Source organism: Salarias fasciatus, chromosome 15, assembly GCF_902148845.1.
Source record: "Salarias fasciatus chromosome 15, fSalaFa1.1, whole genome shotgun sequence".
Taxonomy (NCBI): Eukaryota; Metazoa; Chordata; class Actinopteri; order Blenniiformes; family Blenniidae; genus Salarias; species Salarias fasciatus.
Window position 1 is genome coordinate 24,213,537 of NC_043759.1, and position 141,068 is coordinate 24,354,604.

A 141,068-nucleotide genomic window follows, 5' to 3' on the forward strand; every position below is an offset into this window, starting at 1 on the left:
AAACTGGACCCGAGGTCAAGCCGGTACCAATAGTATGAGGCCTAGAACAGACCCCTGGGGGACGCCGCAAGAGAGAGGCGGAGCAGCCACCGAGGTGAACGGAAAAGCTTCTGTCTGACAGACGAGATTTGAACCACTTAAGATAATTGAGATTCAAAAATAAGTATCAAAACAACGATTACCTTGTCTTCAGGACGAATGTGTAAAAAACAAACACCCAACCTGATCGGGGAGAACACACCGTAACAGCAGTGGAGCCATTCCTGGGCCTTTACGCTGGTCTGAGTGGTATCGATTGTCTGCTTGTGGTGTCATAACATCCGCCGGTGTGGCTGCTTTACTTCACCGCCGTGCACCATTAGGTAGCTGCCGACCGCCAAGCGCATGCTAATGACGCGTCAGCCAGGAAGGTGCGTTCGCCGTTCTCTGTCTCTTAAAGTTTCATAAATCAGTGTCGTGGGGGTGGAGGCGGTGGAGAGCCGGCCTCACCCGCCCTGCTGAGACACCGGCGCCGAGCACACACTGCACCGGAACGTGTTCGAAACATCTTTAGATGAGCTATTCAGGCACACACACACACACACACACACACACACACACACATACAGCTGCAGGGAGCGGCTGCAGCCAGTGCAGAGTAACATCCAGCGACTCTTTGCGGCACGTGTCGGCGCAGCGGTCTCGGGTCAAGCAAAGAGCGACCTGCTGGAAATGTCAGGCCGGTCTGGGAGGAGGACGCAGCGGAGAGCTGACCAGGACAAACGTCCGTGGTCTGAGACTCCAGAAGCAGGGCGGGAGTTCTGCTCCGTCTGAGTCATACCTCAGTCTGGCATCGAGTGGTCTGTACAGATTCAAACATTTTACAAAACTTTACGCTCGGGCAGAGTGTGAAGAGAGTTTGTACCTCTGTCCAAGATGATTTATTTGTTTTATGCAAAAAAATACCTCTTATATACCCTTTAAAAGCTTGTTTTAAAAACAGATGGAATGGATGAACCCATTGGAAAAAGGTTGGTTATACCGACTATTTCCTGGACTTTCCATCAGGTATTTGTTTGGAAACATCAGACCTATATCAATCTCAGTTCCAGCTCTTGGCTGACATGTACAAAAAGATGGACAGCAGCTCCTGTGAGGCCGACTGCACACTGCGGTTCTAACGTATAGAACATCATAAGCGTGCGATCGGAGCTCTCTCCGTCGTTCCATTCCTGTGTTTGGAGAGAAATCCCAGAAAAAGGAGGAGGAGAAGGTGGGCGATATCGCGGTTTGGAGAGAGATGGGCGTCCCTGAGCCTTTCTCACAGTGTGACGCAGGACGGCTGATTTAGAGCCGAGACTAAAGATGTCGCCGTGATTCTCCCACGGCTGGTATTTATTGTGTGGGACGTCCGGAAACAGAGCTCTAAAAGCAGAGCTCGCTATTCTGAGCACCATGTGACGGGAGTAATGTCACGTCGTCCAAACCACTGGAAACACTGTCTCTGCTCCCAATGTGGAACTTCTGAAAACGGTTCTATCCTGACGTCTCTATCTATCTCTTCACCCCTTCTGGGATGTTTCCTGTGTGCCTTGTTGGAGTTAAACGCCATCGCACGTGGCAGAAGTGAAGGCTGTAGGCGGCAGATGTAAAGCTGCATTGTCACACACGAACCTTGAAGGCTACAAAGCTCCGCCTCGACGCACAAAGCAGCCCGGGCTTCGCTCGGCCACTCCGGAACGCACACGTTCGAGTGTCTAATCCTCGTGATTTCTGACCAACCAGGCGAGGAGTCGAGCCAGAAGAGGAACAAGGGAGAGACTCCTTCCCACAATCACAAACACTTAATGGATTCCCGAGATTTGTTTTGCTGCATTGCAGCAGAGGTTCCCTCATGGCCGAGCTGGAAGGAAGAAGAAGGAAAAAAAAAAAAAAAAACATAGCGGTTCAACTCGCGGTTCAACTCCTCGAATTAAACATCCCACTCCAACACAGCTAAGCTGGATTGATCTGTTTGTCCTCATTTCACAAAGACAGAAAAAAGCAAAACAAAAAAGAAACATGCGTTTTAGAGATAATCTCTGACTTTTGTCTTTCTACTCTTCCTTCTTCTCCTCACTGGATTACAAATCCCTGTTTTCTCTCACATCAATACATTTTTATATCTTCCATCAGTCCAATCCATGATACTTTACAATTCCTCCAATCCCTCTAATACATCATTAGAAGCTCTGATACTTCTTGGCATTTCAATTCTCTGACCGGTTCAAAGCAATCTATTAGTCGGTGTGCCAACACAGACATCAGCCGAAAACATCGATATCTCTCTATGAGAGGTGCTGCCCGCCTGACGATGATTTAGACAGATTTGCCGATCCCGTTTTTTTCCCCCCCTGAGGTAAATCAGCCGGTTCCTGCAGAGAGGTGTGAGACGGCTGAATGAGGAGGTGCCATCCCGGGTCAGGGTATTGACGGACCCTCCTGCAGGAAGCTGAAACCTTTTCACACCAGAGCCCGGGCCTCGTGACAGGACTCTGAGAGGTGATGCCACGACGAGCGGAGGGAGGTAAAATTAGACCGAGAGGAGCTGGGCTTTAACGCAAAAACAGCATTTTTCAATGAATGACTTTTAACACCAGATCTGCTGAGACTGCATGAGGCTGATGATCCTCTGAGATTAAAAGGGAAAGCAGATATCTGGAAACTGGCCTTTGTTGGAAAAAGAAAAGAAAAGAAAAGAAAGTATCTAAAAATGTAATAAAAGCTTTTCACTTAGCATCCTAAGCCCCGTTTATGCAGCGTTTTCACTGACGGCTCCCATAGATGATTTTTTTTTAAATTCCTGCTGCTGTGAAGGTGAATGACTTGGTAGTTTAATAAATGAGAGTCCAACTCCGCATGTGTGTGACATTTTTACACAAACAAACAACAGCACCCACTAGTGGCCCTACATGAAAACTACATTCCTCGAAATTTACATCATTTTCAAAACGCTGTTGTTTTTTTAACCATGCATTTTTTTTTCAGGAACATGAGCAGCATTGTGAGAAATTTTTGTTCATTTTGATCCCTGTCAAGAAAATTCCACCGTTAACTTTTCTACATTTCTACAGCGTTCGCTGTTGTCACATTTCAAATTCTTTTTTGAGATTGAGTCAGAAATCTCCAATAAAATCTGTTGTTTACACAGGTTGGGTGGATTTTCTTGCTTTGTTCTCAATAACCTGAGACGGCACAGAGAAAATGTATTCTGAAGCTGTCAGAGACCAAAAAGGGCGTTCGCCTATCAGCCTCTATATCCTTGAGTTTATACTCACTTGGGCGAACTGTTCAAACTCCAGCTGCTCATTCATGTGATCAAAGAAGTTTTTAAGGTCACCCTCGGGGGAAAAGACTTGAGCTGAAGTGTGATTCAAATCCCAAATGAAGTGGAAAGTTTAGTGCTGGTGTGCAGGGTATCTTTTAACTCTGGAGTGCATTTATGCTTCAAATATGACCGAAGCTTATCATTAAAGAGGGATTCAGTTCATGATAAACTAAAGAAAGACCTGTGATTCCCTCAACCTGCACTGAGTTTGGTATTTCTGACAAATAGCTTCAGAGATAATGAACCGAACCAAACCAGCCTGGGCTGCTAAGTGGAAAAAGCCAACATGCCTTCACTTTGGCGGTGAGCCGGCCTGATGCTGCAAAGTGCTTCGTCATTAAGTTCCGCTGGATCAGACCGCGCTGGCAGCAGCTTTGGGATTTGAGAGAAATCACTCGGTTATGTAACTGAGAAGAGTTGTGGAGTCTCCAACTCAAATAAAAGGCTACGTCGGTGATCGGTGCAGACTGTAAAGCGTCCAGAGCGTGGATTAGATCTGTCACACATCCACAGGAAGGGTTTCTCCATGAGAGGCTGGTGGAGAAGTTTAGGAAATAGTTTAAGGGAGTCAGAAAAACCTTTATCACCATCTCCAAATCGAGCGGACTGGGATCAGCTTGCGGGGACGCTAGCTGCATGACGTTAGCCATGTCTGCATGTCGCAGCGTTTTCCCGAAGCAGGACGAGACGTACGGCCGAGGTCGCCGGGCGGAGGACTTTACAGTCTGCTACTCACTAACGGCTCGATTTACTCCGCTCACTGCTCTACCCTATCAATACTGGACGCCAGTAAATCCAAAGCGTCAGTTTGCTTTACAGCCGCAGTCGGACGGATTCCACACGGGACACGTGGATGAAGGTACATCAGGTTTAAGGCCGTCGCATGAGATGCAGCTGCTGCTGTTAACTGCTGCCGCACAGGATCAGCATCTCGGGCGATGCGGGTTCAGAGCGAACGCCTCCTCCGCCCACTCCGTCAGGGAGCCTGGGGCCGTGCGTTTCCTAACAGCCCGATGCATCCCGCCTCCTGACAGCCGCCGCTGTAACCGCACCATCAACACAACTCACTTCAGCTGTGGGAGCTTTCATTGTCGCGGCCGATCGGCGCAAACCGATGGCGTGGTGAGGAGAGAGGAGGCTCAGCGGCCGAAAATGAGTCTGCAGAATCGATAACTTATAAACAGTGTGAGCGACGGCGGCCTCCCCCGCCGCCAGATGAAATAAATACGGCTAATTAAGTACCAGGAGAAACGCTGACTCCACAAACGCTCCGCGGCGCAAATTAAAACCAGAGCAGCGGCGCATCGTGAGACTCTAAACAAATCAAACGCCGCGGGTCGAGATCGATACCGCAGTGCAGCTCCGAGGACGGTGCTGAACGGCGCCACTTCGTTTCCTCTGATATTACTGGAAACTTGAATGTGGCTCGCGGCGTCATCTGTTTCCATTAGCGGCGAGCAGCAGGTCCTGTCGGCGCATCAGGAGAGACGATCGCCCCCATTACCTGTTCAGACGTCCGTCCCACACTTTATTAACCACGTCCTCCACGGCGTCGTCGTCCGACATACATTCCCACCCACTGGCAATTAATCGACGCCGATTAGCCTCAAACGTATGATAAAGATTCAACTGAAGGGACGCGAAATTCAGCTCTGCCACCGAGCAAATAAGTCTTTCACATTCATTTCTCTGTATCTGCCGAGCGTTTCCTCGATAAGAGGATAGACAGAGCATTAGTAAGGACACGAAAACAGCCATGCCTCATAAAGGAACTAACAACATGTAAAAGCGTGTTTTGATCCTGCGACGACCTCGTGTCCAGGACAAGTCCATTATATTTAAAATTCAGTCCAAAGACTGCAATTTCCTCCATCCGAGAGGCCACGGGATACAAAGACCCCGTCTGGTCGCCGGCAGAAAGTCCCCACATCATTCAGCAGAAACGAGGTGTGTGTCTGGCATATTTATGAGGACGGAGCCGCGCAATTTCCAAGAGCATCCAGTTGGAAAAATAATGCTTCGCAGAATCTGAGGAGGGAAATCATGAAACGGCTTAAAAGCTGAAGAGAAAATTACATCTTTGTTTTTTGTGTGTCTTTGCTCTCCTAAACTTTGAAGCATCCAGCCGCCGGTGAATGACGAACCTGAACTTAATAAACAGATTAACGCAGACTGAGATCTGCTCACGTTTGGGGTTTTAAAACGGAGTGATTTCCATGACGGCCAGACGATGTGTCCGGGCCGATTCTCTTCCTGCCTCTCCTTTAATATGACTTCATATTAGCAGCTCATTAAAGAGGCTGCTGTTTTTAAATAGATTAACGGCACTCATCTAAGATGAGGGACAAATTCCCCCTGCTAGTGGTCCGCAGATTAATGCCCTCTCCCATCACGCCTGCGGGGCGAGCTCGCAGGCAGACAGCGATTAGTCATCGGGCGCGCTGAATTTATGACAGCCGCTCATTTTAATGTCAGCCGAGCGACTGCGCTTTGGTGCAAACTCACTTTGAATATGGCCGCATTTAATAACATGCCCCGTGTGAACATGGTATAAAATCCTGCACTGACGTGGCACACCCTGCACGCCAATCAAACCAACAAATCCCTTCTCCGATTGTCACGAGTTCTGATGTTTAACAGCATGAATCTCTCCTGAATTTGCATATCTGGATAGCAATGTATGATATTTAGCTTCAGACCTGATCGCTGGTGACAGCTGGGATACAAAGGGGCCGCTGTTCACAGTGTGGGCGGATTAAAATGGTACTGCAGCGTGCACGTAATAAAGTACCATAATGGAATTATGAGAGATTTTGGCACTTGTTAATTCAGGCCATTACTAAATGGCCCCACCTACGTTCTCTTCGCTGATAGGCTCTGGCCTGGATTCAGGCGCCACGCACTCATCAGGACTTCGCCTCACTAAAATAACCATCCGCCTCATCGCTCTGCAGCACATTCCACCGATTCCCACAGCAGCTCTTCACGCTATGGACCCTAATGACTGTAAAAATAACAACACGCTTTATTTACCAGCGACGTTCAAGACAACCAATTTGACATGAAGGAGCGAAAAAAACTCTAACATCATTAAAAAACAGGGATTTGCAGCAAAGGCAGGTGTGGAGAAACGATGCATCCGGGATTTATCTGCATAAAAATTCAAGTTTGTACTGTATTTATGTAAAATATCCTCATGGAACTATCCGGACTGGAACTGATCGCAGACGTTAATGAGAGCGAATTCAAGATATGATGCTTTTTTTTTTCCCCCATTCTTTCTCCAGATTCTTTGATCGAGGCGGCAGATCAGAAGCGGGATGGAGGCTACTGAAGCTGTGGGGTCAGAGGTGGGTTTCTGAAGAACTCAGGTTACATAACAGCGCCTTGGAAAGGAAGCTGGAGGTCGCAGTGACAAGAGAGAACAAGGCCCAAGTGTTCCCCTTGCGCCGCACAGATTTTTCTTACGAATATCATTGAAATTTCCTTGAAGCGTCCTTGTATAACAGAACGCGGTTATGATCCATCTGTATACGAACACTCAGACCAGTTTTTTTTTTTTTTTGGGGTCTGTCCAGGATGATTTACTGTGCTGAGGACTCTGTCCTGTTCTAACCTACAAAACCAAAACACTTTGAGAAATAACTCATATTTTACTTCTTCTACTCTAGACTGCCCCGGCGGTGCAGTGAAACCACTGAGCGGCAGCTGCAGCCTTCAGCTGCTGCAAAACATGTGGAGATATGTTCTTTAAGGAGTCTGACCTCGACTCGGTACAAACAGCCACATGTATGAAGATGGGAAGTGAGGGTATTAATATTGCATGTAGCCTCATCCTCCAGTCATGTTATGGCACATTTACTCTAATTACATTTATGATCACATGATCACTAAGTCAATAACATGAGTGTGTTGTACAGCAGTAATTAAAAGGTGTCGTTATTGTAAGTAAGCCAGCATTTTGTACAGTGTTGTTTTCTAATCTCTGACTCAAGGTTTGTTCCATTGTGTAAAAATGGGTGTAAGCTTGATGTAACACACACACACACACACACACACACACACACACACGTTTTTTCCTTCATTTGATTCCTCTACCTGTCTCCCTGCATGTGTTCTTCAGTTCTGTCATCTTTCAGTGTTCTGGATTTGGACGTTGTCTCATTAAAGACAGATGTTCTACCTGTAGCTGTCAGTATCTGGATTCTCACCTCGTGAGCCTGACGAATCAAACGACTGGTAAAACACTACAGCAAACTAAAGTTTGTGTTTTCCAAACTGGACGTCTTTGATCGCTGTTGATCTGTTTGTATTGGGGATACACAATCATACCGGACATTTCTCTCTATTGTGCTTCAGAAAGTTTCATTGAAATTGGCTTTATGTTGAGGTTGGAGCCATTTTCAAGAGTGATTATTTGTTTTTGGGGGGAATATAGACATTTTCATCACATATTTTCTCTGCTACAACAACGACAACATTCAATGAAAGGTTAGTGGCTTTTGCCATTTTGGCCCTCTCAAGATGAATTTGAGGATGTTTGTCGTCCCTGAAACTAAAGCTTGTTTGACACTCATGGACTAGAATGTGAAAAAAAACTGAGATGCTTATTTTCATACATAAAAATCTGCCTCTCATTGTGGATTTTTTGGATGCATGATTGTATTTTTACCTTCGACTTAAAGGAATTCTCCTCTTTTGTTTAGTTTGGTTGCACATTGTCAACATGACTGTCACTGGTCCAGCCTCAGGTAGCTAAAGGTAAATACAATAATCTAAGCTGAGTTTTGAGTTTAAATGATTTAATGTTGTCAGCGTTAAGTTGCAATACGCGGATTATTGTGCCAATATTTTCTTTCAAAAACATCGGATACTGGCACATTTCCAACATGCAGTTTATTTTGTGGCTCTACAGTGCAGCAGGTATTCATCTGACATGTTTACAGGATCCATCTCCCACACTGTGGCCCACTCAGCTCCGCTGAAGACTTCTTTACTTGGCCTTTTTTATTTGACTTATCTGACAGAGCTGTGAACTGCTGCCCATAATTCACAGTCAGTGTCTGAGTATCCAGCAGAGACGCCCTAAAGGGATGCAGTTATACCTCGTGTACGAGTTCTCAGTGTCGGACCAGCTGCCTGGTTCTGATCGGAGCATGACAATTATTAAAAATCAGACATTTTTAAGACTTTGTAAAGCTGTGACGGACGGCTCAGACAAGGCTGTCCAGAGGAAAGACACTTCTTGGTCACCCTACCTGAAGTCTCCTGTCGAATAAAGGACAAACGGAGCAGAGCCCTGCTTACTATTCATCGTGTGAACCTTCGATGAAACTCGGGCCCGGTTGCGCCTCCTCTCCGCCAGCGCCCTGCTACGTGCCGGACGCCGGCGATCCCGTCTATTCAACCGATGCTAATGGCTCGCCGCGCTCAGACGGGTCGCCCTGTCCACTCCACGCCAATTTAATTAGAGCTTTTCATCGACGGGCAAAACAATAACGCGGCGCTGTGTCACAACACCAGACTGTGAAATCCTCTTACTGTGGCGTCTCTCGGCCCGCCACCCTTCACTCTGCTCCGCGTCCGGGGTGTTGGGCCAGCAACGTGAACATCCGTGTGTGTGTGTGTGTCCACTGAAGCCCTGGATGTTTGCTCTGCAGCGTCGTCGGCTGCTTCTCCTTTGATAGCAAAGCACAGATGCGTCGGCTGCTGCACTGAAAACACACCACCGACAATGTAAACAAGACACCTTCAGGCTCCTGTGTGTATTTGATGAAACAGTAGAAGGAAAAAAAAGAAAAAGAAAAGACGAAGATGAAGATGTTTCCCTCACGAAGGAAGAAACAAGCCATTATTTTCACATTTGACAGACACGTTTTGCGAAGTTAATCTCTGCATCGCTCTGGTTTACCTTCCACCGCCGGCCCCGGAGTGGGAATTCAAAGCCGAGTAATAACGGCTCTCTGCTATAGCTGCTGAAATATTGAAAGCATATCAGCCCATGCCCCTTAATTATCCCTGGCTTTCCAGCAATAAGCGCTTTAAGTAGGGGCCTCGGCGCCTCTTCCAACACAGAGGAGCGACTCGAAGGGCGTAAAGCGAGGAGGGAGCCTTCATATCCTGCTTCCTCAGTCTCTCCAGAGGCATAACACCGTTTACTGGGACTGTCACGCCGGGATAAGACCCGGCTCCCGCTACCGCTAATGAAAACAAACAATGCGTGCGTGACCGATCCCTTTAATTCCAGTGGAGGAGGAAATGAAGATGTGTAAAATTACTTGCCAGGATCCAGTTCGGAGGCGTCTCACACCTCGGATCCCTGGTTTGTGAACAATAAAGCTTTATGAGAAATATGAACATTTCCTAAGACAGAACTTCAGAGACCCGGACTTCGAGCTACCAGGGAATGGAAAACTATGGTTCATGTTACTTTATGAGATGAAACAATTAGGAAAAGAGGGGCTGAAAAGTCTCACCTATATCCATCCCTGTTTGTTTATGTCACTTTTAAAACAGGAACTCTTATTACATCTAAAGCACAAACTGGAAAACAGAGCATTTTTTACCATCAGTGTGACACCGCAGAGTTTCCTATCTTTATATAACACCTCACTGATAAACATGTAGCCATGGGTATTGACGACTGACCTGAGATCAAGGTCCTGTTTGCATGACGTTTCAAGCAAAAACACATCGATTTTTTTCACTTTGTCTTATAAATGTTTCATATTCATGGAACAACGCAACATAATACGATGTTTTTATGTGCCACTTTTACACGAAAACAGCAGAAATGATGAAAACAGTGTAGTTTTTATGCTACTGTGGTGTTACTGTATTTCGTGTGTATGTATGGTTCTGCATTTGACGAATATACATAATTATAGGTGCCTGAAGCCATTATCGCAACAGGAAATCTACACATTCACAGTCCTCCAGCTTTGACCACAGCTGCTTGGAATCATTTATCAAGCTGATAGTTCCAGATGTGAAGAAGGTCCAGGAGACCAGCAGCCTGCCTGCAGTCAGTAAGAAGAAAGAAACTCGCCGCCATCCTCTCATCTGAACGCTAAACGTGAGCAGTGCCGTGAAAAGTTGTCTGTTTGTAGCTTTAAAAAACCACCGCCTGCGCAAACAACTCCGGGAGATCGTCTGAGGTTTATCCGCCTGAAGATTACGCTCAGAACAAATCAGCAAACAAACAAATAGGCAAACGCCGGCCCGGCTAAAGCATTATCAGCCCCAAAAAATCTAATTCGGCTCCTCCAGCCTTCACGGACTGTGGCAGATTAAAAAGGCAGATTGAATGTGTAGCGTCTGAATCCAATTATTTTTGGAAAGCCGTAACGTGGCGTTGTGTTTCCGTTTGATTCGCGCCTGTCTGCCAGCTGAGGCACCTTGCTGGAGGAAAACCAACGCTCCCAAAGCCCCTCATGCCCAAGTTGTGATGTTCGTTTGTTTTTTTTTTTTGTGTTCAGAGATGTGATCAGGACATAAAACAATGAAAAAATAAAACATCAAACGCTTAAATCATGAAGACACGCAGCAGTTTTTAAGAGTCCAGAGGATCTTTAATCTTCATTTAATTGCGGGCAGCGGGGAACAAGTTAAACGGATCGACGTTTTGAGCGTGGAACACGTCGTGCGTGTGCAAAGTGACCACTCTAAACTCACCTCCCACGGAGCGCCGTGCGCAGCGCACGTGAACTCTTTTAATGGGAGATAAAACAGAACGTACAGATAACAGAGCAGCTGATCCTGCCCGAAGACGCCCACGCACAACCGCAACACTTGCATCCTGTACTGCATGAAAACACCCACAAAGCGGCATATAGGGACCTCTGGTCCTCCACAAGGCGCAATAAATAAAGAACATTTCATGGGAAGAAAGCAGAACGCAACCACAGCGGGAACAATGAGATCAAACACGTTCATGGAGCAAATAAATACATCAATAAATATTCAGGGAATTAACCGTACTGCCATGTGTTGTGAGGATCGGCTCCTCCGGCCGACACACCCTCGCACTGTGTGTTCAGCTGTAGGGGTGGGGGCGGTGGAGGGGTTTGATCCTGGCTCTTCTGGACAGGCCCACCCGCCGCGGCCCCGCGCACGTCTTCAGGGGCTCCAGTCTCCGGGCGGCTCCAGCAGCCCTGCACCACCGGAACACAGGAATCATGGAGTGCAAGGGATAATAATTACTGGTGCATTTTCAAAGCTTTCAGTCCGGCACAGTTTAAGAATTTCTCAGAGTCAGAGAAACTCATCACCGTCCACCAGGACACCAGACACTGAGAGGCCTCGTCGTCTGTTGTTCAGTGAAACTCACTGTGGCTCAGCTGCTCCAGCAGAGGCTCGAACCCGAAGGCCTGAGACCAGGCCGTCCTCCTCGCTGCGTCTCCAGGCGCTCTGGCAAGCAACACTGAGAGTGAGCGCCTCATTCTGTCTCGCTTGTTTTTAACTGTGTTTCCACCTGCGTGGAGAGAAAAGAGCGATTCAGCCTCAACCAGGCGCGCCAGTCAGTTAAGACAGTGAATAACCCTGCTGACCCTCTGCCAGTCTGCCACACTGTTTCCCTGCAAAAGCAGCACTGAGTATTCAGAATAAAGAGCCTGAATGAGGCGTTTTTTATTAGTTTTCATGAATGTTTAATGGCTTGGCTGAAAACATTTTGCCTGAAGCTTCATAAATAATTAGACTGATCTCTGATACGCTTTCTTTCTTTATTAACGTGGACTTTTGTAGCTGTTGCTTGATGTTTGCAGTGGAAGATATGGACCTGTGCGTGTCTCCTCGGGGTCCTCCGGTGTCCTCCCGGCACAGATGCGAGCCAGAGGGACTTCCTGCTCGCCGCTGCTGCCGACAGTCCCGATCGGCGCCGCGGATTCCAGACTGTGTTCCTCGTCCGCGGCGTCTGGAAAACATTTTTATTAAAAATGTCCTGACAGTGACGCAAAGAAGAGAGTAAATACTGGTAGAGTTCTGAACGTGACCCAGCTACCTGACAGGGCGTCTCTGTGGCGTCCCTCCTCCGGGACGCTGGGACATCTGCGTTCGGACGTGCCGCCCTCCAGAGGCTCGGCTGTGTCACTGCAGTGCTCGGCCAGCTCGCTTCTACTGATGTCAAAGAACAGCTGCAGCTCCTTCAGACCGTGTCGAAGAGCGTCTTCATTCGAAGCGGGAGCGGACGTTCACGTCAGAGGACGGAGTGGCGCTCCCGCTGGAGGCGGCGGGAGAGTCTGGGCCGGGCGGCTCGACGGCGGCGGCGTCTGGGAGTTCATCACAGAAGAGGCGCCAGATAGGAATCCTTCGTCCTCCCTCGCCTCCGCCTCATCGGGCTGAAGCTGGGGGGTTCTAACATCCGAGGAGGCGAGCCACTGACGGGGACACGAGCCCAGTCGTCCAGGCCAACAAAGTCGTCGTCGTCGTCGTCGCTTGGTGAGAGCTGGATCTTTTGGAAGATTGGCGAATCCTCCGCGGCCGTGGAGAGCGAAGGCGGACCGTCAGCGGGGAAAACCTGATGTTACGATTCAGAGCCGGGGAGCCGGGGTGGGCGATCTCTGAGAGGCTGAGATCAGGCTGACACGGGACCAGCGCGTCGCTCCCGGGACAGGAAGTGAAGGCCCAAGCTTCCTGTTTGGTGTCATGCTCTTGGTTTATCACTTGGCTCCTCTCTGAGCTCTCACCTTGAGCCGCCTGATCGAGCGTTCGTCGCAGTTTTCCAGTGTCCCGCCGCTCTCCATTCCTTCTTTTTCAGCCACGTCCATCACTAGCTGGAGATCTGACAAACATCCCGCCTCGTCTTCCTCGTTCTCCTCAACAGTTTCTAATTTGTTCTCCGGTTCCCGGGTTTCTGACTCTGTCCGGTCAGCAGAAAGCTCTCCGCCGCCTCTGAACTTTGCGGCCCGCCGCGCTGCGCTGCCGTTACAGAACTCTCACCGTGTTCCTTCGTCTCAGCCGTCTCGTCACAGGTTTCATCCTGCGGGTGTTTGGGACCAGCCTGGGCAGCAGCTGGATGCGCTCTGCTCTTTGAGCCGGCGTCCCACAGCATCGGGGCTTTCTTGTTTCCCGTCGTCCCCGGCGGGGGGAGTCGGGGCGGACTCCGGGGGCCGCCGCTGATCTCCCTCTGACAGCTGCTTCCATTGATGGCTGTGTTATGTGGCTTGTCGGCGACGGGGGAGCCGGCCTGACAGAAGTCCTTGGTCGTCATCCCGCCGTGTTCTGCTCGCTGATCAAACCGGCCACGTCCGCCCGGAGACGGAGTCCCGACGTCGGGACGGACTGGAAGAGGCGCTTCCATCTCGTGCGCGTTTTACCCGATGGAGATAATCCTCCACCTGCAGCGCGCTCCGAGCCGCAGCCTTCCTCTCCAGCCTCCCTGTCAGTTTCGCTCCAGATTGCGGGGTCAATTACGCCAAAAGGGCCTGCATCATTATCTCTTTCGACGGGCTCTTGACTGATTCCAGCAGGCACTGCGGTCTCTGTTGTGTGATCAGCCTTCCTCGCTCGGAGCTTTGGGCTATTATCTCGCCGGCAGCGCTTGCTCCTTTCGCCCCGCAGAAGTCATCAACTTCAAAACGCACATTCTCCGTTGCAGTACTTCCGTCTGATATCACATCACAGGCAGGAATTGATCCCTCAGCACATTCGGCAGCAGAGCGGAGAACGGCTTCCCTCCAGTCGCTCTCATTAACTTGGCCTTTTGTTTCCAAATTGCAAACGGAAACACTTTCCTGCTCACAGATCCGGAATTCGGTTTTTGCGTGTTTCCGGCGTCTTCCTCGGGCCTGGCCAGGGTTTTGTGTAGTCTGCGTGATCACCGGGAAGTCCGAGCCGTTCGCCTCCCTCCTCACTCGGCGTCGGGTCGGGGCTTCAGGCTCATCCCTCTCCTGATCAGTCCCTGCATCTTCTGAACTGACATCAGACTGATTTCCCTTCTGAGTGCAATCAGAGCGGCGTGTGACCTCCTCGCTCGGCGCGCTGCAGCTCACGGCCGCGATCTGCACCTGCCCCTCATCTGGCTCCTTTCCAGAGGAAAGACTGCAGCCGCCGGGGGTCTCCTCGTCCTGCGCCTCCCCCGGCTGATTGCCTGTGAGATGACGGGGCGTGTCGGCGCCGGTCGGAGCTGAACCGGACCGGTGTGTTTCGGTAACCGGAAGCCTTTCACTGGTGATAAAACCCTCGTCGGGCGATCCTGCGCGAGCGATTCTGCAGTGTGAAGTAGTCACTCCGGTAACAGGAGTGACATTTAATTTGCCGTCTTGTGCTTGCTCATGAGGGTTTTCATCTTGAAAGCCCCCACATTTAGCGGCGCACATTAGCTCCTCGCTCTTCTGCAGGGTACTCAGCGCTGATGGGGGACTAATGGTTTTGGGAAATGTCAGAAGCGCCGGGAAGTCGACCTGGCTTTTCCCACGGCGGCCGTCCGTCACCGAGCAATCCGTCCTGGGCCGTTTCGGGGGGGACGGCGAGGGGAGCTCGGTCCCAGTCCGCCCCCCGACGTCGTCCTGTGAGACTTTATCCATCTTCTGTTGTTTGTAAAATCTGAAGTAGAAAGAGACCAAAAATATTACTCATCCAAAAAAAAAAAAAAAAAAAATCAATCACGACGGGAGACTTTTGGTAGATAACATTTCTCCAGAAAAACAAAAACAGTTTGACATTAGAGAGCATTTCTCATGTTGAAACAGTGACTCAGACCACTGATTGGTGGATGATATGCAGCCGGAGCTCCATCACAAATAACAGACTCACAAACACACGTTCGGATTTAGACACGAATGCATGTCTTCATGAACACACACACAAATACACAATGCATAATGTTGAAATAATTATTTTTTCTCATATACAAATATGGGATTTTCACGCGTATTTGTAATTTGAACAAAAACTGATCAAAACCTGAATAATAATTAAGAATAAAAAGAAAGAATTTCCTCACAATTGACCCAAAACTAGGAATCAGTGTTAAATATTATCTCATTCTGTGCAAATGTAACATCTTAAGACTGCGGTGTTTCCATTTATTTGTTTCTGAAGAACACAATGGAGCTTTCCCACAGCCATCACGACAGCGTGAAAAGTGGTTCTGAGTACAAACCACCACGCCGCACAGTGACAGTGATCCAGCGCACAACAAACCAAGGCCGCAGGCACAATGCACTTATTATCCATCGCACAAATGACCTGTCTTTTGTCTTCTGCCACAGAGAAAACTGCTTCTTCTAATGTTTACTCAAAGTTAATGTCGTCTGAGAACAGCAGCATGTCTGGAAGGTCTTCTCTGAAAAGGTATTTCTGCGTATGTGTCCATGTTACTGATGCATCGTGGGTAACGTCATGATCAGAAAGCAAAAAAGGTCCATTGAACGTTTGCAGTTTCTCCGATCTGAGATGACGTCTGGAAGGAATGACGCAGGAGCTGAGGACGCTTTTCTAATGGACTGCTGTGATCACTCCATGCATCAATATCCACGACAGCAAAGAAACATCCGCTCTTCCACCACATGAAAGAGACGCTTTTGGATCCACTGCGTGCCCTGCTGTCTCCACATTATCACATCACATTTCACACACTGCCTGCTGTTCAACACAGTGTGCGACAACTAACGAGAGCATGCAAAGCCGAGGTGTTAAACACGCTTTAATTCAGGGGTCGCATTCAGCCCCGTTTCATCCTGAGCGGGCTGTACGGTAAAACACTGCAATGATAACCTATAAATTAAACCTGAAAGTTGTTCTTTGTTGTGGCACAGAGTATATGTGATGAAAATATCTATAATTTCAGAAACAATACAATTATGAAGAAAAATGTCGACAATCTCAAGAAAAAACCAATTCTGATAAAACTTTCTGGTACAAAATAAAGTGAAATGTCCAAAAATTCCTCCTAAATTTAAATGGAAAGGTTACTCTGTCATTATTCAACCAGTGTGACCCACTCAGGATGAAACTGGATCTTATGTGTTTGACAGCTCTGTACTAGAAATAGACGAGTACTGGTGATGGTACAGCAACACAACATAACATTAAAAGCATACTAATCAAAACAGGGAGTATTTTCTAGTATGAGGTTACAAAGCTTGACCAAGATGCTGTGCAAAACATGCATCACTCATTTTGAGGAGCATAATAAATAAAGAAAAACACTAGTTATCTGAATTTATATCCAAATAACTACACAAATATGTCTGCGTCACTGGTGATTACATTGAGGTAACTGAATATGCCTGTATCTGTGTTTAGGAAATAATACTTTGTCTTTAAAGCCGGTTCAGAGGGAGGATCATGTTCGCCCGGTATACATGTGAGGATAGAATAATAACAGACATTATGTCTGACGATCATCGACTGCTGATGAGTAAGCTGGGATATAGGATAAGTAGCAGGAATAAATTAGCTTTGCTTCATCCTTATCACACATTACACACATGGGTAAAGTGGATGTCTCTTTATTTCATTTTAATACTGATTTGACAACAATCTTAACATAAAGCCAATTATAATGAAACCTGGTGGTGTTATTGGATTGGAGCCTCTTTAGAATCAACTTTTGCCCACGGGCCTTATGTTTGACCACCCTGGACTGCTGATATTTTTTCTATTCTGTAAACCTCAAAGAAATGAAGTATTAAATATGCAGCTTCCTCTTAATGGATTTAACTAAGTCAAATGAAAAGGATTGTATTCTAAGTGTAATTACTTGATAGCATTATTATCATTACAGCATTCAGCTGTTCACTGTTTTCTGCCACGCCTTTAAAGTTTGAGTTAGTTCCATATATACTTGTTAATCACACTAAGATAGTTGGACAGTGATCTTACCTGATAAATACAGATTTCTTCATGTCATGAAGCTGCTTCAGTTCAGACCAGCTAGCTAGCTGCTGTGCTAGCTGCTATATGAGGCTAATAAGAAAAAAAAAAAAGAAATATAAATCATACTTCAGGTTTGCCTTCAATGCGTGATTTGCTTCTTAATTACATGATGTGTATTTCAACTGAGACACTTACCTTTAAGACAAGAAAAATATCTTTATTTGGACGGACTTGAAACCAGGTTGAGTCGGCTAGCTTGTTTAGCTTGTTAGCTGCGTGGCTCGCTTGTTAGCACCTTATCAATAAACATTAATAAACATCGATAAAAATCATTAGAATCTTGGAGTAGAAAAAATAAAATTGATTAAAATATATAAATTGGTGTGTATTGTAATAAAACTATAGAAAAATGTGTATTTAATTTCTCTCGTCTCCCTACCCTTCTCTCTCTCTTCATTATCTCTCTATGTCTCTCTACCCCCTCTCTCTCCGTTATCTCTCTATGTCTCTCTCCCCTCTCTCTCTCCTCATTCTCTCTCTATGTCTCTCTCCTCTCTCTCTCTCCGTTCTCTCTCTATGCGCCCCTCTCTCTCCCTCCTCCTCCTCCCATTCCCTCCATCACAGTGCCCGTGCCCTCAGCAGCAGCAGCAGCAGCAGCAGCAGCAGCAGCATCGGCTCCCGGACCTGCTCCGTACTTCCTCCAGTCGAGGCTGACTTTCCTCCGCGCTCCGTCCGTCCAGGGAGCGCCTGCAGCGGGCAGCAGAGCTCCAGGCAGCCGCGGTGTGAGCACCCACACATCCAGCCGGACTTCTCTCCTGCACTCCACACGCACGGTACGGTGCTGCTGCACACCGCGCGGCTCCTGATTTCTGGGAAATGCACGCGAGATGCATCCATCCATCCTCTTTGGGTTTGCATGAAAAAAAACAAAACCAGATGCATGTTCGAAATATTTTTTTTAATGTATTTTTGTATTTTTTTTTTTTTTTTTATTTTGCTTGATCCTCGTTGATTGTGTGGATTTTGGTGTAATTGGTGGCTTGGCATGACTTGATGTCACTGGTGTGTGTGTGTGCGCGCGTGCGTGTGCGTGTGTGTATGTGTGTGGGCAGGGAGGGGTGGGGGATCTTATGCCTGCATTCATCTGCAAAAAAAAAAAAAAAAAAAGTAGCTCTCCAATTTAGCATGATCATGGTTGAGGAGATGAGGAGACACACACCACACCCCCATCATCTTCCTCATCCACACACACGCACACGCACACACACACACACACACACGCACACACAACAATAGCGGCTGCAGGATTACACAGAAATGTGTGAGATTTGCCCGGATGAACCCCTCAGACCTCTTTGTTTTCTGTCTCACGGCTCCCTGCTCCCTCTCAAGGTCATCCCCCCCCCCCCCCCCCCCCCTCGTTGGATGATGGTGAAGGGGTTATGTAATATTCGCTGCCTGGCTCAGGGGCAGCTCCATTGTTAGATTCCTCGTCTGACAGCCTGTGCTTCTACCTGCCGTCACCTGCCTGCTGGTGTGTGACAGAGTGATGATGTCCGTTTGGTTTTTTTTTGGCTCTGGGAGTTATTCCCCCCGGTGGACTCTGGAGACAAAGGGCCGTGACTCAGTCCTGGACTCAACACGCTCGCTCCGCATCGCACTGCAGAGTGACCCGGCGTGTCTCGTCCCACACTCTCGGCCCCGACTCCATCTCTCCAGCCCGATTCTGCAGCCTTCCGTCTTTCTGGCTGCAAATGGACATGAGTGCACGGCATTACGGCGCGTGCGGGGTGTGTTCACCCTTTGCTTTGTGCATCCCGTGTGCAGACGCGAGCGGAACGACTGAGAAAGACATATAGGAGAGGTTCTGTTCCGGCGTCTTAGACTTCAGGATCACTCTGTTCTGATGAGAGACTGGCAGGAGAGGCGAGGGAGTGACAGGGCTCGTGGGCAACTCTGGAACATGACAGCAGGGAGCGTTGAATGAAAGCATGGAGGACGAAGACTGTCAGCTTTCTGAAGAGCGTGTGCTGCTTTCCATCTCCGTCACTCACGTTAAGGACACAAAATGAGGAGGGATGCAAAAATAATTAAAAAAAAAAACCCTCCCTCTTTTTCCCCATGCGTCACTGAAAAGGTAGTGCAGTTGTAGGTTTTGCATGAAGGGAGTTGAGTGGGTGGCGTTTAAAAAAAAACAAAGAAGAAATATGTGTGATCTGCTTGGGAAACGTGAGCCGATCACACCAGATGAGCTCCTCAGCAAAGTGTCGGAGCAGTTCGAATTATTTTAGGGGGGAATCAACATAATAACACGGCTTACATGTATTAAAAACTGGAACTGCTGGGGCTGCACGACACACTGCACATTAATCGCCAACTTCCTGTGACGTGCTGCACTTCTCACAGAGCAGTGACGGACTGAGTTACGTTGACATGAAGTGTGCGCTGATATCTGGAGCTTCACTGTGGCAGAAGGCTGCGGTCATTCACCCGCCGAAATCCCAGAATATCCACTCTCTACTTGTTGCTCCAATCGGAGCAGAACTTTATTTAAATGTTGCATGGTTACGTTATCCTGAGTGTATTTGGCTGCAGGGGTTTCAGGGTTCAGGTCCGGGGGGAGCGAAGCCCGAGTGTTTCTAGAAAGTTGCGTTTTCGCCTGTTTACATGACAACACAGTCGGAGCGAAAAGTTCCACCTCGGCAACCATTCTCAGAAAGTTGCGTTGACAGTGGAGACGCAGTTTTCCGATGGCACGTGTCACTGAAGCCAGTGGGCGGGTCTGAAGCTCTCTGGCTCCTCCCACTGGAGGCTGCACCTCCCCACACGTGCGCCGCAGCATCGTGCGTGCACGCATTATCGTGCTTGAGCTGCATCGGGAAAAAAAAAAAAAAATGCCTCACACTTAATTCTTTATGGTTCCTCTCATCCTGGGATGCACACAACTTCGTGAAACGCACTCCGTCAGGAGCGTATGTGACAGCATCGCAGCAGCATCAATAATGAAGGACAGGAACACCAGCGCACGCCATGATTCCCATGCTTAGCATGCATGCTAAGCATGAATGCATTCAGCGCAGACGCACGCCCACGCCGTTCCGCGCCGCGACGAGGGGCTGTCACAAGTCTTGTGCTCACATCTGCCTCCCGACTGAGCTGCCGGCTCGACAGCCTCAGCCCGGCTGCGGCGGAGGGTGGTGGAGGGAGGTGTTAGCGACTTGTGTCTCGTCAGTTTCTCTGCGGCACTCCGGCGTCGCACTCGTGACCAGGGATTGGGTGGAAGGTTGCTGGAGCATTAAGTGCTGCAGAGGCGGCATTGTTGCATGTTCTTTGTAACTTGTATCTTATAATCTAAACAAAGGCTGGTATTTTCTTCTGTATATATTGGAAAATGAGGTGGTTGTAGCCTGTGTCTGTGTCTGCCTGGTGATGGACTGGCTACGGTAGCCAGCAGGGACCAGCTCCGGTCCCTCAAGACCCTCGAGAGAACCGGCCACTAAAGTTTTACAAGAATACAAACCAGCACAGACTTGATATGGAAGTCGATCCGCTTCCCGGACCGAAAGGGGATTCTGTGTCATTTACACTTTTGCCTTCATGAATATGGGATTGTGGGTCTGAGTTCCAGATCATGCCAAGTACTGGGAGCAACACTCGATGTGACGTTGTAAACACAAAAATCTTCCGGAACAGAAACAAAGAACAGGGTTTCATACTGCTGGAGGCGTTTTGTCCACTGGCCCCCCGCAGCTTTTATCTGCAGACTTTATTATAAGATATTTTCGATGTTATTCTCCATTCTTGCTCGCAGAAGATGTTGTAAATCTCTCCCAGGCTGTGACTTTGTGACAGATTAAGTCTCATATTGTGTTCCTCTGATTCATTTGCTGTACGTTCTGATACGTTTATGAACTTCCCTCGTTCTGTTTGGCGCTTGTGGGGGCTCAGCGCTCCACTGAGTAAACAGGAAGAGCGCTGTTTTCAGCAGATCGTCCTTAGGCAAACAGGAAGTAATGCACACAAGCTCCTCGTCCTCGGCCCTACAATGCACACAATCTATTTTTACGGCCACGAAATTCATCAGACTTTATCCAGGATCTTGGTGAATTATCCTCTGTGTTTGCGAAAGTGATTACAGAAGATGAATGGGTGTTTGAGGCTGGCCAAAACAATAAGACCGCCTCAACAAGAAGTAAAACTAAAGCTGGACCCACAATAAAACAAATCAGTTGACAAACCAGCAGCCAGAGCCCGTGAATATATTTGATATGTGGCGATAAGCCCGTGCCTGATCGGCCAAGTCGGCTGCTTTTCTTCACCTAAGCAAAATAAATTAAACTTGAGACCTTGGCCAAGCAATAAGCTGTAAATTAGTCCGGCCAGCTGCCCGACACGGGTCTGCAGAGGAGCTGGAAGCAGGCGAAGGAAGGGCACCCCTGCTCGGAGTCTTCAAATGAACAAACAGGTGGGATCAGCAGGTGGCGAGACACCAGAGCTCTGCTGGGATCTCCATTAGCTGTGGCTTTTATTTACTGTCAGATAACCTGAACCGTGCTCACGGTGCAGTGCCGCTCTCACTCAGCCGCTCACCCGATGCGCCACGCTGCAGTTCGGTGAAGAGCTTCACTTTCACTCACGCTCTGCGTGGCTGAGCGCAGACCTGCGGCGCTCACGGTACGGCGAACGCTTCAAAGATAAATTAAAAATGAAACCATTTTCTGATTCGAAATGACGCCTTACTGCCAGGCAGTCCTCATCCATTCAACTCGCCGTTTCCAGCCAAGCCCTGTGTGCAGGTGCCTGATAAGGAAGTGGCCACGTCTTGTGTGGCGGCTGTGTCGCTCTCCAGACTCAGGTTTTCATCTTCAACTTGCATTGCAGTCTTGGAACGTTAATGACGACCTTTTCGATCAAAAACTCCAGGGTTCCACTTTTCTCTCAACCAAAATTTTTGAAGCTGATCATCAAAACAACCACGGAATTTTAGTGAAACATTTTGAGTTTGATAGATATGCTGTTTATCTACATCAGCGGAGTCTTTTCCTGTTGGGTTTCCCTTGACTTCGCATTACAGAGCATATTAGTACTAATACTGAACTAACAGGCTGCTGTTTTGCGTGTGAGGACTTTCACCATGAGGAATGAAAAATATATTTACCCATACATTCATTGAAAAAATATATTGCAGAATGTACAGATAAATCATGAAGATAAATCATATTGTTCATCTTCTCAGCAGGTGCAGAAGAACTATTCACTACAGTCGTAGTACTGCTTTAAAAAAAAGTTGCATTTTCAGCGTCTCCAAAGCACCATTGATAAACAGAAACCCAAAACTCAACAAAAGGTTTTCTGTTTTCATGGTGAGACTCAAGACTTCCAAGGTTCTCCATAAAAGATGTTTTTTTTTTTTTTTTCTCAAACCCGTGATTATACCTTCTGTCCGTCCACCGTACCTCCATAGTCCCGTTGCTCCGCCTGGTTCATCGTCCCAGTTGGCTGTGACCGATCCCTCCCCTCGCCAGGAGGTGATTTACTAAACGGCAGCAGACGCAGTCATTCTGGATCCAAACTATTATGATGACAAGCTGAATTTGTAATCGAGTTGCTCCGGCTAATCGCTCAGGACAATTAAACCTTCCTCTCTTTAACTAATGGAGACAAGAAAAGGATGATGTGTACGTCCTGCTGACGTGTGTGTTCCTGACTGAAGGCCTGCCTCTGATTAAGGATGTGTAGCACTGTTAGAAAAGACTGCGTGAAACCAAAACTTCTCATTAAAGAAGACATTAAACTCACTTAAAATATGAAATCGGAGAAGAAGCCCGACTCCTTCAGATGACTGGCTGGGAAATCAGCAGCAGTGGTCTTGAACAGTGGCTCCCTTTTTTTAAAGTTCAGTCTGTTAATAAGCTCCCAAAGTTCAGGCAAATGAACTGAAAAGCATCTGTCGCTTCTGAAGGCGGAGTATTTACCCTCTGTGATCAAGCGCTTGAGTTGATGAAGATAAATGATGATTTTTGCTCAGTCCGAACTGAGCGTCATTATTCTAGTGTTCAACAGTGTCTTGGTTCTGTCCGGTGGATGAAAGCATCAATTTCAAACACCAAAAAGACTGTTTTTAAATCGCTGGATGAGTCAGACAGCCATTTCAAGTTTGAAGGCAAATGAAACAAACAAAAAAAAAAAGACAGAAACTGTGATTTTATGGTAGATTTTGCCCGTCAGTAGCAGCAGATAACTGTTGTGTTGTTCCACTGCGGCGGAATGAGTCGAGTCGCCGCCGAAAATCTCTCAGCGCCAATTTACTGGATTTCCACATTGAAGCTGCAGTTAAAGGATCGCAGGGTCAACCGTGAATGAGGAAATTATACAACCTCCTCTCTTTTTCAGAAGCCGCTGAATGGACTCCGGCCGCCCGGCGGGTCACTTTAACGGAGGACTGGGTTTTTCTTTCCCATTCTGCTGAAAAACATCCTGTTTGAGGGATGTGGGAGAGATTTCTGTTTTGTGTGCTCGCGTTATGTAACCCTTGATGAAACCACAATGTCCTGAATGAGGAGGTTCTGATGCTGCGGATTCATTGACCAGAGCGTCTGTAGTTAAGATGACAACCATGCGGTGTTTTCTACCTGTTTGTCTCATTTCAAGATATAACCCTGTTTTCCAGTCAGAAGTCATCTGAATGAAATGCAACAACAATGCAGACATTTGGAGCCAGCAGCTTTAAAAAAAAGTGGTATTGATGCATCTCTAATTGATATGATTATCTGTAACCGATGCTGATAATGAACCGGTTGTTCTGGAGTCAAAGCAGCACTGTGAGTGTTTGAAAAGCACTTGTTAGGCTCTGCTCTAAATTTAGCAGGCCTCAGCTCATCTGATTTCAGGATGAACGTTTTTAGTCTTGCAGAGGAATCTGAAGAGGGAAGAATCAAACTTCTTCCTTTCAGTTATTTCATGCCTCCAAATATCACTCCACTCCATCAGTGAATGTGTTTTTCTGCGTTTTACATGCGTGAAAATCACTTCATAATGAAGCCGCAAGCCTTTGAAAGAAAAAGAATGAAATAATAAATTACATGCGAGCGACGCCCGGAGCTGTCCTCGAACTCCTCAGAAATCAAGAAGCTCAGAAGACTGAGTCACTCGGTGTCGTTTACGGAGCGCGTGGCGCTGTGTTTACCGCCGCTGTTCTAATGCAGCGCCGTGCCGCTTGAACTCCTCCATGATGCAGCAGCAGGTCACGTGCTGCCTCCGTTCCCTCCGTGTGTCCCAAGAACTGCTTTCAAAAGTCAATGCTGTGTGAGAAAGCGCCGTTTACTTCTTTACCCTGATCTGTCTGTGGCTTTCTAATTCATATGTGACACTGGCACACACACATACAAATATATATGAAGACAGTTCCATGCCGCTGTCAGGCTTTGTAGAACCACGATGAGTCATTACGTAACTCAAATTTCACTTTTGAACATTATTAATCAGAAGCTCCGTCTGTGAACTGGGATCTCGCCGAGCCCGACTCGGAAAACTTTTTGAAATTCGCTCTTCAGAGCGAACTATATTTATCTTCCTGCGACTAACGGGCCCCAGACTGTGCTCCTCTTCAGGAGGTTTTTAGGAACTGAAGAAAGCCCCCTCTCCGTCCTGCTGTGGCGAGCCGCTCTCTCTTCTCGCTCTCCGTCCTCGTCGCGGACGGTCGGATTGGATCGGGAAGCGGAGCGGCTTCATGTCCACGCTTCTCCGAGGTTTAAAATCTGCTGACAATTTGAACCTCATCCAGATCAACGTTGTATCTAAACACATTACCCAAAGTACTATTCTTGTAAAATTACTGCTTTTTCTTTGTGTTATCAGGTTTTCCTCCCTTCCACCTGATTTATTTTTGTGCCACTGCAGTATGAAGCGATTCGTATTTATCTTGCACATAAACCGGTCTAGCCTGGCTTGAAATAACCCGGCACTGAGGAGCTATTGACTTTATTCTCCTGGCAGAGTGATATTTCAAGCTGGGAAACTTTTACAGTCGTGAGCAGGGAGTGTTTTTGGACGTCTGCCGGGCTGCAGAACGCTGACGTCCAGAATCCCACAGAACGCCGTGGTGATTTCAGGGAGATTCAGTCTGAGGATCCTCTTTGAGGGTTCTTCCACCTCCTCGCCCAGAGAGGTCCAACGCCACGTCCCGGCAGAGACGACGAGCAGAAACCTTCCAAAACTCCAACCGTCCTCGGCGAATTAAGCTAATTATGGGTTGGTTAATGAACTAATGGAGGCAGGAGCGAGCGCCAGACAGAGACCCAGCTGGGCGCACGCAGCTGCAGCGCAGGCGTGGAAGAAGAAGAAGAAGAAGACGATCAACCAAAACATGTTTAAGATTCTGAAACAGCCACAGTGGGGAAAACACTCCAAGATGTCTTAAATACCTCTAGATACTGGCTGGTTGGAAGGAAAAAAGCGTTTTGTTCATATTAATGAATCTAGTCTGATGAGGAGAGTTTATTCTAAATAAACCAGGTGAATCTGGGACAAGCAGCACAGAAAGTTTCCTGTCTGGTGAGTTTGACCCTTTTCTCCAGGAGGCAGAAACAAAACAGCGCCGCTTCCCACCATTGCACTCAATTTGTCTTAACGGCTTATTTTTAGCGGGAGCTTGGGTTTGCGCTCTCCTTCCTGCCCTGATGGATGCTTCTTCGGTTCTTTGTCGCGTCCTCGGGACTTTTCCTGCATGCGGACGCGGCGTCTGGCGTTCTAAAACTCTCTGGTATTGATTTTTTTGTCTGTTCCGTGTTCTCCTCTCCCCCCCGTTCGGCAGGCAAAATGGGGAAACAGAACAGCAAGCTGACCCCCGAAGTGATGGAGGACCTGGTGAAGAACACGGAGTTTAACGAGCACGAGCTGAAGCAGTGGTACAAGGGCTTCCTGAAGGACTGTCCCACCGGCCGGCTCAACCTGGAGGAGTTCCAGCAGCTCTACGTCAAGGTCAGTCTCATCACCGTCTGCTGCCGTCCAGCTAGAAGCGACGCTGTGACCTGCTGAACCGTGACTTAGTCATTTGGAATCGAAAAGTAAATTCAGAGATCTGGAGCAGATCCACCAGGACCCATCTGCCGGCGGGAGGTCCTGAATGTGGCTTCTGGTGATACGACGGCCACGAGGATTAATACCGACCCGCTCAGGTTTCAGAAACAGACGAATGGCTTTGAGCTCATCTCATTATGTTTAAAAACAACTCCACCGTTTTTTGTGTTTTCAACATTTTGAAAACCAAGACAGGTTAGATGGACACATCAGATACACCAGAGAGCTGTTTTTCTAATAAAACCACACCAGCAGTTTGAAAAAAGTAGCCTTTTCCCGCCTTTTTTGACTCGGTCTCCCAGTAGAAACTTTCAAAATAAAAGCCTTTCTTTGCAATTTAAAGAGACTGTTTAGTCGTCCTGCAGGCGAGTTCCACACACCTCAACTAGATTCTACTAAATCTCATGAATTTGAGGTTTCTGAGGTGTTGAAACAACAGAACTCCTTGAGTCATTTTAATTTAGACAATATAAAATCAAACCAGTTGTTTCGTGGAGTTCAGTGAAGCAGCTGAATGTTCCTGAGCGTCCTGCCGTCGTTACCTCAGGCCTGTGCTCTGAGCCTCCACTTCAGAAGAAACCTCTCCGAGTCGCGTAAGAAAAGACATCAAAGTTTTATCAGCGGTGCCAGGAAACGCTTCAGAACCGGCGGCGGGCGGGCTGCCGTTACGTAACGCGCGCCCGGGCACTGAGGCCACGGGTGCACTTCCTCTAAATGGCATCGCGGCTCGTGCGTCAGCCGAGACCTGCTGGGGGAAAAAAAAAAAAATAACATCAGCGAGGTATTCTTCTCCTGAAGGAACAGAAAGGAAAAAAAAAACACCTATGTCAGTGGCAGAAATGACATTTTTCCATTTGGACCGGCGGTTCCATTAGAACCCCCTGCAAAGCGCCTCTTTCCTGCGAGATGGCAGTGCGGGAAGAAGCCGTTCTCCGGGGAAACGAGGCGGCGGTGGCAGCTATGACGGACTGACACGGGAACAAAAGACAGGTACGGTGTGTGGAGCGGCGGCGAGGAAATCTACGGCCGCGCCGAGAAGTCGGGCGGCGTCCGCGGGGGTCTCGCCGGCCCGGGGGGGGGTTAAATCCCACTATTGATGCGTCCCGTTGTGTTTCCAGGCAACAGTGTATCAGCGGCGGGCTTTATTTAAATCCAGAGGCCTGATAAGTGGGAAAACGCTCCGCCGCGACCTCGCGTTAACGGGACAGACTGTTCCTGTGAAGAGTGACTCTGTGCTGTCTGATCATGTGTGTGTGTGTGTGTGTGTGTGTGTGTGTGTGACGGGAGGGAGGGGGTTCGCATGTTCAGTGGGAGGGTGAAAGAGGAACGGCGTGTTTCGGCGAGAAAACCTGAAGGGGCCGCTGACGAGGGAAGCGAGCGCTCGCACGAGTGTGTGTTATCCATTAGTCATCGGCGGGAAGAGTACGAGATGAGCGTGAGAGGAGGGGGAGGAGGGGGAGGGGGGGGGGGGGGGGGGTCACTCGGTTTGCATCACTTCCAGGTTGGATGTCTCTCCGTGCGTCCACACACACACACACACACCTGTGACGGCGGTGCGACACGCAGCGGCGCCGCCCCGCTCTGCTCCAGCAGGACGCTCTGTTCTCACACTCCGCTTCCCCTTCCCTCGCTCTGCCGCTGCTGCAGGACGGCAGAACAAGGAGAGTAGGCGCCGAATTTGGCTCTCTGGACTTGTCGTGTGTCCAGGAGCGTTTCAGGGTTTGAGCGTTTCTCTGGGTTCGCAGTGAGAAGCAGCAGGTCCTCGCGCATCGCTACGGCGACGCAGCTTTTAGGACACACATAGTAAACAATCTCTTCACCTGCGCACTGACGCATCTGTGAACCTTCCACGAGATGTCGTTTGGCGTCTGTAGGAGGCATTAGAGGAGTTTATTCCGCTTTCCGCTTCCTTCATGAGGATGATGGACGATTTGTTAAAGACAGATTCACACTCTGGACCCCAGTCACACAGTCAAAAACTGAGGCAATATCCAAATAACAGTTCCAGATCTCCATGAATATAGTAAGTGAGGCGGGAACGGCTCATTCAGGTTGGAAACGAGCTTTAACTTCCATGATGAGGCTGAATGCTTACGTTCACTGGTGGAGCGGAGCTCCAGATGAATGAAACAATCCATCGATGCGCCTCAGTTAATTATCCATGCCTGAAAAAAAACCTGACTTTCACGTCTTTATTCATTGTCTGTCGGGGATATTAATATCAAAGCGTTGTGCCATCAGTAGCTACTTTTGGCCTGAAAACAGACATGTTGACTTTGTGTTCATGCTAAAAACACACGTGAACTAATGGACTTTCCCTGCAGCGCTCCTCTTTTCCCAGAAGTCCCAGGCTTCAGATGATGACTGGCGTTTTTTTTATTTTCACCGCTCGCAGTTTTGTAAGACCTCGGCGTTTCACCCCTCCGGACCAAAAGACGCTTTTAACGTCTGGCTTTTTGATTTAGTCGAGAAAAAAAAGGACGCGAAAAACACGGTCGGAGGAAGTCCTGGCTGAGAGATTGGATGCATTGTTGTGACACTGACACAATCACACACACACACACACACACACACTCACACACACACACTCACACACACAATGACCTGAATATAGATGTTCGGATGGATTCCGCTCTGTTGCGTCTCGCTTCCAGAGCCCCGAGGCTTTTTCTGTCGACGGGTGTGGCATGGCAGCGCCCGTGCATGTGTGTGTGTGTGTGTGTGTGTGAGGCTCCCCTCGGCCTCCCCGGACAGACGTGCGGACGCGGGGAGGGCGAGCTGATGGGGGGGTAAACGGGGCGGCCCTGACATCATCTGGCTGGCAGCCTGCGTTGGGAGGGAGCATATGTCTCATCTCACCAGAGACAAAAGACAGAGACGTGGCGGCAGACTGAAGCAGAACATCAGCTTTGAAGCTGCTTTTTTTTTTATTCCCCCTAACAGGAGAACTTATTATATAAACGTATTGATGCATCCCGACAGAAGCACAGCCACAGATCTCTGGATTAAACATGATTGTGTGCAGTATTTCTGTCAAACAGCACAGTTTTGATGTGACTGACGTCCGCACTGCAGCGAGGACGTCAATATTTCAATATGTTATCCCGCTAATGGATTACATATGCTGAATTCTAGAGAAACGGCAGTAAAGCTAATGAAAACAGTGTCACATGTTCAGATGCGGTGACAGTTATGATCTTTAAATGTCTTTTCCTTTCTCTTCTGTTCTCTTCAGTTTTAATAAAATGTCATTTTCCCAAGCTTGAATAAAGAAGAGCCATATTTTCTGCTATTGTATCCATTCTGAGGCATTTCTTCCAAAAAAAGAGATTTGAATACTTACAGAAATGATTCTCCAAAATAATTTTTAAAAATTAACCTTGAACACGTTATTTAGTTTCAACATTCCTCTGCTAATGATGATATTTTCAGTTTTCATATCATAAATTAATGGAACTTCATTGAGAAAAGTCTTTATTTACATTCATTTAACTGAAGACGGCTGCGTTGTCTAAACCTTTTACAGTTACACATTTATGGAGGCACTTTTCAACCATCGTCAGTGTTTAATGTGATCTGAGGTTTCAGCAGCCCAATAAATGATCGTTATGATATCCACAGTCGCAGCGATGGTTCACAGCAACACGCTGTCTTCGCCTGTCGTTTACCCAGAGAGTATGGATTAGGCTTTTTCACATTTATTAAAAAAGTTAAAAGAAGTTTATTTAAAGGAAATAGATCATTTTTACATAATCCATTCATTTTCTGTTTGTCAAAAAGAAAAAAATAATCAACTATTAAAGCTAGGGTTGGCGATCTTGGAAAACTAGCGTTAGCATGTAGCATCTCCCCAAGGCTCCGTCTAGCTAGCTCCGCCCAGCTCCTACCCCATTGGAGGAGCTCCCGTTGGGAGCGGAGATGCAGAGACGTTCGCGGCGCGTGCGGTGCGCGCGGCACTTCCGCGTCCAGTGCGTTCCTGGCGTAACCTGTCCTCAGCGCTTCGTTTCTTCGTTTTTCTTTATTTGCACAACGCCAAGGTATGGCGCACTGAACGGTGAGTGAACCCCCAGATATTCATCTCCGCCGTTCTGCAACGACGCTCCGTCCTTCTATGCGCGCACTGAACCAGGGTCAGTGCACGTGTACATGTACGCGCAGGGGGCAGGTCAAACGGCGAAGGGATTTGATTGGTTTAAAAAAAGGTGTCCCCTCAAGACTATTGGTTGCTGTTTGTCCCGTTTTACTCCTGCTGTAGATAGCGGATATTTTCCAAACTACTTTAAAAACACGCTATGAATTGCTTTCCATTGGGTCATAAAGATCATTTTAACCAGTATTTAAAAAAATGTATCTCATTCAAATCGCCAACCCTAGCTTTAATTGATGATGAAAGGAATACTCCGAAGATTTTGGACCCACGCCCTGTTCCTATCATTTACAAAGTGAGATAAGCTCATAAATACCTTTATTGTGTCTGTGCGTCCAGCGGCTGGCTCCCAGCTGTTAGCATCGTAGTTAGCTTAGCTCAACTGCTGGAGGTGAAGAGGAGACAGAGCCGGACTGACGAAAGTGGACAAAATACTCCTTCCAGTGGTCCAGGGGACGGCGTATTAGCACGTGAAGTAAATCTGAATGGTTATAAAACATTTTAAAAGACGTGTTTTCTTTTCAATCCGTTAAAATAAGGTTTTGATACACACAGACCTGCGCATGCGCAGTGCTCCGTGGAAGGATATACTGGAGCACAGCGGCTGAGTCTATGCTTCTACTGCTGTGCTCCGGTATATCCTTCCGCGGAGCACTGCGCATGCGCAGGTCTGTGTTTATCAAAACCTTATTTTAACGGATTGAAAAGAAAACACGTCTTTTAAAATGTTTTATAACCATTCAGATTTACTTCACGTGCTAATACGCCGTCCCCTGGACCACTGGAAGAAGTATTTTGTCCACTTTCGTCAGTCCGGCTCTGTCTCCTCTTCACCTCCAGCAGTTGAGCTAAGCTAACTACGATGCTAACAGCTGGGAGCCAGCGGCTGGACGCACAGACACAATAAAGGTATTTATGAGCTTATCTCACTTTGTAAATGATAGGGACAGGGCGTGGGTCCAAAATCTTCGGAGTATTCCTTTAAAGTCTGTCGCTGCAACAATGTGAAAGTCATTTAGTACTCATTCACTCATCAATCACTCATTTCACACTTGAAACATTTTGGTTAGAAAGTTTTCATTCTATTTTTGAGACTCTATTCCTGGGGTGTCAAACATAAGGCCCGTGATCCAAAACCGGCCCGCAAGAGACTCCAGTCCAGGTCCACCAAAGCCACCAAGCAAACTGGAAAGTCTGTTTTCCACCCAGAGCATCGCTTCTCTTTTGTTCTCATCGCTCTTTTTCTCACTTATCTTGCCTCCCTCCCTCTTCTCTGTCCAAGTGGACACTAAAAATAGCTTTTTGTCATCTCAGAGGCTCACACACACACACACACACACACACACACACACACACACACACACACACACACACACACGCTTGACTCAAACGGTGTGCAGTTATGGGTTATGGTAACAATCCCTGTTTTGTTTTGTTCTTTAAACACGAGGCAGATAAATGATGATATGAACTCCGGATGGGGCGAGTCGCTCGTTGCGCCGGTGAGTAGTTTACGGTGTTTAGAACGCACGGCGGGGGAGGGGAGTGCGACACCCGGCCGTCAGACTGCAATTTTCACAAAGACAAACAGTGGTTTTTCAATCGGCGGAACAGGAAATTGGTGTTAATTGCAGAGAGTGTGAGTGTTTTTCTTTTTTGTTTTTACGCAGAAGAGGAGCAGCTGGAGAATAGCGGCGTGTGGAGGGAAGACAAAACTGATGCGCAGATGGTGGGATTTATCACGCTGATTGGCATTTTGATCTATGGGCCGGTCTCTGGCCTCGTGGCTTCGGAGTCTCGACGTGTAATTGAATTACTCAGCAACTTGGGGCGAGCCGCACCTCTGTAAGTGCCTTCAGATGCACAAAGTAAGACAATAGGGTCAACTCTGACGGGGGGGGGATCATAAATTAGCAGCATCTTTCTCAGCAGCGGAGTGGTGGTCGGGGTTATTACCTTCACGGCGTGGACTTAAAGTCCGCTTCGCCGTGGGCGAGATGACCTTCAGCCGGTTAACAAGGGTTCATAGAGAGAGAGAGAGAGACGCCGAATCCACATCGGTCCCAACGCCGAGCCTCGGAGACGAGCAGACAAAAATAGCAGCGCAGATAAACGATGCTATAAGCAGGGAGCCAGCTTTTAAGTGATCTCTGTGGAACACGGTTGAAACGAGACATCCGTATCCGCCCATAAGTACCAAGAAACCTGTCGGATTCCGGTCTGGAGTCTGGCTAGGCCACTCCAGGACCTTGAGATGCCTCCCCTCACCGCTGTGCAGGCGGTCCGTCCCTTTAGTAGTCGTGATATCGGTGCGTCCCCTCGTCAAAATCACACAAAAATCCTGCGAAAAAATGTCGGTGTGGATTTGAATCGGACCTCAAGGTCGACTCGGGCCGCCTCGCATCTGTCAGAGCTCTGTGTAAATAAAATGAGGCTTGTTAATCGATGGCGCAGCCCTCCTCTCCCCAGCCTGCTGTGCTTCGGAGTAGGATATTATTAGGTTAGGAGCCTGGCTTTTCCCTTTCTTTCTCTCTTGTTCCTCTTATCTTGCCTCTAATTTTTGCTCTCCTAATCTCCCCGTCTTTGTTCGGTGGTCTGTAATTGTTCCCTGCTGCGCCGCTCAGTCAATATCTTGCCTTAGCACTCTGTTCTGGTGTGATCAAAAATACCGGGCAGGCTGCTGAAAAACACAGGAATAGAAAAAAAAATGCTTATTTGTCTTGTGGTTGGAGACAGATGAGATGATTGATGCCACGTTTGTGTCTATTTTGAGCTCTGAGCGGGAAGCGTTTCTAGGCCGACAACGGAAGAAATCAGGTATAAAAGCGGATTCAAGAAGATTTTAATAACTTTGGACAAAGTTTTCAAACTCATCTCGTGAAGTGGGGCAACTACGCAGTGACTCCAGATTAGTATTTAACTCAAAGCTGCCAGAGGCTCGTCCATCTTTCCAGATAAACCTAGAAAATAATTCACTCAAGATGAATAGAATTGAAGCAACAGTTTTTCTGTGCAGTGATATGTGCTGAGGCGTTCCTCAGGGATCAGCACTGGATCCACTTTTTTTTTAAGAGCTTATTTTATACACAACAAGGCTGCATCCAATGGCTTCTTCCGTATTGGCTGTGTTACAGTTGTGGCCGCTGGCGAGCTGCCAGGACTCTCCTCCTCTGCAGCTTCGTTATGCACACCGAGTTACCCGGCTGTCCAGTCAGCCCGACTGACTCACGACTACTGAGTAAAACCGTCCTCAGAGTGAGAAAGAAGACAAACGGGGGCAAGTGGAAGCAACGCCTCCATACTGAGGACAGCCGAAGGCTTCTCCTCCGCCACAAAATGATCCTAACCACATCAGGGCTCGTGTCACGCCTCCCTTTGTGTCATAATTGCATCTATACGATTCCAGCAGTTAGATAAACACATTAGTAAAGTTGTGTAAATCCATTTGTGGCTGCGCAGCGAGTGTGTCTTAATCAGCAGCATCTGAGAGTCATTCCCCTCGGGTGCAGTGCGCCAGATAATGCCGACACCAGATTCCCGAAACCGAGTTACACAGATTGTTTTTCCAAATACAATCGATGCAAAAAACATTTAATTACGGAGTCTAATCTGAGCACGGACTGACGCAGCCGGCTGATGGAAGAAGTGCAGGAAAACCCAGGAATACCAGCGGAAACCTATGAGGTTCAGTTTGACGTAGAAGCGCTCCTTCATCCCTCTCCAGGGAAGAACATGCAAACTCCACACAGAATTTTTCTTAAAAAATTGCCATTTTAAGGCAGTTAAAGAGTCAGATGCCGACTGATGAGGCTGCTGAAGGTGGTTTTCTAAGACAGATGACAGTGTGCTACGCTGGATAGACTTTAATGAAGCTCAGAAAAGCGGCGCTGAAGGGCCGCCGTGGATCTGCGCCGTCGTCACGAATGGGAAGGAAAGCGAGTGTTTGTTCCAAACAGACTGGCTCCCCCTCAGGAAACCCGGTTAGAAACCAGGTTAGGCGGGGGGAGAGAACGCACCTGAGAGGACAAGGAAGCGCTGACGGTGTTGTTGGTTCATCGAGCTGCAGTGTGTGTGTGTGTGTGTGTGAGTGTGTTACTCTGTTTCAGCTTCCTGGAGTCAGGAGGAAGCAACAAAGTGGCAGAATGGACAACACACACACACACACATGCTTGAGCCCAGACTTGATTGAAAAGGGGTAAAATTTGTGTGAGCAGCAGTGGATTATGGGGAAGACTGGCAGGTCTGGACAGATCGGGAAAGATGGCCTGATGAAATCCTCCATAGTTGCGTCAGGAGGAGCAGAGGGTCGTCCTCCGGTCGGACCTCCGCCGCCTCCGCCCCCCCGGTCGGTTACGTCGCCGTTCCTCATTTCAGGTGAAAAGCCAAGAAAAAAAATGGCGCCGGTGGCATCTGCCGTGGTTTTCACAGTTCTGCTCTCTTCTAGAAAAACATGAGCACAACAATGGTGTTCTCACTGGAAATGTTGTGTAAACGGGGCTTCAGAGGAGCTATTTTTAGCCGCTCCCACCAAAAAAGCATGACCAAGAGCTGAATACGTATTAAATCTGTAAAAGGAGGATACTGCAGTTATCACGCATTTATGTCAAGTTCAGCAACAGAAGAAAGAGGTCTGAATGTATTTCAACCAATAAGGAAAAAACATCTAAAAATGAAGAACTGATTAATGGTGAGTCGAAAGATGCAGTGGCATGTAAAGTCCTGAACGATTTGATCAGTCGATTGATGAATGCAGGCAAGTAAAGTCTTTGAAATAAAAAGATGAGCAAAAGAAAGAAGCAGGGCTGCACTGTATTGGAAAAAACTGACTTCTGATCCTGTGATTTGAAGAAAATCTTCATTTTCAACAGATGACCTGAGCAGCACTTCAACTTAAACCACACTCCTGCTGATTAAGAACGACTGATTGGTGGATCGCTGGACGGACTGTTCTGAGTCAATTTGTGACTCCATGCACACGTACATTGTGATGGTGGTGCTGGAACGATTGTGTAGCTCTAGAAAGAAGAGTTTTTCACGACACGGACATTTATCAGACAGTAAATTATGAACAAAAAAGAGAAATCACGATTAAATCTTTCACTTAATGTACTGTAGCATCTGTGTGAGTCTGTGATGCTGAATATCTGCTGTGTTTTTCCCTGTGGCTCCTCTCCTCAGCTGTGAAACACGCTTCACGCTCGCTGGTGCCATCTGCTGGCAGAACCTGCTGAGGGCAGATGGGTGTTTTGTAACCGCAGATAAGCGGCGGGGTCCCGGCCAAGCGCCTCTTAGATCACAGGCTGAGCGGCGGTCCAGGAATCAGAGCGGGTTCAGGTCGCTGTCTGCTTCGTCTCCGCAAAATACCCCCGGTATCCTGCTGCTCCTGACGGTGGAGGCCTCTCACCTCGACCGCCACTCGGGTTAAAACCACCTCTGTGGCGTCTCACACACACACACACACTTTATGTCATCTTTAAAAAGAAAAAAAATCACAATAAAATCATATTGACTTCTTACCCTCCTCTTTAAAAACAAAATGTAATCCTCAAGATTGCAGTCCCGTTCGATTTGGCAACACCCGCGGTTACCGTGGAAACGGCCAAGTGTGGATTAAAGCCTGGCGGAGCAGTTTGGTCACACAGGCAGCCGAGGCCGGCGGAGGATGGTGGAGCTGGAGGAGCTGTTGACCACAGAACCACCGACATGAGCCATGAAGCTGGAACATGGGCCGGGAGTCGTGGCGCTCTGGGTGCCGTCGTTGTTCTTATTATTCCCCATCTTCTCGTGCATGTGCAGCGGACTGTTTCTCATGCACGGTCGCAACGTTGTGTTAGTGACTTAGGTTAGTGTGTGTTATTGTTTTCCGCTGCTCTACCTTCATAAACACACGCAGCTCGTTTTCTCTCTCCCCACTGATTAGCAGGGAGTTTTAGGACTCGCAGTCATCTTCACATTAGAGAATGCAATGCTCTCAGCGAGTGGGAATCTCAAACAATGCTGGAAAATAATTTGTGTGTGTGTGCGTGCATGCACGTGCGCGTGTGTGTTTGCTGTATCCGTGGAGACCCTGGAGGCTTGGAAGCCAGAGCGGCTACAGATTTGTGCTGGCTGAGTTTCTGCAGCATCCTGGCATGTCACTGTGGGTTTATGTAAGAGCGCAGGCTGACGCTGTCGTCACACACACACACACACACACACGCACGCACGCACGCACACACAGAGTAAATGCCCCACGATAGATTATGCATGTATTCCCTCTCTCCCCGTCCCTCTGCAGCCTTTGCATCCGACTCGATGAACTCCACATCAGCGCCGCTCCGCCGAGGTGGACGTAAACAGCCGTACGCGGCGACAGCCAGTCGCGGCGAGCCAAAGTCCCGCTCGCCCGTCTCCCCAAATAGGCTTCACTGCATCCGACAACCTGAGCAAAGGGATGCATGAAACATAAGGCGTTATTTACGCGGCGCTCCGGTGGAAGGACCGCCGCAGTCAGAGCCGCGGCTCGGCTGTTCCTCTAACGGGTAAACGCAGACCGCGAAAAGCTCCGAGGGCAAATTACAGTCCTCGACTGACCTCCGCAACCTGCGCTTTTACACTGGGAGGATAAATAGCCAACGGCAAATCTGCTGCTCGTTGTTGATAACAATAGAGGCAGAGCAGAGTCCTGAGGGGCGGCTAAAGCAGAGCGAGATGACCTTGTGGAATGTGAGAAAGCAGTGTTAGAAATGAAAAACATCGATGGTGTCAAGCCACAGAACTTTCCTGCGAGTGTAAGTCACGTTTAAAGCATCTTATTCCGATGCTCTCGTCTTATAAGCGGTGAGCAGAAAAAGATCCCTTGTTGCTGGGCTCGGTTCCTGCACGTCATGATGGCCGAATCATCCCGGCTGATCAGTGTGGTCAGTGAGAGGGAGTACAGGAAGTGTGTCGGCTGTGCTGTGTGTGTGTGTGTGTGTGTGTGTGTGTGTGTGTGTGTGTGTGTGTGTGTGTGTGTGTGTGTGTGTGTCTCTGTGGAAGCAGAGTAGAGAGAGATGGACCTGCAATCAGAGCCAATCAGAGAGCAGCTCAGGTACAAACAGCAGATCGGAGCATGGCAGCGCTCCAGATCAGGCATTACTGGACAACGAGAGCATGAGCGATCACGCGTAAGGTCATCTTCTGTGTGTGTGTGTGTGTGTGTGTGTGTGTGTGTGTGTGCAGCTTTTAAAGCTTCTTGTCTTCTGGTTTCATCATGTGACTCAGTATAGAATATATAAACGTCTATGCTCGCCATTTCACAACATACATGTTTTGGTGTTTTTTCGTGGCACAGATCCATCAGCAAAGACAGATATTTACTTCATTATTAGTTATAGATCCTATTGGTCGGCTGATTGGCTGACTGGTAGCTTTGTTTGATTGCTGGTTACTTGGTTTGCTGGGTGCTTGGTTTGATTCTTGGTTGGTTATTACAGATTCGTCCATCGATCTTCTTTCCCTGCTTTGTCCCACCTCTGATCACAGGGGCTTCAGTCGAACTCAGCTGACAAGGTGCAAAGAGCAATGTACACCTTGAAGAAAAAACAATCACAGGAACAATCGAACCAGGGATTATCTCACTTTGAGGCCACTCCACCACCAAAATTACTGTTTTTCGCAAGTCCTCCCTTTCTGCAGGTCTGAAGCAGCCTGTTCTATCCACTGTCTCAAACTGAAAAGCACATGTTTTTGTGATTGGTCAGCTTACAGGAAGTCCCTCTTTCTGCATCAAGTGCTGATCATGTTCAACTGTCAAAGCAGGCAATCCGCTAAATGCAGATCAAATGTTTCATTGTTCTTAGTAATCTGAAAACTTCTGTTTTTCTCTCATTATAGACAGGAAGAACAGAAATGGTAGTGCTTTTTTTTTTAAAAGTGATGATTACACCGGAAATATTGTTATTTTAATGTTGTTTTGACTTTAAGGTGATAGTAATAATAGTATTGTTGTCAGTGGTATTTTTTCACAGTAACACCCAGTCTTCTTTCATCTGAACCTCCATAACGCAATACCAAATCAATCATCAGTTCAGAACAGCAAATTAGCTTAAAGTGTGAGTCCAGGAGAAGTATGAATCCCTTTTCATGTTAACAGTCTCATTGAGTGGAGCCTCGATCTCCCAGCAGAGAGCAGAAAATGTCCAAATGAGCTCCTTCTCAGATCACATTCACCATGTATTTCATGTTTTCCCCCAAACTGCAACAGAATCCTCACACGGCGGACGTATGCCCTGCTCGTGTTTGAGTCCCGACCCCGCCGAGCTCATCACCGGAAGCCCTTGAGCTGCAGGATGTCTGTCCAGCTCGACTGTAATCTGAAGAGCTGGCAGGCGAGCGCGCCGGACAGAGCGAACGCCGTCGCGGAGTGATTCCCCGGGCGTGTTGGAAGTCTCACGTCGCCTCGTCGTCGGGTTGAGGCTGAAGCGCCGGTCGGAGCGGTAGCCTGGTGTCAGTGTGACTGAAGGGTCTCCGTCCGTCCTCTTTTTTCTCTCCCTGTCTGGCTTTCCTTCACCCACTCTCTGGATCAGCAGCAGCACCAGCTTGTGGGACGATTACGACGGCTTTAATGTTCCATTTTCCAGCAGCAGGTTTTGGTTGTTGTGTGTGTATGTGCGTTACAATTGTAGGGACCCAAAATCTGTGGACACACTCACATTGTCGGGGCTTTTTGTCCTTGTGAGGACAGGATTCAGGGTTATCATGTCACCATGTGGACAGAAGGGGAGGCTCAGGTTCAAAAAGCTGTGTCTCCAGTGGCGAGGAGGCTGGATGTGAGTGTAGGGCCTCTCCTCGCCGGCTGTGCCTCCGACCCCGCCCCCTCCTCCGGTGCGGTCTGGCGTCCAGCCCGTCCTTTGATGGCCGGATCCAAACGGCCGTACCAAGCAGCCGTCCCTCTCAGCGAGTGGGAGCCAGATCAGCAGAAGGCCAAGACTTAATGGAAATGTTAACAGCTTGTCGTATCCGTTGCTGCAGCGCGGAGGAACCGGCGGCTTCCCGTGCTGACTGGGTCACTTCACGGCTGAGACCAGAGATTCATTCCAGCAGCCACACTTCCATCAGTCAGATGGAGCTGACACAGTTTTATGTCAGTGTTGTTCATTATGCAGTTTGTTCGTCCTCGTCTCTTATTCACTGAAATGAACACATGAATATATCAAGTGTTAAACAGGAGAGATCTCAGCTCCGGTCTCGCCGTCTCTTCTGTGTCTCCACACTTTCTGATGACGTCTTCCTTGTTCCTCGATGTCTTTACGTAACGTCGTGTTTCATAACTTTCAGCAGACTGCGGAGAAGCCGCGGTGACGCTCTGCGTGTGGCCGTCTGAAGGAGCGCAGCCACAGAGAAGGGTCCATACCCACCACATCTCCCCACTGCGCCGTCCTGAGGGGATGCTCCAGCCTGACCCCGCTGTTTCTAACCTGAACTGACTCCAGCTGCTCTTTTTTCATCCCTCACCTTCTGCGCTCTCGTCTCGCCTCAAATTAAAGAAGTCCACGTGCTGCGAGCGTGGCAGCGTGGGGGGGGGGGGGCGAAGCTGCGAGGAAATGGTCATGGCGATCTGTCCTGGTGAGGGAAGGGTTTCCTGCAGAGGAGCCGGACCATCACAGCAGCAGTGTGCCGGTGGAGAGAGAGAGACACAGCGCCCTCTGCTGAGGGGCGGCGGCGCCTCGCCTCGCCTGTTCAGTCAGGTGGAGCGTGCATGTGAGGATCCCAGGGAGGGGGATGCTCTGGAAACTGTTGTTAGAGTCGGTGCAGGAAGAGGGAGAGCGGCCTGATCTGCACTGGATGAGCGACCGATTACACCCCGACGTTCCGTAAATCAATGTTTTATCTGACTGAATTTCAATCAGCAGTGTGATACGGATCACACATAAATATAACGCCGTGCACCGCCGTCCTGGTTCCCATTATGGAGCATTTCTGCATCTTGGCTGTGTTGCCTCATTCTTTAATTTCACCTCATTCTCTAAAAACGGATTGTAGATACACAGAACAGCTCATGGACCAATCAGAGTATCAAACATGATCGAAGGCTTCAGGCACGCTGGATTCCCCAGGGGGATCACAGCGTTCAGCGTATATAACTTAACATTTATAAAAAATTAATTTTCACCTAATTTAATATCATTTTTTTAGAGGAAGATTTTCACCTTGTGGACTCATGAACCATCTACTCAATGCTAAACATCAATGCTGTCTGGTTTTTAGTGCACGTTTACCCTCGTCGTTAGCTGAAACGGGGATGAGCATTAACGGCTAAATGGGGGTTAATGTTATCCTGTTGTGATCCGATGGAGATAAATCGACCACTTGCTGCACGGCTGTTCGCTTTAAAAGGTGACAGTATCAGTGTTGCTTTAACTGTGGGTTTTTTTTTGTTTTTTTTTTTAAGTGGCACAAAGTGTCGAAAAGCAGCTTAATTAAGATTCCGCGCTGTGGAAATGCCAGAAGACTAATTGATCTTAAAGTGTGCGGAACGGCGCAGCCTCTCGCCGTTTAGTCCCGCAAATGTCAAAACAAGAAGAAATGTCTTGACATTTGCAGCCAGCTGCACTGAAAGGTGTTACAGCTTTTCCCATCTTTGCTGAGGAAACGTGTGAGCACTTTTCACTGAATCTGAAGCGAACCAAACGAGGTAGAACAAAGTCTTCCCTCTTTTGGATTCGATTGTCCTGAAACGCTACAGCATCCTGGACGCCGTTTCCCCGCCGCCCGCCTTCGTTTATGCACGTCCTCGCTGGGCTCGGTTTACCCGCCGGCTCTCCCAGTTTTCACGGTGGAGGTCAAGTGGAAGGTCACGCCTAATGAAGCGCTCGGCTTCTCGCTGCCACCCACAGGGTTTTGCGGTTTCCAGTAGATGACGAGCGGAGCCGGGCCACCGCCGCCATCCACAGAGTTACTGCATTAACCTTTGACCTTGTGAGTGGCTCGGACTGCCGACACGCTGGAGAGTGAGAAGTTTGTCCCAGTACAAAGCTCTTTGTCTATTTTGTTTGAGGAGGTGGAGGAATTAATGCGAATCAGGTACTTTTGAAACCGTCTGGTTTTCGGAGTTTTCCAGTCCCAGAGCACCACGTCTGCACTGAGTCATCAGAGCGACGCTGATTTACCTGCAGGACCCGCAGCCGGTGTCAGGACGCGTTTACTGTGTGAACATTTCCTCCCGGGAATGAATCGGTCCGCCGGTGTCTGTGACTCTGACCTTCCTGTGTGGAGACTCCAGTGAACCGGCGACTTCACCTTCAGGGATCAATTAGTCGCCACAATCTGATTGTAGCTGCCTCATTTAGAAGCAGAATTCCTCAGAACGCGGGCGGCCGTGCAACCCGACACATCGCTAATCAGCCGCGGTGCAGCCAGGAGGGCTCACACCGTGACCTCTGGTGAATCCTTCATTCAAAAAACACTCCAAGTGATTTGAATTTGGTCTCTTTCTGTCTCCTTTCAGTTCTTCCCTTACGGAGACGCGTCCAAGTTTGCCCAGCACGCCTTCAGGACCTTCGACAAGAACGGCGACGGCACCATCGACTTCAGAGAGTTCATCTGCGCGCTGTCCATCACATCGCGGGGCAGCTTCGAGCAGAAGCTCAACTGGGCCTTCAACATGTACGACCTGGACGGAGACGGCAAGATCACACGGGTGGAGATGCTGGAGATCATCGAGGTGAGCAAACCCGCACAACGTGGCTTCAACATCAGGCTTCATGTTCACTGATCGGACAACACAGCAAGATCAGTAGTCTCATTTAACTCTCACCTGGGATGCTATTAAGTGTATTTCCTAAAACGGTTCTGCCGGCCGGGCTGGAGATACGGAGCTGTGTCCAGTGTTTGTTTCAGAACTCGCTGAGTCATGAAGATGCAGCACTTCAGACTGCTGCACTCGGACGGACAGGAAAGATCAATAAACTCATACAATATGCTGTAAGATGCAAATGTGGCTCATCCGGAAGTTCTGGGTCACCTGAGGTTCCTCCACTTGTTAGCTAACACTTGAGTAGCTTACAAAGTGGCTAAATATAAAACAGTCTTCAAAAAGAGACACATTGATAATAATCAATGTGAGATTGTGTGAAGCATCTGTTTCAGATGGAGGCACACATGTTGGAACCTATAAGCTGCGGCCGAATGCCAATTCAGGGATTACTTCTTTTGAAGTGTCTAGACTGTCCCAGTTAAGTCTGATCCAGACAGCGAGGAAATTCCTCCTTTGTTCGCAGCAAAACTGATGAACGTACGAGTATGTCTCAGCCTGGTGTAAAGACGTTGCTTCAGTCCGTGCGTTTACCTGGGACGCTTTATTCCTCTATTAATTTAAATAAAGCCAAATTCTGCTCTAAAATGACAATGTAAACGCCTGAAAACTTTATTCAGAAATAAGTTCAACTCCGAATCCGAAATTATATGCTAATGAGGCGCGACGCCATTCTAGTCGTTCTGCGCATGCTCCGTCGTGATGACGCAATTTTCCAAGATGGCGGCCCGCAGTCCGCGTTTCTAACTCGTATAGAGACGATTTTTTAACGGCAGTTTCAGGAGAATCGGATGTAATGAAACGAGCGAATCGACGGGCGCTTAACAACTCGGACATTTTTCAAAGCTGCAGCGTCAAAGTTAACCGAGAAAGAAAGAAGAGAAAAACGCTGTTTACTTCCGGGAGACGTCAGTACGTCACGGCCGCCTCGTCCAATCAGAACGCTTCAGATTTAATCCTTCGTTTTTCCCATGTAAACACGGAGCTCATGAATATAATTCTGAATTACTTAATTCATAATAAACCAATTCCTACTTAAAAATAGAATGTAATCACACTCAGTGGGTTCCCTTGAGGTAATTAGCAAAGAACTTAAAATAAAAAAACAAACCTGGATGCACTGTAACCTCTGCCCCCCTCCCTCTGCAGGCCATCTACAAGATGGTGGGCACGGTGATCATGATGAAGATGAACGAGGACGGCCTGACGCCCGAGCAGAGGGTGGACAAGATTTTCTCCAAGATGGATAAGAACAACGACGACCAGATCTCCCTGGAGGAGTTCAAAGAGGCGGCCAAGAGCGACCCGTCCATCGTACTACTGCTGCAGTGTGACCTCCAGAAATAGGCGGGGACGGGGGGAGGGGGACGGAAGGGGCGAGCGGAGCGCTCCACCAGCCGCCACGGACTGCACAGAAAGAATTTCATGTTCCATTCAGTTTGCAGCTATTTCCACTGAAAAAAGAAAAAAAAAATTGAAGAAAAATTACTACTATATGCTTGGACTACCTTTCAATGGATCTGCTTCTTGTGTTTGAAACACTCGTGTGCATGAGAATGTTATTTGCTAATAAAATATTTAAAAGAAAAGATCTATCTACACACATACGACAGGGCGTGCTGGCGCGACGGTGCAGGGGCGCGCACGCACACACACACACACGCACACACACACAAACACACACACACTACATATGAACACCTTGCACAAATAATATAGATATATAAATATGAATATATTGAAATTATTTAAAGATCAACTGCCAAAATGTGAAGTGTGCAAAGTATTTTCCATTCGGTTTCATTCTACCGGAGCTTGCGCATCAGCGATGTGCCACGTTGAATTCGCCGCTACTCTATTTATTGTTCCCAGTTTACCGACGCTAGCTGTACGTGTGTCATACTACCGAGTAACGTCAACCGAACCAAATTCCTATCTGCCTCCGATGAGACGCTCCGTCCGCCGTCTCCGATGTTAGCGCGCTAGCAGAGACGGGTCGACCGGCCTCTTTCCTTCCCAAACATGCTTGTACCGTCAGAAAAAAAAATTAAAATACTGTGAGTGTAGTTAATTTGCATGCCTTTAGGTTCTGCCTTAAGAAAGAAGAGAACTCCTGGTTTTGCATCCTGTAATCAGAGACAGAAAGCCTTATCAGCAGCAGGGGGGAAGCCTTCAGGAGGCCAGGACAGAATCACAGCGCGGTCCGTCGACCAGTTCTGGGATGTACTTTATCTGTGATCTGTCGAGACTTTTCGTTGGGTTTTTTTTGGGTTTCTTTCTGACTGCTTGAACTGTGGGAGCATGTTTCCTTGTAGATTAGCTGTGGTATATGTTGCTAAGACCTAAATATCTACCCTCTTCTACCATTTAAAAAGATGCTGATTCATTCCAAATTGTTGAAGATTGCTGAAACAAAACAACGATTTAAAGGAAAAAAAAAAAATTTGAGACACTTTATAAAAAGCAAAGCAGACCGGAGGCTCGTGAGATCAAACCTTTAAAAAAAAAAATAAAAAGAAATCAGGAGAGTCTAAAATAAAGGTATCCGCCCACAGATGGAGCATCGTTGCCATCACATATCATTTCCGAGGACTTCAGGAGTGTTTGTGGTCTGTCGGAGCTTGGGAACTTTTGGTTTTTCAGTGGAAGTAAAGGAGTGTCGAGCAGCGGGAGGAGCAGTGAGCGGCGCTTCATGACGCGCCGCACCTACTAGAGGACAGTCCTTATTGTAAAGCCATGTTGTTTAGTAGGTTGGACCCCCCCACCCCACCCCACCCCACCCCCACTCACCCTCCTCCTCTTTACCGATCAGTCCAGTCTTTTTGTACTTTTTTACTCTCTTCTCTCACACATCGTATACGTTCTGGTGCATTCCTCGACGTCGAGGAGTTTCAGTAAAAACCTCGCCGAGGGCAATCCGGCCTGTCGAAGCCCCCCGTTTCAACCTGACACCACCTGCACGGATACCCCCCCACCCCACCCCACTCCATCCCCCCTCCACCCCCCACCCCAGAGGAGAAGCCACAGGTCATCAGACAGCTCTGCAATAAAGCTCAACCATCACACCAGTCTGTTGTTATCTCTCAGCAGCGTGGCCCTGACCACCCCCCACCCCCCTCCTCACCCCCCCCCCCCAACCCACCCCCCACCCTCCAAACTGTTTGTATTCTGAACTTCTTTACATGAACATGTCTGGCCAGATAATGTTTCTAATTACAACTCTGTTACTATTATTATTCTTATTCTTATTGCTATCAAGATACCAAAATGTAAGCAATGGCGACCGTGTACAAGGATTCTTTTGTAGCATGTATTGTGTCCCTGACGACATGGCTGCACTACTCCCTGTGTTGTGATTTAATCTAATAAAAGGAACTCTATGGGCGCCCGTCTGGTCTCATACTTCGAGGAGAACTTGGCCCGAAACGCCGTCAGATCACCGAAAGCATTCAAAGAAAACAACACGACGCCTTATTGTAGCTCTCAATCAGCACTAATCTACTTTAAACATCCAGAGTTTGCAAGATTTAGAATTTAGATTTTGGTGTAAAATTGCGATATCTGTGATGCTAACCAGCATTAGCCTCAAAGCCATGGGTTTGTTTAAAAAAAAAAAAAATAAATAACAGTATGTGCAACGCAAACAGCTACATTTGTGGATATTTCACTGTATTTTACACCAGAAAGTTTCATTTAAAAATGAGAAGCTGTTTGATCAGTTGTGAGCACCTTTACTGAATTTTCTCTAAAATGTAACATGGAATCCTAGAAATTCTGCAGGGTCTTAAATATTACATTTTATCATGATATAATCCGATTCTGGGCTCTTCCTCCTTCACTTCATCTGTATCTGAGGACTTGTCATGTCTGCTGTAAAAGTTCCAAAATCAATCATGTATTGCATTAAAGATGTGCACGCCTTTTATTTGTAATATCTCAACACTTGAGTGATTACAATCGGATAAAATCTTTTCAAAATGTTGATAAAAACACATTTCCTGGAAATAAAAGCTTTATTTTTAATCATTTAGGACACTTGCAAAACAAAATATTTATGATCTTATTACACTAATAAGTTGTAACAATTTTTTTTTACGTTCAAAAAAGGCCTAAATTAATCCACCACGTCAGTTATTATGCTGTTGGATGCTTTGAATCTCAGTAACGTTTCCATGTTTAAGACAATTTTTCTAGGCGTTTTAGATTTTTGATTGATTGATTTGATTTTATTATAGTGTCTTGCACATAAGTGCCCAGCCCTCATGGGCTTACAAGACACATTTCACAAAACAATATTCAGATGGCTGCCGACATAAATTCACAGAAACTGTACAATCCATCATAACATAACAATATCCACATCACACAGGAGGATACAACTTAATTTGTCTTCGATCCCAGGCTTTACAGATATGACTTAAAGCAAAAACGTGCTTTTCAAAAAGCTGACTCAACATTTTATAATTTGAAAACCAGAATATATCTGGGTTCTTATGTTGCACCTGTCTGAACAAAATCTCCCGTAAATCAGAGTCTAACTTTTAGAAGTTAAGACAAACAGCAGAAAGAAACAGGACAGCTGGTAGAAGAGTTTGCATTAAAAGATCCTTGATCATGTGTCTGATCTACCAGCAGGTGTCGCTGCGGCACAGTGACTGATTTCTTATTTCTACCAAAAATAAAGGTTTAATTTGTCATTCTTTTTCCCACTGATTCTCTGACACTTCACTGATAGACTTTTCAGACTGAGCTGTTTACTGCCCAGAAGACGGAGCTTCCACCCGGCTGCAGCTGCAGCGTGAAAACAGGAAGAGACGGCAGGTTTAAAAAAAGAAACCTTTATTTTACACACATGAAACAGTCCACACGCAGCAGAGCACGGCTTTAAATTAAAAGTGATGAAAAGAAAAATTAAAAAAAAAAGCAAGAGAAGCGTTGTGACAGATTTAACAAGCGGCTGGAGGCTGCGTCGCTCCTCCTGCACCCCGTTTGTCCGGCCTGTCAATCACTGTGATGGAAACCGACCGAAGGTTTGATTCCTGCTCTGGAGATCAAACTGACGGCGAGTGTCGAGGGAAACGGCGGCGTCAGACACAGTTCACACTCAGGAGGTCACAAAGTCAACAGGACTGAAGAAGAGGAGAAAACAAGCTGCAGTATGGAGGGGGGAGGAGGAGGAGGAGGAACAGGAGCAGGTCTGCTGGATCTACTTGGGAGGGTCTGTGTTGATGCCGTATTTCTCCTTGAGGAGCTTCAGCTGCTCCTCTTTCTTCTTTGTGTCCATTTTCTGGAAAGCCTGTAAAACAGCGTGACATGAAATTAGACCGCGTTTCTGCCACCTCCCTTCTTGGCTGTGACCTTTGACCTGCCGCGGAGTTCACACGCACCCTGTTGGCGTTGTAGTAGAGGACCACCAGGTAGCGGTTGCACACGTTGAAGCCCGACAGATGGTCACAGGCGTTCTTGGCGTCGAAGATGTCTTCGTACACGACGTAAGCCGTTCCTCTGGTTTCGGGCGTGTTCCCTCTGACAGGAGGAGAAGAAATAACACGTTGACAGAGTCCAGCAGCCATCTTCTGTTTAACGTGTATCAAAATCAACTTCTTTTCATTCATGAGGTAGGTGCAGTAACTATTAAAGCCCAGCTTTTAAGTTCTCCAACAAAGTCTCAGGAATCCATTGTTGTTGGCACTGCAGCGCCGGATCACACATGGTCGATGTAAGCTGTGTACTCACGTTCTGATCTGACGAATCGGTCCGTACTTCCCAAAGATGTCGTACATTTCTTCAGCTGTGATCTTGTAAGGAAGGTTCCTGACATACAGGATTCTGTTCACCTCCGGAGGTAATCGGATCTGAAGCAAAACAAAGAGTTTAAATGTACTGTTGGACAAAGACCGAAAGGCAAATAATACTACAGCACCATTCGGACACAAGGCAATTCAGAGTGCTTCACCAGAAAATAAAAGAACCGCATAAACACAAGATGCACAATGAGGAAATGAAAAGGAGAATGAATAAACTTAAATAAATCACGGTGTCAACAGGAAGTTTATTCCACAGGTGAGGAGCACAGGAACCAAAAGCTGCATCATCTTGTTTGTTCTGACCCTAATAACACTTACTAAGCCTGTTCCTGAGGACCTCAGAGGTCTGGAGGCTTCAGATTCTACAAGTAAATCTGAGCAATACTCAAAACTTCACAGGCTAGAAGTCAGATTCTGAAGTAGATCCTTGGACACTCAGCAAAACCAGTGCAGCGACTGAAGCTCAGGTGTAATTTGCTCCATCCTCTTTGTGTTGAAAAGGACTCTGGATGGGCTGCAGCTGTCTGACACTTTATTATTTTCATTTTTTACTGAGATGTGTAAAAACACAGTTCTGAAAATTCAGCTTACTGAAAATAAATATGTGCACACGTCTCTCTGAATCTAGTCTAAAACCTTTAGTTTTCCAACGGGAGTGAAGTGCGTTTATCTCAGTGAGGTTGTTGAATTTCAGCTCTTCGTTCATCATTACACAGATTTTTGCCTTGACTTGTCCTGAGAGGTCAGACACCACGACCTCTTGAAGACTTTTACTGATCATAGAGAATGAAACGCTGTACGCTACTGGAAACATTGAAACAAACACAGACCCATTACGATCTACATAACTCAGTAATAATAAAATCTGATTAATACAGTAAATAATGTTTCCGATTGTGAGGAGTATAATATTAAGATAGTCTTATTCTGATTATAAAGACAAGGTAAACACTGAACACATATTGCGAAGTTAGCAAACAAACTTTAGCCGCCGATGCTAATAGGGTCGTGAAGCTAAACAAAATATCCCAGGTGAATAACTGAACTAATCACACCCGCACGGAATAAAGTGGAGCTTTAATGTCGCTGAACGAAGACAGAATATCAATTTTAACACCTAGTTTAAAAAAAACCGTGTGATTGTTTTAGCTGTGGCAGCATGCTAACAGCTAGCCGTGTGGTACGGTATAATGGAGCCTCGGCTAAAACATCGAAAACATAGAAAACGACTGACTGCGACTCACGTTAGCGCGTTTCGCCGCCTGCATAGCCATGGCGAGGGTTTATGGAGCGTATCTATTTAGTATGTGAAGAAAAAACACGCTGTAAACAGCTAACACGAACAGCGCTCTTCAAACGGAAATGGCTACCACAAACTGGTGACGCATTTCCGCTGAAGTCAGCGCGGAAGCACCGACGAACTGCTGCCACCTGCAGGACTGCGGCGGTATTGCGGCTACTGACAATGAGACGGCATTCATCACAGCAACTCCATGTTGTAAAAAAAATAATAATAACACCAACAATAATATACGGAGCCACATACTTTTAATAAAAATGAGCTTGTAGCATATCGTCCACCTCACAACGATGGGATGCAGCGCCCTTTGTATGTTACTGACATTTTGTTAAATAGTTATTGAGATTGAAAGTCCGTATCGGTCAGTATGCTGCCAACTTTACTGAACTGTTCAGTATATGAATGATATAACTAATTCGTGGGAACAAATTAGTAATTCGTGGCCACAATTTAATTATTTTTTTTTTTACCATGTCATGTCCGGGGCTCCGTAATAATAAACATTTGAATATCAAATAATGAAAACAATGCAAGTTTACATGTTAAAGCTTAAAGTGAGAGTGTTGTGTGTTTCCACAGCAACATCCCAGATAAAATACAGATGTGGGCCACTTCAGGCAACAATCTGGCACTGTAGGCATTCTTCTGGGCTGCACAAAACAGATGTGAGCCTAAACTGGCCCATGTGGTAAATACTACATTTGGCCCTTACATCACAAAACAAATATGGCCCATGTTTAGCAAATATGTGGCTGAGTAGGGAATGGTTATTCTGTAGGTGAACCAAGGCTGGGCCACATATGGTTCAGCACACGAGGCCCACCTTTGCTTAAACACATTTGGGCCAGTTTTGGCCGAAAGACGGCAAGTAAGCGTCGACTTTTCCGATGTTTCAAATTAACTGGTGTCCGTGTTAACTTGTGACCAACAGATGCTGATAACCTGACAGAAACTTGTAGTCGTTCCAGCAAAAGTCGGTTATCTACAGTTACAGCAAAATTTAAAGTTAAATTTAGAGTCTTTTTTAAATCCTATTTTAACATCTGCTGGTATCAGCATGTGTGTACACAGAAATCCGTCTCTTGTTAACATGGGAACCGGTTAATCCATAACACAAGCTGGGTGGTCCGCTGGCAGTCTGCCACGGAGCTCTTTGAAGAACTTGCTGTGATGCGATTTGAAGCCATCTCGCCTCTCCAGTGTTTCTTCTCTCAGGATTTGTTGTTCTGCTTGTTTTTGACTTTCCTGCTTCCTGTTTACTGCGTCAAGATGTCCGAAGGCCTGACTGTTTCCTCAGGGTTCATGTTGAACGTCTCTCTCATCAGGCTCATGGAGCTCTGTCGGTCATGCAGCTCAGCTGGGATTTCTTCTGGTTGAATTTCTTCAGGAATCTAGCAGACACAGAAGAAACCACAAAGAAGCCAGAAAAGACATGTTTGTTCAAATGAAAGAGAACAGATATATTTTCCTGGCCATGTCACTCACATTCAGAAGATCAGGGAGAGTTTTGATGGGGTATGCTGTCGTTCGAACCTTTAAAAGAAAACACAAATTGTGAGCATTAACACTAGGAATACCAGGATTTTCTGGCCTCCCTGGGAAACCCAGAGAGGCCAAAGTGGTCCAGTGCTTTTGAATACACAAGTCGTTCTCCTGCAGCCAGCCACCATTCATTTGTAAATGCAGCCGATACCTTCCAGCTAGTTGGTTCATGCATACCTCTGAGGGGGAGGAGGAGGCTTGAAAACAGCCAGGGACTACTTTGAGATGTCCTCCTGAGTTTGGCAGAGAAGATTCTTTCCAAGCACAATTAACTTTTTTACCCATCACAAATTGTGATGTAACTCCCAGGTGTTTGACTGGGACCCAGTTGAGACTGACAGGTTTCCCCCAATCTCTAATGTTTGGAGTTTCTTTGTTGCAAACTGCATTTGGTCCTACAATCCAGGCAGGCACATCACCATAGACAAACAGCTGTTCCTAACAAAATCTCAATGCTGTTTCTTGCAATACATTGCAACAAAACCAGACAAGGTTGGGATAAAGTTCTGGGTGGCATGTGACCTGAAGACTAAATATGTGTGCAACATGACCCCCTATGTTGGGAAAGACCCCAGCCATGCCAAGGGAGTGAGAGTGGGAGAAGATGTGGTGATAAAGCTGATGGAGCCGTTTCTGGACAAAGGCAGAACGGTAACAACAGATACATTTCTTCATGTCTCTGGCTCTCGCCAAACAACTCCTCCGACGGAAGACCGCCATCCTTGGCACAATGAATAAGATTCATCGGGAGGTGCCCGGATCAGCCAAGCAGACTGAATTCTGTGCATCATCAATAAATCACAGGAAGAAATGAAAAACATAAACTGCGTCGACCTCTTACTTCAGTTTTACATTAGATGCTGATTCAGTGTTTTATTTTCTACAAGCACATTCAGCGCCTTGCAAAAGTATATTTCCCCCTTGAATTTTTTGGCCTTTTGTTAAATTTCATACTTCAAACATAAATATATAAAATTGGCAAATCGGCCAGGAAGGAAGATTCTTTCCAAACTCAATGATTTTTTTGTAATCCCAGGTTCTTCTTTCCTACCTATGAAACTCTTCCCCTTTTCCCCTGGTTTTCAGTGCACAGCTCAGCGGCCACTCACTGGCCTGCTTTTCTTTTGTAAATGCAGCCGATACCTGCCAGGTTGTGGGCTCATGCATACCTATTGGGGGGGAAGAGCCAGGAAGGAAGATTCTTTCTCCAAACAATGGATTTGTTTTTTGTGGTGGGGGTTTGGGGGCCAGAGTGTGAGGGGGAGAAAGGCACTTCAGTGCAGGAGGTAGCCTTATGAAAAGGCCACCTCAAACCTCCCCTCAACAGAAGGACTGATTTTGTGGCAAAGAGAAGAGTGTAGTTTTGCGTTTGTCACATCTGTTCTAAGACTGGATTGCACTCAGACTCTGTTTAGTCATTAGCTCAACATTTGATCATTGAGGAAACGATCAGACAACTTCTGAAGCCACTATGAGAAAAGGGGGTGAATAATATTGCACATCCCACTTTTCAGGTTTTTATTTCTAAAAAAAAAAGTTTAAATGTTGTACAAATTTCATTTCACTGCACTTGATGTTGGTTCCTCACAAAAAATGCCAATTTTATAACTTAATGTTCAAAGTATGAAATTTAAGAAAAAGGGCAAAGAATTCAAAGGAGGTGAAGACTTTTTCAAGGCACTGTACATACTATGTTATAACAAATATTGTTTTCATACGCAGGACCCACAGATGCACCGAAAGAAATATATCTTATTTTTTTAACTATGAAATACACACTAATAAAATGTGCAACCCCCCCAATTCTCATGCAAAATGATACTTTACATCCACAACAAAATTTTCTCTTCTGAAAATGGTCATTTGTGTCAAACTGATATAAACTATCACATGAAGAGAGTTTTAGAAGCATCAGCTGAACATTGGTGTGTGTGCTACACTTCTCCCTCTGTTTGGGCCACATTCCTGCATGATGCATTGCGTAGCGGCTGCATTTACAAATGAAAGGTGGCTGGCTGGAGGACACCGACTTGTGTATTCAAAAGCACTGAGCCACTGTGGCCCCTCTATGGGTTCTGGGACGGGTTGGGCCAAACCGGCCCCTAGTTGGTAAACCTAGTGTTAAGAAACAACATGAAGAAACAACATACTGCATGCGTGCATACATGCGTGTGTGTGGGAGAAAGATTATGTTCACACTTACATGTTTCATGTATCAGTGTCATTTGTTTATGCTGCCACGGTTAAGCGGAAGGCCTGACAACAATCCAAGTTTGGTTTAGTTATTATCACAGACAGCTTCTGCAGCCTACAACACAAGAAGAGATGGTCACTTCTACTCTAAGGTTGGCAGATCAGTCCTCATCTCACCCACTCCTGTGTATCGAGGTAAAATTGAGCCATTTCATAGCTAATTGACTAGATTATGAAGTTCAATCTATATTGCCCCAAATACAACACAGTCATTTAAAGGAGCTTCTCCAGAGGAAAACCGGTTTCAACCCAATGATACGTTTTTGTCTCTGGAGTAGGATGTCAAGCTCAACAGTATCAAATGCAGCTCTGAAATCTAATGGTGCGTTCACACCGGACGCGTTGCAAGCGTCACGGGCGTCACTGATGCCTCAAAGTTGACGCGTGTGAAGGGTGGAATTCGACGATGTTGGAGAAGAGGGTGACACGCCCGTTGTCCTCCCCGTAGTTCAACAGGAGGAAATTGAGGTTCCCGTCCTCCCTCATATTGAGCCACCGGATCATAACAAATCGAACATCATCTCAGATGATGAGACAGAACACAAGGACTTAGAGCAGGGTTGGTGGTCCCCTGAGGCTCATCGGTGGTCCCCCATGTTGCCCCCTGAGGATGCTGAGGATTCAGCACGGTCCTCTTCAGGTCTCAGCTCCACCGGCACCAGCAGCTCGGAGGACGACTCTGAAGACTCGAGTCCGTCCACCTCAGGCCACAGCTCTCCAACAAACAGGAAGCGGGAGGACAGCTGCGAGCCTCAGACAAGAAAGAGACGGAGGTTAGGCTCTGAGGAACATTCTGGTGATTCCAGCCCCTCCACCAGTTCAGCCCCCGACACGTCCAGCACACAGGATGAAGCCTCTGCTCAATGGAGTCAATCCTTCTCAGGCCGCAGCTCTCCAACAAAAAGGAAGTTTGAGGACAGCTGCGAGCCTCAGGCAAGAAAGAGACGGAGGTTAGGGTCAGAGGAGTATTCTGATGATTCCAGGCCGTCCACCAGTTCATCCTCAGACACGTCCAGTGGACAGGACGAGAACTCTGGTCACTGGAGTCAACCCACCTCAGGCAGCAGTTTTCCAAGAAAAAGGAAGTAAGAGGACAGTTTGAACCCTCAAACAAGAAAGACATGAAGATTATAGGACTCAGAAAACCCTCCTACATCTACCTCAGCTGCCTCAATGAAGGGTGGTGAGGACGGTTACTTTGTGGATGTAGCTCCCTCGACTTCAGGCTGCGGCTCTCCAACCAACACTCCAACCAAGAGAAAGCCTGGGGAGCAGGGGCGGACTGGGGGGTAAAAGTGGCCCAGGAGACATGGACAGACTGGCCCACTTCATGCGTAGTGTGGCAACCAACCAGCCAGCAACACAAGTTTCATGTTCCTGAGTTCCTCACTGAAAAAAGAACCACTTTGGACCACAATCATATAATAATAATTAACCTTAAGCTTTAAGTAGCTTACTGTAAAATAACTGTAGGTATATTATGATTTTATAGCATGTTGGTAACTTGTCACCTCTTGCATACTTGCTGTCTGTCATACTCGACTCTCAGGTGTATGTGGGTGAAGGTGGTCATGCCAGTGATAAAGGAGCTGCTATCTCAACATTACCATAAGCCATGCAAAGAAAGCAGAAGAGTGTTTTGGTTTGTTCATTATATGTCAGTCATTTCTGGTTTGTTCCATCAAACAAAATGGCCTCTGCACTACAGGGCTGTCTGCCTTCTGCTTGTGGTGAAAATGGAGGAAGACGTCTAAGTCTCTGGCTTTGGCCTTGTGAAATAATCAACTGATGGGGGGAACCTGACTTCTTGGCCTTGGCCTTCTGTGTCAGCAGCATGAACATCAGACTACAAAAATGATTGGCAATGTGAATTGTTAGAGCAGTTTTAGTGGTTTACTATCAACAGCATTTGATATTAGTGCATGTGGGTTATGGTTGGGCAAACAAGCATTATTGTCATCAGCCTTACCATAACAAGTCTGGGATTCACTTCTCTGTCCACATCTGGGTTATATTTAATCTAGATAAGAGATTAATATTATTAATTATGCCAGTTTACCAATCATCATCATCATCATCACGCATCATCATCAGTAGGTATTTTACATAAAAAAGAAAAAAATAAGAAATTCTGGGATGTATCACTGAATTATTCTGATAGCGAACTTGTACAGACAAGTAAACAATTCATTAATTTATGGTCATTTAGTATTACAGTCAATTAATTGATAAGAAGAGGTTAATTTCAACCAGATGACAACGTGGCTACAAAGGTGAAAGACCCCATCCCATCATAATTAGCAACAGCACAGCCAGGTTCACATCTACAGGAAATGTCGCTGTGCTGAATTATCTCACTTTAACCAAATACATTTTCATCAAAGCATCAACAAGTACCAAACATAACTTACTTGCCGGTCATGAAGGGATTTTCTCTTTTTGTCCCTGAGCTTCTCAGCGCCACCTTTTCGTTTTGTTTTGTTTTGTTTTGTTTTGTTTTTCTCCATATTTTGTGCATTCTTGCATCCATCCAAAGTTGCCGTCAGATGTCCGTCTCGGCTGTGTGTGATTGACAGTTGACAGCAGCTGCAGAGTGAGGGAGTGGGTGGGACGTAACCACCGCAGGGATGAAATGTGATTGGCTATCAGCAGCAATCACAGGTAAACCAGCCTATGGCATCAGGAGCTGTCCAGCTGACAGCCCAGCCTCCTTGTGGAGCGGACCATAGCGCTGTTGGCGGTGTCGCGTCAGACATTTTTTTTTTCTCGTGGTCCGACCGGCCCACTGAGGCAGCGGCCCACCGGGAAACCTCCCGGTGCTCCCGATGGCCAGTCCGCCCTTGCTGGGGAGAGATGGGAGTTTCAGAAAAGAAAGAGAAGAGGTTGGATAATGAGCACTCTGTGGACTATGAGGGGCCTCATAGTGGACTCTGCTTCGTCCTCTTGCTCCGGCTCACCCCCAATTCCAAAAAACAAAACAAAAAAAAATAAATAAATAAACGGCAACGACGACAAAATAAGCATCCAAGTGTGTGTGTAGGGGTGGTTTCTACGGGTGCTCCGGTTCACCCCCAACTCCAAAAATAAGAAAATAAAATAAACCAACTATCCATTCTTCTTCTGCCGCTTGTCCTTTTCAGGGTCGTGGGTGACTAGAGCCAATCCCAGCTGCCGTGAGCGAGGGCGGGGTACACCCTGGACAGGTTGCCAGTCTGTCGCAAGGCTAACACAGAGAGACAATTTAGGGTGACCCATTAACCTGACATGCATGTTTTTGGACCTTGGGTGGGAGCCAGGCTACCCGGAGGGAACCCATGCGCACACAGGGAGAACATGCAAACTCCACACAGAAAGGTCCCGAGTCCCAGCCGGTACTTAAACCCAGGACCTTCTCGCTGTGAGGCAAGAGTGCCAATCACTGTTCCACCTTGTGGCTGAAAATTAAAAAAACACAACCAAGTGAGGTTAATTGTATAACAGGATCTAGAAGAGGGGGAAGACGACTGAAATTGATATTCGGTATTAAAAAGTTCATATTTTCTAATAAATATTTCATAGTTCATTTGTTGGAATTCATATTAAAAAGCACAACCTAAAAAGAATATATTATACACTCAGTGTTTGTTCATCTGTCTTTTATTTTGAAATGAAGTTGATGCATTGTGGGTAGCAAAAGCTCAGGCTCGGAAACATGTTGCTGGTCAGTCTGTCTGCTCTCACCTAAGTTTCTGCCGTGTCTCACAACTTATCTAAGCCTCCGAAAACAACGGCTGTCAGTTTAAAAAGTGTTTAATAACTAAAGAAATGAGAATGTGTTATTTTTATAACCCATAGAAGCTTTGTTAGAGATCGTTTTTGTGACCAGGGCGATTCTCTGAATTCGGTGCTCTTTGAGTTCTCTGAGTATTGAAAAATATTCCACAAAAAATTGTGTTTCTAATAATTGCATCTGATGAAGGCATATTTGAACCTCAGAGAAAATAGGAATTCCCACCTTAGGCATGAAATCCAAAACATTACCAGGAATTTCTTTGTCACTTGGGTTGTTTCAAATTCAATCCCGTAACAGGACAATTTAACTTCTGTATTATTATAATTCTAAGACATATTCAAACTAATTCCTCCAGATTCTCAGTAATCACCTGTCCCTTGAATAAATAACTTATTGTAAGTGTATTTCATTTTATCCTAAAAAATAATACTTTGACTGTAAAGTAAGATATGGCAACTTAATATACAAACTGTTTTCAAAAATCCTGAAAATACACTTCAAAATACACATTAAATTATACTTTAATATATTTTCTACTTGTCCTTTAAACTTTGCACACAATTCAACAAACATTTATCTCATGTTTGTTATTATGATAAAAAAAAAATGACAATGTATCAGGTAACAGGATTGAATACACTGTAACAGGGTTGAATGAATGACCAAATTCAATCACCTTGAAATTGACTTGAATGTTTATTTTATATTGTCAAAAAATAACATCACAAATTTGATTAACCAGAGATGTCCTTTGAAAAGAAACAATTAAAAATGACAGCATAGCCCGAATACTGTATGCAAAATTGTTTTCACTGGACTCAGAGTAACAGAAAAACAATAAGCAAATATACCAATAACACTATATAAAACTATAAACATTAAGATTAAAATAATTCCATATGTTCTTCACAGACTTTAAAGGGATACTTCAACATTTTTGCAAATTAGCCCATTTAGCGCAATTCCTTAGTCATTTCGAACAGCATACTTGCTTTTTTTGTGAGGGCGAGCTGTTGTTTATTCAGAGGTGAGTCGGGGAAGGTTTTCGGGACGGACACAATGGAAGTGGATGGTATTTTTGCTTCCCCTCGTCAAACTCATCAAATACACAATCCAACAACCCCAAAACACTTTGGTGGACACGTTATAATCCGCACACTCACTACGCTGTGGAACACCAACAAATAATATTGTAGCGTTACGACACTGAAGCAAAGACTGGGAACTACTTTTTCTTTTGAGATCACTACGCCCAGACGCCATGTTTAGTAAGTAGTTCCGTCTTAGCAATCTTCGCATAAACAACTCAATCTCATAATTTTGCATTAATATTTCACAGTGCTATAATGCAAATACACATGGATCCTTCAATTTCTTGATTTAAAATGCCTTTTGTGATTCACTTTATATGAAAATCTTTGCGGTAAAAGCGTGGGACACCAAAGTGCACCGAATTCAGAGAATCGCCCACCAGGAAGTAGACAAAGCCCATTCATCCTCTAGCCTGTTGTAATGCAGCATGCTAATGCAGCTATTGACATGTGTTGACGGCCTAATTAGCATATGAATGAATCAATATTGCTGGTAATAAAATCTCTGACTTTGAGGATAGTAGTTTGATGGAGTTTAAAATCTGAAAAAAAAAAATAAATAAAATATTGTGTTCACACACTGCTTTTATGCTGACAGAGGGGCTTGTTAGTAATCAAGCAAACTTGGAACACCTGTAGGAATTAGTAGCACCAGCTTTTTAAGGCTTGGTCACCCTCCGCTTGCAGGACAGCTATCAGTTAACACATTTTGTGTTATTGTTCTGAAATGTACTCTGTTTTTCAGTTTTGGGTAACCTTACTTTTAATTTTACCCTCTGGTCGTTCACCACTTACCGTTTTATCATTTCAAGCTACTGACTGGACTTGAGTGGCTTGAATTCCAATAAATAACTGGAAAAATTGGGGTGTTCTAAAACTTCTGACCGGTAGTGTATATTATCATGGGACAGGGAATATCGTTTTCATATGATACCGAGTCAGTAACTTAAGAATTAAAGGACGTATTGCTTCTTGTAAACGCCATGTTGACAAAGGATCGCTGGGTTTGTGACATAACGCATCATGTTTTGCATAAGTCACATTTTCACATCCCAATCTTTTCGATTTTCACTGTGATATTTGAAGACATTACCATTCCTGGTGTGCTTTGAGTCCTTCCACCAGCCCTATGTCACAGACACTCACTGACAGCAGGTTCCTTTCACATTTTTAATACAAAATAATAAATCTCTGCATGTTTTCATTAAAAGAAGACATCACTGGTCTTCCCGGTGGAGTCAGAGGGAGCAGTGAACAGCTGTCATCTTCAGAGTTTCTGGAGGAAGCGCAGCACCAGGTCTCTCAGGGTGGTCCGCAGGGGCTCGTTGTTGTCGCATACGATGTGCGTGTTGTCCTCCTCCAGCTGGATCAGGGTGTCCTCTGCCTGGAGGTGCAGGATGTGTCCGTCTGCCGTCTCCTCCACTTTCACCTCTGTGATCCCGTGCTGCCAAACACACACGATTTACCCACTTTCCAAACCACGAGGGACACCAAGAGGACCAACAGAACCCTTGAAAATCTTAGATGTGCTGCTTTCAAAACCGATGAGACGTTTGCACACCTTCTGCAGCGTGGCCAGGAAGGCCTCCAGGGGCACGGCTCCGCTCAGCAGGGGCTTGGGGGCCATCCCCAGCAGGGGCTCCTCCGGGACTCGCTTCCTCTTCTTGGTGGGGGGGGCGGGGGGCGGTTTGGGCACCGACTGCAGAGCGGAGGAGGGGAGACGGTCAGCGCGCCGCACCGAGGCGCCTCCGAGCCTCGCGCCGCACACGCTCACCTGCAACGTGTGCTTGTTGTCTTTGGAATGCAGCACGGCGGACACGGTCGCCACGGAGACGCCGGGTTTGACCTCGGAGGGCACCAGGGAGTTGGCGAGCTGCGAAGCGAGACGAGGCGAGGCGGTGAGGAGGCCTCCTGACGGCAGAGCGGCGGCCTCAAAGCGCGGCGCGGCGCCTCACCTCGGGCAGGATGTAGACGCGCTCGTAGCGGCGTCTGAAGGGCAGGCTGAGCACGGAGCAGCGGCGGTAAGGCATGGGGGGCGGCTGCAGCTCCAGCATCAGGTCCGAGCGGTGGGACTGGGTCAGGGGGGGCTGCGTGTACTGCTCCGGACACACCACATGGAGGGGCTGTGGGGCAAAGATAACACAAAAACACCTCATGTCTGAAATCATGATTCCATTTATTTACTTATCTTCATTCAATACATAACTGCACTGAGCACAGTTTGTAGGCAAGCCAGTATTTTGACCATATGATCATTTTTAGACGTCATTTCCGGCTGCAAGCTGTATAAACGTCAGTGCTTGTTGGATTTGAGAAGATCAGATGATGTGTGATAAGGGAGGGTGTGGAGAGCAGCACCCGATATCAAAGTGTGCAACCAGGCAGATTCCGAGAAGTAAAAAAAAAAACTGAAAAAAAAAACTTTCAAAGGGATGTGGTACCCTTGAAATTGCAAAGAAATTTGGTCGTGATCACAGAACTATTGAACATTTTGTCATATAAAGTTAACACATTTGAAAGAAAGACAGTGAGGAAAAAAAAGACACAAATTAACAAACAAAAATGTACAAAAAAAAAAAATCTATGAAGCATTTTCACATTTTGGATTGGGTGGGAGTGCTGGTACAAACCACCTGTGGCCACTAGATGTCACTGCATGACAACAGGGTGCTGCTACACAATCAAAAAAGCCCTGTTTTACTGCTGGATTTGACTGATGGAGCAAGAAAACTGTTTAGAAACTACAGTGCATTGATTCATCATGGTTTAAAGGACAGGACGGCGTGTCTTCATGTTGCTAGAAGGAAACGGGAGCTGATCTGCAGCCTACCTGGACTTCCTTGAGCAGCTTGGACACTTGATGGAAGTTGAGCCTGGTGTCGATGGGACAGTAGACACACTTCATGGCCAGCGGCTGGTACGGAGCCAGAGCGTCCAGGTAGGAGAAATCCGGCTCTGCGGCGACAAACGGAGGAGCTCAGCGCTCCTCTCCTCTCCCTCTGAGCTGACCTGTGTGTGAGTCCGAGCGCTGCTTACCGGTGAAAATGATGGTGTTCAGGCTGGACTTGCCCCACAGCTCCATGAAGTGGACCACGTCCCCGAAGCGCAGCGACGGGTGTCCGGTGAAGACCACGCAGGGCTGGCGGAAGTCGCTGCTGAAGTCTCCGTGGATGCTGGGGTAGTGCTTCAGCTTGTTGGTTTGGATCAGCTGCGACAGGACGGACACGGCAGCCGCACAGTTTTATTTGCTCCTCTCCTCCTGCCTGGCAGCTCCACACGCCCACTCTCTGCTCATCACATGTCCTGATGTGGAGCTTTCACTGGAAACTGTCTCCTCCATCAGCTCTCGCTGTGAAACACGACTAACTGAAGACTAAGAAGGAACTTCAACATTTTTAAATGAATCTCGACACTAAAGAGTAGAACTCAGCATTCACGGCTGACGAACCTCTGACTCACCTCTGCGTGTGGGAACGGAGGCTCTGGAAGATACACCTTCGTCTGTTTGTTGTGACAAAGCCTGAAATGAAATCATGAAGAGAAACATGTTAAAACCAGCTGCCGATGATTCCCTCTGAGTTTTTTTCCCAGTTAACGGAGTACGTCTGAATCTCCACTCGGGGTATCCGTTCGCGGCTCACCACTCAGCGAAGATCTGCGAGAACTCCAGCGAGCTGTTGGCGACTGGCGAGATGAAGTAGAAGGGCGTGGTGCCCAGGCTGGCGCTCTCGATGAACTGGTACAGACACTCCAGCAGGTCGTAGATCACCCCGGAGGAGTAGCAGGGCACCAGCACGTTGCCCCCGGCCCGGATGGTCATGGCTGCGGGACCAGACACGCCGTGAGCGAAGGAGCGAGCCACTCAGAGGAGTCTGTGACGTCTGGGTGGGAGCGCGGCCAGCCTACCCAGGTTGCTGCAGAATTCTCCCAGCATGCCGTCCGGGTTGGCGGTGGGCATCTGGGTGAGTCCGGTGAGAATCAGGACGTCGCTGTTCTTCAGAGAGCTCTGGTCCATCGGCTGAGACGACACAACAACTCCTCACCACAGGCCTCGTTCACGTTTTCAAGCGAGAGAGCAAAGCTTTCACTGCGTTTCAGGACAGCGGCGCTCAGAGCAGTGAAAACACCACTTTTAGAAAAATGGCCTCATGTTTATCATCCCTGATGATAAACATGAGTCTTAGCTCAGAATACACTCCCTCGTGTGACAGTGTTTAGCGTGTGATGAGAGCAGGCCTTGACGTACCTGTGGATGTGTGGTGAGGAGCGACGACCCGGACACATAGGACACCTTCTCATGATGGGACTGGATGATCCAGTTGGAGCTGCCCAGAGAGTATCCGGAGCTCAACGGGGAGATCTGTACAGCTCCAAACAGTTCCTGGAGAAAACACAGGAAAGACAGTTCTTCTTGGTGAGAAGGCAAAAACAAAGAGATAAGCAGAAAAGTAGAGGAAATAATGAAGCAGGTGGGGAAAGATACCCCTTCCTGACACGTTTGAATGAGACTTAAACATTTAGAAGTGTGTGTCCGTACCACTTTTTGTGAGTAACCCACGAGCTGCACTTTGCTGAGAGCAGAGTTGACCTCCTGCATACTGTAGCATCTCTTCCACGTCCACACGTCCACCGCGTCCTTCAGCGGGCCGGGGAGCAACCTGAAGACAGCATGAAAGCCCCGTGAAGACCGCTAACAGATAAACACAGACACAGGCACCAGAGGGGTTTTAAAGTAAATGTATCTTCTCTTTGTGCTTTGGCTCACCTTTGTATTTCCTTGTTCTTCCAGCAGGTGGCAGACTGAGCTTTGGGAACTCTCTCCATGAAGTTCACCAGCTCCTCCATCAACAACCTGCAGGTAGGAAAATACAGCGTCACTACGCAACGGACAACGGAACAATGTGATCAGTGTCAAGCACTCTTCTCCGTTCTGCGTTTCCTCGCCTTCCGATCTGCAGGGTCGGCTCTGTGGCGTACACCGTCCCGGTGAAGCCCGTGTGTTCAGTGATGTAGGGCAGGGCCATCATGCAGTGGTAGTTGGAGATAAGGATCACGTCGATGGTCGACAGGTCCAGCAGCTCCCTCTGCGCGCCACACAGGTGGGAAGTGTAGTTTATTTTGAGACAACGAAAAAACAAAGTGTGGTGGCTTTGTCGTTTACCTCTGGAAGACAAAACTCTGGCTGAGAGTCCACAAACACTCTTCCTGCACACTCCTTCAGCTCCTGGAAACACACACAGGTGACACTCAACAGTCAATAACAGCACTTCACAGAGAAAGCCACAGCATTCAGACTCAGATCACAGAGGCTTGGACAGGTCAGAAAGACAGTCACACACACGCCGGTCTGAAAATTCCACTGAGGGGAACTGTTCCTTGCTGCTGGTGAATCTTAAACCAGACGTCAAAACTTCTTCAAACAACAAATATCTTGAAACACATTGAAACCTAATCCAGGAACGATAAAAATATACTGAGTGGCCACGTCACTCTGCCATGCAACCTGTTCTGACTTCTGATCTCCACTTTCAGCTCATTAACCGAGTTTATCACATGAAAGACAGGTTGCTCTGCCTCAGGACAAGATTGATACAGTCAGTAGAAACAAGTCAACTGAGACAAAACTCAACCCAAACGCATCACGTATAATCAGAGAAATAAACCACACCTTTTCCAGGTTTACTGTCCCATCTTTAGAGATCCAACCAGGTAGTTTGGAGAGTCTCGGGCTGACAGAACAAAAGAAAAAGAATACAAATGATCAAAGTTAATAATGAATGGACAGCAGAAGTGTTTGTATGGATGGATGTAGCAGGCAGCCACCTGTGCACCAGAGGAAGAGGCAGGAAGCTGAGGACAGATGTGGTGTCCAGCCCACAGTCCAGCATGATGGTGGTGGACTTAAACTTCAGGACATTGCAGGGCAGGGTGGGATGACCTGATAAACAGTACTGAGGGGAAAACACACCTTCAAAACCCAGGGACAGGAACAGCAAAGGGCGCACACACACCGTGACGACAGGATAAGACTGACTTCCATTCAGTGTTTTGATGCTGTGTAGCAACGCTGCTAGCTGCTAAGCTAACGCCTTCGCCCATTGCAGCGTCTTTATTTACAGTTTACAAACTGGCTGTCACAGACGGCAACGCATATATCAACTGTGCGTATCATCTTTGCGACGGAGACTCACCAGTTTCATTTTTGACACATTTAAACAAAGCTCAATGAGCTTAAAGTGGTGACCAGTGTTGTTTCTGTTGTTTCCTTTCTCCGCCGCCTGGCTCTCTGCTGCGCCCTACAGGCGTGGAGGACACATTGATTATCACTATTATCATTATTTTTTACTTAAGATAAATACATACACATATCAAACATCCAAAAATGATATATGAGCAAGTAGATGAGTGTAAGCTCCTGAAATGACACTGTTTTCTCACGAAATATCCATAGTAATTGTTGTTTGAAATGATAAGTGTTGTCAACAAACACACGTGTTTGTCATACTCGAACCAGAGCCGCCCATGACAAGGGTTGCACCAAGTTACGAGAGCGTGCGAATGTAAGCACATAACTGTCTATTTGGAATAGAACCTTTCTCGTCTGCCTTTCAGTGTTAACTATACACATATTTGTGAATATGTTTTAATGTTAGGAGGAGATTTTGGTGAACCACAGAGGGGATGGTGTCGTGGCTCAACCCCTCCCACGTAGGGCTCTGGTTCAGCCGGCTGCTAGCTGTTAGCTGACATTAGCCAGCGGTCAAACCACTCCCGAGTGACTCACTCCGGAACTCTTTTTTTGGCGAAAAGGTGAATTCGCAGGCGGCGATGTTGATGTAGGCACGCCGACAGCCGTTCAGAAGCGTCTGTGAGTGGGCTGAGACACGGACGTGTTGTGTTATTAGCGAGCCGGAGCTCCGGAGGTGGATGTTTTCCCATGGAGGAATCCTACTGTCATTAAAGAGAGTCTACGAGAGGGCAAAGAGAGGTAAGAAAAACTCTTTATTCCACTGACAGCGCAGGAAAAGTGTTTCCTCATACTGTTTCTCCACAGCTCAGTCTGGTAAAGTCTATAAAAGTCAGCAGAGTCACGTTGCCCTTGTTAAAGTTTAGTGTCAAACAATTCAAGCAGTTTTCTTCAGACGGTGCTGAAAACTGTAACGCCAGTAAAACACTGATAAACTACGACTCTTTAATATTTACAGCACTGGAGTAGTGAACAAACAGCTTTTTGTTTTGTTGCGCCGAGTCATGTTATCTCATGACTTTTGATCCTTGTTGGGGCAAAGGTCACTCACTGTGTGTGTGTGTGTGTGTGTGTGTGTGTGTGTGTGTGTGTCAGAGCAGAGGAGCTTCTCCCTCGGATTCTTGGCCATGGGGAACTGCAGCAATCATCACCTGGGGATCCCTCCGGCCAAAGGGCCGCACGCTGTGGGCTGCACCGACTTCATGATGGACCACACTTCAAAGGTACACACACACACACACACACACACACACACACACACACACACACACACACACACACACACACTTTGGACTGGAGCAGGCTTGTCAGTGACACAGGGAAGCCGACCTCTGCCGGTTAACCTGGACTGAGTGGGATCAGGTGACTTCCATCTATCCTCTGGTCAGGTTGGAAGATTGGAAACAAGAATCTGTACAATCTAAATGTTGACTGATTTCACACACATTAGGATTTTCTCTTGATTTGATTCAAACTCAGAAACTCATATGTTAATGATTGCTTAATTATATCCAGATAATCACTGTTATGCAGCACAGCTGCTGTTCTGCTACAGTATTTATATAGTTTTCTTTCACAGTGTTTTCACGTTTCGTTTTTTAATTATGAATGCAGCGGTCATGCAGTAAGTTAAGAACAAAGATTTGTCAGTCAGATTTGTGGGACATTGAGCTACTCGAGTCACCACAAAGAGACGTTCTGGGCCGGTTTCTCTGTTTTGCTGAGTCATGAAAGCTGCGGCGTCGCTCCAACAGGGCAGCTTCTTCAGGCTCTACTATCCTTGTCACGAGGCCGAGAAGGCAGAGAAACCCGACTGGATCCCGTGCAGGGAGTATTTCAACGGCCTGGCAGATTTCATGAAAATCAACAGGAGCCTCAGTGAAAGGATTTTTAACTACCTCTTTGGTGAGTAACTTCAGCAACAGCTCATTAATGAACTGATCCACAGCAGTTTTGGGGAAATTTTAAAATGTATTTTCTTAAATGTTTCCTGTTGTGTTTCTTTTTCAGGATCTTTTAAGATCCCTGCCCACTTGGATGCTCCGTTCAAATCCAATGAGAAATGTCCTGTGGTGATTTTCTCGCACGGCCTGGGAGCTTTCAGGTTGTTTCTCCACTCTTTTGCAGTAACATATTGGATTTGTACCGTCTTGCTCACTGATCTTCTCTTTCAGGACTTTGTATTCAGCTATCTGTGCAGAGCTGGCGTCTCAGGGCTTCGTCGTGGCGTCCGTGGAGCACAGGTACTATCTTCCGCCCGGCGCGTCGTCTTCCTGCTTGGAAAAGCTCCGGGCGGCTCAGAAACAGACACTCATGCAGCAGTTATTTGTTTGGAGCCAGTTGTTTGGGCTTCGTGCGTCACGTGTCCATCGGAGGAAATTCTAGTGGAGCGTCAGACAAGTAAACAATGGCAGAGGGCCGTCTCTGCTGTTTATCTGTGGAGTCGGAGGGGAAAGGGGTTCCACACAATGGTACAGACCAGCTCATCACATTTTCTTTCAGTATAGAGAAGGGGGGACCGTATGGAGGAGAACATAATGGCCACCGTTGTGGAGCGGCGCGTCATTGACGTTTGGTTGAAGTCAAACAGAGAGCGAGTGCTTGTGGGATGCGGGGTGAAGCGGGGGTCAGCCGTCAGACCCCGCCTCCCCCCGCCGAGGACCGTCTGAAGGTGCAGATGTGTTGAAGCGCATGGAGCCTTTTATGATCCACTTTCCAACTGAGGCTCTGTTTACACGTTTTTAAGTAAAAACAAAGAACTTTTGTTGTATTTTCGGTGTCTGTTTACGTGACAGCGGCGCTCGCAAGCCAGAACGCCGTTGTTGTGTAAACAGACAGAACTCTGAAAGTTTTCTGTTGTCATGGAAACATGGCCTCAGCTTCATCCCGCTTGCCTGTCCTTTCGTCAGACTTCCTCACGTTCCCTCCTCTCTCTCAGGGATCAGTCGGCCTCGGCTACCTTCTTCTTTCACGAGAAGTCCGAGTCGCAGACCGCAAACCAGGATTTGCCCAAAACGTCAGATTCTGTCCAAAACAGCCTGGAGAGCGAGTGGATGTACTACAGAGCGCTGCAGCACGGAGAGAGCGAGTTCCCCCTCAGAAACAAGCAGGTAACACAGGTGGAGGGGAACGGGGGGGGCAGCATGCAGGGCTGTTCCACCTCCGTTACCAAAACAGTGTGTCAACATGTCGCTTTCTTTCTCCCCCAGAACAGGTTTGAACTTGAGAGAGCACGCTTCAACTGTGTTTCTGCTTTCCCAGGTGAAACAAAGAGCAGATGAATGCATCTTGGCTCTGGACAGACTGACTGAGATCAACTCGGGGATCGCGGTGCAGAACGTCCTGCAGACGCAGTTTGACTGGACGACCCTGGAGGTAAAACCGCGTTTCGATTAACTCGGGCTGCTGGTGTGAAGCCGCCCTTAGTGTCAAACCCAAATGTTAACTCCGAGCGAGCGAGCATCGGTGATGGTGGAAAGGAAACACTGAACATCGATAAACAGAGGCAGGACAGAAACGACACAAGCTGGAGCATGAAACGCAGCACCGCCATCAAGTCGTTCCATTACACACGTCTTAAAGAAATGCTGCTCATCCACCCTGAAATACCAAAAAGAAAACACCTGATTGGTTCCAGAATCACACTCCGTCCAGCCCCTGCACACTTCTTTTTTTTAACTCTGCGGTCGATTTTTGTTATTGTGTAACTCAGCTGACCTGCAGCGTCACTGAATAAACCGAAGTGAAGCTTGTGACTCGAAAGAATGATTAGATCAGCCTGTTTCCTGCTTGGAAAGCCCTTTTCTCTTACTGGTAAAAAAAAATCTGGATTCTGGAGAACGCGGTAGGTGGTGAGCATGAAATAACAGAAGTCAGGTCTGAAGGAAGTGAAACAGAAGCTGGTATAGAGAAGAAGAGGAGCGCTCATGAGAGGCTTCCTTCTACTTCCTCTCACACGTCTGCTCACATGTTTTTGGTTTTATACACTATGAAATAGAAATATTCTATTCGTCTGGGAGGGGGTTTCATATTGAAGCCGTTCTTCAGGTATTTAAGGAACAATGAAATGTCAACAGAACTCGATGGACCTGTGCCGGACGGCCGTGATTGGACATTCCTTCGGAGGAGCCACGGTGATCGAATCTCTGTGCAAAGAGGTTAAATTCAAGTACGTGAGAAACGCTCGAGGGGGTTGATGGAGGGGCGGATGTTTCCAGACTGCACGCTGAGGAGTGTCGGCGTGTGCAGGTGCGGAGTGGCGCTGGACGCCTGGATGGCGCCGCTGGACGACGAGACCTTCCCACGCGTGAAGCAGCCCATCTTCTTCATCAACTCGGAGAAGTTTCAGTGGGCGGGGAACATCAGCCGCATGAAGAAGCTGGAGTCCGCCGTCATTCAGAGGAAAATGATCACCATCAGGTCCTCTTTTAAACTCTCCCGCTTCTTTTTTTCAACAAAATGAACGAAAACGCCGGGAAAAAGAATTGAAAGTTAACAAAAGTTGCCTTGGAATGTGCAGTAGTTAACTCTCTAGCACGGCGGTCGATTACTAGTTACTAGGCAAAGTAACTATTGCATTACTTAAAGTTGAATGTTTATTCATGTATTATGTGGTGAAGGCTTCATGGAGCCGCGACAGAGGGACTAAAGAGCCACATGTGGCTCCAGAGCCGCAGGTTGAACACCCCTGGTCTACATTAATGTAAATTATTCCGTTTTTGCTGTGATAACTGAGACAAGACACCAATCAAATTTGATTTCTAACCGTAGATAGCATTTCTACTTTTGTTAAAATAATCATAAACACAATAGATGTATGTCAGCAGAGGCCTGTACTTCTATTTTGAATGATCAGGCGTCTCTATGTCTGTATCTCTGCCACGTCACGTGACCCACGTTACATCAATCCGGTTCCTTCTCGAGGGAAAACCAGCTGGAAGTGGTGAATTATAGTAACAGAACCACACCTCATGTTATTGTCAGTAACGGTGTTGTAACTCTGGGAAAAATAAGGAGAAACAGTCGAAACACTGAAAACGGTGTCGTTTTCATGTTGGGCCACTAGTGGGTGCAGTTGCTGGTTTTTGTAATGAAACTAAACACATGAGAACAGTGGGGAGTACGCTCACGCTCATTCCTGGTGCTCAGCGCTCCCTGCCGTCAGCCGGCCTCCTGACGTGTGTGTTCCTGTGTCGGTCCTCAGAGGAACTGTCCACCAGAGCTTCCCCGACTTCACCTTCCTCACGGGAGACTGGATCGGGAAGCTGATGAAGCTGAAGGGGGAGATCGACCCCGAGCTGGCCCTCGACCTCTGCAACAAGGCCACGCTGGCCTTCCTGCAGCGGCATCTGGGTGAGAACGCAGAACGCCGCAGCAGCTCCGCGCCTCACACAGAAACTCAGGTTTCACCTCTGTCGCTGCTCGCAGGCCTGGAGAAGAACTTCAACCAGTGGGACCCTCTGATCGACGGGCAGGACGACAACCTGATTCAGGGAACCAACGTGACGGTGATCCAGTCGTCCATCTGAAGTGCCCGAAGGCCCCGAGGCGCAGGCGAGCAGCAGCAGCCGGGGAAGCTCTACCTCACCAGCAGGACGGACGTGTGTTTCCCGACAGGAGCCTGAACGTGACGTACTTTCTCTTCTCGCCGTTGGTGGAGCCTCACTCTCCTCTTTTCATCGTACATAAAGCCGACAGGCGGAGACTCTCTGACTCCGATCGACCGCCGTGCCTCTCTTTGGATGTCCGGGTTTCCACGGGAGACGAGCGACTATTGCTGTGTGATTACGCGACATGGACCTATAATGAGAACCGTATGTAAGCAGTTGAAGATCGAGGAGTCATAACCTCCGTGAACAAGACGAACACTACTTCACACCGTGCCATAACTCACTCTGCAGCTCCTCCTGGCTCAGAGACTTTTCTACACCTTCTGTCTGACAAATCTGCATTTGTACTGAAATAAATCCAGTTTCTACACATTTCTCAGAAACGAGGAACGCTGCATTAATAGATTTTCCTCAGAATAGGAAGTCCTCAGGGCTCTGGCATTAAAATAAACAGTTTGACTATGTTTCCCCTGAAATGTCGATGCCTGTCTGAATATATTTCACACACCCTGTGCAAGTTTATTTTCAACAATTAGAAGAAATCTCGGCATTAGCAGGTTTAATGGATCAGCACTGACGAAAATTAGATTTTTAACAATAAATTAATTTGCCTGATGAGATATTGCAAGTCTTTTTTTCAGACTGATTCATGCCATTTTGACGCTGATGCACCAGGCTGCACTAAAACAAGCTCATCTTTTTTATTGTTTTCTTTGTAAATATCTTTTCAGATTGTCCCGCGAGCCTGATGTTTGAGTCTCAATTATATAAAATCAGGTTTAATAGGGGTCATGTATCAAAGGTTCATATTCTCTTGATCGCATCTGGATTATCATGCCAATATTTAAAATTTCAGTAAAACATTATATAGTCTTTTTTCCAACTGACTACATTACTGTAACAGATTACAATATAGTAAAACAGAATACTGCAAAACCATGTCGGCGAAGACATGAATATATCAAACAGCACCAGCCTCTGGTGTACTGTAGTTTCATTTGTATTTCACACATGACCTTATTCAGGCTCCTCTGTCCATGTTTGAGTGTTTTGAGATCATTTCAGGTCAATCATCCATCATCCATCCTTCCATGTTGCTCCCCTTCCCTCCACGTGTACGTTTGCTCATCTCTCCATGTGTTGAATGAACTGATTGGTCCAGAATGCTTTAGTTCAACAACAACTTTGGCAAGAATGATGAGGAAAATGTTACATCAGGAACTGTTTCGCCAGTTTCCCCTGGCATCAACAGGAAGAAAACAAAGACATTTTCTGAAATGTCAGAGAAACGCCAGACATAATCTGTTAAACATTGTTTGTGCCAAGACTCAGCGGCAATCATGACACCGTGTCACATCAGAGTAATTTCTGTCCTTCACGTTTGATGTAGAAACAAAAAAACTTACACACGTTTCCAGATATATTTCATCACACACTTTCGATTTGACACAGGCTGTTTTGCAATAGAACACAAACCACAACAGTTCAGCTGTTAACTAAATAAATATTCCGTATTTTCAATATCTAATAGTAGAATTTCTTTTATTGCTTTTTTTTTTATATATCTGTGTTCAATATGAAACTGCTGTGATTAATACATTTCCCCATGTGGGGTGAGTAAAGTATTCAGTACTGTTGTCAGTGTGCAGTACGGCTGTTGTCCCGCAGGGGGCAGCAGCGCGACAGTACTTCCATGCAGCCTGCAGCGGAAGTGCGTCACATGCTTCCATTAGCGGAAGTGTATTAGCATAATCAGCTTATATGTTATTTTTTTTTTCCAAAAAAATATTTATTTGAAAATACAAGGCGGTAAAGTGTAAAACTATTGTATAATGACCTCCAGGTGGCATTAAAGAAAAAACTCAGAATATCAAAAACGAAATATTAGCCTGACGTCACATCCGTCCGCGGAAACTTCCGGTAGGCAAGAAGTTTGTAAACAGTGGCGCGAGCAGCGCGCGAGACTCCATCCATGGATTTCGCTGTTCGTGAATGAAACACGTCTTATTTTAGCAAGTTTGGTAACATCGGATGTAAGAATCGGTTCAGAGCGGTTCCCCGGATCCCGCTGGCAGAGGACAGAAGGCGGAAGTGAGGAAGAGATTCCTGCGGCCGGCTGGAAAAGACTTCCTGAAGTTTAGAGCGAGCCGGACGATGCTGACTCCATTCTGCTGGAGCCCCCTGACAGCACAAGCTACTGTGCACCTATTGAAGATGCAGACGGTGAAGAGGAGGAAAATAAACCCACAGCAGGTAGTTTGAATGTTTATGACCTTTAACAGCTACTGATCAGGAACACAAGTTTTTCAGATTTAGCTTTTGGAGTGACTTCATGTATCATATTAGGCATTACTATGTTGTTCATAACATGTTTCAAGTACTGTTTCATGTGACATAACACTGAATTGAATTCATTATTTTCAGCGTGTGTGACTATAAAGAACACATACTTTCCATTATTTCAGACATACACGAGCGTTGCCTTGGGTTGATCATGAAATTGCAGCGAGAGAAGAATCAGCTCTTTGGAGAACTCAGCCGTCTTCAGGAGGAGGTACGACAAATACAACGACAACTGCAGGGACGCAGGTTTGGAGACACCTTCCTCCGAGTGGGAAGCAGCGACGCCAAGATGGTCTTCCTGACTGGATTACCTACATATGCAGCTTCCGTGTGGCTTGGTAACTTGTCGCTCCTGTGCTGCCCAGCTCAGCCCCGAGGAGACGGACATGGCCGGAGGCTGGCGCGTGTCAGACTGCTGTGGGGCGCGTTAAAGAGCGCGATAAGAGCTTCCGGATTCTGAGTTCCACCATAAGCATCAAGCTTCTGCCTCAGTTCGACAGCATCATGACAACATGTGGTGCTGTATCAGATCTACAGCCGAAGCAGGCGTCATGAGGTCAGAGCTTCCTCTCACAAAGCCGAGGCTGTATCTAACTCCCTTAAAGCCAGAGTCTGATGGAAACCTGTATATGGTAAAGAGCTTCCGGTTAGCAGATGCAGTAACGAATGAGGAGTTGACACAAATAGCAAGAGGCCATTTACACAGGGTGACATATATGTGTTTCCACCCCCAACACCATCAACAAGATGTTTGGGTTACATAGGTTCAAGTAGTGGAGTCAGTTCACTCCTGCTACAAATGGACACAAGTGGAAGTTTTGCATCAGCATCGTTGGATTCAGATTTAGAAGCTATCTACAAAATGTGTTCCCAGTTTGGTTTGACAAGGATCACTGTCATGAGTTGGTTTTGGTGGAATAAATCCATGTACTGCTGTCACTGTTCTCCACGGATTTCAGAATTTCATTCCAGTTCATTATCTTGTGCCAATAAAATAATTCAATCTAATATTGTTTGTTTTAGATTTGATAATGTATATAAAAACTACACAGGTTTGATGATCACCAATTTTTCATATTGACAAGATCAAATAGTTCTGTCACAAATAGAGTGTTTACAAATCAAACCATGATACAGCTGGAACAAACCCAGGACGCCTCTGGTCTCCTTCATATGTTCACATCAAATCAATCTTTATAACATGCTTTTCGTATTAGAAAGACTACCCAATGTGCATTAAAATATTTAAATAATAAAACAAAAATCAATATATAATGAAATAAAAACAGCCATTCCTTCACCAAAATTGCACGCACACTCACACACACACACATAATGCACACTTAATGAACCTGTCTCCTTCAAACATGATCATCATATCAGATCCTTCCTGCTGACACAGAATGTGTTTGCTTGGTTTTTTGTGTAAATCGGGGGTTAAATAGAAACACCTAAAAGTTGCACAACACAAACTCTTCTTGAACATTGATTTTAGCCAGGAAGTGAGGAGGTCGATCGAGTTAGTCATTTTACAGCCTGTGTTACATAATCGGGCTGCAAGGTTTAGAAAAAAATAGGATTTGCCATCAAAGACAATTCTGATTCATTATGACAGTGACTTTCATTTTATGGGAAACATCAAAATGATGAAGGTGTTATTTTAGTGGTTGTCTGTAATGAATAAGTTTTCTTAAAAAGAACATATACTTATAAAAGGTATGTAAATTCACTCAGTTCTCAGTAAATGTTAGATTACCTACTAGACCCAACCAGGCTGTCTGTACAAGTAATCACTGTGAATTTCATAATAATTTGAAATTATTTTATGTTTCATAGGGAAGTAGAGCGTTGTTTCATCTGACACTGACGTTCTCTAACGGAGGAATGAGGTTCACTCACTGCACAATGTTTCTGCACGGCAATGAAAAATGAAGGAAGGCACTGAAAACATTCATTTAAAATGGTGATAAAGTGATGATATTCATTTATTCCAAATAGTTTTTATTGACGTCATCCAAGCATTGTTCGAGTTGTACAGATTAGTTTTAATAATTGACTGCTGTGAAAAGGTCTATAGGGATCTGTGGGCGTCTATGGAGATCTGTAGGGTTCTATGGGGGTCTATAGGGCTCTGTGGGGTCTATAGGGCTCTGTGGGGTCTATAGGGTTCTGTGGGGTCTATAGGGTTCTGTGGGGTCTATAGGGCTCTGTGGGGCTCAGAGAGGGCGGATGGTCAGAGTCAGGTCAGCCCCACACTGTGGGATGATGTAGCGTTCCTCCCTGAGGAGGCGCAGCAGGAGGTCCTCGGTGTCCAGGGGCCAGCGGTAGATCCGGGTGCTCTGCAGCCAGTTCGGAACGTGTCTCTGGAATGAAGCAGAATATTTTCTCTTTCATACTGGAGCTGCTGCTGTGCTTCACTCACATCAGCCGCTCTATGGCCAGCGCTTCCACGTCTCCTCGTTTCACATCTCCTGTCTCATCTGTCATCTCACCTTTGTTGCATTCGGGAACAACACTGGAACCAGTCTGAAGTTCAGGCAGCCTTGTTGGATGAACTCATTTTGAATCTGGACCAGTAGAAAACACAAAAAGGGATGTTCAAGTAACACTAAAATGACCCCAATGCTTCCGTTGAAGCAGAGGGCAGCAGAGGGCAGCAGAGAGCAGGGCTTGATGTGACCGTCTGCAGCTGCTCTCACCTGGTTGTGGATGTACTTGGTGTGCAGTCCGTGCTCGTCGTCTCCGTCTCCCTCCACGTCCTCTTTGTACCCGGGGCTGACGACCACGATGATCAGCACTGATTTCTGTGGAGAACGTGACGTTTGGCAGCTTTAGCTGAGCTCCGATGGCCGGAGATGTGCGGAGGACGCATCAGACTCACGTCGTTCAGAAAGCTGTCCATCCATTTGTTGATGCTCATTCTTCTGATCGGATCGTCAAACATGTCGATCTGTGGAGAGTCAGACATGTGAGAGTGTGTCTGTTGGACATGTCTCAACAGGTTTAAGGGGTCAAAGGACTTACTGATGGTTTGAAGCCCTGATCAGTGAGGAATTTGACGAAGGGAAGCATGTATTTGGCCGTGTCCACCGAGTAGGTAATGAAAACATGTCCTGTTGAGAGAAGCTCAGTGAGAAGTCCAGAACACAACAGAAATCCTGATGTGTGGCTCTGATGGGACCTACTGCTCTCCTCGGGGAGGCTGATGGTCTTCCGGATCTCCCCCCGGACCGCCCCTCGGCCCTCTGAGAGCGAGCGGTTCACGCTGACCTCCAGCATCACGTCTCGGTGCTGCGCCGCACACCCGTCTGGCCTGCTGTGGACGGGAGCCCTGCGGATGGAAACCATCTCATCCATCACTCACAGGTCTCACACGAGGGGAAACACTGTGGAGGTATGAGCTCCTGATGACTAACGGTGGCTGCTGGTACTGGTGCTCCTGTTGGTGCTGGTGCTGGTGCTGGTGCAGGGGCTGGGGCTGGGGCCCGGCCTGCCGGTGGTGGAGGTCGGCGGGGTAATAGGGGTCGTAGTGAACAGGACTGTGATCGTGCCGCGGGGGATTTGCTGGAGGGCAGCAGGCACACCGTCTCACCCCACTCCTCTGCACCGGACCCAGGTCTGGCAAGAGAAGGACATGAGGGAGCTGTGACAGAGCAGTGGGAGAGCTATGTTCTCTCATGAAGCTCTGAGGAATTTGCAGAACATTTGGATTCATACTGAGATTAGAGTGTGCTTCGATGGGTGCTTTTTGACTTCTGAAGGCTCTTGGTTGGTCTGAATTTCATTTGAAGGATACAGAGTAAAGGATGATGAATACAACCAAAAAAGCTTAATGTCTCCATGGAGAAGTGCAACATACAGCAATTAGCCATATCAGGACCAGTGCTACTGAAACTAGAGATGCACCAACGTTGAAGCCAGTATCAGGTCCAATACTGCACGGACTCCTCATTCTTGGCGATACAGGAGAGGACGAGGATCAGTGTTGGCCTGATGTTGCTTATTAGTTTCACTGATCTGCACGTAACTCTGAGCTGGGCTACATGCTACATGCTACATGCTACATATCGTTTGCTTATGGAGTATAAATTAGGCTTGACGCTCCTATTTTTCATGAGCTGGTCTGAAAGATCTAAAACTTTCTCTTTGTACACAAAATGTCTATTTCTCTCAAATATTGTTCAATAATCTGTCTAAATCTGTTAGTGAGCGCTTTTCTTAGGTAGTCCCTCCAACAGGTGTGGCAGATCAAGATGCTGCAGGAGAAAACACCCCAGTTGTGCGTCAGGCAGACTCCCTGGACATGTCCCCCACTGAGTGTGTTTGGGATCCTCTGAATCAGCGTATACAACAGTGTGTTCCACTTCCTGCTAATATCCAGCAATTTGGCTCCGCCACTGAAGAGGAGTGGAACAACATTCCACAGGCCACTATCAGCAACCGGATCAGCTCCTCGTCAACACATCTGTGTTGCACTGCCAAGCTTTTCACCTGAAAGCATTGGGGTGTAAACGGGGCCTTCTTTCAGATGATCACTGACCATGCAGATGTGCTGCCGGATGCCGAGCTGCTCCGTGCTGGCTGTAGATGGGATCTGACACGAGTGGAAGTGGCAGCTCCAGAGACTCTTCCATGGAGGGGACCCGAGGCCAGCTTGGGGGGCCTGCAGGTCCTGTGCTCCGCTGAGCCAGGAACCGTCCTTCATCCAGATGTGCTGGCGGCGGCGGCCGTGCAGCAGCGGTCCTCCACTCTGGGTCAGGGTTCCTGCTGGGTGCTGCTCCTCCAGGACCCCCCTGCTCCTGTGTGCTGCTTCCTGTGTTCCTCTGACACCGTTCACACGAGGGAAACCAGGCCGAATCCAGAACGGAGGGGCTCATCCTCTCATCCATCTCGACTGGCATACTGTGATGTGGACACGGTCCTGGTACCAGGAACCACACAGAGAAAAATCAAACACGGAGCGCTGTTTAGATAGACGAGGCAGATTTACACTACATGTCAACCCTCATCGGGTTTCCTACCTTTGAAAGAATCCATTGTCTCAGAGTCTTTGGCCTTCGGTGGAGTGAAAATGAAAACAAACGCAGGAATTCGACCAATGTCAGACACCTTAAAGAGACACGGCACCAATCACACAGGAACAACCGTCCGCTCACGACCGACTAATAACAGCTCCACTGTGACTGAAGACAGTAAACACATGGAAAGGTTTTCAGAAGGACTTTGTTGTGTTGAGCGTCTCCACCCTGAACCGCGCACCGGTGCAGGTAGGCTGGCCAGGGCGGAGCGGCGTGACGCAGCGAACTGGTGCAAAGGTCGCTGCAGCTATGTCAGGTATGTGCTCTCAAACATAAACCAGAATCCCGCTGAAGGTGTCCGCTGTGTTTTAAATCACATTCAGAAGCAGAGCCGCTCACCTACCTTCGCTTCCTACCGATTCCTGCTCAAGTCACACAAACAGGAAGAACTCTCCCAGACTCACCTGACACGTTTATGCAAATGAGAGAGGACGGCCAATCAGGGGACGTCTTCAGAACGGCTGACACACCTGGGTCGGCCACATTTAACTGTTTGTCTGACTGGAAAAGAGAGTGAAACATTTTCAACAACCCACTGAATACTGTCTTTCATGAGCTCTGTGAATGGACACTCAAAATGCAAGTTTAGCGCTATCGCTTGAAATCGTTGTCCCGGATTAATAATCACAACTAAAATGAGCTGGTGTTGGTCTGGTCAACCAGCGGGTGGCCTAATGCTGCTGGACCAGACCGAACAGGTTCTTCTGTCCCTCAGTGTCAGGATCGATCAGTGCCATTAGATTTAAATGATCCAGCTTAAAACTCATCTAGGTCAGCTCGATACGCCCCCCCCCCCCCCTCCTCCCCCCCTCCTCCTCCTCCTCGTCCTAATAATATGCAGTCGCAGCGATAGCTACGGCAGAGAAACCCTAAGTGCTGTACTGGTTCTTTCTGCGACGTGGACCCGATCAATGTTGTGATAATGATTTAATCAATAAGCCTGGAGGCTCTCAGGCCGGAGAAATAAAAGAGAATTACTGCCTGGGTATCACACACAGGGCGGCTGCTCCTCCCTGAAGGCCTCGGCTTTAGGTGGATCAGCGGCTGCTTTCGGCAAACCGTCCTGTAGAATATGAGATGCGAGTGGAAGACAGGGGAAAGTTTGTGATGGTATCCTGTTAAATGAGACGTGGCTTCAGTTAGCTAAATGACATGTTTGGAGCTACAAGGAAACAGGCCTGTCAGAATCCCTACTGTTTTATGATGGAAGAGAATGTAATACAGACTGTAAATCATATTCTGTCACGTTATCAAGAGGAGGGACAAGATGTGTTCACTCCAAGTCGTGCTACATGCTAACACACCAGAGATGCTACATGCTAAACATGATTAAAGTGAGACTGGTACACGCTGGGTTCACTCATCCTACTGCACTCATAGCATGTAGAAGGAAGGATCGCACAGAAGACTTTATGTCTCATGAGAACATATAAGTCAAGCTACGCCATCAAATTACTGCATTTTAAAGAAAGAGTCTGTCCTGAAACACAGAGTAAATGGAGTGCAGGGGGGGTTACTGAAAACTTCAAATCTCTTGTATCAAGAAGCAGCAACAGAGAGAGAGAGAGAGAGAGAGAGAGAGATGATTAATGTGCAGACAGCTCTGATAGGATGAAGCTAACATTTAAATAAGGCTGCTTTAACATTGTAGTTCCTGTGATTCAACACTTGATTTGTGTCCTTCATAAGTATTGATGAGCTCAATATGACGCAGAACAACGGTGCTCAAAGCCCCTGAAAACGCAACCTTTTAATTAAAAGCAGCTTCCACGGTAGGAATGTTCAGAAACGCTCCCACCCCACTTCCGTGTAGACGGCGGAAACGCTGCTGCTGGTCCTGCGCACCACGGCTGGAGGAAATAGTTCCTCTGCACAAGTCTGAGTATCTGGACCACGGGGGCGTTTTCCTCCAGAGCGTCATGGTGGCAACCGGGAGGTTGGTAGTTCAATTCTCTGTCTCCCCCCTGTCCTTATGTCCACAGACAAGCATCATGTTTGACCACAGATAATATGAAAGGCTAAATGTAGAAACACAAAACCTTAATTTATTGCTTTTCAAAAGGAAACCAAACAATATATAAAAACAAATAGTGATTTAAGTAATAAGAAAGCTGCTGAAGCATGTATTGTCTTATATGCTTGCTTTATATATTTTTTGACTTTCCTAAAATATATAGAGTCAGATAGGCCTGTATTAAAAAAATTCAGATGTTACAGTATTTTGGACAGATTTTATGATCATACTAAGAACTGCCTCAAAGGGCTTTCGACCCTCAGGTCCACTGAGGAAACCGTCTCCAGAAAACACCTTTAACCTGAAGGTGAGCTCCGGAGGGGAGGTCCCTCACCCTGGACGGGCTGATGTTCAGTCGCTGCTGTGTTCAGACCAGAAAAGAGTTTACAGCACAGAATATGCAAAACGTGGAGCCTGCTGGCGGGAGGGAAGGCAGGGAGAACACACCAAATAAAGCAGAGAAAACAATATTAGCATCATCCATCAGTCCAAGGGAAGGAACACATTATGCAAATGATTTATTACAAAGTCGTTCCCTGATTATGTCAAAGGTTTGCTTTGTTGTGATTCATCTAAAGACATTTAACGCTTGTTATTGATGATCTCTGCATCGCCGTTATGTGGACAGTGCTATCCGTCAAAAAGGCTGCTGAACGGGGAGCTTTTTGGTCTACGTCACGACACGCACTTCAGTTCAGCTAAATCTGAGCAGTCAAATGGAGACCCAGTGCAGATGCAGAGAGCATCCAGGTCTGAGCCCCTGTCACCTCTGCTGTCTGTTTGCTTGTTGCTTTCTGTCTCTGTCCAATCAGTTAATCTCCTTCTGTCTTCTAACCCCACTCAGAACAGCGGACAGTCCACGCATGCATGCACGCAGAGAACACGGACGTTCCCATGGACAGACAAACTGGAAGGAGAGGACTCTGTTAGTGATATGTCTCTTTTCTTTGACAGACGGCTTTTCAAATGGCAGCCCTTTTTCAGGCACACTGAACAGAAGACCTCATCGGGAGGGGAAGGTAAACCGGCACAAGAACTCAGTGTGAAAACAATTTTCCACGGCTTATTGTTCCAAAGCAAGGGACAATTGCTACAAATAACTGCATTTCTGCCTGCGCACACGGGGAACGGGTCAAAAATGGTGCTTGCAATGTGGAAAGCGACGCTCAGATTATACAGTCCGGCAGAACAAATCAAGTCAGCGCAGCCTGTCCGGAATGACGATTTTGTTGGAGCGCAATAACAATAGAATTGCAAATCTGGTCATTTGAAACTCCACTGCACGTGGAGTGCTGACAATGCTGGAGTATTCTTAAGGAGTGAACAGAGAAGGCCGAAGCCACTGAGAAAGATCAGAAACATTAGGGTCACATTTTCAAAATAAGAGTCCCAGAGCAACATGTTTCTCCTCCCTCTCTAACATAAAACTGATTTAGTGGAGCCCATTAATTACTGTTTGTCTGGAATTTGTTCCAGTATCAAGGATGTTTTACAAGCCTCGACTTTCCTGATCTCTTCTTCACTTTCGCCTTCCTCCCATCTTCTAGAACACTTCATCCAATCCCAGCTGACTCAGGGAGAACGTGCACAGTTCACCAGTTTCCAGGCTAACAGCTAACATACGGTCTAGCGATGACTCCTTTGTCCTCATTTATAAAAGACGCCCAATATTGACTCCCGCTGGCTATGGCTGCACCATTAAGAGGTTATCAATCACTTCACGTTCGTCAATACAGTCTGTGTACTAATCACTGCCATAGTGCAGCATGATTGCAAATGCATCCCTGGGGTTTCCTCTTCCCTTGATTACTGATCCAGAGCGATGCCGAGCGGTTCCTCAGACCTCCAGAGGACACACACACACACACACACACACACACACACAGCCGACAAGGGGAACTTTCAGTCAGCCGCGGTCGGTAATCTTCCCCCTGTCCACCAGATGGCAGGCTGGGATTTCTTTTCCGCTGCTGCGTTATGGATCTACAGTGCTGCGTGTGCGTCAGTGACAGTGAGATTCTCAGCCGCCGGAGACAAAGAGCGGCTTGTTGTGTCGGATTCAAAGTACCGGCTGACTGGTACACTCAGCCAACACGGGGCCTTTCGCTCCGGCGTGTTTAAGATGAATCACCGATCAATACGCCGCTGTCTTCATCCTCTCCAGCGCTCACTCCCCCTATTAAGCCCAACTCCAAACGGCTGCTGCAGGCAGCAGCATGTGCATCCTGACCTCTGACTACAGCGGGGTTATATTTACTCGGAAAAACACTTTATTCTACAGGAAAGAATAAAGAAAAAAAACCTGAGCTGAAGTACAGAAGATGAATTCTAATGTGCCTCCCGTAGAGACACCGGGCTGTCTTTTATCCCATTGATCACAATGTAAATCGTTCTCCTCGCAGAAGCCGCTGATACGGCTGTAATGCCTTTAAGATGATCTGGTAATTTAGTCTTCATTATAGGAACTAGACGGGGTCGTCATCAATAAGTGAACTTATCAGTTAAGTGGCTCACAGTGAAGACATGTCCAGCACCAGTGTGAGGACAGTCAAGCATCCCTCTCTGCTTTTACAGAGTTTTTTTTTGAAAACCCCACATTGCACCCATGTCCAAACTTGATTCATCTCAGAACATTTAGACAAATCAAACCTCCAGCAGTTGAAGTGAGGTTCCAGAGCCGAAGCTGTGTCAGTGTTGAGGGCGATAAGGGGGTCGATCCCTGACCTGGACCCTGGACTCCTCTTTTTGTACCGTGGAATTCTGCTGTCTGTCGCTGCAGCGCTGCTGTTTGTACAGGAAGAGCCAGACTGTAGAGCAGTCCATCAGGGCCCGAGCTTTGCTGCAAAAATCACAGCGTCCACTCCGGCAGAGATGGACCACAGGATTCGCCCGGGTCCTCTAAAAGCCCGGCGTCTCCTGGTGCTGCACATTTCCGAGGCTCTGAGCTGACGTGAGAGCGGGAGGCGAGCCAGAGGGCCTCCCTCCATGTGCTGGTTAGCATCAGCCTGCTGCCTCAGCATCCTGACTGATCCACCTGGGGCTGCGCTGCGTCCCGGAGTCTCCTTTTTCCTATTTTTTTCTCCTCAGTTTCTACTTCCAGCTTCTGCTCTTGCTCTGCCCTCTAAAAGGTTTGCCTTCGCAGTGGCAGCGAAAGAGGAAAAAAGAAGGAGGACAATATAAGGTCCGCTTCAGTCGAGCTGGCGATCCCTCTGGGAGTTCACCTTGATGTAAATGTGCTCCTAATCAATAGACAACATTAAAGCTGCAACAATAGGTTTGGCGAATTGCCCCTTTTAAAGGCACATTGGGGAGTTGGGTTCATTTATTTAAGAGCTCCTCTGCTGCCAGTTGTCCTACTTTCAGTGTTACAGGGGGAGAAAAAACTTGATATTCTCTTTCATCGCCTTCCCTCTCCTACTTCACCTCACAAAATCTGTCCAGCGCGTTTTCTTCTTCGTCTGATTTGCACAGTTCGGTACCTTTCCGGCAGGCGAGGGTTCTTACTGTTGGATAATCTGACTTTGACCTTTCTTATTCTTTTACTTATTTATCTTGTTGTGAAGCGGCATCGGGGGGGGTTCGCTCAGAGACCGATACTGAGCGAAAGGGCGAAAGGACAGCAGTCACTCAGGACCCATTCTGCTAATGAAGAGCGATTAGTCAAGCAACACACACACAGAGGGAGATGTCGAGTCCCTGTTACACACAAATTACAGAGCGTGATTGCATTTTGTTTACTGTTGTTGTGACCCTTTGCTTGAAGGGTGCAGGTGGACTCAAAGACTTCCAGCACAAAGAGCAGCTTTAGAACAGCTTCCTCCGCAAAAAATACCCTCCGAGAGGAAGAGCCAGACGCTCTGCGGGAGCTTTTCCATGAAGTCAACACCTCCTGAAGAAAAATGGTTTTGGAATGTGAGAGAAGCAATGTTACGAAGAAGATAAAACTACATCACATTAAAACACTTCAAAATAGAATAGAATAGAATAGAATAGAATAGCATTTTAAACAATACTTTCTTCAGGATTTCTTGAGCTACACCTGTAAGGATAGCGCTCCTTCACCTTCGGCACAGGGCGGCAGAAGTTCATTCAGCGTGCCGGTTTTCAGAATAATCTCTAAATTTCAGCTAAACGATGCCGGAATCGTCATCTCACTTCAACATGCCTCTAAGCGTCAGATCATTATGTGAAGATGATGGAGAACATTTAAAGAGATGCTGAATGAGTTCAGAGGAATCCGCAGTTTAAACTGTACGGCTGTGTCTCTCTTGTGAAGCGACATGGGTCAAGGCGATCAATCAAACTTTGTGCTTTCAAAAGAGTTTAAATAAACCTTTTAAATAGATTTTATGAAAAGGAACATGTTAATGTAGCTTCAGATTGGAATTCTATTCTTCTTTATCAGCCTGTGAGTTTACAGATTCAAGGAATTTGGGAAACGTTTGCTTGTTGATATTTTTTCCAGTCAGCGTTGTTTAGCAGTTCAATGAGAGTCAAAGTAACTCCTCAGCAGAGCGATGTGCGAACGCCGTGGACGATGCAGACCAGAGTCATTGGGATTTCTGGCTGTAACGAACTCCTCTTTTCCCTCTGCTTGACGGGCGTTCGGTAAAAGCAGCCAACATTTCCCCTCTGAAGCGGCGTTGCATCTCTGTGTTCACCAGATCTCTTCTCCCTTTGGTTTCTTCGTCTGACCTCATTATCAAGCATCTCAGTCTTCGGGGAAGATCGCCTGCAGCTATATTTAAAAGGGGAATAAAGAGCTTTAATGTTGAAACCTGTGCACATCCAAAAAGAGTCAACTGCTTCCTTTTTTTCTAATGGTGGAACAGATGATTGCCCAAGGATACGAGGCAGCAGCAACATAGAATTTATAATTGAACGGAGATCAGCGAATGGATCCCCAGTTTGCTCATGAGTTCATGTTTTAATTTTCTGAAAGTAAACAGGAGAACCTGGACATTCAGAGACATCTCTGTGACACTGACTTTCAAATGTCAGTCAGGCGCCGTTCCTCAAAGTGTCCTCAGGTCACGGAACGAACGCCGGCCCTCCTGATGAGCGCTCTGCACCGGGGTGGCTGCTTCTGCCATCACCTAACACAATAATGGTAGTTTCTTTGCACCGTCATGTGCAATCGAATCAGCAGTGCGGCGGTGGAGTACAGGTTCAGGGCGGTTGCCGTGGAGACTGAAGCCTCTTCTCTGACAGCGTAAACACAGGTGGCGGTCTGACACCGGGTGTCAGGAGACGCTCTCTGCTCACACAGCGGCGGCAGGACGGACAAGCTGAGTGCTAACTCACAGCTAGCTCACAGCTAGCGCACAGCTAATGCACAGCTAGCTCACAGCTAATGCACAGCTAGCTTACAGCTAACTCACAGCTAGCTCACAGCTAACGCACAGCTAACCCACAGCTAGCTCACAGCTAACGCACAGCTAGCTCACAGCGAACCCACAGCTAGCTCACAGCTAGCTCACAGCTAACGCACAGCTAACTCACAGCTAGCTCACAGCTAGCTCACAGCGAACCCACAGCTAGCTCACAGCTAGCTCACAGCTAACGCAAAGCTAACTCACAGCTAGCTCACAGCTAGCTCACAGCTAACTCACAGCTAGCTCACAGCTAGCTCACAGCTAACTCACTGCTAGCTCACTAAAGTTTCACATTCATTCCGTTTAATGATATAATTAATGAAAAACATTAGCAGACTTTTGAAAATGATAGTTTGAAAGAAAGAATTCACCCAATATGTTGACTTCGTCAATCAACCATTAAACCCAACTTATTTACTCCTTATTGAAAGGTTTGATCGACGTCGGTTGTTAATAGTGTCTTTATCAAATTGTCCCTCTTTACACTAGTACAACCGTTTTCCATTAGAAAAGGAATATTCAGGAAATACACAAAGTTGTATTTGTTGCTGAACCTTTGAAACATTTTTAAACATGCCAGAACTGCTCATGAACAGTTTATTGATCTTGATTCATGTAACCATGATAATAAAGATCCAATATTTGCTTTAATTTTCATCTGGAAATCTAACATCTAACATGGTCAAAGAGGTTGGTGAGACTGCATTCAAAAAGTACTCGGCATCGTCAAGTAACTAAAGGTTAGTAGAGGATTTTAAAAAGTGGTTTTGATGCGTTCCTCGTGAAAAAATTCCACATTTGCAATCGAGCATGTGGCTCCAGCTCCAGATCCCAGCCCGCCCGGTTCCCCTCAAACCAAAACATGAGAGCAGACATCAAACAGGTCAGTGAACGGCCTCTGATTGGCTCAAACCGTGGAGCTTCAGGTTGTTTCTCGAGTGAGGGTAAGTTAAAATTCCTGGACTGAGCCAAGTCAAACGGAGTTACAAGTACAAATGTTCCCCACATGAACCAACAGCTTCTCCTCCATCGCTCTCATTTTATTGCCCCACTTACACCGTCAGCTCCTCCGCCGCCCCCGCCCGCTCCATCCGTCTGTGCAGCCCTCAGGCTCGCCATTAGACACGGCGATGAAGGAGCGACAGCAACGCCGGAGGGAGACGAGCGGAGGGACCGCGGTGAAAAATGAAGCCAGCACTCTTCAGACCATCCGCTTTTCATTTTTCACTAAACCACATCAGGACTCGCATTTCATATTTATATTTCACTCATACTTTTTGGATTTATTTTTCAAATTTACCCCAGATTGGTAAATTTTCTTGAGACGTATTAGAAGGCAAGTCCTTGATATTTAATCAGTTCTGGTAGGATTTTGTAAAGTCGCATAGTTGTTTGGCAGGTTGCTGTAGATTTGATATTTATTGAATTGATTGAAAGAGATTCAGGTAAAAAGCAATTTATTTTGATGTGTTACAGCTAAAGAAAAAAAAATGGCATTGCTTGATTCTGATTGTGCTCCTGGTGGAGCAGGGTTGAAGTCTTTCTGTTTAAAAGTGAAGCTTTAAAACCACCTTTGTGTTCAAGTGAAGAAGTAGACGGCTCTTCACAAAATAAATACACAAATTAATCTACTTTTCTTTCAGGAGGTTGAGCTGCTCTCTGGTTTATAAAATAGAGGCTCTGCTGACAGAACGCTGCCAGTGAGAACTCATCTTTTTTTTGCTTTATTGTCTATTGCATGTTTATGCACATTGTCCCCCCCCCGCAAAAAAAAAAAAAAAAAAAAACATGACAGTGAATCATTCACTTCCTCTTTAACTCCCCGCCCATGGCACACACACCCACCCTCCCTCAGTAAAGATGATTTGGCGGCACTGAAGGCGAGCGGCGAGCCGTCTCCCTCCATTCAACGAGCCGTCATTTCTTTCTTCATAAAACACTAAACACCAAGACACAATCAGCGCAACAGAGAAGCCACAACAAAAGCAGAGACAGTTGTGATGGAAGAACTCCAGACTGAGAAAAATATCTCGGAGGGACACATCAATCTCGCAATTCGCTGTTTTTCGTGGACCCGCGAATTCTGATGCATGAAGGGAAGCAGAGGTGAATAATGAGTCTGCTGAAGCGTTCACACCGTGAAATAACTCACATCCAGTTGACTTCGACATCGAGGACTCGTGTCCATCGATTTTCAGCGCACTGTAAAACTTCACAAATGAAGAACATTTAGATTTTTCAACATTGTTTGTAATAATTACCCTGCAGCTGACAGGTGGATTACCTTGATCAGCTGGATTCTTTCGAGATGTGCTTCCAGCATTGTGGTTCTACGCACAGAGCTTCTATCAGCTGTGTGCAGAACGCTGAGGCCTCTTCACACCGTTCCACACTGCCACGACCCCGGAGCCACCTGCAGAACGAGTTTTCATTTCCTCTGCACGCCGCAGAGACGTCATTTGATGCATCGGTGCCACAGCACTGAGCGTGATCAGCAGATGCTTCAAATCAACCTTTACATGGAATAAACGAACCTGATTGCTCCAGCAGCTGGAGTGTGTAGAAGATGGCAGAGTGGCGGAGGGAGCTGAAGACGAGGCCGCTGAGTTAAAGGAAGGCGGATTCCAGATGAATCCAGAGTGGATTTGTGACGCTTTTGTCGTATCTCATGTCTTCTCACACAGCTTCTGTTTACTTGAGGTTCATTTTCCACACCTGAACTTAGTTGATCTTGTTCTCATCTGAGATGATTTCCAGCAGCCACCCCATTAGTGCGGAAATTTCGTGTTAAATTCTTTAAAATACTTCAGCATACCTTGATTTACAAGCCTCCAAACTCCAGTCAAACGGTTTTTAGCTCAGTAATCTTCAGTGGTGCTTTATGCTCCTGGCTCAGGAGAGGACTCAATGCTCCTAGATGCCGTCGTTTCAGAGGAGCTAAAATTTATTATACACAAAAAAAACACCAGGACTAACACAGTCCGCCAGAACACAGGGGAAACACCGAGAGAGTCTTTCCACAACACAGACACACCGACAAGAAGAACACAGAAGACGCCCAGTTGAACCCAAATCCAGCAGCAGGAGACAATCACACAGTCAGGCACAGGTGACAGAGGCAGGCTGGAAACAGAAAAAACATGTTCATATGAACATATCTAAACGGCCAATCCATGTCAGGCCTCTGTACTTTTCCAGGATGACCTCGAATGGAAAAGCAGCAGATTTACAGTGTTTTTTTAATCAAGTGCCAAAGGAAAGCAGCGTCTACCTCGGCGCCGCAGCAGCTCTTCTTCTGCTCCTTTCAAGTTGCTGCTCACATCCACCGAGGGGATCTGCGCTCTGCCCTCCTCTCTTTCATCTCCTCTGAATAAAAAGTGTGGGAGGAAGCTCTGCTCGGTGGAGTCTGCACACCCTCCTAACCCCGGTCCTGGAGCGCTGCTGTCCTGCATGTTTCCAGTGATCCTCTGCTCCAACGCGCCTGAATTTAATGAATGGATCGTGATGAAGCTCTGCAGGAAGCCTGAGAACGAGCCAATCCCCCCTCCATGAGGCGGCAACGCCAAAACCCTGCGCTTCAGTGAAATAACCAGGAAGTGGTCCGCTTATCAGTCGGGGAGTGTAACGATCCACTGATAAATATATGGATTTCATGATCAAATATCAGAAATCATCGATGCAAAGTGAAAAAACATAAACATCATTATGCACACTTTTATTTTGAAATACACTAGCTTTAACAAGCTTTATCCTTCAAAAAGATCGCTTATGAGACATTAAATGATAGAAATTTTACATGTATGTTCGAAAAATGGCTCTTTACGTTATCAGATGAACACTTCAACCAAAAATGTGGCTCTTTATACAGTGAACCGGTCTAGTTTAATTCATTTTTAAAAATGTATTTGTTGTTTAAAAGTTGTTTTTCATTTGAATATCTGTCACAGCTCAGTCATAAAAGTGTCTAATGATACTTTGGTAACCTTTTGTGAGCTGATATAATGTAAATGATATTTTAAAATCAGTATACAATATAAAATATAGTGTATCGATCGCAGCCCCCTGAACCCAGTCACATCAAATTTGCATTATGTCAGATTTTGCTCCTTCAGCAAGCACCATATCTTGGCCCAGAGAATCCATATAACACGGTTTGAGCAGCACAGCAGCCTGGTTTATGCTGTTTATATCAAATCCAGCCATTAGTCCTTCTCTGGAGTCATTATGATTTGATCATCTCTTGAAGATCACTTTGATCCTCTTGGCCACAGGCTGCTTTTTTCCATTAGCAATTCAAAAACAATTTTATTTTATCAGCGTGATTCCTTAAATGTTGTATTGTTGAGAGAACCTGTTGTGTTATTCAGTCGCATCAGGTGATTGATTACCAGCCTGTAAGATTCAGGCTGTGCTTATGGGCTGTATTCTCTGTGTGTGTGTGTGTGTGTGTGCATGCGTGCGTGTGTCCTTTGTTTGTACATACTTCAGTGTATATTCTGCATGTTTTTTTCTTTAATGCAGACATGTTGGTGGTGATGTTAATAGTTCTTTGTGTGTGTGTGTCTGCATCTGTCTTTATGTTGGTAAATCTGTGTGTACACACATACACACACACACACACACTCACACACACGTGCCTGTGTGTGTTCCGGCTCGCCTGAGCTGCTTTAAATGAGCTGTTAAATCAGCCTCTTGGCCGACGGCAGCCAGGTGAAGACAAACGAGATTTAATTCCTGCGGACCAGTGAACCGATGTTTAAAACATGTCGTTGGCCAAAGCGGTGGCACGCCACCCTGAATGGGGCATGCACGGCACCGCCAGATCCATCACTGCCGGGTAAACGGCCGGCCTCCCGGGGACTTTCATTAGGATTTACAAATCACGGCGCAGCGGAACACGGGCACGCGTTCACACACGGTGTGTGTTCAGGCCGAGCCGCCGTTTTTCATGGCAGCTCTCGTGTTCTGATCGATTCCGGTGACAAATGTCACGCGTCAGCGGCGGCACGGTGTTCATACGCTCTGTATGCGTGTGTCTGCAAATCCAAGCCTGTTAAATGAACACATGCACCGCTTTGTCTGCGTGTGTGTGTGTGTGTGTGTGTGTGTGTGTGTGTGTGTGGGTGGGGGCGGTGTGTGTTTACGCAGCAGTCATAGAAATGTAAACCGCTGTGATTCACGGCGACATCGAGAGGTGGGGGAGCTCACAGTGAAGAAGATATATGCCTTCAGTCTGACTGGCTGGAGCACAACAGCCGCACATCTGGACATTCTGAAAACACTGCAGTGAGCACGCCGCGCCACTAGTGGGCGCGGTTTGTTCTTGAAACGAAACCACACACACACGAACGCAGAGAAGAAGGTTCCATAGTCATTATTATTACGAGAAACGTTGTAAAAGCTATATTTTTGATTTAATTTGTTCTGGTTGCTGCTTCTAGATTTATTCATATCAATAACAGCTCAGTAAACCGGCCGCCGGCTGTTTTACAATCACACATTTTCATACTCGTCCAAATCCTGCCAATGAAGAAATACCCAGAGCGACTTGTTCCTCCTAATCCACAATTTAAAAAAAAAAAAAAACCCGAACACTCAATCTCCTGCTCCAAGCACCAACAAACCGACTCACGCACAGAGTAACGTGTTCGTTTAGTTCTGTCTGTGAAGGAAGTTCCTCTCCGACTGCGGAGTAAAGACTTCCATAGTTTTACAATAAGTGCATTCACCTTTATTTCAACAAACTGATATCCAAATGTTAATTATTCTATAAGACAAACAAATATAATTTTTAAATTAAACCTCCTTTATGAAGATGAAAAATACTTTTCAACATGGACGCACCGCTTTGTTGAAGGATGATTGATGAACATGAGCACTGACCTTGGGCTACTTGCTGATACCATCATATGAGGATTTATTAAATAACATGGAGTTGATTTTATACATCTCTATCTACCTGATCGGTCTGATCTTGATTATTAGTTTTTTATGGTTTTCTTATTCGCCATAAAGTTTTATAATCTGGAGAGGAACTCTGAGTCAAATAAGACTCTCAGATATAAATAATGAAGTCAAGTATTATTTAGGAGAAAAAAGCTTTTGTTAAGCCTCTTTAACGTGCTTGATAAAAGTCCGGCCATCGCTCTGACTCACGGCGTTAATGCTCTGTACTGTGAAGCCATCCAGTGCGCTTCGCCTTGAATTCCCCGGCCTGTGCTCAGTGAGTAATGATGGAGTGTTGTCTGCCGTCCCGCTCTCAGGGGAAACATAGATAAAACTCTCACTCAACTCCATTAGCGGCGAGGCACTCTGCTCGGTAATACGCGGCGCGCTGCCGATGTCTTTTATGTTTATGCTTAATCGATGAGTTCAGCTCGACGGGACTCCTTGTGTCGGACTCCGTCTCGGCCTCCAAGGGAAACTGAACTCAGAAATTGTTTGTCCGATGGCGGTGAATGGAGCCGCTGAGTCCTCAGCAGAGTGAATCTACAGTCGTCACATTCAGCCAGCAGTGAACTGTACTTCGTACCTGCAACACTAAGCTGGATGCTGAACAGGTCACCAGGGTAAAGAGCTGATTGGACATTTCCATTAAATTTTTCAAATCAGTGTGCTGGGGAAGTCAGTAGGAAGGAAAAGTGAAGCTAAAGCGTGGAGGAAATAAGTGGCTGCTGCGGAGCGACTCGTCACTGGAGGTATTGCTCTGACTTATTTATCGTCTTTCTCCAGCGTCCCCGTTCCTTCCCCCAGCCTCATCTCCTCATCCTCCTCCTCTGCCTATTCCACATCCATGCTTTATGTACACAATCAATTATTCAACGCGCAGTTTTCACGAGCCGCACCTCCCACTCTGCCGACTGCGCGCCTTGTTGTGGGCTCAGATAAACACAGCAAACAGCTACAGCCTGTTCCTCCATTCTGAGGCTCCTCTGGACATTTGCCAAGGTTGTATTCTGTCTGAAAAGCTGGTGTCTCACTGGTGGGACTGCTCATGTCTATTATTAATTTAATAATAAAAAAATTATGATTGAGGAATCTTTTTTTCTCTCTCTCATTACAAACACAGATGCAAGATTTATCTGACCTTGTGGGGACTGGTGGGGGGGGATGAGTGCAGGGTGGGTAGGGCCTTCTGTGACAGAATTGTCTTTCCAAAATCCTCTGTGAACCCAACAAATCTGCACATGCTCAGAATCCTCACTGGAGCTTCGGTGTGTCGGGGATGATCGGGGGGCAGCACCGCTTTGAGCCAATTAACTGTAAGAACAGCGGAGGTCACACTTCATGCAGCCATGGGCCACTCCTATAAGTCTGACCGTCACTCCATGGCGTCCCACTTCTTTGATTCCACCCGCAAGAAGAAACGCTCTTAAGATTTGTCCATTTCCCAATTATTCTTGTTTTTATATGCTTCCCCTGCCTCAGGAGAAGAGTTCAAAGGTCAGTATCAGTCACCTAACAACGTCCCAGGAGATACAGGGATGCACTCCTTCACTCCTTCACTCCTTCACTCAACTGCTCCTCTCTGTCTAGAGATCCTCTCCAGCTCTGGAGTTTATTCATCAGAGCCCTTGGATGTAGCTGTTAATTGTACAAATTTTGAAGTTTGGGAAAACAACCCTGGTGGTAACTAAACAAACTATGCAGTCTTACTCTGTTCTGACCTTCTTGATCGCGTTCACCTGAAATCTTCCACTGTGTTCAAAAGGAGGGGAGGTAAAAATAGCTGCAGGAAGACAAAAGAGAGCAAAATGTGTCTAAGAACGGAAGACAGGGAGACATAAAGAAAAACTCCTGAAATAGAAGAAAGAAATTATGATCACAGGTTCTCTTTGTCTTGTCAAACAGCCTCCTGCGGTGCAAGCAAAAAAGTTCAAAAGCGTCAATTTGCCACTCCCTGCAAGCAGACATATTCTCATGTATGTTTAATGCATCTGTGAGATTTCACGATTTCCACTCCTTCCACCACCATATTGCAGTTTGCAGGATTTTAATTGGGAATAATCCACAGAGCAGGTGTGTCTGAAATGAAGTTCATTAAGGTTGTAGGCCAATAATGAAAGATTAATACTGAAACAGTTCACCTGCATCAAAGGTATTGCGGTCTAAGGAATGCCAATAATCATTAATCATAATCATTTGTCTAAGAAGTTTCTTTCATCAAAACCTATGATTACTAGCATGAACCCCAGAGCTGAGAGAACAAATTTAATCCCAAAATATTGCAAAATGTTTGCATCAGTGCATATTGAGAGAACCCTCTAAATGTTTGCTGTGACTTTTTGGTGCCTTCTATATGCTCAGCTGTGTTGAGAAATAGACAGACCCTTTCTGATTGTTCACTTCAAACTCCCATCTCCAGGTCAGAGTCAATCTGAGGCACCGTAGAGCAGCTCATCATGTCAGACAAAGAAGAGATGAGGTGAGGAACAGACGGGTCAACAATCCCAGCCCAACAGCTCTTCTTGACAGACCCTCATTTTCAGGGTGCTCAGTATTTGCCAGAATGGTCAATGTATCATATGCAAATATAGCATCAGTTATCTTTCCAGCAGAAGTTGCATGGTGTGTCTCTGTGTCGGTGATTCACAGTATTTATGAGCAGCTCTAACCACGAGGTGACCCCTCAGGCTTCTGATCAGAGGTCAGACGTCTTATCCATTTGGCTACGTGGTCCCACAAGAAAAGTTCGTTCTACAGAAAGTCAGTTCCTCTAAGTCTGGTTCTGGAGAAATTCTCCTCTGAGTCTGGTTCTATAGAAGGAAGAGAGTTTCGTACTTGGAGTGTGTTCCCAACAGAGAGAGTCCTGCGCTGAAGGAGGTTGGTTCCTACAGAAAGTTCCACAATTTAACCACGAAGGGACTCGAACCCTCAATCTTCTGATCCGAAGTCAGACGCCTTATCCATTAGGCCACGTGGTCCCCGTAATTTTAACTCCAGGTTCCGCAAAGGTCTCGTCCCCTGAAGCCCCATCTATGCTTCATATGTCTTCGTGGGCGCACATTGTGCGTCGGTCGCTGTGACGAAAAAAATCGTCATGACTTCCTGTCCGCTAGGGTCCACGTGAATCGATCCACAGAGGTCCTCATGCGGCCCATGCTTCTGCTCAGCTTAATGAGTGTGGCTCTACGGACAGTCTGTTCTTATAGAAAATCTCCTCTAAATCTGTTCCTAAGTGTCCTCGGAGTCTGGCTCTGGAGAAAGCTTTGTACTCGGAGTGCGTTCTCAACAGAAAGTGCCCTTAGAGTCTCGCGCTGAAGAAAGTCAGTTAATGCAGAAAGTTTCACAATTAAAGACTACCTTTAACCACGAAGGGACTCGAACCCTCAATCTTCTGATCCGAAGTCAGACGCCTTATCCATTTGGCCACGTGGTCCCTGTAGGCCTGACTCTGGTTCCGCAGAAAGTCTCGTCTTCTGAAGCCTCGTCCATGCTTCATATGTCCTCGTGGGTGCACATTGGGCGTTGGTCGTCAAGACTTCCTGTAGGCTAGGGTCCCCGCAAATCGATCCACAGACGTCTGCATGCAGCCCAAATTTTGTGACCGCATCGTCCCGGTATACGCATGCGCCAGAGCGCCACAGCAAACAATACATGACGGACGCTAGCTTTGAAAAATGACTGTGTGAAGCCATCAGACTGTAGCTCGGCCTACAAAGACATCCAGAGAGTGAAAAACTCGTGGACATAGAGAGCAGACTCTGTTGGGAGGGATGAGAAGGTCTGCCGACATAAATTAAAGTATCTATTTGCTCGGGCGCCACCCCCGCAATTCAGAAAGAGAAAAAAAGGCTAAATGAACTAATACTAAATGATAATGTACTGACAATGTATGTGCCTCATTTTCTATAAATAATATGTTATAAAGGAGCAGATAAACAGTCTGTACTGCCGGAAAAGCTTCTCCAGGATGCGTGGATCAGTGCGCCTGCATGGACCGCGCACCGCGTGAGCCCAAAATGTAGCATGAGAGAAAGCACGTCATATTGGTGGTGCGCAGACACGGACACGCGGACATTGGAAGCATGGACCAGGCTTGAGTCTGGTTCGACAGAAAATCTCCTCTGACTCTGCAGAAAGTCTCCTTTGAGTGTGGTTCGGCAGAAAGTCTCCTCCTCCGAGTCTGTTTCTACAGAATGTGTCCTTGGAGTCTGGCTCTACAGAAAGTCTGTCCCTATAGAAAATCTCCTCTTAGTCTGGTTCCCCAGAGATTCTCCTCCTCTGAGTCTTTCTGTAGAAATTCTCCTCCTCTGAGTTTGGTTTGCCAGATAGTGTCCTCAGAGTCCGGTTCTGCAGAAAGTCTACTATTTTAAGTCTGGCTCTATGGAAAGTCTGTTCTTATAGAAAATCTCCTCTGAATCTGTTCCGAAAGGCCCGTCCATGCTTCCAATGTCCGCACGGGTGCGCGTTCGCATCGGTCCGTGTGACATAAAAATTGTCGTGAATTCCTGTCCGCTAGGGTCTGATCCGCAGACGTCTGCGCAGCTGCCAGATTTTGTGACCGCGTTGTGCGCAGGTCGCGCCGGTGTACGCATGCGCCAGAGCGCCACAGCAGACAAAATATGACGGTAAAAGTGACGGTGGACGGAGCTACAGCCTGATGGCTCCACACAAAGACACCCAGAGAGTGAAAAACTCGTGGAGAGAGAGAGAGCAGACCCTGTCGTGAGGGATGAGAAGATCTGCCGACAGAAATGATTTAATCACTCGGGCGCCACCCCCGCAATTTAGAAACAGAAAAAAAAGGCTAAATAAACTTTAATTCTAAATGAAAATTTACTGAAAATGTATGTGCTTAATTTTCTCTGAATAGTCTGTAATAAAGGGCAGATAAACAGTCTGGAGAGCCAGAAAAGCTTTTCGAGGATGCGTGGATCAGTGCGCCAGCATGGACAGCGCACTGCGTGAGCACAAGATGTACCATGGGAAAAAGCGCATGTGCCTCGGTGGTGCGCGAAGGCTCCGAAACTGACGCAGACATTGGAAGCCTTAAATGTCCCCGGAGTCTGGTTTCAAAGAAAGTACTCTGTACTCAAAGTGTCCTGAGAGTCTCATGCTGAAGAGAGTCAGTTCCTACAGAACGTTTCAGAATTGAAGACCAGCTTTAACCACGAAGGGACTTGAACCCTCAATCTTCTGATCCGAAGTCAGACGCCTTATCCATCTGTCCACGTGGTCGTAAGTCCCCTTGCTCTGGTTCTGCAGACACTCTCGTCCCCTGAGTCTGGTTGGACAGAAAATCTCCTCCTCTCAAGGCCTCTACATACTCTACGGAAAGCCGAACATACATTGGATGACGTCAGCCAGCAGCCGAAGAAAGTTCACCTGCTGGCTGACATTTCATACTCCAGCAGAAAGCTGCATTAACTCAAAGGTCGCGCCCCCTATCTGGGGAGCTCCGAAGGATGAGTTTGTCTCCTTCCCATCACCGGCACAGATGGTAGGCATCGCGTGGGACTTCTGGAGACTGTGGAATTTTCCCAACTGTCGGTGCTATCGATGGCAAACGCGTCTCAACCAAAGCACCGCCGAGAGCTGGAAGGGACTTTTTTTAACCACAAAGGTCAGCACTCCACTGTCCTTTATGGCTGTGTGTGACGCCAGACACCGCTTTACCATGGTGGACATCGGGGCCTATGTCAAGCGGAGGGGGTGGAGGAGTGTTTGAGCAGAGCTCTTCGGTTCAGCTCTGAAGAACAGCCTGGTTTTGCCTCTTCCAGCTCCACGCCCTGGCACCTCCATCCAGGCCCCTCAGGTGTTTGTGGGAGACTCAGCTTTCCCCTTCACACAAACCTTTACGTTCTTATTCAAGTATGTTTTCATGAATCTCGTGTAAAATAGAAATCTATATATGAACTACAGACAAATGAGCAAAGAATCAAAAAAGGTGATGCGGCGTTTCGCCTTGGCGAATTTATCTGGCAGGTTCCCCCACCTCCTCCAACACTCGCTGTCATCCATATTCAATTTTTTTTGCCAGTTTCTGCCCACAAGTTATTGCACATGTTTGTATCTTTATGGCTACTTAAGGTAGGGTTATAAAGGTGCTCGTAGCAACGCACCAGCTGCTCTTTGATCGCGTCCATTTTTGACAGATCAAATATGCCGCAAACTGATTGCTTCCTGACAGGATGTGGAAACCGCGCATTAAAATCTGACCAATCACAGAAAACTTCCTGGTCGCCCAGCTGAAGAAAGCTCCTTCAGGACGAGGGGTTGAGTGTAGTTCAACGGAAAGTCTCCTACTTTGAGTCTGGTGCCAGAAGTTCTTTAACCACGAAGGGACTCAAACCCTCAGTTTTTTTATTCGAAGTCAGATGCCTTATCCATTTGGCCACATGGGCCCCATCCCTCTAAATCTGGTTCAGCAGAAAGTCTCCTCCCAGTCTGATTCTGCAGGTTTCTTCCTTTCCACCTACTCTGCTTTTGTAGAATTACTGTTTTTCTTCTGTAAAACGCCTTGAGACTTGACAGTGTTGTATTTGCTGCTATAGAAACAAAATTGAACTGAATTTATTTGGATCGCACTCCCTCACCTGTTAGCATTATTTGGTTTGGCTGCTGCTGTGAGAGTATCTCTCTGAGTTTTTTTCATATCAAAGCTGTTTTTCCTGTCGGCACAGTCAGTTTCGATGCTTTCTGATGTGTGATTTCTTTTGAATACCTTGTGGCTGTGATGTCTTGTGCTCGGCAGAAAGGAGATGCATCTCACTTCCATGTCCTTATGGTGCACTGTGGGAGTGACAGATAAATTATTCGGATGCTGGTGGTGCTGCTAGTCTGCCTTTTTTTTTGAGAAAGACAATGCAGATTTAACAGGACTGTTAAACACTCGCCCACCTCCTCCTCTTCATTATTCTGCTCAGTATCTGCAGTATCCATACACACTTGCTCTCTCTGTTCCTCTCTCGCTCTCTCTCTCTCTCTCGCTGCAGAGGGGTTTCCCTGCTCAGGCATTCCCTTTACTGTCTTATCTCTCCTCTTCTGCTGATACAGCGTGACCAGGATTACACTCTTAACCTAGTCCAAGATGGCTGCCTCCAGTTCCCACTCAGCTTTCTCTCTCTCTCTCTCCATCTCCTTTCCTCTCTTTTCCTCCTTCGTGCCTCTTCCCCTCCCTGTGGTGTGTCTGGAAACCCATGAAAGGGAGAGAGTGAGACTTTAAAAATACATGACCCCAGAGAGGGGCTGTCACTCCCGTCAGCGTTTCTTGACTGCGCCCCCGTGCAAAGAGATTTACTATCGCCCGCTACGTGACAGCTGAGCATGCTAACGGACGCGCCGGATGAGGCGAGCTGCGGATGCAGAGGGTCGGAAACTTTCAGGCGAGGACCTAAAGAGCGTTGCGGTGCTTTAATATTAACCACGTGGGAGGCCGTGCTGCGTGAGGCCTGTGGACAAACGCAGCACGTCAGGAGATTCTGCGTTTACAGACAGAAAACCAGACGTATTGTTTCAGCATTCAAGAGGTCAACGTGAGTTCCAGTGAAGCTTGCTGAAATCAATAATTTACTGCCGTTCCACTCCATATGAAATGTCATTTTTTTTATATCTCTATATATATAATTCAGCATCTCTGACTGGAGTAACCCAGATTCTTTGATTTCTCGGCACTTTACCATCCACTGTTCTTTTTTTTTTTTTTTGCATTAAACAAACAAACTTAGTGAGAAAATGTCATCCAGTGGATGAATCCACCTCATAAAGGCAGAGAGCCGTGCCTGGAAATAGAAAAAAGATCTTCTGAGGACAGCAAACAAAATGCCATGGTTTATTTATTCATTGTATTTCCTGCATCAAGCTTCACTCAAAGGTATTTCTGACCTCTCCATCCAGTAGAAATGCAAATCTCAGATCACAAATAAAGAGAAGAACTAAAGAGAAGAGGAGCCAATAGAAGCTGATTGGGTTGGATAAAGTATGTGTTCACCTCCAGCAACACTCAGTGTGACAGAATTTGTGGAAAAGGTGCTACTGCGAAACATTCCCAGTGGAATTTAATACATCTTGGTCATGCACATTTCCTCATCATGCTCAATCACCATGACTACCATGAATGAAATATGGACTACAGTGCATGACATGGTGAGTAATCCGTCATTGTGGCATGAAAATAATTGACTTTTTCAAATCTTTTAACTGCTGTCAGTGACTGAACTCGGTCGCACATCTAAAGAATTTCTATAAAGCAAAAAAAAATTAGTTTGCTTTTAGAAAAAAGTCTTTTTTCATCTCTCCTGTAACCACAAAGCATGCAACCCAGCACAAAAGCATCCCTACTTTCACCCCCACACACACACACACACACACACACTCTCACACACAAGCAGATGGCATGTGAATGTGTTTTTGCATACTGTCTTTGACTGTCGGTGGGATTATGATTGGGTTGCCATGGCAACACGTCCTCTGTCCTCCCCGGCAGCGTCCGGATGTTGAGGATGCGACGCTGGAACGGAGGATGGAGGGCCGCGTCGTCTCAGAAGGGAGAGCGAGCAGGAGTGACGTGAAGGACTGGAGAGCGTAGAGACGTACCGTCGCGTCAGTGCGCCGCGCTCTGAACGGCTTCTTCACGCTTTAAACTGCCATGTGAGGAAAACGAGGTTGAAAATCTATAAAGCTTCAGTTAAAGGTGCTGCAGGCAGGATTCGGCATCTCCACCATCTTGCTTAGGGTTACCTAAGCAAGATGGCGATTTGACCCATCTAAGATGGCGATTTGAAACCCAGCACAGCCAGTCCTGTCCTGTTTTCTCTGACATCACGCCCTTACGCAAGTTAAGCGCCTCCCACAAGAACGTGCGACGAACGCCCCTCGACCAATCACGGTTAGAGCCTCAGGGGCTCTTCTGATTGGTCAAAGATACCTGGAGCTGTGGAGATTCCTTTTCAGCTCAGAACAGAGACGGATGGAGACGCTGCGGCCTCGCGGTAGTGCAATTATGCTACACTCCTAAAGGACTATCAATGGATACTCTAACATTTAATCCAAAGAAAACACAGAAAAATTCGCATTGACTAGCAAAATCCTGCCTACAGCACCTTTAAATGTGAAGCAAACGTAGCTTATGGACAGCAGCACTGTTCTCTCTGGATTTGGAAAATTTCAACACAACTCTGTTAAAGAATACGCCTGTTTTTCTTTAAAGTTGGTGACTTTTTAAGTGTTTAATTCTCACCGGATGTCTTAAACAAGTGACATAAACCTGTTATTTCAACTTAATCAGGTATTTTTGTCCTGTATAAAATATCAAATAGTGATGGATGTCTGATTGTTATGAGGAAACGGAGTTGTTTCTTAGCTGTATATAGGGCTATTTTCCACATAGGGCTTAATCAATGGCATCTGAGTCAATAAGAACACGGTGGTCCAGTCTGATTGAACCTGGGCTTGATGACGGTGTCAAACACACAAACCTCATCCAAGACCCTAGTAATCACACAATTTCCAAATAGATAATGTTATTTAACTAATACACTTGCTTTCAAGCCAAACCCAGCATGTGTCCTCACAAAATCCAATTAAACGACTCAACAAAGTAGTTTTAGTGCCAAAGCCCAGAGTTCAGTCCAGACAGCCGGTCAGAGCATTTCACTGTGATCTCAGCTCCAGCTGGAGTCCAGCTGAAACATTTGGAGCTAGAACTGTGTTCTGCATTTGACACAGCAAAAACTTTCCATGGATAATTTTCACATGGCACAACCTCAAACCCAGCTATAAATATTGGTATTTCAATATTTGTGATAATTTATGTCATGAATTTCTTTTTCTTCTCTTATTTGATGTGATTTTCTTTTTAGATGAAATGTAAAACTGAATCCTCCAGGTTCTATATTAGGTCTGATTCTCCGTCAACTTGTGAGAGATCAGAGCTCTAAAGTTATTTTTTCTCCAAGCTGGTGTTTGTCAAAGTGCAGATCAAAGCGGCTGCCGGAGACAGACGCTCAGCAGGTCTGTTTGTGGAATTAAAGAGGAGAAACTCCCTACAAGCGGGAGCTTAGCGCGCCCGGCCTGCCAGCCCACAGCCTCCCGTCACCGCGGATCTCGTCGAGAAGCCGTGCATGTGTTACAACGAGTTAAGCTAAAGGCGCGGATCAAAGCACCTGTGTGAAGTATCAGCAACAACCACGGCGTCTAGGAAAAAAAAAACTAAAGGAATGAAGAGAAGTTTCGATGTTTGTTTACACGGCAACAGCAAAAACGCTGAAGACAGTGTAGTTTTCATGTTTAGCCACTAGTGGGAGCTGTTGGCTGTCCCCTCCGGTCTGCTTGATATCACAATTAGATGTCAACGTAATTGGACTGAAGTGTTACATGGTGTAACTTTAATGGGATTAGTTCTAGTCTGGAGTCTTATTCCACCATCTTAAAAACTAACAATCCGATTCACAGAGTTTTTTTATTTAACTTTTTAACTGTTCAAAGTGTAAAATGTGACATGTAGGAATGTAGGGATGGTTATTTCAGGATCTGTCGTCAACAATATCAGATATTGTGATTACATTCAGGCTACAGAGAGAATTTAGGCGTGACTGATCATCTTGGAACAATTACATTTCCATTTGCTTGAAGCGTCACGCTGCAGCATATTTACACAACAGCTTGTACTGAGTGTAACGAGGCAGTTTGACGGATAGCAGAGGGTTAACAGAGCACCGGACTGACTGCCATCACAACGAGGCGATGTCTTTACTATTATTTATCTGCAAGTCAAATCATCTTAATGGCTTTTGTTCATTTATTTATCCTCACTTTATGTAATGGCAGAGTGACTTGTGTGATGTATCGGCCGGTGCTGAGTGGGAAGCTCCGATCCATTACCCATCTACTAATGCAGGTCTTTCACTTTTTATGCAGTCATTTATCACGGCCTTCCTCTCCCACTGTATAACTCAACACCAGGAAGCCGCCGCCAGTTTGCTTGCTGGTGGTGGAGGTGGAGGAGGGGTGGGGGGGTGTTCGGGCGATGGCTAATGCGCCACGACAGAAGGGATGGGCCCATCATGAGGAACAGCAAGCTGCTTCACCAACACTGCAAAGCGGGATTCACGGCGAATCGCCGTCCCGTCCCGTCACTTTGGACGACATTCACAAATCAAAACAAACGCTGGAAAAAAAAAATAACCAGAATTACAGAAACGGCAGAAGCCAACCAGCACTTTTTTATTCAGAAGTGATGATTTGAGCCATTTGTGGCGTGCAGCTCGCCTGGAAAACACTCTCTGCAGCCAGGAATCTGTTTCTCAGCCATTTGGGGCAAATGGCCCCATTTCCTATAAACGGCACTCGCAAATTACCGATCGCAAAGATTCCAGCTCTCGTGCTGCAGTTTACACATTTTAGTAGAAAACTGGCCTCAGTTACAGCGTCGCAGCCAACAGGGTCTTTTATATGACTGGAATACTGAGAGAAAAGAGACGGCTTTAACATTGTGATGGAAAAAGAAGATTTGATGCTGATTGATTATGTTCTTGACTGATTTGGCAAGCTACTTTTTTTTTTTTTAAACAAATGAATATGGCTAGATTTTTATAGAAAGTCACATAAACTGAGTGTCAGTTGGTTCGTTCATGTATTTTTAACCACATCTCTGTTTAATATTCATTCTCCATGAGTCCAAAAGCTGAAAATCCGAAAAGCTGTTGCACCGAGTCCTTGTTGAAATTCAAGAAATCAGCACGTCCCTTTCTCTTTTCTCATCATGCACAAACACTGAATAACAATTCATTTGGAATAACGAGAAAGTAATCGACACACTTTCTCCGCTCCTGTCAGTGATTCAGGGTCTTTCCTGAGACGATTCCAGCATCCTGCCACTTCATGAAAGTCATGATGAATAAGTTTAAACCAGGATAAGTCTGGATCGTGATGTTGATGGAGAATAAATTTGAATACATGTTGAAAACACTGCGAACCTGAGCACACAGAGCGGTGAAAATACAAAATCAGGGTTCATTTAACAACTGAGAATCTTCCAGAAACACAAGACTTTCAGGGTGAAAGGGGGAAATACATTTAAATTAAGACTCAATACTGATTGGACATTTACAAGAAAGAGCAATACAAGCTCACGCTCTGCAGCACAAACACTCATCAAACACACTTAGATAAACAAAACAAAGACGCGTTTTCACTTGAAACGCTGTCGTGTAAACGGAGTCAGTGACAGCAGCAGTTTGTGTAAGATGCTGAGTTTTCGGCCACAGGCGTCGTCACGCTGTGAGCCGAACTAAAACACTGAACTCACTCTGTGGAGGAATCCTGCTTCCCTTCAGCCGGGCGGCAGGCTGGGATATCAAACCCAACGCCTCTTTTTTGTGCTCCTAATAAAGAGGTTACAGGTTTTAACGCTCCTCCACTTGTGTTGGGAATTCAACTCGTGCATTATGTCTGCTATACTGAGGTTTATGAAACAATGAGCGCTTTGCTGCCGCTGCTCTGAAGCATAAAGATTAATCCTCTGCTTGTAATGACCTTTATTGTGTATGTGTATGTGTGTGTGTGTGTGTGTGTGTGTGTGTGTGTGTGTCGGGGGGGCAGCTGGCACGTAAAACGTGCATAATTGAGAATGATGAACCCGTACGCAATTACAATTATTCCTTGTGGCCGTTAGCAGGATGCTGCAGGGTTTTCCTGAGAGACGCCGTTTCCATGAAGCCTGAGCAGCCGGGGCTTAAACCCCGGGCAGCGTGAAGTGGAGAGTCCAGCTTCGGTCGGCACGGTGATAAATAAAGTGACACGGCTGTAAAAACCCTCACGTCTGCATTTGTTCAAATCTCCAACATCAGTGGGCGGGATGAGATCTCACACCGTGTGCCTCGGACAGACCGGGACAGGTTGTCCACTTCTTCTGGTGCATTCACGTCCTAAAACAGAATTTTGCGTTCCTTACAGATCAGAAGTCTCACTAAATATTCCCAAATCCGCACAGCCGGTGCTACAGTTTGCTCACTTCAAAGACGAAACAGTCATTCACACTGAAATGGTGCAGAACTGTCGACGGTGCGGAAACGGAGAATATGGTTTGAGAGATTTTATTTATTTATGATTTACTCTCTGAATTTAACATATATATGTCTTAAAGACACAGTGAGGTATTTCATAATTCAGCTTATTGTATGTACAATGTATATTCTTTATAATTTTGTGGAGCAGAAGATAAAGAACTTTTTTAAAACACCAAATTTTTTGAGTCATTCTTTCTTTTGTTGAAGACTGGAGTTTTGATCAGAATAAAAACATTTTTAGAATTGATGATTGAGTTTCCTTACATGGAAACTAGAACCGGAACAACAGAAAGCCTCCACCTGAGCCTGGTTCTGCAGGGTTCTTCCTCTGCGTGCTCATGAGGAACTGTTGGGTTTTCTTTTTAAAAGTGTCAAGAAGTAGCTGTTGTGTTTGGTGCTATATAAATAGAGGTGAATTGAATTGAATTTAATGTGAACGCTGTAGCAGTGTTTCCTACATGGAGATGGAATCAGAGCGTTTTCATTGGCTCCGAGAGATAAAAACCTCTGGACTGACTTATCTACACAGAGAAAATGCATTTTCCTGCTGTGCTGTGTGCAGTTTGACATTCATAATCGATACAGATCCAAATCCAAAGGGTAGGATTGGATTTACAAGCTGAGCAGTGACAGGCGAACTGCGGCGTCGTGACATTTCCACTAAGAAATGGAGAAAACAAGTAACGGTGAATCACAGAGTGACGGATGAGTCCTGGACTGAACTGCTGAGCCGCAGGTTTGGCGAACGGACGTCCTCCACTCCGTCCCCGCAATGAAATCAAAGTGAAGGAGATGAATGGAGCAGAGGGAGCGGCGGGACTCTCAGCCATTGATCCTGCCCAGAAATCAACATGTCTTCTCTCCTGTCAGCGGGGATCAGGATCAGAGAGGTCCGGTCCCGATTGCCTCAGAATGAGGCTGAAGTTCACAGAAACCTGTCCTGGGTTATTATTCTGATAAGGCTAATGTCTATAACTACATCCCCGATGAGATGGTCTTTTCTTATTTTATCAACTGAAGATGACATTTAGCCAACTCAAGAATGTCAGTAAATTACACATTTTCAATAGACATGAGCTTCATAATCAAAATATCACTCATTTCAACCAGGATGAAGGATTCTTCTGAACATGCAGTATATGTGAAAAGCACTTTTTAATGAGTAACTCTGTGATGCATCTCAAATATTAAACAGTTTTCCATCTATATCATTGATTATTGATGCACTGATACACATACCCGTTACTGGGGTTTGGAAATTCTTGAAAATTACTAAGTGTTGTGGAATCTCCTTGTGCAGCGTCAACACCTTGACTCGTCATCTTTGGCTCTGATTCACCAAAAATTCCACAACAGTTTGGGGGCTCGTCCGGGATCTAAATACAGCATAAACAAGGTAAGTGCAAATGTTTCTTCTAGTAATATTTAACTCAGGAAGTAATGCCTTACCTGTGGGAATGTTTGGCTCGTTAAAAGAACTATTTCATGGTTGATTGGAAATGTTACAGCAAATTGCGAAACATAAGAGAGCCAAAGATGTCCCTATTTTTATGATTCCAATTGCTAATCAATGGGTTTATAATAAATATCACTATTATTATTATTATTATTTGGAACTGTGACTGAGAGAGCTTAGGAAGAGCTATCTAGACTTGGAGTCTAGGCGGCCTAGGGGGGGCCATTGGCGCTGACGGGTTCGTCCCTGAAGCGACGGGGTTTTCACTCGGACTGGATCCCAGATTGACGCACCGCAGAGCTTGGGGGGTATTATGGTGTAGCCTCTACACCAGGACGGGTCTGGTGTCTGTGACAGTTGGGTTCAGAATTTCCCTAACGGGCTGACCTGTACTGTTACAGCTGTGGATGGCGTGTGGAAGTTTCTACTGCTGAGACTTGTTGAAAACCGTGTGTGTGATTCTGCAGGTCAGCTCACACACTGTAACTCTGACTCTCTCTTTCACGATAAAAAAGGGGTAAATAAAGAAGAAGGTCAAGATGCTGGGGAGGTTTGTTTAGGTTTGTAATGGTTTGTAAAAACCAATAACTCACAATTTCATGAAACACAAACAAAGGCAACACATCCCTTAAAAAAGAATGCCCAGCTGTCCGTCTCCTCCCACCCGACACAGAACCTCCCTCACTGCCCATTGAAGGTCTGCACATCGTCCATCAGGTGAAAGAACGCAAACTCGACCATCAGCCTGGACCGAATCAGGCCTTTCAGAACGGTGACCAGGTCTGTGCTGCCAGACCCTTGGCCTGGTTCTTACGGGTCAACCACACGGCCAGCTTGGCCGAGGCAGAGAGGAAGTTCAACAGGCAGTGCACGGCCTTTTTCCTGGCTGAATATCTGGTGCCAAAAATGAACAAGTTTTCCCGAGGGCAAGAAACCAGGGTTTTAAGATGGTAAAAAGAGGAGGCAACCGCGAACACTCTATGAACAAGTGTTGCAGCGTCTCAGGTTGTTTGCTGAACCCGCACTCCTCTCCCACCCCGCACTCGATGTGCGCTCTGTGTGTGTTCGTAGCGATCGCCCCAAGCACCACCCTCCACTAGAGGTCTGCTGCCCGCTTCTCAACGGACGGCTTGTACAGGGTCCGCCAGCTGCCTTTCGGAGAAGGGTTCAAAGCTGTTCGGGGCAGAGGACTGTGACCTGGAGTGTCAGGAGGAGCTTCGGGAGGGTCTCCCACAGCTCAGTCAGGACGAGAGAGCTTCTTTGGACTGTGAGCTGACTCTTGAAGAGCTGACTGAAGCTGTGGGTCAGATGTCCTCAGGACGAGCCCCGGGAATCGACGGGCGCTCCACAGACTTCTTTAAAGCGATACTTCAACATTTTGGCAAATTGGCCCATTTAGCACAACTCCTCAGTCATTTCGAACAGCATACTTGCTTTTTTTGTGAGGGCGAGCTGTTGTTTATTCAGAGGTGAGTCGGGGAAGGTTTTCGGGACGGACACAATGGAAGTGGATGGTATTTTTGGTTCCCCTCGTCAAACTCATCAAATACAGAATCCAACAACCCCAAAACACTTTGGTGGACACGTTATAATCCGCACATTCACTACGCTGTGGAACACCAACAAATAATATTGTAGCGTTACGACACTGAAGCAAATACTGGGAACTACTTTTTCTTTTGAAATCACTACGCCCAGACTCCATGTTCAGTAAGTAGTTCTGTCTCAGCAATCTTCTCATAAACAACTCAATCTCGTAATTTTGCATTAATATTTCACAGCGTAGTGAATGTGCGGATTATAACGTGTCCACCAATTTGGCCAATTTGCCAAAAAAGTTGAAATATCCCTTTAATATTCTCCAAAACTCACCAAATTTGGCATGATGCATGATGACCGGTGAAACACTGAATAAAATGTAAAAATTTAGTCCATCACTGCCAAAATGTTTTCTCTGGCGCCGCCTAGACACACGAAAATGGCCGCCACGACCTGGAGGGATGTTGTAAAGACATCAAACCAACTCTCTCTCGTTTATCGTCAAGGCTCAAAAATGACATGCTGACACTCCGGACCTAAATCTAACAGGAAGTCTGTAATCTGCCTTTCAAAGTAAAATTTCGCTCAAATTCACACCTCGTTAAAAAATGACCTTCTCTGAGCGCGTTTGTCACAGAGACTTCCAAACACCACCAGATGACAGAGGAGAAGTCGCTGAACAAAAGTTATGAACAATCTTTTTAGTAAGTCACACGGTGTGGATTTTATTTGCCATTAAAGTTTGAGTTTGAAATCCTGAATGTGCTGCATCTCATATCCAGTTCATCTTGGTGAAGAGGGATCTGAGTTCTGGACATGTCCTGCTGGGAGGAGGCCCCGGGGAAAACCTCGGACACGCAGGAACGCCTCAGGATCCTCCATGAAGCGCTGGAGGAGGTGTCTGAGGACAGGGAAGTCTGGGCATCCCTGCTTCCGAGACCCAGTCCTGGATCTGGACCAGGTGGATGGACGGACGGACGGACAACACCCATCCTCCAAGGACTGGCTGCCCATATCTACTCCAATTGACTACAAGGTCTGATTCCTCACTCATCAGTGGGTTTACAGAAACGCCCCTCCTACCCTCACACCTCGACACACTCACGCTGTTCCTGCAACTGAAACCTTCTCCACCCCTCCATGGTGATGGTGGTGGTTTTCATGATCATGAGTGCCATGCCGTGCCTCCCGAATGTAAGTGTCAAAAGTGTGTGTGTGTGTGTGTGTGTGTGTGTGTGTGTGTGTGTGTGTGTGTGTGTCACTGTGAGCTCTGAGCTGAGATCTGAGCAGTTTTTCATCCAGTTTGCGTGGTTGCAGAAATGTCATGTTTCAGTAACCCAGAGGTGAAATTGAAAAGATTTTTTTTACTGTGAGCATCAGAAGCCTTTCATAGAAATAAACTGAAACTGTCAAGTCTGTAGGATCATCCATGTAGCAGGAATGAGTTTATTAAAATGCGTAACTTTTGGATTTCAGCCAGAAAATCTCTCTCCAGAATGCATTGGAGTGGATGGGAGAAAAACCTGCACTCTCCTCAAACAAACGCATCTGGAGAGGGAAAATTTTGAGATAGAGAGAAAATGAAAACACTGTGAGAATCACAAGGACTGTAGCTACGATTTGATGTACAATATGTTCAGATTGAGCCAGAAATGAGGCTGTGGGGGCGAGAGAACTCTACTGCATTAATACTGTAGTCAGCATAATGTCCCCAACTGGTTTCCATAGCAACAGCGTGTGCAGATCACTATGGGGAATTTGATGACGTCTACATTGGAACTCTGAACCAAAGTGAAGCTGTGATGACATCACCAGAGCTGATGTACTGGACCTCCAGACTCAGCTCTCCATTCTGAACTATTCAGAGCTCCGGATCGGCACAGCGGCCTACTGAGGAGAGACATCACCCACCAGCGAGTTAGACACTTCTGACTGAGCTTCTGTTAGCGAGATCTTTCTGGATTTCAGTTTTAGAGCACATTTGGACCGAGGAGAATCTTGTGACAGTGTTTCATGAGTACATTTGGGCAGACGAGAGAACCTTTCGAGCAGCGTTCACTGAGAGATGTAAGAAAACTTGTTTTTAAATGAGAGTTTCTATAAGTTTCCACTAAAACTGGGAATAGTATTTGTCATTGCTGTGATATTAGACACTTATGTAAATAATGACGCTCTGAACCAATGTCTTTTCAGTTGTCAGTTTCCAGGAAGATAAACACAAAGATTATGGACCAGTTTGCGCCCATAAACCCGACAGCTTCTCTCTATGTGGGAGACCTGCACCCCAGCACCACTGAGATGATGGTGTATGAGGCCTTCAGCCAGGTGGGGCCCGTCATCTCTGTGAGGATCTGCAGACACCGCCTGACCCGCCGCTCCCTTGGTTATGGTTTTGTGAACTTCCAGAACCGCCAAGATGGTGAGTTTTATCTAAACAAGCTCTAAAGGAGGCGCTGTGCCTCCAGAGTGTCTTTCTTCATGTTTTCAGTCTTAGTCCTGTGTGATGCTGCATCTCGAGGGGCGACCCTGTTAACAAGCTGTTGTTTTTTTTTGTCTTTTCTTGTGGTCTGTGTGTAGCTGAGCGAGCCCTGGATGAATTGGCATTCACTGCGATCAACGGCCGGCCGGTTCGGATCATGTGGTGCCAACATAACCCCTCCCAGAGAGCCAGCGGAGCGGCCAACATCCTCATCAAGAACCTTGACAAGTCCATCGACAGCCTGGCCCTGCTGGACACCTTTTCAGCCTTCGGGACAGTGCTGTCCTGTAAAGTGAGTACGGGGGCCTTGCCCTGTTGACATGTAGAGCGTTTACTTTGCAAAACAGTCTTGAATCTTGTGGAGTTGATTGTTTTTGTGGAAATGCATGATGCTTGTGAATGTTTCTGACTCCTGAGTCTTCCTCTTTCTAGGTGGCCTGTGACGACAACAACATCTCCAGGGGTTACGGCTACGTGCAGTTTGAAACTGCAGAGGCCGCTGAGCAGGCCACGAAGAGGCTGAACGGCATGCTGTTTAATGACCAGCAAGTGTAAGTGTGACTTCTGCTCCTCAAACTGCTCCATCCTGCTACTGCAAGTTATGAAGGCAGGTTTATGTTTCATGATATTTTCTTCAACAGAACGATCGAACCGTTCCAGCCCTATGAGGACAGGGAGGCTGAGCTGGCAATACAGTCCAGGGAGTTTACCAACGTCTATGTCAAGAACTTTGGAGAGGACATGGATGATGGGAAGCTAAAAGAGCTCTTCAGCAGATACGGTAAGAGAGTCAGATTTAATCTCCACTCAGCATTCACAGCTGAGGATGTGAACCGATATTAATCATCTGCTGTTTATGACAGGACCAACATCCAGTGTCTGCGTGATGAGGGACGAGAACGGAGGGTCAAAGGGATTTGGATTTGCCCGGTTCGAGACACATGAGGACGCACAGAAGGTAAGAACCACTTCTGAGGACGACTGATGGATAGATGACACATTCTGCTTCAAATCACGATAACCATGTTTATTTCCTCCCAGGCGGTGGACGACCTTAATGGCAAATATTTCAACGGCCGGCAGCTGTTCGTGAGCCGAGCCCAGAGGAGAGGAGAGCGGCAGATCGAGCTCAGGCGCCGGTTTGAGCCCGAGACCCTGGATCGCGGGGCCAGGTATCAGGTCAGTAGGTCACTGAACTCATGTGTCCGATCACTTTTTGAGGAGCAGATCCTTCACCCTCAGAATGAAAGTGGCAGAGGACCTTTGAGTCCAGGCTGTACTGTTTACAGAGAGTGAATGACTGTTATTCTGTTTGGCACTAACTTCTCCTTTGTCCTTGAATTAACTAGGGGGTCAACCTGTACATCCACAACTTGGACTCGGGCATGGACGAGGAGCGTCTGTACAGAGCTTTTAGTCCATTTGGAAGCATCGTAAGCGTCAAGGTGAGCAGTCAAGTAGCAGTGAATTACAAACTTTAATGGATTTCTAATTCCTAATTCCTGTCGTATGCCAATACGTCCTGTGTAAACTAAGGTGACAGGCATTTTGAATGAGTAGGAACTCTGAGAAAGATGATGTTCAATTGAATTTTTTCATACCTGAACTGAAAGAGTTAAACTTGTGTCTCTTCCACAGGTGGTGAGAGAGGGGGAACGGTGCAAAGGATTTGGATTTGTGTGTTTTTCGTCCCCAGAGGAGGCCAGCAAGGCCATGAAGGAGATGAACGGCCGCGTGTTGGGCACCAAAGCCCTCTATGTGGTGCTGGCCTGGGCTCGCCCCGGTGTCAGTCTCCAGCAGGGGCCCTGTATGCGACCCCGACGTGAGGTCTACATGGGACCCCGGTATAAGCCCTACATGAGACCCCGGCGGGAGCCACAGGTCCACCTCCAGCAGCAGCCTCACCCAGACCGCCAGCAGCAGCCTCACCCAGACCTGCAGCAGCAGCCTCACCCAGACCTCCAGCAGCAGTCTCACCCACACCTGCAGCAGCCTCACCCAGACCTGCAGCAGCAGCCTCACCCAGACCTCCAGCAGCAGCCTCACCCAGACCTGCAGCAGCCTCACCCAGACCTCCAGCAGCAGCCTCACCCAGACCTCCAGCAGCAGTCTCACCCAGACCTGCAGCAGTCTCACCCACACCTGCAGCAGCAGCCTCACCCAGACCGCCAACAGCTTCACCCAGACCACCAGCAGCCTCACCCAGACCTGCAGCAGCAGCCTCACCCAGACCTCCAGTGCGAGGTGCTCCCACGTCCCAAGAATGGAGACCACCGACACCCCCAGCAGCAGCCTCACCCACACCAACAGTGGCGGCCCCGTGCACGTGCCCGACGTGAGCCCCACCAGCGTCCACAACATGGGCCCTACTTGCGCCCTCAGCGAGAGCGTAGCGCACGTTTCCAACGTGGGCCCCACACGCTCCCCCAGCAGGAGGCCCACTCATACACCCAGTGGGAGCCTTGGGATTGCCCCAATTGTGGGTACAACATTCGGCCCCTTGATGAGCCCTGTGTACAGCCCCGGCAAGATTCAAACGTGCACCCCCGGTATTGACCCTACATTCGGCCCCGGTTTGGACCCTGTCTACGAAGAGATGAAACTGTGTCATGGAAAGATGAAGAAAGGGGAAAAAGATGACAAAAAGAAAGAAAGAAGCATCGAAGAAGCAAAACTGCCAACAAAAATGATTGATATCATTACGAACATAGGGAAGGAAGGAAAGAAAGAAAAAGAAATCAAGCATTGAAGAAGAAAAACCTCTGAAAACATTGATAAAACCTTCATTATAAACACAGAAGGAAGGAAAGAAAGAAAGAAGCATTGAAAAAGAAAAAAAATACTATTTCTCTTAAAAACATTAAAAAAAATAAACATTTGAATGCATCAAACAGCTGTTGAAGAATCTGTCTTTGATAAATGTAGTTTACATGATGGAAAAGGAGGAAGAAGAACTTCAGTCTGACTCCTGCAATACTTTAGCATCTCTCCTCATTGAAACTTTAAAGGAATACTCAGAAGATTTTGGAACCACGCCCCATCCCGATCATTTACACAGTAAGATAAGCTCATAAATACCTTTTTTGTGTCCGTTCGTCCACCCGCTGGATCCCAGCTGTTAGCATCGTAGTTAGCTTAGCTCAACTGCGGGAAGTGAAGAGGAGTGTCGGAGCCTGTTGATCAAATTATCATTATTTAAATGACGATGATGATGATGAGTCTGAATCTGAAGTCATGGCGCTATTCTTTGTTCTGATTGGTTGCTAAAAACCACTCACCTGCCTCCTCCTCCGGGCTGCCAGCCCTCTCCAGTAATTAAGAGAGAGGGATCAGCTGTTTTGGAGAGGTAATGCCCTTTGTGTGGAAGGAGTGAGGAGTAACAGTTTTTTCAACCACTCTAAACACGTTATTTATATATTTTCTTTGGAAAGTCAACCACGGAGAGCCGATATGATTTTGGTTGGAAATAAATATAATCTCTTTTGACATATAGATCTCCGCGAGTGCTTTTTGTTTAAGTGAGTCACAAACCTCCTCCATGAAGACGAGACAACTCTTTTGACGTCTTTTTTCAAGACTACAAGGGCCGTAGCACGTTGAAAAAACTCCACTAAAGACTCGGAGGAAACGGGGAACGTGGGCGAGTTTGGATTATCGCTCATCAGGAACAAGAAACAACCGGCAGGTCGTGAGTAAAGTCAGCTGATCGAATTTATGAATGGATGTGCTAAAGAAGCCGATCAAGACAGCGGAAAGCAAAGTTGCGAATGACGGATTGTGGACATGGACTGCTTGATGCCGGATGTTTGAGATCTGAAAGACTTTAAGGATATTGAAGGAAACCGTGTGGTGATTGCAATGATGTTCGGCACGGAAGAGACCGCAGCTGAGGCGGAGGAGATGTTGAGAGCGCGCATTGCGTCACGTCGAGCCAAGCTGGGCGCGTGCACGAGGAAACTGAACGAAATAAAGGCTTTGATGACTGACGATGGAAATTTGGATAAAGTAAATGACATGTTTAAAATGTTTGAAAGAGCTGTGGAAGAGTTCAAAGGTGCTCATAGGTCTGTGCAAGAACTCTTATCAGAAGAGGAAAGTGGAAATGATTTCGTTGACTGGTATGAACCCAGAATAACTAACCTGGATTATTTTAAGAAAGATGTTGAAACATGGAAAGAGAAAATTGCACAATCTCGAGTTAAACCTTCGGATATCGAATGTGTCTCTAAAATCAAAGTCCACCTCCACTGGATCAAGAACCTCCAGCTCGTCCTCAGTCTCCTTGGAGTTAAAAAAGGCCAAAGCCGAACAAGCTGCTGCGCTGGCACGAGCTGCTGCACTGAAAGAAAAGCAAAATTTACAACTAGAAGAAACGATACTGAAAACTAAGATGGAGCGAATGGAGCTGGAGGCAGATCTTGCAGCATCAACTGCATCGACAACCGTATCCATGTCAACTTGTACAGCACGACGTCTTGTCTGAGGAGGATCCACAGTTCTAGTCCGGTTCTGAGGTCCATTTGGATCATCTTGTGTGTTGGTGACCCTAGCAGGTGCCGATTCCACGTTGCTTTCCACAATTTCAGATTGATGGTGAGAGTCGTAGTATGCTGCGCACGACAGCATGAATACAATTATTCAAAGACAAAGTGACATTGCGGAGCTTATTGTTTCACAGCAAAAGCTGTCTCTGTTACCTGCCAGAGAGATCTCTGTGTTTGATGGCAATCCACTGGAATATCAGTCTTTTATTCATGCGTTTGAACATTTAATCGAAGACAAGACTAAAAACAATCAAGACAGACTTTACTATCTTGAGCAATTTACTTCTGGTTTGCCAAGAGACCTGGATCCGTAGCTGTTTACATATGGAGGCCAGTAGGGGCTATAAAGAAGCAAGACACCTCTTAAAAGAACATTTCGGGAATGAAATGAAAATATCTGATGCTTACCTGGAAAAAGTTTTGAACTGGACAGCCATTAAGGCTGAAGATGGAAAAATGTTGCAGGAATATGCCCTGTATTTGAGAGGTTGTTGCAATGTCATGCAGGATTTACAGTATTTGGAAGAACTTGATATCCTGTCCAACTTAAGACTCATGGCTTCAAAACTACCCTATAAACTGAGGGAAAGATGGCGATCCACGGCTTATGAGATACAACAACAGACTGGCAGGAGAATCAGATTTCAGCACTTCGTGGAGTTTGTGGAAAGAAATGCTGAGATGCTTATGGATCCATTGTTTGGAGATATTCAAGACCAAGTGACAACTAAGAAGTCTTTTCCAAGAAATAAGATGGAACAAAAATCACTGAGAAACAAAAACAGAAGTTTTGCTGTATCAGTTGGAGTGAATACTGAGACGTTAGGGAGCACCGCAAAACCTTCATTAGTTCCACAACAGCATCAATCTGCACTCAATGCTATCATTTCTGCATGTGGATTCTGCGAGGGGAAACATGCTCTAGTTGACTGCTCACAATTCAAGAAGCGGCCACATGACGAAAGCGTTGAATTTTTGAGAAATCATGGTTATTGTTTTGGTTGTCTACTGAGAGGTCATGTCAGCAAAAATTGTAAACGCCGTTTAACATGTCAAGTTTGTCAGATGAAGCATCCTACTGTTCTTCATATTGTTAAAATATCTAGGCAGGAAAATCAGTCAAAACCTACCACTGATACAGAAGAGACACCCATAAGTAGCACTCTTGTGTCAGCAGGGGGCGCAACTGGGGCCGGAAAAGACTGTACACTTGCCATTATCCCAGTCAGAGTGAAGGTGGCAAAAGGAAGCAAGTATGTCCAGACATACGCTTTCCTGGATCCAGGAAGTACGGCTACATTCTGCACTGAAAACCTCATGAACCAACTGAATGTAAAGGGGCGCAAAACTGAGATCCTCTTGCGAACAATAATAATAATAATAATAATAAACTTTATTTGTATAGCACCTTTCAAGATCATTGAGTCACAAAGTGCTTTACACATCATAAACAACAAAGGATAAAAAACAGAACAAAAACAACACAAAACGGGAAAAGAAACAACAGAATCACAGAAAAGCAAGACTGTAGAGATGCGTCTTGAGCTGCTTTTTAAAGGAGTCGACAGTGTCCGCTGATCTTAGATTAACTGGGAGGGAGTTCCAGAGAGTGGGAGCCACTACCTCAAATGCGCGGTCACCTTTAGTTGGGGCAGGAAAATCTTACAGGGACCTATGACGTCAAAGGACTAGAGGTGGGAGATTTAAAGGGAAAGATGTATCTAAATCTGCCAAAGGTTTACACCCAAAATAAAATCGCGGTGTCAAAAGAAAACATCATCACACAAGCTGATTTAAGACGGTGGCCTCATCTCAGTGGCATCCAGCTGAAGGAAATTGAAGCAGACATTGAGCTCCTCATTGGGACTGATGTTCCACGGGCATTGGAGCCCTGGAATGTGATCAACAGTCAGGGAAATGGGCCTTATGCAGTCCAAACCTTATTGGGATGGGTGGTGACTGGACCACTTGGTGTTGATGGTACTGATGGACATGAAGGACCCATTGCAGTTTCTACGAATAGGATCTCAGTGGTGGAGCTGAAGGATCTCCTCATCAAACAGTATAATCAGGACTTCTCTGAGAACATGTATGAGGAGAAAAATGAAATGTCAGTTGAAGATAAACAGTTTATGAACATAGCTTCCACCTCAGTATCCCTTCAAAATGGCCACCATCATCTGCCGCTGCCCATCCGGGACAAACACAAGGTTATGCCGGAGAACTACGGACCGGTTAGAGAACGCACATTGCTCCTTCAGAAAAAATTCAGGAAGGACAAAGCGTATGCTGAGGAGTATACAAAGTTCATGGAGGACATTCTGAAGAAGGGGTATGCAGAACAGGTTCCATCTCAGCAGCTTAATAGGAAAGATGGACATGTGTGGTACATCCCCCATCACGGGGTTTACCACAAATGAAAACACAAACTGAGAGTGGTGTTTGATTGCACATCTTCATTCAAGGGAACATCCCTAAACAAGGAGCTCCTCCAAGGACCAGATTTAACAAACACACTTATAGGAGTCCTCCTAAGGTTTCGTCAGGAGAACATCGCAGTCATGGCAGACATTGAAGCGATGTTTTATCAAGTTCGTGTTGACGAGAGGGACAGAGACCTTCTGAGGTTTTTGTGGTGGCCACAAGGTGATATCAGCAAACCACTGGAGGTTTACAGGATGAAAGTCCACCTGTTTGGAGCCGTATCATCTCCGAGCATTGCTAATTTTGCCCTGCATCAAACTGCCAATGACAACCGAGAGCATTACTCGGATGAGGTCATAAAAACAATCAGGACTAACTTTTATGTGGATGACTGCCTCAGGTCTGTGCCAACCAAGAATGAAGCAATTCAACTCGTAAAAGATCTGACAGAAGCTTGCTCCCAGGGAGGTTTCACATTAACAAAATGGGTCAGTAACAACTGTGAAGTTTTGGCAAGTGTTCCTGAGTCGCACAGAGCGAAGACAGTCAAAGATCTGGACCTAGATGACAGTGAAGTAAAAGCTCAAGCTTCAGTAGAGCCAGTATCAAACAGAGTTGCAATGATCCATGATCTGTCTCGGGCGAATCAGTGGAGGCACATTCATTCAAGAGACAATCCAGCGGACGATGCGTCGCGAGGGTTGCACGTGGAATCTTTTTTAAGATCAAGATGGCTGAAACGTCCTGAATTCCTGGGTAAAGACAAGAAGACATGGCCGAAGAGTTCACAAGACCTGGGAGAAATATCAGCACAAGACCCTGAAGTGAGAAAGGAAGTCACAGTTCACAGCGTGAGTGTCGATAACCAAGACCCTGTATGGAAACTGATCAAATATTTCTCTTCATGGAAACGACTTCAGAGAGCGGTTGCATGGATATTAAAGGTGAAAAAATTTCTCCAACTTCTAAGTCAACAGCGAAGAGATCAAACACGTGTCTCTGAAGAAGAAGAGAAAACTCAAACATGGACAACAAACTTTATCAGTAGAGGATATGCAAGAGGCAGAAAATGCTCTTATTTGTTTTGAACAAAGGCACTATTACAACGATGAGTTTCTGAGTCTGACAAACTGTAAAAAGGTCAGTGCAAAAAGTCCTCTTCGCAAACTGGATCCAGTCATTGATCATGGCATCTTGAGAGTAGGTGGCAGAATAAACAAAAATGCCATGTCAGTGAACCAGAAGAATCCAGTCATTCTTCCTAAAGGTTCTCACATATCCCATCTGATTCTGCAGCATACCCATCACCAAGTTGGGCATTCAGGAAGGAGCCACATGCTTTCCAGGTTACATCAACGGTATTGGCTCCCTCATGCAAATTCCTCCGCCAGAAAAATAATCAGAAACTGTGTTTTCTGCAGACGCATGCAGGCAAAACCTGGAGAACAGAAAATGGCGGATCTTCCTGAGGAGCGTTTGTATCCTGACCTACCACCTTTTAGTCACGTTGGCATTGACTACTTTGGTCCAATTGAAGTGAAGAGAGGCCGATCCATGGTGAAACGCTGGGGCGTCATCTTCACCTGCCTAGGAAGTCGAGCTGTCCACCTGGAGATGGCAAACTTTCTAACTACAGACTCGTGCATAAATGCAATACGCAGATTTGTGTGCAGAAGAGGACCAGTTATAAGCATCAGAACAGATTGTGGAACTAACTTTGTTGGAGCTCAAAAAGAACTAAAGGAAGCATTGAAAGAGCTGAATCAGCAGAAGATCCATAACACATTGCTAGCTGAAGAAGTGAAATGGATCTTTAACCCACCTTTTGGAGCCCACCATGGCGGAGGCTGGGAAAGATTAATCAGGTTAGTCAAAAAGATCCTCACGTCAGTTCTAAAAGAACAAACACTGGATGATGAAACCCTGTCAACTGCACTATGTGAAGTCGAAACCATCCTGAACGATAGACCGATAACCACAGTCTCAAATGACCCCAATGATTTAGAGCCATTAACCCCAAACCACCTGCTTCAACTTAAGGCGAAGACAATCATACTGCCAGGTGTATTTGAGAAAAGAGATCAATATTCCAGAAAGAGATGGAGGCAGACCCAGTATCTCGTTGATCTCTTTTGGAAGCGATGGACGAGAGAGTATCTTCCGCTGCTGCAAGAAAGAAACAAATAGCACAACACAAAAAGGAATCTGGATCCTGGAGACCTGGGGGCTATTGCACAAAAGTCGGATAAATACATCCAGGATAAATGAAAATGTGCGGCTTGAGTCAGCCTAGTCCGTGTTTTCTCGGATTAATTGGTTGCACGTTTGCCGAGCCAGGATGAAAAGACGCGGCTTACTCAAGCCAGGTGAGGAGCATCAGGATAAGTGCGCGTTCACGGCGTTCTTCAGAAGACCACGACATCGATCACAGAATCACAGATTGAAAATGGAACAAGGACGAGCATCTTACTTCACACGGGATGAGCAGCAGTGTGCGGACTATACCGCGGCTGTCGGGGGGGCTCACTGAAAAAGGGGGGTGCCCCAGAGCGAGGACTTTACACAAAACACGTCCATTAATTTCACTCCATATATTCCAGCCTGTACGTCTGCTTTAAGTGACGTTTAAGGCATAGCGCCCCCACGCTTCAATGGTGAGGACAAGTACTGCATGCAGGCCGCAGCTTTATTAAAGTGAAATAGTGATGCGCAAATCATACACTAAAAATGACCTAATTCTGCATATGATCCATGATTATGATCATACAAAAATGCTAATTATAAAAAACAGGAAATACACGGGGGAAACAGCATTTTGCCAATATTTAGGATATTTATTCAAGAATATTTCAACTCTGTGTCCGTGCTATCTAATGGAATCAATTGTCCTCATGCTGTGTTCTGTTTCATCCCTCATCTGTCATGAAGAACAAACCTGTCCGGCTAGAAAAGAACCTCTAGCAGGTGAAAACCAAACATAAAAATATTCTGCAGTCTGGTAAGTTACTTAAGTGCAGCCCAAAGAGCAATTATCACATGAAGTGATAAATTTGTTTCTTCTGAGAATGAATTTCTGTCTGATTTTAGCCGTTAAAAAAGTGGAGTCAGAATGTGGGACCCTTTCACTCCTAAAGGTGGAGTCCTGAAATGGGACGATTTTCCTATTTTCAGGAGACAGTTAAGACAAAATGATATGCTGTCTGTTATATTGTAGTCCATTTCAGTGGTGTGAGACATTTATTTTTCCTTTGTTTCTCATTTTACTCATTGTGTAGCTTCAGGATTGTTTTATTTTATTTTTTATTCTTTATTTTTTACATCAGTGTGATTTCGTACCAATTTCATCAAGGTTTTTTTTCCATTGTCTTTACAATATTTGTGAACCTTTTATTGTAGGACTTGTATTAATAAAGAAAGGATTCTGAAACGTCTGTGTTGAAAGTTATGTTGGTCTTCATATAATCTCAGCAACAACATAATACTAAAGTCAACCAGACCCTGCAGATGCAGCGACTACAGCAGTAAGATTTGGCTGCAGGATGATTAAATGATGTAATGTGTAGAAAAATCCAGGAAATGCTGTAAACCTCGCCCATTTCTCACATTGTTGACAGCAGTTTAATCTTATCCTGGGTAGTTAGCCTGCTGTGGAGGAGCAGGTTAGCTTCAGAGAATAAATCACCACGGTGACTGGTCCGGGATAAACTTGGCCAGCTTTTGTGCAATCGACTTGAGGCTAACTTCGTCCAGGATAACCACAAGATCGCCACAGGATAACAACAGTTTGCCGGCTTAATCCGTTATCCTGGTTTTGTGCAATAGCCCCCTGGTTATCATCGTTGATGACACGGCACCAAGAAACTCCTGGATCATGGGACGTGTGGTAAAGACATTTCCGGATGCCAAAGGCTTTGTGAGGAGTGTTCTGGTTAAGACAAAGAACAACATAATCCAGCGACCAATAGATAAACTGTGTCTGCTGATGGAGGCAGCGGGATAAACTGAACCTGAAGCTAGGATTCTCCAGCTTCTGTGGACATCATCATGGACTGTGAAAAGAATGATCATTGAATGAATGGAACTAGGACATAAAAATTCCAAGTTTATTTACCCGTTATTGTTATTTGTTTGGCTCCTTTTGTTTGTGTAATTGTTCCGCTAAGGCTAACAATTAGGGGCCGGAATGTTGGAGCCTGTTGATCAAATTATCATTATTTAAATGACGATGATGATGATGAGTCTGAATCTGAAGTCATGGCGCTATTCTTTGTTCTGATTGGTTGCTAAAAACCACTCACCTGCCTCCTCCTCCGGGCTGCCGGCCCTCTCCAGTAATTAAGAGAGAGGGATCAGCTGTTTTGGAGAGGTAATGCCCTTTGTGTGGAAGGAGTGAGGAGTAACAGTTTTTTCAACCACTCTAAACACGTTATTTATATATTTTCTTTGGAAATGGACTACGCTTTTTACCCTGCATGACAGAGCCCAAAGCACTGCAATATCACATCACCCTTTCACACCATACTGGGTGGTGGTAAGCTACTATTGTAGCCACAGCTGCCCTGGGGCAGACTGACAGAAGCGAGGCTGCCAATCTGCGCCATCAGCCACTCTCACAACTTTCATACTAGGCAAGGTGGGTGAAGTGTCTTGCCCAAGGACACAACGCCAGTTTTATGCCTGCGGGAGCAGGGATCGAACCGCCAACCTTCCGGTTATAAGACGACCCACTCTACCAACTGAGCTACTGTCGCCCCGGAAAGTCAACCACGGAGAGCCGATATGATTTTGGTTGGAAATAAATATAATCTCTTTTGACATATAGATCTCCGCGAGTGCTTTTTGTTTAAATGAGTCACAAACCTCCTCCATGAAGACGAGACAACTCTTTTGACGTCTTTTTTCAAGACTACAAGGGCCGTAGCAAGGAGACAGAGCCGGACTCACTCATCAGTGGGTTTACGGAAACGCCCCTCCTACCCTCACACCTCGACACACTCACGCTGTTCCTGCAACTGCAACCTTCTCCACCCCTCCATGGTGATGGTGGTGTTTTTCATGATCATGAGTGCCATGCCGTGCCTCCCGAATGTAAGTGTCAAAAGTGTGTGTGTGTGTGTGTGTGTGTGTGTTCTTGTATTTCTATCCTTGTCGGGGCCAAATGTCCCCACAAGGATAGCAAAACGTGGAACGACGTGCCTTGTGGGGACCTTTTTCCGGTCCTAAGTAGGAGAAACAGTGTTTTCTTGACCATGTTTTTGTTACTGAAAAAAGTAAAAGTGCAAAAACATTTCTTTAGGGTTAGGCTTTGTTGTGGTGTGGGTTAGGGTTAGGGTAAGGGTCAGGGTTAGGGGCTAGACATGAACTGGAGTCAATGGACGGTCTCCACAAGGATAGAAATACAAGACTGTCTGTGTGTGTGTGTGTGTGTGTGTGTGTGTGTGTGTGTCACTGTGAGCTCTGAGCTGAGATCTGAGCAGTTTTTCATCCAGTTTGCATGGTTGCAGAAATGTCATGTTTCAGTAACCCAGAGGTGAAATTGAAAAAGATTTTTTTTACCGTGAGCGTTCGAAGCCTTTCATAGAAATAAACTGAAATTGTCAAGTCTGTAGGATCATCCATGTAGCAGGAATGAGTTTATTAAAATGCGTAACTTTTGGATTTCAGCCAGAAAATCTCTCTCCAGAATGCATTGGAGTGGATGGGAGAAAAATCAGCACTCTCCTCAAACAAACGCATCTGGAGAGAGAAAAATTTGAGATAGAGAGAAAATGAAAGCACTGTGAGAATCACAAGGACTGTAGCTACGATTTGATGTATAATATGTTCAGATTGAGCCAGAAATGAGGCTGTGGGGGCGAGAGAACTCTACTGCATTAATACTGTAGTCAACATAATGTCCCCAACTGGTTTCCATAGCAACAGCGTGTGCAGATCACTATGGGGAATTTGAAGACGTCATCCTACATTGGAACTCTGAACCAAAGTGAAGCTGTGATGACATCACCAGAGCTGATGTACTGGACCTCCAGACTCAGCTCTCCATTCTGAACTATTCAGAGCTCCGGATCGGCACAGCGGCCTACTGAGGAGAGACATCACCCACCAGCGAGTTAGACACTTCTGACTGAGCTTCTGTTAGCGAGATCTTTCTGGATTTCAGTTTGAGAGCACATTTGGACCGAGGAGAATCTTGTGACAGTATTTCATGAGTACATTTGGGCAGACGAGAGAACCTTTCGAGCAGCGTTCACTGAGAGATGTAAGAAAACTTGTTTTTAAATGAGAGTTTCTATAAGTTTCCACTAAAACTGGGAATAGTATTTGTCATTGCTGTGATATTAGACACTTATGTAAATAATGACGTTCTGAACCAATGTCTTTTCAGTTGTCAGGTTCCAGGAAGAGAAAGACAATGATTATGGACCAGTTTGCGCCCATAAACCCGACAGCTTCTCTCTATGTGGGAGACCTGCACCCCAGCACCACTGAGATGATGGTGTATGAGGCCTTCAGCCAGGTGGGGTCCGTCATCTCTGTGAGGATCTGCAGACACCGCCTGACCCGCCGCTCCCTTGGTTATGGTTTTGTGAACTTCCAGAACCGCCAAGATGGTGAGTTTTATCTAAACAAGCTCTAAAGGAGGCGCTGTGCCTCCAGAGTGTCTTTCTTCATGTTTTCAGTCTTAGTCCTGTGTGATGCTGCATCTCGAGGGGCGACCCTGTTAACAAGCTGTTGTTTTTTTTGTCTTTTCTTGTGGTCTGTGTGTAGCTGAGCGAGCCCTGGATGAATTGGCATTCACTTCGATCAACGGCCGGCCGGTTCGGATCATGTGGTGCCAACATAACCCCTCCCAGAGAGCCAGCGGAGCGGCCAACATCCTCATCAAGAACCTTGACAAGTCCATCGACAGCCTGGCCCTCCTGGACACCTTTTCAGCCTTCGGGACAGTGCTGTCCTGTAAAGTGAGTACGGGGGCCTTGCCCTGTTGACATGTAGAGCGTTTACTTTGCAAAACAGTCTTGAATCTTGTGGAGTTGATTGTTTTTGTGGAAATGCATGATGATGTGAATGTTTCTGACTCCTGAGTCTTCCTCTTTCTAGGTGGCCTGTGACGACAACAACATCTCCAGGGGTTACGGCTACGTGCAGTTTGAAACTGCAGAGGCCGCTGAGCAGGCCACGAAGAGGCTGAACGGCATGCTGTTTAACGACCAGCAAGTGTAAGTGTGACTTCTGCTCCTCAAACTGCTCCATCCTGCTACTGCAAGTTATGAAGGCAGGTTTATGTTTCATGATATTTTCTTCAACAGAACGATCGAACCGTTCCAGCCATATGAGGACAGGGAGGCTGAGCTGGCAATACAGTCCAGGGAGTTTACCAACGTCTATGTCAAGAACTTTGGAGAGGACATGGATGATGGGAGGCTCAAAGAGCTCTTCAGCAGATACGGTAAGAGAGTCAGATTTAATCTCCACTCAGCATTCACAGCTGAGGATGTGAACCGATATTAATCAGCTGCTGTTTATGACAGGACCAACATCCAGTGTCTGCGTGATGAGGGACGAGAACGGAGGGTCGAAGGGATTTGGATTTGCCCGGTTCGAGACACATGAGGACGCACAGAAGGTAAGAACCACTTCTGAGGATGATTGATGGGTAGATGACACATTCTGCTTCAAATCACGATAACCATGTTTATTTCCTCCCAGGCGGTGGACGACCTTAATGGCAAATATTTCAACGGCCGGCAGCTGTTCGTGAGCCGAGCCCAGAGGAGAGGAGAGCGGCAGATCGAGCTCAGGCGCCGGTTTGAGCCCGAGACCCTGGATCGCGGGGCCAGGTATCAGGTCAGTAGGTCACTGAACTCATGTGTCCGGTCACTTTTTGAGGAGCAGATCCTTCACCCTCAGAATGAAAGTGGCAGAGGACCTTTGAGTCCAGGCTGTACTGTTTACAGAGAGTGAATGACTGTTATTCTGTTTGGCACTAACTTCTCCTTTGTCCTTGAATTAACTAGGGGGTCAACCTGTACATCCACAACTTGGACTCGGGCATGGACGAGGAGCGTCTGTACAGAGCTTTTAGTCCATTTGGAAGCATCGTAAGCGTCAAGGTGAGCAGTCAAGTAGCAGTGAATTACAAACTTTAATGGATTTCTCATTCCTAATTCCTGTCGTATGCCAATACGTCCTGTGTAAACTAAGGTGACAGGCATTTTGAATGAGTAGGAACTCTGAGAAAGACGATGTTCAATTGAATTTTTTCATGCCTGAACTGAAAGAGTTAAACTTGTGTCTCTTCCACAGGTGGTGAGAGAGGGGGAACGGTGCAAAGGCTATGGGTTCGTGTGTTTTTCGTCCCCAGAGGAGGCCAGCAAGGCCATGAAGGAGATGAACGGCCGCGTGTTGGGCACCAAAGCCCTCTATGTGGTGCTGGCCTGGGCTCGCCCCGGTGTCAGTCTCCAGCAGGGGCCCTGTATGCGACCCCGACGTGAGGTCTACATGGGACCCCGGTATAAGCCCTACATGAGACCCCGGCGGGAGCCACAGGTCCACCTCCAGCAGCAGCCTCACCCAGGCCTCCACCAGCCTCACTCAGACCTGCAGCAGCAGCCTCACCCAGACCTTCAGCAGCCTCACCCAGACCTGCAGCAGCAGCCTCACCCAGACCTGCAGCAGCAGCCTCACCCAGACCGCCAGCAGTCTCACCCAGGCCTGCAGCAGCAGCCTCACCCAGACCTTCAGCAGCCTCACACAGGCCTGCAGCAGCAGCCTCACCCAGACCTGCAGCAGCAGCCTCACCCAGGCCTGCAGCAGCAGCCTCACCCAGACCTGCAGCAGCCTCACCCAGACCTGCAGCAGCCTCACCCAGGCCTGCAGCAGCAGCCTCACCCAGACCTGCAGCAGCCTCACCCAGACCTGCAGCAGCAGCCTCACCCAGACCTGCAGCAGCCTCACCCAGGCCTGCAGCAGCAGCCTCACCCAGACCTGCAGCAGCCTCACCCAGACCTGCAGCAGCAGCTTCACCCAGACCACCAGCAGCCTCACCCAGACCTGCAGCAGCAGCCTCACCCAGACCTCCAGTGCGAGGTGCTCCCACGTCCCCAGAATGGAGACCACCGACACCCCCAGCAGCAGCCTCACCCACACCAACAGTGGCGGCCCCGTGCACGTGCCCGACGTGAGCCCCACCAGCGTCCACAACATGGGCCCTACTTGCGCCCTCAGCGAGAGCGTAACGCTCGCTTCCAATGTGGGCCCCACACGCTCCCCCAGCAGGAGGCCCACTCATACACCCAGTGGGAGCCTTGGGATTGCCCCAATTGTGGGTACAACATTCGGCCCCTTGATGAGCCCTGTGTGCAGCCCCGGCAAGATTCAAACGTGCACCCCCGGTATTGACCCTACATTCGGCCCCGGTTTGGACCCTGTCTACGAAGAGATGAAACTGTGTCATGGAAAGATGAAGAAAGGGGAAAAAAGACGACAAAAAGAAAGAAAGAAGCATCGAAGAAGCAAAACTGCCAACAAAAATGATTGATATCATTACGAACATAGGGAAGGAAGGAAAGAAAGAAAAAGAAATCAAGCATTGAAGAAGAAAAACCTCTGAAAACATTGATAAAACCTTCATTATAAACACAGAAGGAAGGAAAGAAAGAAAGAAGCATTGAAAAAGAAAAAAAATACTATTTCTCTTAAAAACATTTAAAAAAATAAACATTTGAATGCATCAAACAGCTGTTGAAGAATCTGTCTTTGATAAATGTAGTTTACATGATGGAAAAGGAGGAAGAAGAACTTCAGTCTGACTCCTGCAATACTTTAGCATCTTTCCTCATTGAAACTTTAAAGGAATACTCAGAAGATTTTGGAACCACGCCCCATCCCGATCATTTACACAGTAAGATAAGCTCATAAATACCTTTTTTGTGTCCGTTCGTCCACCCGCTGGATCCCAGCTGTTAGCATCGTAGTTAGCTTAGCTCAACTGGGGGAGGTGAAGAGGAGTGTCGGAGCCTGTTGATCAAATTATCATTATTTAAATGACGATGATGATGATGAGTCTGAATCTGAAGTCATGGCGCTATTCTTTGTTCTGATTGGTTGCTAAAAACCACTCACCTGCCTCCTCCTCCGGGCTGCCGGCCCTCTCCAGTAATTAAGAGAGAGGGATCAGCTGTTTTGGAGAGGTAATGCCCTTTGTGTGGAAGGAGTGAGGAGTAACAGTTTTTTCAACCACTCTAAACACGTTATTTATATATTTTCTTTGGAAAGTCAACCACGGAGAGCCGATATGATTTTGGTTGGAAATAAATATAATCTCTTTTGACATATAGATCTCCGCGAGTGCTTTTTGTTTAAGTGAGTCACAAACCTCCTCCATGAAGACGAGACAACTCTTTTGACGTCGTTTTTCAAGACTACAAGGGCCGTAGCAAGGAGACAGAGCCGGACTGATGAAAGTGGACAAAATACTCCTTCCAGTGGTCCAGGGGACGGCGTGTTAGCACGTGAAATAAATCCAAATGGTTATAAAACATTTTAAAAGACGTGTTTTCTTTTCAATCCATTAAAATAAGGTTTTGATCCACACAGACCTGCGCATGCGCAGTGCTCCGCGGAAGGATATACCGGAGCACAGCAGTAGAAGCCATAGACTCAGCCGCTGTGCGCCTGGTTATTTTTACACAGCGTTTAAGTGAAAACACACTGTCAGAAACAAAGAAAATTAAGTATTTTTCAAAGTTGGACAACTAGTAGGTGCTGCTGGTTACACACACACAAAACACACCATCAGAATTAACAATTAGTTTGTATTTTAGGTGGTAAAACAGGGTTCTACACTCTTACGTTGCAGTCTTTCCGTTGTCAGTTTTTGTTTTCAGACACAGGATTGCGTTCGTCCGTCTGCGCTCTAATATCAAATCCTCGCCCGGAGCAGCTCATTTATCGGGCCTTCCTCCGCTCTGCATCTGGTCTCCAGTAAAGCGATTGTCTCCGCCTCGGTCCGGGGCGGCGGGCGAAGGTCTATCAGCCTCCAGCAGACGCCCGGACCGCCAGTGCAGCTCATTAACGCCAAACGCCGGAGGCGACACATCGCTGTCAGCCGCGCTCTGCAGAAAAACCTCATTCATCAGAACCAAGACTTCAAAGCCTTCTGCCAGTTAAAGATGCTCTTTATTCGAACCTGAAACTTTCAAATGAAGAGATTCAGGATTAATTCTTGACCAGTCGCTGTGAAAACTATCTCCAAACTTCTGAATGGAGGACACTGACGGGAGATTGACACTGTATGATGTTGCATGACATTCTACATTTCTAGTTTTATTATCATATTGATTTTTAAAACTAGGTTTTTTTTGACAGGATTCAGGAAGCAGGATGATTCTGAAATTATTATGAATATTTATGAAATTTGTTTATCAAATATAGAATAGAATAGACTTTATTGATCTCAAATTTGCAGTTACAGAGGTTCGTAGAACACCCAGAGGGTGCAAAAAAAGTGAGGAAGTGTGCAAATAAAGGATAAGAATAAGTAATAGTGCAAATCTTAATAGAATAATAATTGAAATCTATTGGCCTGGAGCCAAGTTTAATGCCTGGCTTCCTGAAATGATGGCTGACCTCTTGGACCGGGACTCGGACAAGTCCAGGTCATTGCTAACTTGCAGAATTTAAAACCTTTGGGGAATCGAAAGCAAAGAAACTCTAAATAACAAAACGTCGCTGTGCTCGCTTCCCTCCCTCACCTCCCTCACACCTGCGGTCCTGCTGCTCGTCTCCCCCTCCAGTGTTTCTGAACATGAAGCCTCACTTCACGGCGTTGCTCTCAGACTGGAGCGCCTCTCACCGTCCTCCTCGGCTTCCCGCTCTCACACTCACAGGAAGTGTGACTCCGCTCCGCCGTTAACGTCTCACCTTCACATCAAGAGGCACTCTGGACTCCTTCACCTCCGGAGGAATCTCAGCGCGAGCTCTGCTCACGTCGCATTGGTGAGAATGTAAACGAAGCCCTGCAGGAGTCGGAGGGACGTCCGGACTGGAAGAGCCGCTTCGGTCACTTTAACCATAGAAAATTCACCTGGAGCCGCAAAACATGTCGAAACTTAAAATGAGCTGAAACTGAGATAAACGTTTCCTGTTTCACTTATTTTATTGGATTCAGGCTTTTAGCGGTATTAGCCACCTTATGTTTTTTTTTTTTTTTAATGTTTCTTTGTTTTGACCTTTGACCTTTGCTGTTTGAACTCATTCAGTTTGGCTCTTTTAGACGTTCTGAGGGATTTCACTGATTTTGTTTCTGGAATTGAAGCCTTTTTGACTATTTGAGGCATTATTGGTCATTTTTCCTCTTTAGTTGCTTTTAGCCACTTTAGTGGTTTAACAGTTGTGTTTGTTTTTAATTTTTTTTTTTTTTTTAGCATTTTTGACTATTTTAGCATTTTGAAACAATTTTAGCATTTGTAATGTAGCTGCTGAAGTTAATTAAACATTTTGTTTATTTTCCCTTCAGTCAAATGTTCTTTTTTTACTTATTGAAGATGTCTTTCCTTTTTTTTTTTTTTTTTTGGGACGGTTCAGCAGCCCACAGCGGAGCTCACCGCAAAACACAACACTGCCGGAGAGCCTCAATGTGTGTGTGTGTGTGTGTGTGTGTGTGTGTGTGTGTGTGTGTATACCAGCATTCCTTTGTGTGTTTCTCTTCAAAAAAGATGATGTGACCCTGACGTCGCACGGCTCCCGTCTGCCACCTTGACTCGCTGCTTCGCTTGGAATAAACAGCATTTTTATAGCGTGTGTGTATGTGTGTGTGTGTGTGTGCGCGCGTGTGTGTCAGTGAGCGTGAAAGCTGACATTGTTTGCAGATATTCACAGAAGCAGCTCAGTGATGATTTACTTGAGCTCTCTGAAAATACGGCGGTCTGGAAAACGGAGCTCCTCAAGAAGAACTCAAGCTGCGTTAATCAAGCATTTCCTTTTCCCCGGCTGTCGTCAAACTGAACCAAGTAAGGACTCTGAATGGGCTTCAGTCAAACCGGCCTTGGTTTCTCGCTCGTGCCTGATTAATTTAGCACATAATCACATTTTCTTTCGCTTTTCCCACATATTTAATCTAACTGCAGGGTTTCACTGAGAGTATAATTACCTTTCATTTCAAGCTGAGCCGCTGGAACTATAACTTTACTACGGTGTGTAACGCTGCTTTAATGGATGTGTTGGTCTCAGGATGAGTTGTACCTAACAACATGGTAGTACTAGGTTTTGTAAGTGATATTTTACCATTTAATAATAGTAATATTTTACCTAAATTCAGAAGCGTTGTTTAGATATTGTTGCTTTTATTTGATAAACAACAGTATTGTAAGTGCTGTGGTTAAATTAGGGAAGAGAAAACACCTTTTTTTACTTTATATAAAGTATTTCAGAAAATCAAAAGATAACAGCTACGCTGTACAGAACTTCCCTCTGGGACTAATAAAGTTTGTTCTTTTCTACTTTGTTCTACATGAGACATTTAGAAGCAGTCACTGTGTCTAAAATTGGACTGTCTGAAGGAAAACCTCTGGCTTTGGGTCAATCTTGATTAGGGCTGCACCGATACCGATACTGGTATCAGCAGTGGCCCCGATACCGCACTAAAACGTGGGTATCGGTATCGGCGAGTACTAACAAATAACACACCGATGCCATTTAACGACTTTCATATTGCACTTGAACGCACCGCCGTGTGATTTCATTCTTCGACATTCACGCTGTGTGATCTGTGTTTTCAGCGAGTGATGGCAATGATTTTACATCCCAGTGAGGATGCAGTTCTGGTTACAGAGCGTGGATCTGAGTCTGAAGAGCAGAAAAGGAGTTTTATTAGTATCATGAGTCTTTGTGAGATGAAGCTGGTCTCCAGCCACAGGAGCAGACTGAGTCTGGAGTTTAACTAAGTTTCCCGGTGAAGTCAGGAAAGCAGCCGGGCTCCAGGAGGAAGTCGGGCCGAGCGGCGAGCGGCTGAGGCAGCAACAGGAGCTAGCTGGAGGTACAGGTCCAGGCTGACTGCCACATTCCACATGTGTGTCGTTCCACTCTGCCGTCCGCTGCTCACGCGTAAATATGTTGCAATTTCAATCAATTAGCATCGTTACACATCCTCTACGCTGCGCTTTCTGTGTGAACTGTGCAGCCATCAGTGGTGGGCCGTCAGGGCCTGCAAGGCCTTCTCTGCTGGCCTAAAAATTATCTGAATTACAGACTGATGTAAATTATATTTTGTTCATAAATAATTAATAAATGATTCCAAACGGTACGTTCCAGTTCCTTTCATAGTTTCCCCATGGTTGCGCTGCTTCCAGACATGTTTTTTTCACATTAAATCATTTAACCAATCAGATTTCAGGCATCATCTGTTGCTAGGATCAAAGAAATCTGCCCGAGGCCTTCGCTATCCGTTCCTGATGGCGCAGTGAAGTAAAGTGAAGCGTCAAACAGACAGCTGCTTCAACCAATCAGACAGCTGCTTCAACCAATCAGATTTCGAGTTGGCGACTCAGCGCCTTCTAGCTTCTAGCAACAGCATATCCAGGCCCTCTGATTTACATTCACCAAGAGATACAGTAGGGGGCGGTATGCACCTAAGTTGTTGGTCGCCTACCTCAATTATTCCAAAGAAGAAGAAGAAGAAGACCTGAAGAGAAATAAAACTTACACCAGAAATACCACAGGGCAGCTGGACTTTCAGCCCTGGCTTTATGGAACTGAAACGCACAGATAATCTATATGACAGAGCAGTTGAACTCTTTTTGAGGAAGGAAAGGAGGATGTATTTTGTTTACAAATAATTGGGATTTTGGTGAGTAAAATGTTCCTCTTTTCCTAAATAATATTGCTGTTTTATTAAGTTATTGATGCTCATTGTATGTGCACAGATGTAGTAGGAGACTTGTGCACTTCAGCAAAGGCATTTATTCTGGCTGCACAAGTGTCTATCTGCTGTGCAACAACTCTTTATGTGCATATCTGCATAATAAGATTTTTTTTTTGTAGACAAAATAGTTATTGAGAGGTGGATTGGTTCAGGCGGATCTGTTCTGAAGGCCTTAATGTGAAATGCACGGTCCGCCACTGGCAGCCATGGTAGTCAGGAGCCTGCAGTGTGGGCGATGGTAACATAAAGAGACCATAGTGCAACCACTGGAACACAAGCTGCCTAAAAACAACAAAGGAGGATCCCACAATGGTGTTGCTTAATTCGCCTTATTATTTAATTACGACTTACTTTGTAGCATCTTTGATGTAGTTATTTTTTAACCGATATATTGAGTTCTGTGAGTTCCTATGTTTTCAAGTAACCTGAATGCACCGCTGTGGCCTGAGTGGCTGGGAGGGAGCAGGGGGCGGGGCCAGGAAGCCAGCATGTGTGCACGTGTTTTGAAAAAATGGAGAGAGAGGCGCCTCTCAGCTGTTTTTTCTTAAGACTGTAGTTTTGAGACCAGGTCCGGATAAGCGGTGGATGGATGGATGGATGGATGGATGGATGGATGGATGGATGGATGTTTTGCTGTAGTTTTGCCGTGGTTACAACCACAGTAAGTTCTGAAGCTTAATAAACTAGCATTAAGAATCCAACTCATCTTCCCTTCATGCTGCTGGATATTACATTATCATATTCTGGTGCCTCTTGTGGCCCAAAAAATACGGTATGTAGTAAATGGGGAGAACAGAAACTGGGAGGAGGAAAAACAGCAACACTGCCCCCAGGTGGTGGCCGAGGCAGAGGACGTGACAGTTCTTGACAATTAGAAGAAGGAAATGCTCTTCTATTCAGTTCTTTTTCAAACAGCGTGGTATCGGCAGGGTATCGGTATCGGCCGATGCTACACAGCCAGGTATGGCCATTGGTATCGGCGACCAAAAAATGGTATCGGTGCAATCCTAATCTTGATTCATGCTCGCCTGACTGATGTTTAACGGTCTGAAACACACTTTCTTAAGGAAACACTGCTAATCGTGAAGCATGTTGCCGCCTGTGAGATTCATGAGCGGAGTCACGAGCACAGATGGGCTTATTGAGGGGTTAATCGCTCTTTCACCTCCCTCTGCTGCGGTTTTCCACCAAGAGGGGCGAAAACAAACAGATTCACACCAAAGCGCCGGGATTTTTCAACTTGATTTTTCAATTTTTCAAACGACTTAAATAGTGTCAGACATGAGCCCTGGGTCTCCTCTCTAAGACATCCTGCTCGGGGTGTATCTCTGACCGGAGAAGAACACCGTCACACTCTGGAAGAGCTGCTCGGTGGTTAGCGGTTAGCCGCTCTGCTCCCACTCCGGGGTCGCCAGCACACCGACGGAGTGACGGCAGGAGAGGCGGATCAGTCCCCGGAGAACAGGCGACCCGGGCGGTAATCTGACAGATAAGAGAAAAGTGTTTAAGAGAAGGAAGCGAGAGCTGAGGGGTTAAATAAAAGAAGTTTCAATTGAGGAAGAGGGTGGAGCGAGGAGGCAGTCATGGGGGGATATTATGAATCTGAAATGCCAAGCATATGGGAAGATGCAATCTCCTGGAGCAATTCAATTTTGTCCTTGACTTAGCAGCAGCGCAGGACGGCTGCGGAGTGGCTGCATTAACATACGCTCTGTTTTAATGAGAGAAGGACAGATGGCGGGCCGGCGCTCGGCCTTTATCTCAACCGGAGCCGCAAGTGGCTCCGGTGACTTTGCAGCAGAGGAGGAGAAGAGAGGAGGACGGAGGATGGAGGCGAGGGGGAGGATGGACGAGTTCGACCTGACAGCCTGACAGGATCTCTGGATGGACCATAAGAACTTGTCTTGTTTTCAGTTTATCCCAAACTAAACAATCCACATGGTCCAAGGCGGCGCCAGGCTATTTTTTTTTTTTTTGCAGGTGCTACGAGGCGCTGACCCAACCGCTGATGGTGCTTTTAAATTCACGATGAAATGCCATTAAATGCCATATCAACAACCATGACGCACAAAAATAGTTTACAAACGTATTTGACAGCCATTCAGCACCATTTAAAGGTTCTAAATTAAAATGCTAAATTCATCTAATCTTTAATACAACACTGAAGAAATAAGCAGCAGCAAGCAGCAGCGCCACCAAATCGCTGCATTTTACACATTAACACTACAGCTTTGGTTACAAAATCCTCCAAATTCTAAATGACATGCAGCTTAGAAATCAACAGACCTTCTTATACCACAACCAGGGCGACAGTAGCTCAGTTGTAAAAACTGTCCTTGTGTCCTTGGGCAAGACACTTCACCCACCTTGCCTAAGTGTGAAAGCAGTGTGAGAGTGAATGGTTGGTGGTGGTCGGAGGGGCCGATGGTGATGATTGGCAGTCCTGCTTCCATCAGTCTGCCCCAGGGCAGCTGTGGCTACAATAGTAGCTTACCATCACCCAGTATGGAGAGAACGGGTTAATGTGGTATGAAGTGTGCAGGGTAAAAAGCGCTATACAAGTGTAGTGCATTTACATCCAGAACACGTAGCCCAGATATGAACGAGAACTCAAAATAAATGCAATATCTTTGTAACACATTTAATCAACACTGCAGCCACGCATTCTTACCTGTCTTCATGACAAAACAATCCTCCTTTTGTGGTTTAGGGCAGATCTATGATCTTTTCATGGTCCAGGCTCGGGTTCTGTCTGAGTTTATTGCCAGCAGTGCCAGGTTGCTGCCCTTCCTCATCTCTTTGGTCCTGTTCTGGTCCTGGCATCTAGATGTTCACCAACAGAGCAAGCCTGACTTGTTTCCCCACCGTCAGAAGTGTTTTCGTCCATCCGTGGACGTTTTTGAAAAACAAAGCGATCTACCTCCACACCGTTCACCTCGCAAGCTACCAAGCTAACAAAGCATGCCTCACTAGCCAAAAACGGAAGAGTTGGCCAAAGGATATGTACGGAATCTCGTGCATATTTCGGCTTTTTTTTTAATTGATAGTTTTTATATTTTCTTATTCAACATTAATTTGAATGTGTACTGCACAGCTGCAAATAAAATTACATAAAAAAATTTAAATCATTGAAATTTTTTGGGGGTGCTACGGGGGTGCTTTGAAAATCCCAGGGGAAGCTGAAGCACCGCCAAGCCCCTCCCTGGCGCCGCCTATGACATGGTCAGTCACACGGCAGTGGGATCGGAGGGAAAGTCCGGGAGAACCAGGGACCCGGTCGTTATTCACCGCCGAGCCGCGCTCAAAACACAACATTTATTACGGCTGGCCTTGACCCTCGGCGCAGCCGCTATAAAGTCAGAGAGCCACATAAAGATGACAGCAGGGGAACAGTGAGCATCGGCTAGCAGCTCGCGTGTGTTTACATGTGAGCTGAACAAACGAGGACGAACCGGAATAAAAGAGGAGGGATCCCAACTAAAGTGGTCTGGTTTCTCTCGGAAATACAGCAGCACTGTTTACACTTTTCACACATGGAAATATTGACGGGATGAATTTCTGAGTGTTTGGTTTGGGCAGGGCAGAGTCTGCGATGCTATCAGCTGTGGCTTTTAGTTTGCTTCACCGCAGCAGCCTCACATCTGGCACGGAGAGCGGACGCTTCCTGTCGGGAGAATGGCTTTGAAACGAGACCACTGGGATCCAAACACACTCCGGGTGGAGAACGCCTTGAAAAGAGTCACTTCGGCCAAGAAAATTCCCATTAATGTCGAGAACACTTTACTAATGTTCTGCTCAATATGAATCAGTGGAAACTGAAGCACAGAGAGAAACGAGCCGTCACAGCAAAGGGCGATGATGAGATGTTTTACTGGTTTAAAGTCAACCAGTGGTTTGCATTATTAGATGCTGTACTGAACCATTCAAAAAAAGCAGCACGGATCAATAATGGCTGAATATTGTGCTACGACTCCTGTTTTTGCCGTTCTCCACCAAATCACCGCAAAACAGAACTCTTAAAATATGAATGAGGGAGCAACATGTTTCATTTTAACACACACAAGTCCTTCTTAGCATTTATGACATTTCATAACCACAGTGATTGATGGGCCGCTCCGACAGGACGGTGTGGAGAAAAATGAAACAACAAGGACTTAATGATGTACCAAAAAAAAGAAAACTGATTGAAACTCTTTGTTCCTTTCACATTTTTGGGCTATTTTGAGCAATCTTAGATGTTTTGCTTCATGTTTCTTATAGTTTGATTATTTTTTTTAGACCATCTTGGCAAAAGGAATTTTATTTTGGAGGCCAAAACGTAACAGTCCTTCACAAAATATTTTTTGTGTGCGAATGAAAAGATGAATTTTTTGACATGCGATTCAGTGAAAGGTTGAAGAAGCCCCCTCACAGGGCTGCAGAGCTTCGTGTTAAACACCCTGGTGTGTCTACATGTTGAGCTGCTGAACCGTTTACCGAGTGGATCCAGTCTGAACTGCTGCAACAAACGTAAACTGATGCCAGGAAGGTTCAGTACGCAAAGAGACATGAGTTTATCAAATTTCACTAGTTACAAAAGTCAGTATTTGCTCATGTAAGGATATTTAGCTCATTGTCTTTCATGACACACCTCAATAGTTAAAAGTATTTGGTCTGTGTTGACGATTAAGGCTGCTTCCTAAATTACTGCAACTTAATCTCTGGAGAGAACATTCAATTATCAATAAATTCCCTCCATGCAGAACGAGGACATGCATGGCAGCAGTCACAGACACATCAATACTTGCTGAAATGTCAGAGCATTCCTCTGGGCTCCCCTCAGTTTGCCGTAGTGCTGCGATGGAGCCGCGTCCTGAACTCATCCTGCAGCTCTGAGGAGTCACTGGCATCCGGGCGGACTCCGTCTCCGAGCCCGGCTGCTCCTCACTTGATGAATGCACTTGTCGCTAGTAAAATAATGTTGCTTGCGAGGCTATTGATTTTTCTGCTTCTGCAGCCTTGCTCCCGCAAGCCCCCGTGCTTTAAAATCAGGGCAGCGGAACAGAAAAAACCCCACAGAAACCAAAACGCCACAGTCCCGCAGGAAAACGCGCGCAGCAATAAAACCTGTGCAAACAAACCAGAGCAAAGCGGTTCATGAAGGGGAAGGACGCGGGAGACACGCGGGGCTGTGAAAGCCGGGAAAAGGCCGCCGCCTCGGTCCCAGCTGGACTTCATGACGGAGCAGCTTTTCTAATGACTCCGGGCGGAACTGGAGAAACCAGAGCGAACAGGGAAGCCTGGATATCAGTCACAGCTCAGTGGATCGAAACGCCATGAAAACCCAGCCGATGACACACAAACACAGCAGCATAAGGCGTGGAAAATATATTTCCAAAGAGTCACTTTCAGTCAAAACTTGTATTTTTCTTGTAGAAACACCACAGTTGCGTTACGTTGTGGTGTGAACGGGTTCTCAGTACGGAGCGGTCAGTCGTGGGGTTGACACTGAAGTCATTCAGTCACACAGACCACAAAACTGGTGTTCTTCCAGTGGAAAAATGTTGCTGATCTTCAGAATCAAACGGACTTCCTCGTGCTGGCAAAGCAATGAAAGAGCAAACAGAAACAAACATGGAGAGCAATCAAATGAGGGGAAAAAAAAAAAAATAGTTGAAAGGACTCATTTGGCAAGTGGTGAAAGTGAATAGCTGAACAGAAATACCAGCAGGAAATCCAGCGTCTGAATGAAGCCGTCCACCGAGGGGAAAGGCGTGAAAAACATGACTGAAGGAGAGCAGACTGGAACACATCGAGGAGGAAACGGAACGAAAACTTTTCTCAAACATCCTCATTCGTTTCCATGTAGTCTCAATTCAGTCGCCCAAAACCCCAAACGGTCCACACACACGGGTCGGGGAATCCTGGGCAGGATGAACAGAGGCTGAATTGATTTCAGCCCGAGCCCAGGCTTGACTGTGGACGTTACCATAGCAACCACTCCAGCTGCGTTACAGTGCGACGAGCGTGACGTTGTGCGGACGCTGATCGGCCGTCATTACGGCGACACGGCGGCACCGAAACCAAGGAAAACATTCTGAAACGATGGAAAATACAGCTTTTAAAATTTCACTGTCAATTCACTCCAAACATGTCAAAAGGTATAAAAAAAATACAGCGAGGAAAACATTTTGTAAAAAGTATATAAACGTGAATGTTTTCTGGACATTTGGGAGTTTTTTTTTTTTTAAACATTATTTTGTACCAAAGGTAAAATAAACCAGTCGTTTAAATCTATACATTTTAATTTCATTATTTTATGGGCCCATTGAGGTTAAATCATGTTGTCTGTCAACTCTGAAGTGTGACTTTAAAGGTGCATTAAGGAGTTTTTCAACCTTAAAAATACTTATTTTCCACCATAATATGTTATAATATGTTAAAATACAAACCACAGGCACGAGCGTTTCACTAAGCTGCAGTTACGCCCAAGGCCTGCAGGGGCCGTTGTTTCACATAAAACGTGTAAACTCCTTAATGCACCTTTAATGAAGCAGATAAAGGAGATGAGGAACGAAGGGTGTGGATTTTTGGTGTTATAAACTATTAATGAACATTGAAACTTAATTTCCTGACACAGGTAACGTTACCAAAAGCATTTCTTATTTGTTTTTCCAACAACATACTAACACCACTGAATGGTCATAAAACACAGACTCAAGTCCCCCACACTGACTCGGTATTAACTAACATAAATGTCAGCAAAATAAACTCAAAGTTGCACAGACGTTGTATAATTATCATAACTGTATGTGCAATATATTTCACACACATACATAATTGACAAGGGTTATATGGAGACACTGGTCCTCCTCCTCTCATTCAGACGTCTGTGGGAGTCTCCGGTCCTGTTCTCCATCTCCCTCCTCCCTGTGGGCTCCTGCGTGCGGCAGACTGGTGCTGGCCCATTACCCAGATCCGTCCCCTCATGGCGCCACGCCGGCCCTCGCAGACAGCGGGCGCTCGCATCCCAAAGCAGCGTGTTTCTAAAGCCTTCGCGGCGGGAAGAGAGAGGCTTACACGCTTTACCAGAGCGGCGGACGTCCGAGAGGCAGACGGCGGTCTCATAAAGTTCAGTTCCATTTTCAAAACATGGCTGAAACGATGGAAAGAAGAAATGTCAAACTGAATGAACTGAACTTCTTTCCGTCGGGCCGTCATGTTGAGAGCTGCCTCTGCTGGCAGCGTTTGCTCTCACTTTCAAAGGGAGTTTTTTTTTTTCCTCTGTTCTTGTGGAATTACTGGTTTTTCTCTGTAAAAATACGAATCGAATAAAAATTGAATTGAACTGAATTTCAACAGACTGCAGGTCCAAGGGTCAAACATCTCAGGCATGTTTAAAGAATCTGTCTCTGTGTTTTAAATGATCCATCTCCAGTTGAAAAGTTCTGTCCTGGTTTCAGGGATTATTTTTCCACTGTTAAGAGTTTCTTTGTCATTCTGGTGTCAACACTAAAGCCCAGCATTGTTGACCTGATGTCAGCCTGATTCTTTACGTAATAACATGAAATCTGAGCGTGAGTGAGGCAAACCTGCACACCTCGTGAGCTCCACTGAGCGTCTTCTGTAACCGTCCGCCTGCTGTTATCTGGGGGATTAAGTCTGCAGGAACATGAGCTGTGACACCCGAGAACATTGGTGGAGGTAGTAATTGGATGGAAATGCTGCGGGTGATAATGAGTCGACTCGTTAGGCTCCAGCACCGCTGAGGGGGGTGAGGCCGGAATCGCCCGCGGAAATGAAAAATGGAGGGAAAGCTCATTTCTGGTCTGATTTTCTGTGTTGTTGTTGTTGTTTCTGTCATTTACTTGCTGCAGTAGTGGTAACTCCTCACAGCACAACGGTCATTCAAACAGCGGTTGGGCCTTACTGCGTGCAGTTTGCATGTTCTTGGAAGAACTCAAAATAAGCTAAAACAAGAAACAGGAAGTGAGAAAAGGGGCCTGGGATGGTCAGCCAGTCATGTGATACCACTCTCTACCACCTTAAATTTACATACGGTGCATTTTAACAGACATTTCGTGTGGTACAGGCTGTGAAATCTCAGCTGACCGGACCGTCTGCTCCGTTCAGACGCGCTGAAAGTCAGAACCTGCTCGGCGGATCAGGGCCTCGAAGCAGCCGTGTCTGGAGCGCCGCTCCCCTCATTACCGGGACAACGGCCGAGAAGAAGAACAAGAGCAAAAAAAAAAAATAGAAAACAAAGCACCTCTTCACACGTGAGCCTGCTTTCCAAGGTATTAAGCAAATTCATCAGTCTCCACCGGTTCCGCTGATTGAATCGACGGCAGTGAAGAACCATGGGATCAGTTTGTCTGCGGTGTCCTCTCCGTCCTCCGGTCTCTGTGTCGGCGTTAAAGCCGTGAAGAGCAGCGCGGCGCAGGGGGGCTTCTTCATCTGCTTTACACCTGAGGGGGGGGGGGATAACGCCCCAGAACACCTCCTGAGTTGCAGTAATCTCTCATTTTTCCTCCCGTTTTAATTGTGTTGGTGCTCAGAGACGCGGCAGAAGCAGATCGCGTCGGAGCGGATTAGCATGATTCTTTTGAAATATTGATCGGGCTAATTAAACGCCGCGCCGCCCTTTATTCCTCATGAAGTGCTGGTGGAGGATCGGGTGGGACGGAATCCGTCATCATCCCACCTGGGGAGCTGGGGAGCGAGGGGCGGAGGGAGGTGAGGACGGCGCGCAAGGACAGAGGACAGAATAGAAAAGACTTCAATCCATTTTAGAAAGGTTTTTATCCAGTACTGAGGTCAGTCGGGTCCATCTGACTCTAGTTAAGCTTCTATAGGTTTAAAGACCTTTATTTCACTGAGCTTCTCTCTTTCTGGCATATTTTATCTGAAAGCGCTGTCAGTCCCACGCTGCCCGGCGGGACGCTCTGCTCACAGCGCCGCTCGCCGGAGGTTTCTGGATTTCAGAACCAGAACCGAGCGTTCACCTATCAGGCTCTGATCGCCTCGTTCTCGTTTCACAAGGCCAACAGATTCACCTCAGAGATTTTCCCTCTGGAATTCTGCATATTTTCAAAACAAAAGCACCACGAGAGGCCGACACTGTGAAACCCGTTCACATGACAACCTTTTCATTCCATGTGAGATGTCCATTGACAGCGGCGAATTGTAAAAACAGAAAAAAAAAAAAAATCAACTTTTCAACTCGCTCCTCGCTGCCGAGGGCTCCGAAAGAAGGACAGCAGCTATTCTTGGCCGTCCCAGACGTCTGGAGCCGGAACAACAGTCTAAATCTGTGGCGGTCCAGACTCTTCCTCCGGCTGCGACACGGATCTGGAGCACGGCGCCGCCTCCGGACGCCGTCCTTCAGAAAACCTCTCACCTTCGGCTCCGCGCCACTGACAGCTGCCGCCACGCCGGCCGCGCCTCGCCGTGCCGCCATCCGCCACACAGATGTGTAAATCAGACGCTGATTTGAAGAGGCGGCTTCATCTCGCCCCTCCTGAAGGGGTCGGGGCCGAGGTCGCCTCGGAGCCGTCAGAGGAGCCCGAGGACGGCTCGGAGAGCGCCGGCCATCACAGCTGCTGCCACACACGCACACACACACACACACACACCTGCTTTTCCTTCCAGACAACCCTCAGCTGACCTCTGACCTCCACATTAGACTGGTGTTGATGTTTATCAGTCCAGATTCTTTCGCTTTGCTCTCCATTATTTTCCCACTGAGGCGACCGCCGCACGTTATTGAGCGTAACCTCTGGCTTCAGGGTTTTTAGAGACAGATTCATTACCGACTGTTGTATTTCAAGCCGTGTATCAGCCAGGTGGAGCAGTGATTAGTGCCCTTTTCTCACTCTGTGAAGGTTGAGGGTTAAAATACAGGTCAAACCAGCACCGGGATGGGAACGCGGAGTCCAGGACTCCAGTAACGTCCAAAGCACAGCTGCCTGCTCAGTCATGAACTGCTGAATGACAAACTGCAGGAGTTTTTAACCGGATTTTAGTCAAATGTTTTCAGAACAAAACACGTGCGACGACTTAATTTGATCTTTTTTTAAAAATTTCTGACCAAATTGGGCGTTAGCCAGTTTAAACAC

General features: G+C 46.5%; 7 protein-coding genes and 2 non-coding genes across 12 annotated transcripts; 4 read left to right on the forward strand and 5 right to left on the reverse strand.

Annotated features, from left to right (window-relative positions):
* Positions 1-17,824: 17,824 nt before the first annotated feature.
* Positions 17,825-43,734, forward strand: vsnl1a (visinin-like 1a). Its single transcript, XM_030109628.1, has 4 exons — positions 17,825-18,000; positions 25,980-26,146; positions 41,860-42,075; positions 43,315-43,734. The coding sequence occupies exons 2-4, from the start codon at positions 25,985-25,987 to the stop codon at positions 43,510-43,512; spliced, it is 576 nt and encodes a 191-aa protein (XP_029965488.1). The 5' UTR covers positions 17,825-18,000; positions 25,980-25,984; the 3' UTR covers positions 43,513-43,734.
* Positions 43,735-46,171: 2,437 nt separating this feature from the next.
* Positions 46,172-49,365, reverse strand: sf3b6 (splicing factor 3b, subunit 6). The gene is made up of 4 exons (XM_030109629.1): positions 49,217-49,365; positions 47,902-48,020; positions 47,553-47,691; positions 46,172-47,461 (listed from the first exon to the last, which is right to left on the reverse strand). Exons 1-4 carry the CDS (start codon positions 49,244-49,246, stop codon positions 47,372-47,374), a joined length of 378 nt encoding a protein of 125 aa, XP_029965489.1. The 5' UTR covers positions 49,247-49,365; the 3' UTR covers positions 46,172-47,371.
* A 9,733-nt stretch (positions 49,366-59,098) lies between these two features.
* On the reverse strand, positions 59,099-64,203 carry ints9 (integrator complex subunit 9). Its single transcript, XM_030109622.1, has 17 exons — positions 64,122-64,203; positions 63,754-63,881; positions 63,599-63,659; positions 63,092-63,154; positions 62,875-63,014; positions 62,696-62,782; positions 62,468-62,588; positions 62,177-62,311; positions 61,837-61,948; positions 61,572-61,752; positions 61,390-61,450; positions 60,967-61,138; positions 60,761-60,885; positions 59,886-60,053; positions 59,705-59,803; positions 59,492-59,629; positions 59,099-59,374 (listed from the first exon to the last, which is right to left on the reverse strand). The coding sequence occupies exons 1-17, from the start codon at positions 64,128-64,130 to the stop codon at positions 59,198-59,200; spliced, it is 1,977 nt and encodes a 658-aa protein (XP_029965482.1). The 5' UTR covers positions 64,131-64,203; the 3' UTR covers positions 59,099-59,197.
* A 464-nt stretch (positions 64,204-64,667) lies between these two features.
* pla2g7 (phospholipase A2, group VII (platelet-activating factor acetylhydrolase, plasma)) lies at positions 64,668-71,504 on the forward strand. 3 transcript variants are annotated; one of them, XR_003932955.1, is made up of 12 exons: positions 64,668-64,918; positions 65,273-65,400; positions 65,932-66,082; positions 66,188-66,281; positions 66,352-66,420; positions 67,116-67,287; positions 67,439-67,552; positions 68,254-68,345; positions 68,426-68,596; positions 69,381-69,529; positions 69,605-70,263; positions 71,493-71,504. XR_003932955.1 is itself a non-coding variant. In XM_030109623.1 (11 exons), the coding sequence occupies exons 1-11, from the start codon at positions 64,858-64,860 to the stop codon at positions 69,703-69,705; spliced, it is 1,302 nt and encodes a 433-aa protein (XP_029965483.1). In that variant the 5' UTR covers positions 64,668-64,857; the 3' UTR covers positions 69,706-71,214. The 3 variants fall into 3 exon arrangements, 2 of the variants coding, with proteins under 2 accessions (XP_029965483.1, XP_029965484.1); XM_030109623.1 differs by lacking the exon at positions 71,493-71,504 and having other exon boundaries at positions 69,605-71,214; XM_030109624.1 differs by lacking the exon at positions 71,493-71,504 and having other exon boundaries at positions 65,278-65,400; positions 69,605-71,214.
* Positions 71,505-74,080: 2,576 nt separating this feature from the next.
* Positions 74,081-77,612, reverse strand: traf3ip2a (TRAF3 interacting protein 2a). 2 transcript variants are annotated; one of them, XM_030109627.1, is made up of 10 exons: positions 77,551-77,612; positions 77,151-77,184; positions 76,670-77,050; positions 75,546-75,747; positions 75,315-75,460; positions 75,154-75,242; positions 75,011-75,079; positions 74,829-74,933; positions 74,622-74,696; positions 74,081-74,492 (listed from the first exon to the last, which is right to left on the reverse strand). In XM_030109627.1, exons 2-10 carry the CDS (start codon positions 77,164-77,166, stop codon positions 74,346-74,348), a joined length of 1,230 nt encoding a protein of 409 aa, XP_029965487.1. In that variant the 5' UTR covers positions 77,167-77,184; positions 77,551-77,612; the 3' UTR covers positions 74,081-74,345. The 2 variants fall into 2 exon arrangements, with proteins under 2 accessions (XP_029965487.1, XP_029965486.1); XM_030109626.1 differs by having other exon boundaries at positions 77,151-77,238; positions 77,551-77,591.
* A 15,835-nt stretch (positions 77,613-93,447) lies between these two features.
* trnar-ucg (transfer RNA arginine (anticodon UCG)) lies at positions 93,448-93,520 on the reverse strand. The gene has a single exon. It is a non-coding gene; the product is annotated as a tRNA-Arg (tRNA).
* Positions 93,521-93,902: 382 nt separating this feature from the next.
* trnar-ucg (transfer RNA arginine (anticodon UCG)) lies at positions 93,903-93,975 on the reverse strand. Its single transcript has one exon. It is a non-coding gene; the product is annotated as a tRNA-Arg (tRNA).
* Positions 93,976-108,827: 14,852 nt separating this feature from the next.
* LOC115402352 (polyadenylate-binding protein 1-like) lies at positions 108,828-111,636 on the forward strand. The gene is made up of 10 exons (XM_030110860.1): positions 108,828-109,020; positions 109,179-109,372; positions 109,513-109,631; positions 109,722-109,861; positions 109,944-110,038; positions 110,122-110,259; positions 110,430-110,525; positions 110,719-110,924; positions 111,343-111,469; positions 111,514-111,636. The coding sequence occupies exons 1-10, from the start codon at positions 108,828-108,830 to the stop codon at positions 111,634-111,636; spliced, it is 1,431 nt and encodes a 476-aa protein (XP_029966720.1).
* A 10,830-nt stretch (positions 111,637-122,466) lies between these two features.
* LOC115402353 (polyadenylate-binding protein 1-like) lies at positions 122,467-125,450 on the forward strand. The gene is made up of 10 exons (XM_030110861.1): positions 122,467-122,659; positions 122,817-123,010; positions 123,150-123,268; positions 123,359-123,498; positions 123,581-123,675; positions 123,759-123,896; positions 124,067-124,162; positions 124,356-124,561; positions 125,157-125,283; positions 125,325-125,450. Exons 1-10 carry the CDS (start codon positions 122,467-122,469, stop codon positions 125,448-125,450), a joined length of 1,434 nt encoding a protein of 477 aa, XP_029966721.1.
* The last annotated feature ends 15,618 nt before the right edge of the window (positions 125,451-141,068 follow it).

Bases quoted from the DNA above. Each gene is read 5' to 3' on its own strand.
- pla2g7 (XM_030109623.1), top strand. From the start codon at position 64,858: ATGTTTTCCCATGGAGGAATCCTACTGTCATTAAAGAGAGTCTACGAG. The intron at 66,282-66,351 runs GTTGTTTCTCCA...CTTCTCTTTCAG, and splicing joins CACGGCCTGGGAGCTTTCAG to GACTTTGTATTCAGCTATCT. The intron at 67,288-67,438 runs GTAACACAGGTG...CTGCTTTCCCAG, and splicing joins TCCCCCTCAGAAACAAGCAG to GTGAAACAAAGAGCAGATGA.
- vsnl1a (XM_030109628.1), top strand. From the start codon at position 25,985: ATGGGGAAACAGAACAGCAAGCTGACCCCCGAAGTGATGGAGGACCTG. The intron at 26,147-41,859 runs GTCAGTCTCATC...GTCTCCTTTCAG, and splicing joins TCCAGCAGCTCTACGTCAAG to TTCTTCCCTTACGGAGACGC. The intron at 42,076-43,314 runs GTGAGCAAACCC...CTCCCTCTGCAG, and splicing joins AGATGCTGGAGATCATCGAG to GCCATCTACAAGATGGTGGG.
- LOC115402352 (XM_030110860.1), top strand. From the start codon at position 108,828: ATGGACCAGTTTGCGCCCATAAACCCGACAGCTTCTCTCTATGTGGGA. The intron at 109,862-109,943 runs GTAAGAGAGTCA...TGTTTATGACAG, and splicing joins AGAGCTCTTCAGCAGATACG to GACCAACATCCAGTGTCTGC. The intron at 110,260-110,429 runs GTCAGTAGGTCA...TGAATTAACTAG, and splicing joins ATCGCGGGGCCAGGTATCAG to GGGGTCAACCTGTACATCCA.
- ints9 (XM_030109622.1), bottom strand. The intron at 63,660-63,753 runs GTGGCTGCCTGC...TTGTTCTGTCAG, and splicing joins CCTCTTCCTCTGGTGCACAG to CCCGAGACTCTCCAAACTAC. The intron at 62,783-62,874 runs GCGAGGAAACGC...TCCTACCTGCAG, and splicing joins CCGACCCTGCAGATCGGAAG to GTTGTTGATGGAGGAGCTGG.
- sf3b6 (XM_030109629.1), bottom strand. From the start codon at position 49,246: ATGGCTATGCAGGCGGCGAAACGCGCTAAC. The intron at 48,021-49,216 runs GTGAGTCGCAGT...GTTTTGCTTCAG, and splicing joins AGGCGGCGAAACGCGCTAAC to ATCCGATTACCTCCGGAGGT. The intron at 47,692-47,901 runs GTGAGTACACAG...TCCTCCTGTCAG, and splicing joins CCGATTCGTCAGATCAGAAC to AGGGAACACGCCCGAAACCA.
- traf3ip2a (XM_030109627.1), bottom strand. The intron at 75,461-75,545 runs GTTAGTCATCAG...TTCCATCCGCAG, and splicing joins CACCAGTACCAGCAGCCACC to GGCTCCCGTCCACAGCAGGC. The intron at 75,243-75,314 runs GTAGGTCCCATC...TTCTCTCAACAG, and splicing joins CAGCCTCCCCGAGGAGAGCA to GACATGTTTTCATTACCTAC.
- LOC115402353 (XM_030110861.1), top strand. From the start codon at position 122,467: ATGGACCAGTTTGCGCCCATAAACCCGACAGCTTCTCTCTATGTGGGA. The intron at 122,660-122,816 runs GTGAGTTTTATC...GTCTGTGTGTAG, and splicing joins CTTCCAGAACCGCCAAGATG to CTGAGCGAGCCCTGGATGAA. The intron at 123,676-123,758 runs GTAAGAACCACT...ATTTCCTCCCAG, and splicing joins CACATGAGGACGCACAGAAG to GCGGTGGACGACCTTAATGG.